The sequence below is a fragment of the Gopherus evgoodei genome, chromosome 13 (assembly GCF_007399415.2).
Source record: "Gopherus evgoodei ecotype Sinaloan lineage chromosome 13, rGopEvg1_v1.p, whole genome shotgun sequence".
NCBI classification, from domain to species: domain Eukaryota; kingdom Metazoa; phylum Chordata; order Testudines; family Testudinidae; genus Gopherus; species Gopherus evgoodei.
In genome coordinates this window covers 26,839,416-26,961,311 of record NC_044334.1, presented here as the reverse complement: position 1 = coordinate 26,961,311, position 121,896 = coordinate 26,839,416, and the positions used below count along the sequence as shown (strand labels likewise).

General features: G+C 49.7%; 3 protein-coding genes across 4 annotated transcripts; 1 reads left to right on the top strand and 2 right to left on the bottom strand.

Moving 5' to 3' along the window:
* Positions 1 to 273: 273 nt before the first annotated feature.
* On the bottom strand, positions 274 to 14,143 carry LOC115661182 (L-serine dehydratase/L-threonine deaminase-like). Of its 2 annotated transcripts, none has more exons than XM_030583446.1 (8): positions 14,009 to 14,143; positions 10,072 to 10,232; positions 9,340 to 9,379; positions 8,678 to 8,817; positions 8,388 to 8,479; positions 7,085 to 7,312; positions 6,201 to 6,325; positions 274 to 2,021 (listed from the first exon to the last, which is right to left on the bottom strand). In XM_030583446.1, exons 2-8 carry the CDS (start codon positions 10,222 to 10,224, stop codon positions 1,999 to 2,001), a joined length of 801 nt encoding a protein of 266 aa, XP_030439306.1. In that variant the 5' UTR covers positions 10,225 to 10,232; positions 14,009 to 14,143; the 3' UTR covers positions 274 to 1,998. The 2 variants fall into 2 exon arrangements, with proteins under 2 accessions (XP_030439306.1, XP_030439305.1); XM_030583445.1 differs by lacking the exon at positions 274 to 2,021 and adding an exon at positions 2,660 to 3,642.
* A 9,504-nt stretch (positions 14,144 to 23,647) lies between these two features.
* LOC115661084 (serine dehydratase-like) lies at positions 23,648 to 41,163 on the top strand. Its single transcript, XM_030583211.1, has 8 exons — positions 23,648 to 23,656; positions 26,417 to 26,513; positions 30,135 to 30,320; positions 32,006 to 32,145; positions 34,786 to 34,874; positions 36,555 to 36,782; positions 40,007 to 40,131; positions 40,948 to 41,163. Exons 1-8 carry the CDS (start codon positions 23,648 to 23,650, stop codon positions 41,139 to 41,141), a joined length of 1,068 nt encoding a protein of 355 aa, XP_030439071.1. The 3' UTR covers positions 41,142 to 41,163.
* A 22,234-nt stretch (positions 41,164 to 63,397) lies between these two features.
* On the bottom strand, positions 63,398 to 77,142 carry LHX5 (LIM homeobox 5). Its single transcript, XM_030582864.1, has 5 exons — positions 76,817 to 77,142; positions 74,055 to 74,278; positions 71,943 to 72,220; positions 69,289 to 69,454; positions 63,398 to 64,587 (listed from the first exon to the last, which is right to left on the bottom strand). Exons 1-5 carry the CDS (start codon positions 76,987 to 76,989, stop codon positions 64,220 to 64,222), a joined length of 1,209 nt encoding a protein of 402 aa, XP_030438724.1. The 5' UTR covers positions 76,990 to 77,142; the 3' UTR covers positions 63,398 to 64,219.
* Between the last annotated feature and the right edge of the window lie 44,754 nt (positions 77,143 to 121,896).

Here is a 121,896-nt window from a genome sequence, read left to right as displayed (position 1 = left end):
TTTCTCTCATCAAGAATCTAAATAGATGTGTGTGTCTTGCTCACATTTGCACTCTTGAGATACCAGCTGTGCTGCTCAAAGCCCCAGCTTCTGGTCACATGTGGTTAGAGGAAAACCTTTTCATTTTAAAAATATGTAAATTTTTAGTGCTCCTGGTTGCAGGAGAAAGCTTGAAAGTCTGACCCTAGTAGTGCATCCTGAAGGCTAGGACATCAGAAGACAAAATTTTAAAAAATCCTTTTTTTATTATATTTTTTTACTGTCATGATTTTTAATTCATTCTGATGATATTGTGGATGCTTGGGATTGACACCTGGGCTCCCGGTGCTTTTCACTTGTAGGTGCTCATGCCCTTTCACACTGCTGCAATGGTTAGTTTGCATACACTGTCTGTGTGCCTAGCAACTGTACCGAACTGGCAGAAATCCTCCCAGCCCTTCAGGCCTGCGGCATTAGAAAATAGGCCACAAGATTAGTAACGAATCATTCTGAGGAGTTGGGCAATTCTGGAGGTTTATTACTGACGCAGTCTTGTTTTCTGAATTTCACAGTGCCAGGCAGCTGCTGTTTTATATTCAGTACACATGCTGCCTGCTACGGAGGAGGAGAACACCCTGTGCTCTCCCCAGTGGTGGTCTTGCTTGAGGCCTCTCTTGTTTGGCTCCCCTCCCACCTTAAATGCAGGTGGTTGTGGGTGAGAGAAAACAGGGCAGGGTGGTCTCTCCAGGATGGGTTTGGTCACTTACTAAACATCACCCACATCTGTTTGTCCCTGTTAAATGCTGGAGGGGCATGGCTGTTGTGTCACTTTCTGTGACACACTGGCTGAGTGTTTTTGTCTCCCTCTAGTGGCTGGGTCCACATACAGCCACCGCGTCCAACCTGTGGCCCTTGTGAGTTGAAGTGTGCTCCCTGAGCCATGGTCTGTGGGGGTTTTTTGTTTTTGTTTTTTAAGCTGTAAGATTTAAATAAGCCCTGTTGCTACAGGGAGACAGAAGCGGGTGCTACCCATTCCCAGCCATCTCCCACTGCTGCCCCTGTAGCAGCGACAGTGTGAGCCAGGAATGCAGTTTTTCAGCACTGCCCCAGCTGGTGGCCTGCTGCATTGCGGGGGAAGGAGGTGAGAGTGATTCTTTCTGCTCTGTTGCTGGGCTGTGGGAGCCCAAGGGAGAGTAGGAGAGGAGGGTTACTGGTTCTGCCTGAGCCAAGGGATGCTCCTTGTACACACTACCTCCTCTCCCATGCAGGCCATCACAGGAGAGATGAGGAAAGAGGCTTTGCCCCAATTCTGGTTTGAGCAGCCTTGGGGTTGCTCTGCCTTTCACCAAATGGCAACCGCCTCCTAGCTGGAGACAGCCAGAAACCAGCCGCTTTCCCTAACACTGCAGGACTTGCAAAGAGGGAGGTAGAGGAGCCAGCTACACTGGCTCTGTGCCAATGGGGACTATCTTACATTGGGGTGTGGGTGGAAATCAGACTTTTCTTCCCTTTGCCCCACCTGAGCAGCACAAAGGGTGCATATCAGGACACAAGAATTACCCCCCAAATTATAAACTCTGACCTTGACCTTGTGTGTCACAATATGTTCAACCTTCAGACTGCAAAAGTGAGAAACCACTGACTTAAAGGATAAAAACCTACTACTGCCCATAGCTAATGGAGCTACTCCCTTAACTCAGGTGACAGGGGCCTGTGCTTTGGTACAAAAGTTTCTGGATTCAAACCCCTACAGAAAAGAGTTGTTACATTTCCACAGCAGAGAGGGAGGATGGTCCAGGGGTTAGAGTATCAGCTAGCAAACTAAGTTCCATTTTTTGCTCTGCCACAGACTTTCCGGATGACCTTGGGCAAGTCATTTCTCTCTCTCTCTCAGATCTCCATGTGTACAATGGGGTAACAGCCCTGCCCTGCTTCGCAGGGCTGTTATGAGGCACTCACGTTCTCCAAGCAGTAGAGGTGAGATAAAATCCCAAGATAGTGACACCGGGGCAGCCTCACTTAAAATGGCCGTGCAGCTCTGTCTGGAAACAAACGAGGGACGCAGCCTTATAGAAATACGGAATTTTTTTTACATGCAAAAAGGTAAATAGTGGACACTATTAGAAAAGCCAGCATGTTAGGGCGTTCTGAATTCTGGCTACAACATCCAATACTCATGCCTCAGACTAACCTCATGTTACACAAAACCTTTCCTGACAACTGCAGCTGGCAGCGTAGGCAGTGAAGTGAAAGAGGTAGTAGCTCCAGAGAGACTGGCCCGGCCTGCTCTCCGCCCCCATGCTAAGAGGTCCAGGCTGGTAAGACAGTGATGCTAAACCAGCAGGCATGAGGGCCCTTCCCAGAAGGCATAGGCTGTGCAACCACTAGGCAAGGTATTCCAATGGTCTTTTACACCAGCTCAAGCTTTCATCCAGGTAAGGATCAGCCCACTGTGGCAGGCCAGATCAGACCAACCCCGTGGCTGATCTAGTATGGTAGACGGTCTCCCGGCTATGCCAAAACAGAGCTACCGTCCGTCCAGACCTAGGAGTTCACCTCTGAGAATCTCAGAAATTGATGGTGGAATGGGACCTCGAGCCCAGCCCCTTGCTCTAAGGCAGGACCAAGTAAACCTAGCCCACCCTGAGTGGTGTTTGTCCAACCTGTCTTTAAAAGCCTCCATTGGAAGCCTATTCCAGAGCTTAACTGTCCTTAGCGTTAGAAAGTCTTTCCTAATATCTAACCTGAATCTCCCTCCCTGCAGATTAAGCCCCATTCAAATTGTCCTACCGCCAGTGGACACGGAGAACAGTGATCACAGGCTCTTTATAAAATATCTGAAGACTGCGATCAGGTCCCTGACTCCGCCCAAGTCTTCTTCAAACTAAACCTGCACCGTTGTTGCAGACGGTGAGTTGGTTACCCAGCATAGCCTGGTGGTCAGGGCAGTGGATAAGGAGCTAGGAGACCTGGGTTTATTCCTGACTCTGCCGCGTGACTTTGGGCAAAGTCACTTCCTCTCTCTGGGCCTCTTTCCCATCCTTTGTCAGGCTAGATTGCCAGCTCTCTGGGAGCAGGGTCTGTCTCTCGCTACGCGTCTGGGCAGCGCCTGCCACGTCGGGGCCCTGATCTCAGAGCAGGCTTGGAGGGGCTACTGGGACAGATGGTGATTATGCACAGTAGTGTGAGGAGGTGTGGGCCGTGGGGGAAATTCCTTCCTGCCCGGGGGCTGGGGACAAACCTATGCCTGGAAGTTGTAGGCAGGTTGGAAGCCCTAGGTTTATCCTCAGCCCGTGTGATCCAGCGCTCGAGGTGACGTGACGTGACCACTAGTTAGGAACGCACATCTTTGCCAATGTGCAGACTATTAAAACCAGCATCCTACACTTAAAATAAGGCCCTGGATAAAACTCCAGAGCTCCCGTCCCTCCCCCACACGTGATGCCCTGCCAGCTTAGGCTGCCATGACGTTCTGGATGCCCAGCTGCTCCTTGAGGCGCTGCAGCTGGGCCAACGTGATGTTGTTGCCCCCGCACACGATGATCACCAGGGAGCCCAGGGTATGGCACAGTTTCCCCTCCGCCTGCAGCCTCTGCACCACGCCGCTGTAGACGGCAGCCAGCGCCGCCCCGCAGGCCGGCTCCACCAGGATCTTCTCGTCGTCTGCACGGGGGGGAGGGAGGAGAGATGGGGGAGGGGCTAGCTGGTACTCCGAGCGGCCGTGGGGTCTCTCGCCCATCCCAGAGCAGAAGGCCTCAGCTAGCAGGGGTGGGAGGTGACATGGGGGGTGAGCTCGCTGCTGGCCCATGAATGGGGAGGTATGTCACCAGCTTCAAGCGTCGATGAGGGTGGAAAGTTGGCCTTGATCCATGACAGCTCGCGGGAAAAGGGCCAATGGAGAGAACAAGCCAGAAACAGGGCTGGAAAAACTTGTGGTGGGCTCTTCCTCTCCCCCTACAATGAGGGCAAAGCTAGGAGAGAATGATCTGTCTGGCCATGGTCAAAGCAGCCACTGCTCCCCCCTGCAGTCAGAGACACATTGGATCTAACTGACCACCCCCTGGGGTAATGAGAACGGTGGGGGGCGCTCTCGCTTGCTCTGTTGGATTCCCCTCCTCCACACCACAGATCGTTTCTGAGAGAGAAGGCAGGGAGAGCAGGGCTGGTGCAACAATTTAGGTGACCTAGGCAGTTGCCTAGGGCGCTGGGATTTGGGGGACGCCATTTTCTTCGGCAGCGACCGCGGCGGCCGGATCTTCGGCCGCCCCAGTCGCCGCCAGCATTTAGGTGGAGGGAGCTGGGGCAGGGGAGCATGGGGAGGGCCTCCTGCAGCAAGTAAGAGTAGGGGGCGGCACGCAGGGGAACTCCCTGCCCCAGCTCACCCCTGCCCCACCTGTTCCCTGAGCACGCCGTCGCTGCTTCACTTCTCCATCCCCCAGGCTTGCGGTGCCTAAGCTGATTGGTGCCGCAAGCCTGGGAGGTGGGAGAAGTGAAGCAGTCACGGTGTGCTCGGGGTGGAGACGGAGCAGGGGTGAGCTGGGGCGGGGGGGTGCCTCAGGGCGGAGAGTGGGAGGTGGGGAGCTGCCCCAATGGGGGCACCTCAGGCTGGAGGGGGGGAGCTGCCGTGTGGGGGGGCCCCTCAGGGCGGAGGGGGGAGTGCTTCACAGCAGGGGCACGGGGGGGAGGGCGCTAGGTGGAATTTTCGCCTAGACCGCGAAACATCCTTGCACCGGCCCTGAGGGAGGGGATAGGGTCAGCATGTGGAGGGAGGCTTGTTAGCCTGTCAGGGACTCGAGGACAGCTGTGGGTCTAGGGAACACAGCGGGTGGCAGGAGAGGCATTCTCATTGGCAGTCAGAGGAGGCATTGCCCCTTTAAGAGGCAAGGGGACCAGTTCCTGTGCTGCTTCTCAGTGAGGTCAATTTAGTGCACCTGGTTCTACTCCAATTGGTGGCATCTGTCCCAGCTGTGTGGGGCCAGGTGTGCTTTCTATAAAGAGGACCCAGGCTGAGATGGTCTCTGCTGGCCCTCTCTGGTGTATTTATGCCTGGAGCAAAGGTCTGGGTTGCAGTAGGCAGAAAGAATCTCAGAAGCAAGCCCTGGGGTGGGGTAATTGTTTGGGGTTCAGGTTTAAAAGCCAAGGCATGGGGAGGACTGTTTAAAAGCTTCATTTGTCAGGGTGACTGGGAAGGGGAGAATCCAGTGCTCCTGCACATCAGGAAGGGGAGTGGCCCGAGGTTTAGGAAGGATCTGGAGAAGCAGTCCTGTGTGAAATTTTTGTTAAGAATATGGTTTGGGCTGGGAGAGGGCCCCTGTAACTCAATAAAGGAGCCCTGGCCAGGTTCTTCCAGGGGGTTTTAAAACATCCTGTCACCCGTGGGGGAACACTTTTCACAAAGTGATCACTCTGTAGCTGATCTCTCAGTCCTCCTCCTCAAAGGAAACCTGCCCAACCCTTTCAAAAAGTGAGCCGGGGAGCTTAAATTCGTAACTTTGCTAGATACTAAAAATCATGGACTGAACAGACACACTAGATTTATGGCTTATTACAGCAATCTGTAACCCATTAACAACCCCCCCCCCTTTCTGCTGCCTTCTCCCCCTTCCTCCTGTGCTTGCAGGGGTGTTAATGGGCCACTTTACCTTGAATGGTCCCCTGAAATAGATGTTAACTACTTATGCTAAACAATCTGTTCCACCTTGTATTTAGCTCTGACACTTGTTCCTAGGACCTGAAGAAGAGTTCTGTCTGTGTAGCTGGAAAGTTTGCCTCTCTCACCAACAGAAGCTGGTCCAATGAAAGCTATGACCTCACCCACGTTGTCTCTCTAGTCTAGTGGGCTCTACAATGATTTGTGAGACCCGCAGGGATGTGTACCTACCACTAGAAGGCAGCAGGAGACTTTGACCTATTACAGGCACAATCTGGTACTGGGACAGCACCTGCTTGGGGATGGGGAGAAGGGTGAGGAGCCTGCAATTTGCAGGGAGATGGTCAGCTATTGTGTGGGGATGACTTGGCAAATGAATGGGACACAGACTGTCCCTGCCATGCTATTCGACTAGAACACCTGGCCATGGTCAGCATGGCTATTTAAAATGTTACTATTCACCTTTGGGGAGCAGTAATGCCTTGAAACAAAGGACCCTCCTTTGGCATGTGGCGGTCTGTGAGTGGTGGCGGTGGGGAGCCTCACGCACAAGGAGGGGGCTGTTACATACCCACAAACTTTTCGATGGCCATGACTGCCTCTTGGTCCGTGATAACCTCTGAGAAGACGGGGTGCTCTCGGGCCAGCTTCAGCGTCTCCGCTCCCACCGTCTTTGCCCCAAGGGTCTTTGCAACACTGCATCCAGGAGAGGAAAAGAGGAAAGAGACAGGTCAGCTGGTGATAATGGAGTCCCCACAGCGTATCCTTGTAAGGTCGGTGCTCCCTATCCCTACGAGCATGCAGGCAGCCAGGTTTTTTTCAGGCAGGGCCTTGTGGGATCTCGAGGTGGAGTTCCCACTGATCCCCACATTACCCTTGCTAGAGCAGGGATCCCTGCATTCATGCTGCATCTCTCTGAACAGGACAGAGTGTCCCAGCTTTAGTGCTGCTACCACATTGGGTACCACTGAGCAATCCCTTGTATGAGCATCTTTCCTTGGCCCCTGTCTCTGACTGGGCAGACAGCCCTTTCAATTCTCCCTTGCTGCCACTGACTGTCCGTGGCATTAGTTACCAGCTGGTGAAGCCTGGTTCCCACCTCGCCCTAGAGCACAAAGGAGCTTAGTTTTGTAGATCTGGGCCCAAGTGCGTACCCCCATCTGCGGTGCCTAGAGAACTTTGCCCCCCGTTGCCCCTGTGGGGCAGCATTGTTGTGCTATGCACAGAAGGGGGCTGACTGGAGGAGCCCCATAGGAGGAATAAACCAAAACCAAAGAGCATCCAAGACATGTAGGCTGCAGAGTAGAGAAAAGGGAGGGGAATCGTGAGGCTGCCGCCTCAAGTCTCTCCTCCATCAGCCCCCAAGCTGTGGTTCTGCCTAGGCCATCCCAAGCCACGGCTCCTCTCCCTGGTCACAGGCCGAGTGCTCCGGTTCGCCCTCCTCCCCTCACTCACCTGGTGATTTCTGGCAGTGTCACCAGCTGCCCAGCAGCCATGGCAGCATTCAGGCTGTGTGCCCCTTTGGTCTCCATAGCAACAATGGGCACATCCTCCCAGCCTGCCTCACGGAGGCCCTGGACCACTCCGCACAGCATCCCACCGCCTCCCACAGACAGGGCCAGCGCCCCAGGCTTGGTGTCCAAGTCTTCCTTCAGCTCCTTCACTATGGACATGTGGCCTTTCCTACAGGGAGGTAGCAAGAGGGATTGGGACCATGGGATGTGAAGGCCATGGCTAGAGATGACCCAAGATCAACAGTCCTGACTATGTTTCTCTATAAGATCCTGGAAAATACAGGTCTTGATTCTTCTCAGTGACATCAGTGTCATTTCACTGAGTTCAGTGGAGTTACTCTTGGTTCACTCCAAAATCGGAGAAGCTGGGTCTCCCCCAGTCTGGAATACTTTGGTTTAGCAGCCTGAGACCATATCAGCTTTGAAAGGCTGCGCTCCAGAGTCATGCGGCTCAGGCTGCATCTCGCTGCCTTTGGGGACGAGTGACACCTCAGAACAAGCCCAGGCATGAGAACTAGAAGGCAAGGGGTTTTGTGGACAAGCAGACTGAGGTCCCGCCTCCGTTCAGCATGGGAAGATCCCTGTAAGTCTTCCCAGCTACAGGACTTTCTGAGGCATTTGTCCCAGTGCTACTGAGACACAGCTACTGTTTTTAGGGCAGGGGTGGGGCGTATCAGTGCAGTGGTGCCGGGGAAGCCCAGATCTTAATGAACATGGAAATGGGCATGGATTCCCTTTCTTACGTCCTTTAGCTCCCAGCCCAGGTACAATGCACAGCTATCCAGGCTAAGTTGGTGGCAGTGGCTTCTGTGGATGTGCTGACTTTAGAGATTCATCATGTGGTGCGTGGGCCACAACAGTGGGTGATCAATAGACGTGCACTCTCTCTCCAGCAAGCTTCATGCTGGATCCCACACCTGGTGCGCCAAGGAAATGGTGGCCACACTAACACAGTCTAAGCAGAGGGTGAAAGCTGATGCCCAGATAAATTTGTTAGTCTCTAAGGTGCCACAAGGACTTCTCATTCTTTTTGCTGATACAGTGTAGCAAGGCTTCCCCTCTGAAATCTGCTTAGATAGTCCACCCCCTTGTGTGCAACACAGAATGACCTTGTCAAGGGCTGTATGCAGTCAGATTTAATCTCGGCCCATGGTGACTCAGGCAAGCAGGGAGGTTAATAGGCAGCAATGGCTGAAATGAAGCCTTCCAGCCTCTGGTGTCCACCCTTCCCTCAGGCCACATACCAGATGAGGGGATCATCGAAAGGGGGCACATAGACCCACCCAGGGTTGTTCTTCACAAGCTCCTTGGCTTGTTCTATGGTCTCATCCAGCATCTGCAGAGAAGAGACGTTTTATTAGCCACTCACAGTGGCTTATGCACAGAACCATGAACCTCACAGCCAGTGGGGCAGCTCCCTCTGCAGATCTGTCCCAGGCCCTGGGTCATGGTGGGGGGAGATATTGAGGCTCTCACCCCAGGCAGGCAGTCTGCTCTCTCGTATACCCCTTCACCCAGCCATGCGCATACCTACCTCTCCCACAATGCAGACAGTGGCCCCTTCATCCTTCAGCCGCTCAATGGTGAAAGCTGGCGTGGACGTGGGCACAAGGATGGTGGCTGGGATGCCCAGTTTCCTGGCAGAGTAGGCAGCTGCCAGGCCAGCATTGCCACCTAAAAGCAACCACATTGGGCCTCATGGTTTCCTGCATCCCACGGTGCTGCCTCTGGTGCCTCCCAAAGCAGTGTGTCCCCCTGCCCTCTTCTCCTTCAGCCCTCCCCAAGCCTGGGGGTTGCCCAGGAGTTTCAGGAGGTGTGGGAATCTTGCAGCACCCCAACAGAAAGACAGTGTCAGGGTGTGGCAGGGAAGTGGGGAGGATTGTAACCTCCCAGGAACTCAACATTGCATTTCTCATGTGACCAAAGATGTCTAAAGCCCTGTGGCCACTCTCGCATGACCCACACCAATACCATCCCTGGGGCTTCTCTTCTTTTGGCAATTGTCCCACCAATGGCAGCACCAGCCAGCAGGAGGCAGCCTGGATTTGGATTCTTGGCCATCCTAGCGGACATTATTTACATCCAGGCCCAAGACAAGGAGCCAGTGCCCGTGAGTTTCTGGGGCAGTATGGACTTGGGTGTGACATAGCCTCCAGCCCTCTCAGGGAGCCAGGGCCCTGAGTTGGTGTATCTCACCTGAGGAGCATACGAAGCGCTTGCAGCCTTTCTCAGCCCACTGTGGAGACAAAGCAAGAGGAAGGAGTGAGTGGGAGCAAACGTGGCCTCAGCCGGTAACCACACGAGAGCTGCTCCTCTCTCTGCAGTCTAGCCCCTCCAACCCCTTTGATTCTCAGGTCATTCTCCCTGGGGGCTCCTTTTATACCTCTCGTCTGCCCCTTCCATAGAGTCTTTGCATCATCATCAAAGCCGCCATGACCACGCAAGGCCAAGCAGCAGCCTCCCTTCTGCTCCCGTGGCCCCAATAATGCAGAGTCTCAGCAATTTCCACCCTCCTCTTCCAGTCTGAGAGCAGACGGTTCAGTGAGCGCATGCCCATGCTATGGGACTGCTGCAGTCTGCTGCTCAACGGCAGCCAGTTGGAGATATATAGGGAGCATAGCTAGTGTCCACTCCAGGTGGGCACAGGAATCCAGGCCAGGTTCTTCCCCTCCTAGGGGTTGCACCAGAGTCCATTCCAGGTGGGCATAGGAATCCAGGCCAGGTTATCCTTAGTCACCACATGGGCTAATGCTCCCTACAGTACTATATGGGATTACTGCAGGGAATGCTACCTGCCATCTCTCCGCTCCTCTTTCCCCTCCCTGCCCCCCCCCCCGCCAGTAATGGCACATTCGAGCTTGGCTCTGCAATCTCCTTTTCCCACCAATGGAACGCTGTGCCCTTGGCAGTGCTGCTCAGAGTCTGTACCGTTTTACAGAGGTGGCCGATGCCTCGGATTTTAAAGGAGCCTGTAGGCTGAGCATTGTCCAGCTTCAGGTAGACATTGGTGCCAGCCACCTTGGAAAGCGGGACGCTGTCCCTCAGGGGCGTATTCACATGCAAGCTCCTGGCAGAAGTCATGCTGGGCTCTGAGGGAATAGGGGAAATAAGACCCATCATCAGGACCCAGGGTATTCTGTGGGTTTACCATGGAACCCACTTCTTGCTATGAATTCATGCTCTGGGGTCTCAGCCCCCATTTTATAGAGGTGTGAGCTGCCCATTCATTTCAATGAACTGTTGCCCCTGAAGCCTAATAATAGCTCAAGCATTGGGATGATTAACTGTTTCACTGCTGATCATTTCAGCTAATTTATTTATGCCTCACCTCCAAATTACCTCCTCCCCAGGCATAAAAAGCGTCAGCTCCCCCTACCCAGCTGTTCCAGCTTCTCCCTTCTCCCACGTGGACAATGCAAAAAAATCTGTGTCACAATGAAAGTGTGGAACCAACATCAAATAACCAGGAGATCATCTTGCAGAATCTACACCCAACTTGCCCTGGACTCAGGGCTGGCTCTAACTTTTTTGCCGCCTGAAGCAAGAAAAAAAAAAGTGCTGCCTTGCCGTAACACCCCCGCCCCGTGAGCGCCGCCCTGCCGACCCCCCCAAGCGCCGCGCTGCCCAAGCCCCCCGCCCCCCAGAGCGCCATGCTGCCCAAGTCCCCCACCGAGCTCCGCGCGGCACCACCCAAGGCCCCCCCTGAGCACCATGCCACCCAAGGCCCCCCCCGAGTGCCATGCCGCCGAAACAAAAACAAACAAACACACACCTTCCAGCACCCCCCAGCTGAACCAAAAAAACCCAAACAATCCGAGCGCTGCCCTGCCCCAAGGTGCCGCCCCAAGCACGTGCTTGGTCGGCTGGTGCCTGGAGCCGGCCCTGCCTGGGGTACATGGGTCCTTGCCCAAGTACCCCACCCTCCGAAGGCTCTCTCTGGCCACCTCTATCCCACCACCATGGCCTCAAGTCCAGCCACTCCCTCTTTTCAGCTCTTGGTGTAGACCTGGTCCCCTCTATGCTCCCCAGCTGCAGGCCATGCTGGACTGTGTCTGCCAGATGTCTGAGTCTCATTCTCTCTGTAGATTTTCACATTAAAACCTTCCTTTGCCCCTGAGCTTATGGCTCCCTTTGGCTAAGCACTTTGTGTCTCTGTGTGTGAAAGATGTCATTCAGGATGAACTGCATTGGGGGGAATGGGATATGGAGACTTTCAGCTTGAGAGGCCAAATCCAGACCTGGCCTGAGTGCCACTCCCATATGACCCCAGGTCAGTCAGGAGATTGTATCCCAAGCCCCATCATCCATTTGTGTCTTTCTTCCACTCCTGTCCTGTCTTCCACGTAGCCTGCTAGGCGTGGGCACAGTTTGCCATGTTCCTGCCCTCTCTCACCCTTCAATAATCTCAAAACACGGCGAGGCCTATAAACCCACCTTTTCCCCTCAATGACCCCCGCAAAACAGACCATGGAACTAGTAAGATGCCTGTGTAACATTTCCACCACAGGCCATCAGCAGGATTGCAAATTGGGGCCTCCAGGACCAAAAAGAATCCTTGCAGCTGCTACTTGAGTTACAGTAGCTTAACAGCAGTAGTGGGCTTTTATCCTGTATATGGACCAGCCACTAGAGGGGGACATAAGACACTTGGCTAGCGTTGTTAACCTGGCACACACAATCACTGCCCCCCTATCCCTTGTCTATCTGTATATCTGGAAGGTAGGTTCTTTGGGGGGCAAAGACCTCCCTTCACTTTTGTCTATAATCTCCTTAGAATGCACAGAATTGATGTATCAGTGGAGCTGGTCAAAAAATGCTAAGTTTTTTATCTTCCACGAGAAACTTGAAATTGTTTTCATTTTGTGCAATTTTTTTCCACAGAATTTTATGGAATGCTTTTTGGTTTTTTGCCCCCTTTTTGCCTCTCACTGCATCCAAAAGAGAAACACATGAATGTTTTTCAGTTTTCTTTGAAAAATGTCAGCCAAACACAAATTTTTGATTTGGTCAAAAAGCCATTGTCTGTTGTGGGACAGGGGGGAAGTGATTTTTGTTGTTGTTGTTACCAGTGCCATGAATCAGTAATTATTAGTAAACAGTGATCTGGCCAGCAATATGGTTTTCCTGGCCCACGAAAACTTTTGCGATATCAAATTTTCCCATCCCAGATCAGGACAAAATGACTAACTTGAAAAGTCCCACAAATTAAAAATCTGAAACAAATTTTGGTTCCGGTCAATTTATATGTTTTGTTCCAATTTTGATTTTTTTTTTTACTTATAATTAGCTTAAAAGTTGAAACAAAGTTCTTTTGAGCTGGCATACTGGAATTTTTTTATTTAGAACATGGCGAAATGAAACATTTTGGCAATTTTGAAACTTAGTGAAAAAAAATTTTCAGTCAAAACATTTCTCAAGACTGACCTTTTCCCAGGAAAAGTTTTGGTTTTGACAAATCAGCATTTTCGGATGGAAAGATGTTTTGGTGAGAAATTCCCAACGAGCTGTAGAGATCAGGGCCTCCTGTGTAGCATTCCCACCTAGCTCTGTGTGGAATGACTTAGGGGTTTCAGTCCCGTTCGGTTACCGCAGCCCACCCCCCTTGCTGGGCCTCATTAGCATCTAGGTAGAGGTCTGACCATACCACGGTTTTGAACTTCTATCTCATCCCAGAAGTGGAGACAGAGGCACTATGTTGGGGCATGTGTGTGTGAAACTTACCCTGCTACTGCCTGCACTGCATCTGTCTTCAGACATAAGTCCAGTCGGGGGACTTCATTCTGTAGACATGAACAAGGCAAAGATCCTGCAGCTAACTCAGGGACAGCCTATTTGCAGGGGGTACACCGTCTCTGAGCTGAAAGAGCTCCCCTCTGCTGCAACGCTGCTGTAAATCCTTCTCTTAGCTCTGGGCCATAACTCAGTGCCATCCCATTTGCAGCTGATCCCCCGGGAGGATCATTTGCCAGGGGAAATGCACAAACAGACCATCCCTATGAAGGCAAGTCGCTTGGCACGGGGCGGGGACTGGGGCAGAGGGTGGGGAGGGAGGAGAGAAGGCTACACCATTGCCCCACAGCATCAGCTCTGGCCATCTGGCTGACTGTGGCTCCAAAGTGAGTCCTTCTTGGTTAGACGGGCGCTGGCAGAAATGCAGGGACTTTGGAGTTAAAAGCTAGGAAAGGAAGGGAGGAATTGGGGAGGGGTCCCCAGAGATCCAGCAGGGAAACGGAGGCATGGAGCAGCGTGTGTGAGGGAGAGACAGACAAGCAACCTCCTTTGGAATCCTGCCTATTACTGTTAAAAGTGTGCAGAGCCCCGTGGAGATGCCTGACTCCGCATAGATTTGAGCAGCTGCCTAGCCCGTCACAGGAACCCGATTAGTAATTACCGGACTTGCACTGGACAAAGCAGTTGAGGGCCAGTTTTCTGAAGAAGTGGCCACTTATTCTGAGCTAAAAGAAATCTCAGGTCAGGCACCAAAGAAACCAAGACAATCAAAAAAATCAGGGGCCAGTTCTGAAAATGATCATCCTTTGTCTTCAAGATCTTCAGCTGCTAAGGTGATGAAAGCAGAATAGGTAAGTAGGAGCACTTCTGAAACCTTCCCTAATTCAGCTTACCAAACCTCTCGTCTGAAGCTTGAATCCAGCCACCCAACAGCCCTGCAAGCCAGGGAAATGCTGTTATCATCAATGCGTAGATGGGGAAACTGAGGCACGGAATGATGCAGTCACTTGCCTACGACCCTAGAAGGAGTGCTCCCAGCCCTGGGCTCTGATCCTACCTTCCTATTTATGTATTAGTAACAGACGATAATCTCACTGAGTGTTGGGAAAGGAAGGAAAGAAGTGAAGGCACTTACCGGTTAGCAGTTAGAGCAGAGCGGCAGGGCCTTTAGCTAATATATGCCCTGATGGCTTAGAGGCTGCAGCTGTTCAGGGCAGGAGTGAGCAAGGCTGCCGGTCTCCTGTGGTCCCCTCTCTGCAGCCAGGGTAATCTGTGGAGCCACGGTCTCATTGGAGGATGCTAGTCCCTTGGCAAGTTTTATAGGCCCATGGTTTCTGCTTGGTGGCCAATTGGGGAATGGGGCATCCCCCCACACCCCCTTGCCTCTGATGTCATTCCCCTCCCCTGCTCAGCACAGAGATTCCAGCTAAAGGGAAACCAGCAGCAACAATACCAAAAGGGAAGAAGTCAGGGAGGGGGAATTCTTCAGGCTCTTTGCAAAAGGAAAAGAGCCTATTTCAGGCGCTCCCATGCCCAAAGGAGGGTGACGCACACTGGGGAGGGACATTGCTCAGACAAAGGTTCCTTGAGTCAGATGTTTCTGAGCCGGCTCAAACCAGGCTGAGGAGCCAGGTCTGGAATTATGATTAGGGGGAAAGGCAGAGGGGGCCTTTTGTTTTCACAAGGCCAGCCAGTCCCCTTGCTTTCTCAGAGAAATGCATGTAAGCCGTGGAACAACCGAAGGGAGTTCATAAACCGGAGATCACTGCTTCTCCAAACCTGGCTTCTTTTTATTCACTCTTCTACCCCCAACTTTCTCTCACTCCCGCTCCGCCACCAGACTTTGGAACATTTGCATCTTTATAGTTAGTTAGTTTTTAAGAAGCGGTGTCATGAAATGATTAAATGGGGCCAGACTTCAGGGTTCTATTTGCTCTTGATTTTGTGTGATCAGGGACAAATCAGTTAGCTTTGCTGGGCCTCCTCCTTCCATCTACCAGCACCTCCCAACTATTTCAAAGGAGAAAAAGCAATAATAATCTCCATTCATTCCCAGCCTGTAGAAGCAAATGCTGGCTTGGTTTGGTATTCTGTTTGGGGAGGGAGGTGAGCTAGAGAGCGCAGGTGTGTTGAGTACGAAGAACACACTGAGGGAAAGCTCAGTCAGAGAGAGTTTTTTTAATTTAGTTCTCAAAAAGGTGAGCCTGGGACTTCTTGTGGCAGGAAGTTCCAAAGTCTATGTTCCAGTTGGTCTGAAAGTTCTGTCTCCTGCACTCTGAGCCTCCCCATATACATTCACAGTTATGTAGTTCTGGGTGTGCTTAGCTGTTCTGTGTGACTGTGATGGGGGTGTCACTCAGGTAGCCTGGGCCAGTCACAGGGAGGGTGCTGAGTGTGAAGGCAGAAGCCTTGCCCTGGACTTGCTATTCAGTGGGGACATGGTACAGAGAACAGATACTTGGGGGCGGGGGGAACATGATGACCTAGCAGGGAGCTGCTGCATTTTGTCCCAGTTGATGCTTTTTCAGGGAGTGTTGTAGACATAGAGGCCGGAGTCTCGTCTCACTTATGCCACTCTGAGCCCAGTGTAATACCACTGACATTCACGAAGATTCATTCCTGATTGACACTGGTGCAGGGACGAGACTCTGGTCCAGTGAGTTGCAATACCTATGCCTACGTGTCACCAGTGTATGGCTCACCATGGGCAGGTCTCTGACCAATGGGTTGGGATGCAGTCTACGGGTCAGTGGAAGCTGGAAGTGGGTGTTTTGGGCGCTCTTTGAGCAGCTAACAGTACTGGCAAGTCCAAACAGATCGTAAGGCTGCAGAAGGATTTGGCAGTGTGAGGGCAGGTGCCCTCGATCATGGAGAATGTTTCAGACTGTTATTATTTGCGTTACCATAGTGCCAGCCATGGACCAAGACCTCACTGTGCCAGGCGCTGTACAGGCACAGAACAGAAAGGTGATCCCTGCTCCGAGGAGGCAGCAGGTTCTTCAAAGCACTTCTCCCTTCCTGCTGATCTCCCCTCTGTCTCGTCTGCATTCGGCCTTAGCCAGCTGCTCTTTATCCAGGGGCTGAATTTGGCTGAGCGAGTGGGGAGATAGGGCCAGAAGTGTGGCATACTGCCTCCTGCTGGCACAGCTGCCCTGAGCATCTCCCCAGCTCCCCCCATGGCCTCATGCAGGTAGTGACTGGCAATGGCGATGGGATTGGAGCTCTACGGCTGAGGGCTGTGCAGGTGGAGGACCAGTTACCCTCTTGGGCTGCGAGTCTTGAGTCATTGATGGGCCCTTCCGTTCACCGTTATGGCTTTTTGGGGGTCAGGAGTATCCAGCAGTTGGCAGAATCAAATACAAATATTATTCAACTGAATCAACCTTCTCTACCCTGAATTCTGGACACCTTAGAGTGTCCCATTGTGTCATTGTTTGGGCTTGAGCAGGAGCAACCCCCCAGGGGAACTGCCCCCTCACACAGCCCGAAACCCCCTTGGACATAGTGAAAAGCCAGGAATAGAATGAGAGTGTCCCATTGCTCCTGGGCTCGGGGATTCCAGGCCGCAGCTCCACTTCAGAGTTGCGTTAGGCTTCTGCCCTGGAAGCCTCTGTTGATTGGGACGCTGAACTGCATTACAGGAGGCCTCCGCTGTATCTCGCTGGGAACAGGAGAATGGGGTCCGCCAACAAGGCTGCTCCCCGAGCTCGTGCCTGTTGGTTATCTCCATGCGGGTGCCCTGTCGGCTGGCGCTGCTTTGCTCCGGGTTTGCTGTGCTCGAGCTGTTGTGGAGTTTGTCGTTCTCAAAGATTGCTCAGGTGCTTTGCTTTTCCCCTGAAGCCGCTGCAAATCAACCTGCCTCAGAAGAGCTGTATTATCCCCAAGGGGAGGGGAATGCACAGTGTGAGGCAACAGACAGCAGGGGTGAGGTGACTTGCCCAGGGGCACCTAATATCTATGGCAGACAGAGGCAAAGAATCCGGACTTCCCGATGCCCAGCTCTGTGCTTTAACCACAAGACAATACTTCCTCCCCTAGTGTATTCCAGCACACACACACCCTAGAGTAGCTCTGCCCATCTACCTCAGCCCGCAGCCCCCCTGCTGCTCTCCCTGCCCTGGGTCCCCCACTGCTGACCCACCTCAAGCTAAGACTCTGTCACAGCTCCTAGAGCAGGATGACAGTGCAGGTCTCCAGGACTGAGATGCTCATGCCCTGGGACCCCCAAGTCTTTAATACCCCGTCCCCAATTCTCAGTACACGAATGGGTAGAGAGCAGGAAACCTGGAGAGACTGTTCCAGTGAACAGGCCTTAATTGTGCTGTAGCTTTAAGCTATCGGGGGAGGCAAGGGATCCCACGAGTGGCTGCAGTGCAAGAGTAGAGAGAAATGTGGCCCGTTTCGTCAGACACAGGGCACCTGCCACCGGCTGCTGCCCCACGTGAGTATCTGGCTCTGGCTTTCAAGCCATCTCCTTCCTGCTGAGCTGTTTAGCCAGGAGAAGGCAATTACTGCGGGCTGCAGGGGCTGGAATGTGAGGAGGGGACCGAGGAGTTAGGAGGCAAAGGAAAGAGAGGGTGGTGGGGACATTGGAGGGACAAATGGGGATGTTTTGTTTCTAACCCCAAGGAGGAGCACACACCCTCTAGGCCAGCTCAGACAGGCTGCCCTGGGGAAGTCAGGGGTTCTCACCCAGCTGATGGAGTGTCATAATTCTGCTCATGTGCCGTGGGGCAGAGTGCGAGCTGCATAGTGCTGACTGGGGGCCCCCCTATGGACTCAGGGTATCTCCCCCTTTACTGCAGTTCTCCCCAGCTTTCTGTTTAACAGTCAGCCTCCATCTCCTCTCTTCCCCTGCTTCCACTTTTCCTCCGCTGTCTCCTCTCCCTGCAGGACTGACCCCCACCCCAGCTAGCGTGGCAGAGCAGTCGAATACCAGGTGCTGCCCTCTGACCATTGTGCCTCACAGCTGGAGGGGGGTGGAGGGGAAGCAGGGGCTGCTGGAGTTGCTTGTGCCAGCCTTGCTTTCCCTTGGCAACTGGGCTAAGAGAAGAAAAGCTCATCAGGAAACCTGCCCTGAGCCAGGGGCTGAGTGGGCTGTGTCCCCTCCTTCTGCCGGGAGATTCAGGACCAGGCCTGCGAAACAGGAGACAAGCGATGTCATTTCCTAAGGGATCCTGCACTAAACAGCTTAGATAAATATTTGCCCCTGGCCCTGGGCTGGTCCAAAGGTTTTCCCTCGGACTTCAGCAGGAGCGGGTTGGGAGTCAGTTCTCTGAGCTGTCACACTCTTTTGACTTCTTAGTACCTAGGGATCTGTCCAAGCTCTGTGGGCAGGGAGGGGAAGTTAAGGTAGTCTGTGCCTTTAAGAAGCAGCTATGAACTTTAATGGTGATTATTAGTGTATTATCAGGGAAACTAAGAATTTTTTTAATGCAGGCAAAACAACATATTTGCCCCTAGCTTCATTGGCAGAAACGACTGATCTGTTTTAGCTGAAACTTAAAAAAATCATCTTGTGGCGAAAACCTGGTGTGGAAAATGTCATTAAAGTTTGGCAAGTTGTAAGCAACTGAAAACAGGGGCTTACAATGGAAAGTGTTGGGCAACCTTAACTATAGGTGATGTTGTGCTGCCTATAATTATAATGCGCAAGAGTTGGTGAAGGACATTAATGATTGTGGGGGTGATAGGCACTTACTTTTAGTTTTCCTTGGGGGTGCTCTGCCCTTGCTCCACCCCCTCCCCAAGGCCCTGCCCCCCCCCCCCGAGGCCCTGCCCTTGTTCCACCTCTTCCTGCCCTGCTCAGACCCCTCCCTGAGGCTCCCGCCTGCCCCCACCCGCTTGCTGCTCTCCATCCTTCCCAAGCTCCTCCCCCAGGTACCAAACAGGTGGGGCTGGTGGATGCTGAGCACCCGTTATTTTCTTCCATGGGTGCTTCAGCCCCAGAGCACCCATGGAGTCCGCACCTACGGTGGGTGATATTCCTGCCTGAGAGGTGTAGGAGCATGGCTGATTGTAGTACTATCAACAGTGACAAATTTAAAGGCAAAACAAAGCCCCAATAAGGGTATTGGCAACAGAAAGCCTGAGCAGAGAGACAGTAAACATCAAAGTGAATAAGATGGAATGGCCCATCTACATCAGAGTAGTTTGAGTTTCTTGGATTTCTATTTATTGCCATATTGTGGCTTGGTATCTGGGTATCGGATCATGGGTTCTCCCGGAGCGGGACTCGTGCCCAGTGGGGTAATGCTGAAGGGGAGCAGTAACTCTTTGTTGTCCGTGATGGTGGAAGTTAAAACTCAGATGGGTCTGTTCAGAAAGACAAGGGCATAACCCCTGTCATCTGGCCGGATCCAGTGAACGGGATTCTGGCCTCAAGCTGCACAGCATGGTGCTAGTGTTTGAGTGCACAGGCATGGTCCCACCTTTGTCTACCTTTATGGCTTTGAGACACCTTGGGTGCTCATATCCAAAAAGAGAATAGTCTTGTGGTTTAAGTGCAGGGCTAGATGCCAGAAAATGTGGTTCCAGCTCTGCCCTACAGTTCTAGAGCCGTCTCAGGCAAGTTGTGATACTGCATGGTGCCTCGGTTTCCCTTTTTGTTACATGGCGATAATGATACTCTGGAGTCTCACTGGAGTTGTTGTCAGACTTTTCTTATTAATGGCTGCAAAGTGCTTTGAGTTCCTCCCACAGGAATTGCTAAGTGTGAGCAATAAAACCACTGGCCTCAACTCCAGGAGGCCGTGGGGCTTGAACCCCTAGAAAAAACGGGGGAAGGCTTAGCTGTAAGACAAGATATAATATTTGCTGGCTGAGGCCTCCTCAGCAGCACTGTCCAACTGTCTCTTTACCTGGGGACCATCTCTGGTACTGGCCCTGGCTCAGGGTTGGTTGGCTCACAGAGACCTTTGGTAACAAAAATGATTAGGGGGCTGGAGCACAGGACTTATGAGGAGAGGCTGAGGGAACTGGGATTGTTTAGTCTGCAGAAGAGAAGAATAAGGGGGGATTTGATAGCTGCTTTCAACTACCTGAAAGGGGGTTCCAAAGAGGATGGATCTAGACTGTTCTCAGTGGTGGCAGATGACAGAACAAGGAGTAATGGTCTCAAGTTGCAGAGGGGGAGGTTTAGGCTGGATATTAGGAAAAACTTTTTCACTGGAAGGGTGATGAAGCACTGGAATGGGTTCCCTAGGGAGGTAGTGGAGTCTCCTTCCTTAGAGGTTTTTAAGGTCAGGCTTTACAAAGCCCTGGCTGGGATGATTTAGTTGGGGATGGTCTGACTTTGAGCAGAGGGTTGGACTAGATACCTCCTGAGGCCCCTTCCAACCCTGATACTCTATGATTCTATTTGTGGGCAGGGGGCGGATCTCCTCAGAGCCCACGGTCACCTGGATTTCCTCCAAACTGCCCACGATGTAGTGGGGTGTAGTGGCCTCCCTGGCAAAAAATCCAGTTCCCTGTAGTAAGCAAATGTCCTGGGAGGTCTCATTTTGTCTCTTATGTTTTTATAATTCTGCCTCAACTCCCCGGCTTTGGCCTGGTACAGGGTGCATCCCTGCATTTGTGCTTGTAGCTGCCCGTAGAGCTTGGCATTTTGGTGACTCCTGTTCAGATGTAACCGGGCAGGAGCACAGGGCATGGTCACTATAATGTACTCTGGGTATGTGAACCAGCCAGGAGCTGGAATCGAAAAGGTGTATGTCAGGATTTAAACAGGGAGGTGACATCTGGTCAAGATGAGCAGAGGAGGGCCCCCTCAGAGAGGCTGTTTCAGGTGTGAAGCAATGCAGTATGGGATAGCAGGGGGTTGTATAGTTTATCCAAAATAGGGGTGGGTTCACAGGAACCGTAGCCCCATACAACCCATTCTGAAATAGCATTATGCTGCCTTTCAAAGCAGATTGATTAAAGCGGGCTAGGACTCCAGATAAATTGAAAACAGCACTTTTGTGTGTGGCTGCGAGGCAGTTTATGCTGAGTAAACTAAAGTTACCGTGGAAAAACTTCCCCATGTAGACAAGTTCCTACATAACACTTGATTTGTTACACATACATGAATACAGGTGCTGACACACATGTATTTGCACATATTAAGATACATGTGCTGACACACACACACATACTCATCCATGCACAAATGATCACACATATATGTGTCCATACACAGGCATATAGGCCCTCATGTGCTTGCAAACATAAACACATACAGTCGTGTAAATATGCATGCACACAAATTTACGCACACGCATATGTACACACACAGATGATGGTATAAATCTATGTATACACACATAAACAAAAGGCTCATTCATGCATATGCACACATACAACCAGCAGCTTGCACTCTGTGAATGCCCACACATGCGCTACCTACATATACACATGCACACATGTGTGCACAAGTAATATATATGCACATGCATACAACTGCTGTCACACATGTATGCACGCATGCACAAGCATCTTTTACTTTATAAGAAGATGGACAGTTCGTGTGCATGTCTGATTAGTCTGAAAATCTCAACGTTCTGTTTGAGGTATGTGACAGCCACAGGCCAAAACCACGAGTACTCTGGCTGCAAAAATAATTACCACTCCCGTCCTTTGCAGCTCAGGAAACCTGGATGTACCCAGCCTGATGCACTGGGCCTGATTAAAAAATACAGCTCTTGTAGAATCCAAGTACACTTGTGAGTATGGTGCAGACTGAAGCATTATTGTGCAAATAAAAAACCTGCACCTAGACCCTGGCTATACTGTACATGATCCCTCCCTCCCTGCTTCAGACCTGCCCCTCCAACTGTCGGTCAGACCCTGCTGCAGCGTTGAGCTTGTGTGGTGCTCTTGTTTTTTTCATGCTTCACAAAGCAGAGCAGGGCCTGCATCTTTGGTTGTTGAGCTGATGCCCTCAACTTGCCCATTGTTGGGAATGCCAGCAGCTGGGAGTCTGCAAGTGGATTTAGGGACCCTGTAGTTGGGCAGCATTCAGAGCTAAATTTCCAAAACTCAGTCCTTAAGTGGCAGCAGCAAATTATGTATTTGCTCGTGCAGATTGCTGAGCAATCCTATGTTAGCTGGCATGGCTACGTGCGGCTTTTGCATGTAAGTTTGCATGTGTGCATGCATGCACAAGCACGTCCCTGCATTTTGCATGTGCACACACATGCAGGTTTTGTGCACCAAGTTCTCTGGCATACACATGCCTGTGGGATTTGCACACATGGCTCTCTCGTCCTCATGAATGCACATGCGCCACACCCGTTTATGGATTTTAGTTTATTTCTGTGCAGCCAAACATTCCAGAGAGATCTGATGGGAGGCATCTGCTGAGTTCCTGAACATATTGGGAAGTGCATCCCACTATCTAAATAGTCCCATGGTATGTTAATAGAACAACAGCTGGACAGCAGGAAGGATGGAGACCCAGCCGTGAAGGAGTTAAAGTTCCTAGAATTGTTGAGGAATTCTTTGGTGCTGCGTGGCTGTTTGGTGCATGCCTGGCAAAGCAGCAGTGGCATGAGGACTGGAAAATACTGTGATGCCCTGACAGGGAATGCCATCTATTGATCAATGGAGCAAAATAATACCATTGCAATTGTCTGTCACTGCAGCACGATGCCAGGATGTTTGCTTACTCATATGGCAATTTTGTATCATGATGCTGTGAAGATGAATCCTAGCTTAGTGTCACAAGCTCCAAACTAAACCCAGAGTTTTATTAAATTTTTGGCAAAGCCTGGCTTGCAGGAATTAGGCCAGACTGGAAATCAGGAGTGGCCCTTGGATTGCAGGGGAACAGTTACATGGACCACACATGGCTGCTGAGGAAGTGTCAAACTGAAATCTGGTTAATTTCATAAAATGAGTTCAAAGTAGTTTCTGGTGCTACATCTGCCCCCAAAGCATCCCCTTCCTCTGTGCTAATTGTGCATTTATAGCCATATTTTTCTGTGGTTTCCCTCTCCCTTGCTGCTGCAGGAAAGACCCACACAAACGGGGAGAAACTGAGAGTGATATTTTTCAAAAGCACCTAAGCAGGGTGACCAGATGTCCCGATTTTATAGGGACTGTCCTGATTTTTGGGTCTTTTTCTTAATAGGCGCCTATTACTCCCTACCCCCATCCTGATTTTTCACACTTGCTGTCTGGTCACCCTATACCTAAGTGACTTAGGAGATGATTTTTTTTCAAAAGTGACTTGGGCATTTGTTTTTATAATGTATTATTTGCCATTATAGGATCCTAAGTCTCCCTGAAAGTCCCGAGGGCCAGATTTTTAAAGGTATTTAGGCACCAAAAGCTCCAGATCAGTGTCTAGTGGATATTCCAAAGCAGCTAGGTGCCAAACTCCCATTGATTTCAATGCTTTAAAAAAACTCACGTAGGTGTCTGTCTGCATCTTTAGGCACCTGGTGACGCTGAATGGAATATGTGGAACCCATCACGATATTATTAGTACCAATATTATAAAACTGCAATGAATCGTGCTAGATATGCCACGGAAGGTATCTATAAAGATGTTATGATTTGCCAAGTATGATCACCTTTGTTACAGATATGTAGGGTATATCTGTATTTCTAAACTTGTGCTGTATTTCTAGGTGACACCTCTAGACACATTGGCATCAGCACTGTCTAGCCTGTTCGACGGCCCATCAAGGATCATCAACTATACAATTGATCCTGTGACATTACGCTCCATATTCTTCATAGAAACACTGTTATGATATGAATATGGCATGACTAAGATGTTTTATGCAAGATGGGTCAAGTGAGGTATCATCGGAAAGGTTGTAATTTACTGGATATGATTGTCCTATTTGTATACATGTATCATTTCTGTATCTGAAGTTAGGAATATGGACTATGTATCAATTACAAAAGTGCTTGCACCTGGGGAGCGCCCACCGGACAGTAAACAATCAGCCTGGATGGGCCATTAGGAAGGACAATAGGATTTTGAAGATACTAATTTCCCACCTTCCTGAGAAGCTTCCTGGGATGCTGCTTTGACATTGCAGGGTCATGTGATCATGCCACCTGGTACAGGAAGCCATCTTGATCTGCTGGTATTTTTCCACTGAAAGGGGGCGAGCGTCAAACTGGGAAACAAAGGATTCCCACCATATGTGACTCCTGTTTAAGGCCAGGGTGTGAGTTAATCTTGGATCTCCTCCACTGCCTCCCCACTCAAGAAGAAAGACTGATGAAAACACCTGAAGAAACAAAGGAACTAAGCTGGGGGTGGCAGGGGCTGAGCCCAGGCTAGAAAGGTCTTGCCTGTGAAAGGAATCCCTGGAGAGTTAAGCCGCAAGCAGTGCCATTTACCTTCAGGGAACTCTGCAACCTGCATAAAACAACACGTAGGGTGAGAATTTGCTTCTATTAACCAGTTAAATTAGTGTATTAAGATTAGTTTGCATGTTTGTTTTATTTGCTCAGTGATCTGCTTTGATCAGTTGCTATCTCTTATAATAACTTGAAATTTATCCTTTGTAGTTAATAAACTTGTTTTGTTTTCTAAAACCCAGTTTGTGTGATTCATAAGGGGGGGAGGGCAAAAAGCTGTGAGTGTCTTCCTCCACATTGAGGGAGGGAGCAGATTTTACGCGCTGACGCTGTGTAGATCTCTATACAGCGCAAGACAATATCATTTTGGCTTTGCACTCCAGAGAGGGTGTGTACTTGAGTGCAGGGCAATCCCTGAGCTGAGTCTTCCTACACAGAGCTGATTGCAGACTCTGTGTGATTCTGCAGCTGGGTGTGGGGCAGCAGGACATGGTGAGGGAGCCCTGGCTGGTGGAACCCCGGTACGGAGGTGGCAAAGACCCACTGAGAGAAGGCCAGGCATGTAGGGGCAGGCCTGTGGACAGAACTCTAAGGCTTTTCCATGCCATATGCTGTGAAGTTCATGTTTGGGAGGCCCGGGAAGTACAAGCCACATTGGCAAAGGATATGAAAAGGCGGCTGCATCATCTCCATTTTGTCTTCGTTCCTGCTTCTTACTTCTGGAGGAACTTTTCTACAACCTGAAGCTCTGAACAAAGGACTGCATGACCCATCCCAGCTGTGGATGTGTTCCAGAGAGACTTTCAAGCCAGCAAACTCATTAATACTGCTAAGAACCTGCTATATGGTCTTTGTAGTCTCTGTATGTATCTAAGTGCTTTATCGTTTAACAACTTTTTTCTTGTTCTTTCTCTTTTAGACCCTAAAGGATTGGCTGGCAGCGTGGTATTTTGGGTAAGATCCAACCTAATATTGATGCCCTTTGGGGTTCAGAAGAGCACTTTGTATTCAAATAACTTCTCACCATGCAGGACCTAGCTGCTGACTGGGAACCAGAGAACTGGAAAGCAATAAAGGGGACTGTGTGATTTCTTTTTCTTTTCTTCTTTTCTTTCTTTTTTTTTTTTTGGTGGCAGGTTGGTAAGTTTAGCTTCCGTGTTAACCGCCAGTTTTGGGAGAATCTGCTTCCCTTTTCGCAGCCTACCCTGACCTTGGCATTTTCAGTGAGGGCTGCCCCAGGCACACCAGGTTACACACCTAATAACTTGGAAAATGTGGTCCTTCCAGGGCCAGCTCTAGGCACCAGCACTCCAAGCATGTGCTTGGAGCGGCACTTTCCAAGGGGCGGCACTCCGGCTTCTTTTTTTTTTTTTGCTTGGGGTGCAAAAAGTTGGGAGCCGGCCCTGAGCGGAGGTGAGCTGCAGCGGTGGGAGGTGCCGGGGGGGCGCAGGAAGTAACCCTGGGGGATGACAGAGGAACTCTCCCCCCCCCACAGCTCACCTCCACTCCACTGCTGCCTGCTCCCCCGAGTACGCCACTGCTCCGCATCTCTGTCTTGCTGCAAGCCTGGGAGGAAGGGGGGAGAAGCGGAGCGGTGATGGCACCCTCAGGGGAGCAGGCAGAGCACAGGTGAGCTGCGGCGGTGGGGTGTGTGGGAAAGGCCATAGAAAGTAACCCTGGGGTGGGCAGAGGAACCGCTCCCCCCCACCAGCTCCCCTCCGCCTCCTCCCCCGAGCGCGCTGATGCTCTGCTTCTCCCCCCGGAAGGGAGGCATAGGAGGAGAAATGCGGTGCGCCCGGGGGAGGAGGCGGGGCTGGGGATTTGGGGAAGAGGTTGCAATGGGGCGGGGAAGGGTTAAAGTTGGGGTGGGGCCAAGGGGGCGCTGGAAAATTTTTTTGCTTGAGGCTGCAAAACATTTGGTGCTGGTCCTGTCCCTAATCACTTGTGGCAATGAGGCTTTGGCAGCTTAGTCACTCAGGTGCCTTGGGAAATGTTCCCCTGACTAAACAGTGAAACTGACAGCATGCAAAACACCAAGTAAATAGACTGGAGAATAGAGCGTAATCCGTTCTTCTCTAATCGTGTCCGGTTCTGTTTTATTCGGTGATGTTTGCAACAAGAGCCCATGAAACATTGTCTGGACAGAAGCGGGCTCATCAAGATGACAGGGTCTCTTTAATGTAACTCTCATTAACTCTGTTTCCCCACCTCCATTTCCTAACCTTTGCTCTGCTACTTGCAGTTTGGAATCACCGGCTCCTCCCCATCTGTATGCGTTGGGAAGGGCATCGCCTTTCGGGCCTGGGGCAAGGAGGCAAGAGATCTCAGCCAGAATCAAGGTAAATATTCCAAATATGAAGCAGATGGCAGGCCTGTGGCTGTGCAACCCAACTGACAGGCAAAACGGCTAAGGACATAGCTAAGAGGGCTGGGGAGAGTTGAGGTCAGGGAGCCAATCCTGTCCTTGCATGCAGGGGAGGGAGTGTCTAACTTAAAAGGAATTTGCTAAGGACACAGCCTTGTTCTTTTAGGGAGATAATATTTTCAGTTTAGGCTGGGATTATCTGTTTATACCCGTTAACCCTTGGATGAGTCTGACGCACTTCCCTAGGTGCATGTAGGTCATGCATATGTGCCGGGATCACACTCCGCGTCAGTAAATAATAAATGAGTGAGTGAACTCCGTCCTCTTTCTTCAGCCCTCGGGCGGGTCAAGCCTTTGACGACTGGTCAAAGGTTCTGCTCTCAAGAATTCCCCGGTTCTGAAGGCCGCGCTGACCGCAGCCGCCCTCGATCCCTGGGTGACATTGGCTGAAGCTGTGTGGCTAGCAGTTAGGGGCGGCTCTAGGTATTTTGCCGCCCCAAGCACGGCAGGCAGGCTGCCTTTGGCGGCTTGCCTGCTGGAGGTCCCTGGTCCCGCGGATTTGGCGGCACGCCTGCGGGAGGTCTGCCGAAACCGTGGGACCAGCGGACCCTCCGCAGGCATGCCACCGAAGGCAACCTGCCTGCCACCCTCGTGGTGACCGGCAGAGCACCCCCCGTGGCTTGCCACCCCAAGTACGTGCTTGGTGTGCTGGTGCCTGGAGCTGCCCCTGCTAGCAATGGCCATCTTCTAGCTTTCACATGAGTGTGCTCTCTGAAGCAAACTGCCTGGGGACTATGAAGAGCAGCTCCTGAATGGATCAGGAGAAAGGATCCAACGTGGATTCAGACAGGCGCAGGTCCTCATAGAGATTTAGGCATCTACATACCTTCGAGGATTGGGGCCCAAGGTCTTCAGGAAATGGCAGGGACAGAGAAGTGGGGAGTTGGTGCTCTGTTCTGAAGCAGTGCTGTCACCCTCAGCAATGTGTTTGATAACTCCGGTGACAGGCTAGATAGACAGACAGATTTCTGATTCTCAAGATGCATCGGAGGGGCTTGCTTGGGGTCCGACTCTCCGTTATAATAATGTCCCCAGTGCCCTCTTGGCAGCATAAGGGGGCAAGGAATGAAACACCCCCTTGTGCAGAGGTTCTCCTGGGTTGATGTGGAACTAGCATGAGAGCTCTGCAATGACCCTACTTCCAGCTCCTGCCATAGAGGGCATGTTAGGGACAAAAAGGGAGCATGGCTGATGTGCACTGTACTACTCTCTGCTCCTGCAGGGGGCAAATCCTAAATCAGAGCAGCAATGAGGCTGCTCTAACTTACACCAGGGACTGGACAGGGTCCTGCAGAGCCCCCAGAAACATGGATGGTTAAAGGAGTCACAAAGATGGTTAAAATCTCTTCCGACCCCCCCATTCCTGCCCGCAGAGTAGGCACAGACTAAGTGAGCCTCAAGCCCCCAGTGTCTAACAGAGAGGCAGCTGGCTAGCTATGAACCAGATGAAAGGGGGATGATAGGGAATGTGCCAGAAGAAATCACAGAGATTGTAGCAGCACCCATGGTTGACAGGGTGCGTCTATCACTTGTCTCCAAGGTTTAACACTTTGTTCCATCCCCAGCTGCTGCTGGATTCCCAGCTTGCGGCTGCTGCTATGTGTTTTTCCTATTGCCTGCACTTAGCACAGAGGTTCAGTCCTTTCCTTCGGCCGTGGGAGCTCACCACGCTTAGTCATCCCTTGGTTTGTTCCTTCCTGTCTCCATCATTGCCAAGGGTTCTTTGCGAGGCTGCACATCAAGACCACTGGGAAATATCTCCTAGCACAGAACCAGGGGGGCTCTAGGCATTTTGCCGCCCCAAGCACTGCAGGCAGGCTGCCTTCAGCAGCTTGCCTGCAGGAGGTCCCTGGTCCTCCGGCTTTGGTGGCATGCCTGTGGGAGGTCCGCCGAAGCCGCGGGACCAGCGGACCCTCTGCAGGCAAGCCGCTAAAGGAAGCCGGCCTGCCGCCCTCGCGGCGACCAGCAGAGCGCCCCTCCTGGTTTGCTGCCCAAGCACGCGCTTGGCTTGCTGGTGCCTGGAGCCGCCCCTGCACAGAACACAGGAGCTGCGGTTAGCAGGGCCTAGTGCAGGGAGCCCACGACACCCACCCTCTGAGATCTGCTGAGTGATTTCTGGGGCAAGCCTAAAGTACTGGGTCTGATCCTTAAGGCCCTAACTGCCCCAGCTGTTGGAGAGATCTCCCTGGCCAGTAGTGAGGCAGTTTGTACCAGTGGAAGTGAGACTGGCAGCTGGGCGTGCTCTGTGCAGGATGCTCGGATCTGGAAAGAACGCAGGCCTGATCCTCAGCTGGTGTAAATCAGCGAAGCACCATGGAAGTAAATGGATCTGTGCTGATTTATAATAGCCAAATGTCTGGTCCCACGTGAGTAAAGAAAGCCAAGAAACAACTTATTGACTATTGATGTCAGTGCAGTTACCCAGAGTAACTGCAATAAATAATTGTTCAATGTTCTTTTTTTCCCCCAAAGAGAAGAATTTTATTTTACATTTTATATTGTAATAAGCAGACTAGTGTCCAGGTGTCACCATTGTCCTCCACTGCATGATATCAAAATTATGTAACTGTGTGTCTTATGTCCTATACTGCTTTCGTTAAAGGAGAGTCTCCTTGAATTTTAGAGTAAGTGGGAAGAGCTGCTGCTGCTGGAACAAGAATATCTGGGTTCTGTTAATTACTAGGCAAATGGCAGACAATTTCTCAAGCAGATTGTTCATGACATTTTCCACAATGTATTGATTTCATCAGTTTTTGTGGTGCTGTCTCTTTTTTTTTTTTTTTTTTTTTTTTTTTTTTTTTTTAAAGCAACAATTTAGCAGCAAAAGCCATGCAAAATCACCAAAGGCCCTGTCATTACAGTGATAGCAATTTGGCTCAAATACAGAGGCCCCTTTTCACTCAAAATAGCTCATTCTTGGCGTTTTTGAAAAAAAAAAGGGGGGGAGGGAGATTTCAACTTGGCAATAAACTGCAAAAATGTTCCAATTTCAGCCATTCAGATGTCCTTGCAAGTAGCTTGCAAGGCATATCCTTCCCTTGGAGCCAGATCCTGCAATTCTAACCCTCTCATAGGCCTTGACTTTTATTTTTCCCTCGGGGTGCTCCGAGACCCTGCCCTCACTGCACCCCTTCCTCCAAGGCCCTGCCCTTGCTCCGCCTCTTCCCTCCCCCTTCCCTCAGGCCCCCGCCACTGCTCACTGTCTCCACCCTCCCGCAAGCACCTCCGGGCAGCCGCCAAACAGCTGATTGGCAGCCCTGCCGAACAGCTGTGGCTGGTGGGTGCTGAGCAGTTCCCACCTGCCCTCAAGCCTGCCACTGCCCCCCACAGACCTTGGGCACAGCCCTCCTCTTCTGTGGAGCCCTGGGGACACCCCCCCTGCCGTGGAGGCCTGTGTAGGGCAGCACAATATCTGTCGGCCCATCCATTAACTTCCAATCAGTGGAAATGCTCCAGATTTAACTGAGTAGGATTTGGCCTCTGGTATCTCTTGTCTTGTCTCATTGCCTTGGGACATGCCTTGTGTGTACTTCAGGTGTTTCCTTTGACACCAATGGCAGCCCTGTTGGACAGAGATGGGAGAGGGTTCCACGTCCTCACTCCTGTGCTGGAAAGCGCCGCCCTGTCCAAGGCTGCAGGCACCAAGGTCTATATGAAACTGGAGAATGTCCAACCTACTGGCTCGTTCAAGATTCGGGGGATTGGCTACTTCTGTCAGGAGGTGAGCCCAGCACTGGGACCTTAGCCCTTGCTCTTGAGGTGTTTGGAGGAGATTGGTGACTGACACCATGTGCCATGAGTATGCCCAGAAGAAGGATGTGTGGGTAGGGTGGTGCAAAATGCATTGGTGTGTGCAGAATGCACTAGCATGGGTGCGCGTTGCAAAACACACTTGTATGTGCTTGCAAAATGGTGCGGAAACATTAGTGTGTATGTGTGTGCAGTATGGGTGCAATATACATTGGGGGGTGTATGTGGTGGTGCAGACGTCTGTGTGTATATGGCACAGAATGCATTCAGGTGTGGGTGTGTAGTCCAAACGCTGCAGTATTATAGCTGTAATTGTATTACTAATTTTACCGCCAAACTGTGTTGGCTGATGTACAGGACCAGCCCTGAGAAGTGAGTTAAGTGAATTCCGAGCTCTACTTTCTCTTTGGTTTCAGGCTGCCAAGAAGGGCTGCAAACATTTTGTTTGTTCAACAGGTAAATTTACTTCCAACTATTCTTCTCCCTTGGGATATTTAGCAAGACGGGCTGTTCTGTTCCATCACCTGATCCCTGGGGAGGTGAGCCAGGCATTCCATGGGGTACCGATGCAGATGTCTTTAAAGCATAGGGGAAGTGGGACGTCAGCTCTCACCTTGCCAAGGCCCAGGTGAGGGCATCCAGCCTTTCAGATCCAGGCCAGAAGACACATTTGGGACTCAGCCAGGAACCCAAGGAGAGGGAAGCAGTGTGAAATGATGCAGTGGATCGTTTCTGGGCATAATGTTTGTGTCTTGACGTAGTCTCATGACTCAGCTTTCAAGCCTCAGCAGTAAACAGAGAGCAGCCAGTCTGGGAGGACAGAGGGAAGGAGAAATGGCTGGTCATCTGAAGGGTGGAAAGCCGGACATTCACCCTCTCAGCGGCGCTAGCCACCACATTCCCTGCACTCAAGTTCAGTCTGACTGCAGGATATATTGGGGGGGGGGCATGGGGGCTTGGCCTGTATTGGTGGGTCTGTATAACACTGTGCCTGGCAGGATCTTGCTCATTCCACAGTCCAGTGAGTGGGGAGTCTGTAAATCCACATGGGGAAATAGCCCCAAAGAGGATTATTCTATGCTGTGTGTCAGTGAACAGATCTGATAATCCTATTCTCCCTTTGCCTGCCTGCCTGCCTGATCTCTGCCAGGGAGAGTGGATATCTGTCACTGAAGAGGGCTGAGGATTAGAGCCCACTACAGGCTGACACATCAGAGCCCTTTTATTTGAATTGCTTTGTCCAGATTCTGTCGCAGGCTGGACCAATGCACTGGTGTCATTCACTGCGCATTTCTGTATTCACCTGGGGTGCCCGTCTCCACACGCCCACTTCCAGCTCTGCCCCTGAAGCCAGCAGGGGGCAGCGATTGATGCTGCGATCTTTATGTTAAGGGAGCAGCATGGGTTCTCATGCTGTGATTTAGGGTTCCCTACATGGTAGGAAGGAGCTTGACTCAAGCCTTGGATCCAAGTCGCCCTCATCTGCGCTGTGTTCGGAATCCATGCATGGACCCAGATGTGGAGACCTGGGTCTGTTTCTGATTCATCAAGTGGGGCCCGAATCTAGAGCCCACTGGATCATTGTTCCGTGGACACGCTGGGGGGTCCCCAAGCTCCCCACTGTTCGTAACTGACCCCGTCTCCTTGTCTCTACAGGGGGGAATGCTGGCTTCGCCACGGTCTACGCTGCCAAGAAGCTGGGGATCCCTGCCACCATCATAGTGCCAACGAGCACCCCCCAGGCCACAGTGCAGAAGATGGAAGAGCAGGGGACGGAGGTGCAGGTCTTTGGGAAGGTACTTGTTATCACGGATGCACAGGGTCTGGTCTTTGCCCCAGCTTGTAACCAGTCCCTTGGGAGTGACCCCTGTAGCAGGCCAGACCCCAAGGACCACAGGGCAGGTCCATGGAGTCCATGACACTGAAGCTGGGCCTTCGGACACCAGCAATCTCTGTCTCTCTGTGGGTCCTGCAGCCAGTGCAGCTGAGCCAGACTCTGACGGGAGGCTTGTATCGGCCCCTTTGGGGTGCCCTGCTCCCAGGGAGTATTTGCAGGGACTGCCTTTCCCAGACGTGGTAACAATATCTTAGTCTCATGGCCTCCAGAATCCAAACGTCCTTCTGTTAGCACGGAGAGGCAAAGCTTCAGCCATGCTGGAGGAACCATCTTGGTTCTTTCTCTCTCTCTGTCCCTTGTCTGTCAGTGCCAGGGGAGAGCTCCTGTGTGTCTGTGGGCTCAGATCTTACCCCAGATAGCTGACACCTTTCAGCCCATTGCCCTCAGCCTGCAGGTCCAGGCTGAGTTCAGATGTTCTGCCTGCCAGACCTTGCCATCGCTACCCGTCAGTGGTTCAGTCGTTGGGATTCCCGTTGGCTTCCCAGATCCTCCATTGATCTGGGTTGGTTCCAGCCAGTCCTCAGCGACCTAGTCGCATCATCCCAGAGAGCCATGTGACGCTAACCCAGAGGTGGGCAAACTATGGCCCAGGGTCACATCCGTCCTGAGGGACCGTCCTGCCTGGCCCTTGAGCTCCCGGTCAGGGCAGCTAGCCCCCAGCCCATCCCTTGCTGTCCCCCTTCCCCTGCAGCCTCAGCTCGCTGTGCCGTCAGCTCTCTGGCCTGCCGCTTCTGCCGGGGAGCGCGGCAGCGTGGCTGTAAGTTCCTGCTGCTCTGAGCTGCACGGTAAGAGAGCGGGGAGTTGGATAAGGGGCAGAGGGTTCCAGGGGGCAGTCAGGGGACAGGGAGCAGGGGGCGGTTGGATGGGGCGGGGCAGTCAGGGGACAGGGAGCGGGGAGGGGTTTGAATAGGGTGTTGGGTCCCAGGGGGGCCTGACAGGAGGTAGGGGTGTGGATAGGGGTTGGGGCAATCAGGGGGAATTGGATGGGGGTGGGCTCCCAGGGGCAGTTAGGGGTGGGGGAACCCAGGAAGGGGCAGTCAGGGACAAGGAGCGGGGGGGGGGCGTTGGATAGGGGGTAGGGTCCCAGGGGTTGTTAGGGGCAGGGGATCTCAGGAGGGGGTAATCAGGGGACAAAGAGCAGGGGGGATTGGATGGGTGGGTGTTCTGAGGGGGGCAGTCAGGGGTTGGGGGTATGGATGGGTGTCGGGACAGTCAGGGGACAGGGAGCAGGGGGGTTGGATAGGAGGCGGGGGCCCAGGGGCTGTTAGGAGTGGAGGATCCCGGGAGGGGACAAGGAGTAGCAGGAATTGGATGAGTCAGCGGTTCTGAGGGGATAGGAAGTGGAGGGCTGGATGGGGGCGGGGGCCAGGCTGTTTGGGGAGGCACAGCCTTCCCTACCTGGCCCTCCACACAGTTTCGCAATCCTGATGTGGCCCTCGGGCCAAAAAGTTTGCCCACCCCTGAGCTAACCCCTCATGTCTCCCGTTCTGCCCACCAGCAGCGTTTGAACCCCTCTGCACTCACTGCCTAGCAATCCCAAAGTGATGGAGAGAGTCATATGGATAATTCATAAAAACAGTACAGAAAATTCCCACCTTGGTCACGCCTGTGCCCTGGGAAGGAGGGAAAACATGACCCGGGAAACCCCTGCAGAATGGCAGTGGGTAGTAAAACTGCTAGAGGCCAGCGATGGGCACCAGTGGGGTTCTGGGATAGCTCCATCTGGCTCAGAGCCTCCTTGTTTTCACTCTGCCTGGCCTTTCACTTCCCCCACATTGCTAATGGGGAGCTAGTAACAAGGTATCTGGGTGAATTCCATTTCTCTCAATGGCCTGGGGGGGATCTGACACCCTTGGATAACAGGGCGTTGGGACCAACAGAAGCCCGGCAACACTCTCCTGCAGCTGCTTCCCCTTCCAACCTGCAGCTCTGCAGCCTTCCTGCTAGTTACTCAGCCGGTGAGCAACACACTAGGGCTGGGTTGTGGGGAGGACACAGGCTATTAGCAGAATTGAAATTCAGAAAAACAGCCGTTACCCCTGGACTGAGGTGACAAAAGAGGCTGAATTCCAGCCTCATTCACCCATGGGCACGCAACCCAGTGCAAGTCACAGGGAACAGGGCTGAACGCCAGGCCTGGCACATGCACACAAACGTGCTCACAGAGCTGGAGGCCTCATTCTCCTCACACACACAGGCACAACCACGCACCAGACCAAACACACAGAGGCACCCGCTAAAAGTCACTGGGCCAGATTCTCTTCTTCCACCAGTTTTGCATCAGTGTAACTCCATTGCACTGGACAGAACCTGCCAGGAGAGGGTAAACAGGACCTGGTGCATAGCCTCCCCTGACCAGCCAACCCCCATTGTGCTCAGCACTGCACATACATATCAAGGAAAGACAGTCTCTGCCCCACAGAGCACACAGTCTAAGCGGTGGGCAGGCCGTTCCTAGCCAGCCAGGGGATCAAGGGCTGGCTGAAGCTGGCAGCGGCAGGCAGGTCATGGATCCTTCCCTGCATCATTGTGTTGGCAGGTCTGGGACGATGCCTATGCAAAAGCCTTGGCGTTAGCGGAGACCGAAGGCTGGGTCAGCATCCATCCCTTCGACCATCCTTTGATCTGGTGAGAGGTTGGCGCTTTGTCTCTTCAGACCTGGGGCCTCACCACACCCATCCCTCCCCTGCTCCCTGGGGCCCGTGCCTGGGGCCTCTCCGGGATCCTCCCTCTCATCCCCCCGGCCCGCGCCTGGGGCCTCACCGGGATCCTCCCTCTCATCCCCCCAGCCCGCACCTGGGGCCTCGCCAGGATCCTCCCTCCCATCCCCCCGGCCCACACCTGGGGTCTTGCCACCTTCAGTCTCTGTGTCTTCCCCTTTCTTCCTTTTACAAAGCAAATGCCCTGCTCGTGGCTGGGGTGCTGTTAGTATAATCAGGCTACAGAGGGTTTGCCCTGTGCCCCTTTGGGGCTTGTGTGTCCCCTCTCCCACTGCACGGTTTCTCTGTCAGCCCCCAGGGAGTTACTGCCGAGCAGCCCCAGTCTGACTAACCTCGGGCTGCGGCGGGATCCGCGTGGTGAGATGAACAAGGAGCCAGGCAGGGTGAACAAGAGGTGGCGCGGGGGGAGATAACTGACTGAGGTTGCTGGGTTCTCCACTTTCCAGCTGCTCCCGGTGGACTCTGTGTGTGGTGGGAGTGTGGGTGGGTCAAGCCCCTTTGTCCTCCCTTTCAACTGAGCTGGTAAAGGCATGGTCCCAGCCCAGCTCCAGAGCAAGGAGCTGCTCATTAGACCAGATCTCCACTCTCTGGGGCAGCTGTCGGGTCAGGAGGGTTGTCTTGGAATGCCACCAGCTGGGTGTCTCCAAGGGGAATTAGCTGGGCCTGTCCTGTCGGTCGTCCCAGAGTCTCTCTGCCCCAGAGCAGTGGGAGAACCTGACCTGGTAGGTCCTGACTGAGGAAGATGCTGAAGCAGGTGCACAACTTCAGCAAAAGTTGAGGGGCTAGTGTGGGGGAATGGGGCTCAAGGGAATGAAGGGAGGGGGCAGCTTCCCTGTTCCGAACACCCTCTGACAGCCTTCGGGGAGGTGAGAGTCCCCCCCAAAATCACTCCAGCACCCTTGTCCGCAAACAACCAGTCTGAGTGGCCCTCCAGCCTCAGTCACTGGCCCAGGTGCCCCGTGCCCTTGGGCTCTGGCCCATTCCTGCAGGGCTGGGCATGCTCCTAATGGTCACACGCAGCCAGGCTGGTCTCCCTGTCCTTGATTCAGACCCTGGGGCAGCAGCCCCACGTGGTCTCGTCTCCTACATTCTCCAATCCAATGGGCGGAGGGCAGGAGCAGGAAGCCAAGGCGGGAGGTTCCCAACAGCTCTGGGGGAGCAGGTGTTCCACATGAGGCTGGCACGACGGGATGGAGGCAGGCAGCGCTGTACCGATGTCATACTTGCTAGGCAGGGTGTGGCTAAGCCCTGAAATCCTGCCATTGCTCTGAGGGGGAGCCTCAGGAGAGGAGACATTTGGGGAGCCCCTCACCCCCCCTGGGTTGTGCTTGTGCATCTATCCATCCCTCCTCTCATGGTCCCAAGCCCCCTCTTCACCTCTGCTGACTTCTGCCACCTCCAAGATTCTTGCTGCTGCATGTGCCCTGGCCAGCTCCCTGGGGAACTACAGCTAGGTCTGCCTGGGACTAGGGGGTGCCCAGACGTGTGCCCATTGTCAGAGCCCAGCCCGGCAGGGACACGTCACACCGAAGTGCTCGTTGATTGGTTTCTCACAGCCGGTTTGCTGTCCCCACCCCTGTTCCCACAGGCAAGGCCATGCCAGCATGGTCAGGGAGCTGAAGGATTCGCTAGGCCACAAGCCGGGCGCCATCGTCCTGGCGGTGGGTGGTGGAGGGCTGCTGGCTGGAGTGGTGGCCGGCCTGCAGGATGTGGGCTGGCAGGATGTACCCATCATTGCTGTGGAGACCAAAGGAGCTGACAGCTTCAATGCAGCAATCAAGGCTGGGAGATTGGTCACCCTGCCGGAGATAACCAGGTGAGTGCGGAGACAGGAGGGAATTGATGGCAAAGGGGGCTCTGCAGGGGGTGCGGGCAGGGAAGGGGGATCTGCAGGGGGTGCGGGGAGGGAAGGGGCTGAGAAGGGGTGCAGGTTGGGGAGGGGACTATCTGCAGGGGGTGCAGGGAGGGGAGGGTCTCAGAGGGGGTGCTGAGGATCTGCAGAGGGTGAGGGGAGGGGCTCAGAGCGGGTGCTGGCAGGGGAGGTGGGATCTGAGGATATTATTATTATTATTTAATTGCCTTGCAACAGCATGTTGAGGCTTTGGCTGTTGCGCTAGGGGCTGTACAAACTCGTTACAATGACAGGGTAGGGAAATGCAGGCGCATGTGACACACAAGCAGGTGGGTGGGGAAGGGAGCAAATGAGACCAGTAATAGTCAAGCTAGTGCTTCAGAAGAGGCGTGGCCCTTACTCAATGTGGTGGTGGGGGCTGTCACTCCGATTTTCCCCTCCCCTGCACATCTTGGCCGATGCCCCTCACTCACTCTCCTGTGGGGAGTTTGCAGCTGGTATCAGCTGCCGGACTGACAGCTCTGGAGGCTGAAATCCTCTGCTTGGCTTTCAAATAGGAAATTCAAGGCCAGGCTTCCTTTCCCCACCTCCTGCTGCTGCAGCACACCCCTGCTTGGCTGAATCACAGGCCTGGTTTTGTTGGGAACCTGCCTGGTTCCCTGACAGCTTGCCTGGCTGGATGCTGCGGTGCCCCCGCCATGCAGGCTGCCCTGGGGCTGGAGACAGTCATCTTGGGATTCCAGGGTCTGCAGTTCTGGGGCAGCCCTGCCATGCGAGGATACCTTAGTCCCACCCTCCCTCTGTGAATGATAGTCGCATCCTGAACTCCCTTGATTTATGAATGCCAGCAGCCAGCCAGGAAGCTGCGTTCAAGACAGAAAAAGCCAGAAATCAGGACGGATCTGATCTCTGTCCAGGGCCCAACTTAAGAATCATAGAATCATAGAATCTCAGGGCTGGAAGGGACCTCAAAGCAGGACCAATCCCTAACTAAATCATCCCAGCCAGGGCTTTGTCAAGCCGGGCCTTAAAAGCCTCTAAGGAAGGAGATCTCACCACCTCCCTAGGGAACCCATTCCAGTGCTTCACTACCCTCCTAGTGAAAAAGTTTTTCCTAATATCCAACCTAAACCTCCTCCACTGCAACTTGAGACCATTACTCCTTGTTCTGTCATCTGCTACCACTGAGAACAGTCTAGATCCATCCTCTTTGGAACCCCCTTTCAGGTAGTTGAAAGCAGCTATCAAATCCCCCCTCATTCTTCTCTTCTGCAGACTAAATAATCTGAATTCCCTCAGCCTTTCCTCATAAGTCATGTGCTCCAGCCCCCAATCATTTTTGTTGCCCTCTGCTGGACTCTTTCCAAGTTTTCCACATCCTTCTTGTAGTGTGGGGGTGCAAAACTGGACACAGTACTCCAGATGAGGCCTCGCCAATGTTGAATAGAGGGGAATGATCACATCTCTCGATCTGCTGGCAATGCCCCTTCTTATACAGCCCAAAATGCCATTAGCCTTCTTGGCAACAAAGGCACACTGTTGACTCATATCCAGCTTCTCATCTACTGTAACCCCTAGGTCCTTTTCTGCAGAACTGCTGCTTAGCCAGTCGGTCCCCAGCCTGTAGCAGTGCATGGGATTCTTCCGTCCTAAGTGCAGGACTCTGCACTTGTCTTCGTTGAACCTCATCAGATTTCTTTTGGCCCAATCCTCTAATTATTGCTAATTCCATTTCATTTCAAGAGAGAATCTCAGAGGTGTCCCTGGACTATATGCCCTGGCTTGTACACAGATCAGTGTGTTGTACACGTCAAAACTTTAGGGAGGTGCTAGGATAGGCACTTAAAACCACAACCCACAATGTTCCCTTGGTTTTTAAAAGTGACCAGTAGTAGTAGTAGATAAGAAGTGAGAGTGGTCCTGCTTTCCGACTGCAGTGACCTCCTCACTCTCTGGACCTGGTGTGGCCTTTGAGCTGGCCAGAAACCTGCTAAGATTTGGAGCAGGGTGTTTTCTCAGGGATCTGGGGAGCTAATACCGTGTCCTCAGCCAAGATGAGCAAAGGAGATACGGGAGTTCAGGAAACAGCCCCAGTAAGAGTTTCTCTGCCATGAATTTTGTCCATGAGGAGCTGATCGAACTGGCCAGCCAGCTAGTCACCTTAGCCTTCCTTCTAAGGGCTGGGGTTTCCAGAACAGCGTGAGCCTGTTAGGAGAGGAAGGCTGGGTCAGTGGTTGGGTGTAGCCGCAGGCTGAGGAGACAGAGGGTCTGTTCCCTCCTTTGCTGCAGACTTTGTGTGACCACAAGCAAGTCTCTTAGTTTCTGTGTCCCTCAGTTCCCCACCTGGACAATGGGGCTAAGAGTATTGCCCAGGGCTGGGGTGAAGACAGATCCATTGAAGCTCATGAGGTGCTCGGACACTACAATAGAGAGACTGTGGAAATAACTTTGATAGCTAAGAGCCCAACTCTGCCGGCTCCTTCGGGAATCCCAGCCTTAGACTTCAAAGGCCACCTGTGACCATCCCTTTGCTCTGGATGAAATGAGTGGACAGTGCTCTGGTTTGCTGCAGTCAGGGTGATCCAGTCAGGTCCTGTCTAGGGTGCAACTTGTAACAAGCACCGGAGAACACCACATTGAAAGGTTTTTATAGGTGGGACATGGATTGGGTTGCTGCCCATGCTCTGGGTCTGCAGCAGCATGCAAACGTTGCAGAGCTCCAGCTCCTTCCGCCTCTAGGGGCACTGGGTTCAGATCCAGCCTGCATCAGTAATGACTGCAAGTTCTTACTCCATCTGTTGACCCTTTGGTGGCCCTTGTGTGCAATGAGTTGGCAGGCCTCAATCCAGGGCTCCACATCACCAAAACCCAGCAACACTTTTGACCACCTTGGGGGCAATCCTGGCAGAGAGGCAAAAGACTGGATGGGCCCTAGAGACCAAACTTCTGCCTTGTAACCTTGTGATGGTTTCCTCTTACTCAAGGCTGAGGCTCATTGGTGGGATTCACAGCTGTCCCATGCTGTGTCTGGTCAAATGTCGTTCCTCAAGGGCTGCCAGCCTAGAACCCTGCACCACCACGAAGTCCTAGCTGCAGAGACGAAGGGGTGAATTTCTCCCCTGGCCTGGGCTGGATTTCCCAGCTTGGAGTGCTAATGGGGGCTCTCTCTTTTGCTATTCATTTCCCAGCGTGGCCAAATGTTTAGGAGCCAAGACGGTGTCTGCCCGGGCACTGGAATGTGCCAGCGAATGCCAGGTCATCTCCCAGCTGGTGGAGGATGTGGAAGCAGTCCAAGCCGTAGAGCTGTTCCTGGGTAAGTCCTGCAGACGCCGGGTGCTGATGCTGCTCTCTGGCTGACTACGGCGAGCCAACAGCACCACCTAACGCCTGTCAGAGGTGCTTCGTGCTCCGAGTTCTCTCTTTTGGATAGGGAAATTGTTGACCCTTGATTCTGCCAATTCTCTGCAGAATAGGAACATGGGTTTAGTTACTGTTTTTCTGTCAAACCGGGACTGGGGAAATCAGCTCCAGGGGTCAGAGGCACTGGCAGACCCATCTATGTTACAGTTACCGCTGTGCCACGCAATTGCGGCCCAGCTGGGACCCTAATGTATCCTAATAATGGATATTTGGTTTCACCCAAGTAGAGGGGTCCAAACTGTGCTACAGCCACTAAAGGACTTGTGCTATAGGCCTGAAGAAATTAAGTGCAGAGACAGGCTTCCTCAACTGGCTTGGAGCACAATGTAATGGTAGGAAATCTGAACATTAGTGGACAGATTAAGCGTGTCACATGTGCAGTCTACCAGCTTAGGTTGAAAGCACAAGGGCTAGTCTCCAATTAGTGCCTATGGTCATTCTCCCCTCTAGTGGCATCTCCCTGTGAGGATAACAGCCTACTGCCACTGCATAGCGGGGTTCCTCCTTTACGGGGGGGAGGAATAGCTCAGTGCTTTGAGCATTGGCCTGCTATACCCAGCACTGTGAGCCTTCAGTCCTTGAAGGGGCCATTTAGGGATCTGGGGATGGGTCCTGCTTTCAGCGGGGGGTTGGACTGGATGACCTCCTGAGGTCCCTTCCAATTGTGATATTCTGTGATTTTTTTCTCCTTCCTGCCGGCATTGCCCAGATGATGAGCGGATGCTGGTCCAGCCGGCCTGTGGAGCCCCTCTGGCCTTGCTCTACACGGGTCGTGTTCAACAGCTGCAGCGGGAAGGGCACTTGAACCCGGGCCTGGACTCCATTGTCGTCATCGTGTGCGGGGGAAGCAGCATCCAACTGGCTGGGCTCTGGGCCCTGAAAACCCAGCTGGGCATGAAATGACAGTGGATGCCAACCCCAGGCAGGGCCGGCTCTACTGTTTTTGCCGCCCCAAGCAGCGCGCCGAATTGCCGCCGCTGATGGCGGGGAAAGTCCGTGTGCTGTTAGGGCAGCGCGCGCATTTCCGGGGCGGCAGCAGTTCAGTGGCTTCTGTCTTCTGGCTGAAGACAGAAGCTGCTGCCGCATTGCCGCCACGAGCAGCTGAACATAGGAGCTGCTGCCGAATTGCCGCCACTGCGAAATGCACAAGCCACCCTAACAGCACACGGACTTTCCCCGCCGTCCGGCGGCAATTCGGCATGCTGCTTGGGGCGGCAAAAACACACACACACTGCTGCCCCTTGCAGATTGCTGCCCCAAGCACCAGGACAGCTCACGGGGCAGGGGTGCATGTGATCCCAGGCAGACACTAATAAATCATATTGTTGTGTTATTGTAAGTGGAATCTAATGGAATTCAAAGCAGTTTATAGAATAAATACCAAGCTACTCTTGGATCCTGAGCTCCCCACTGACTGCTTTAATACTGCTGGGTGTGGCTGCTTGCTCTGTGTGTCCTGGGTAGGAATGAAGGAGGAGTCAGCTGAGCAACGTTGGCTCTCTATGAGCTGTGCCATTTGGGAAGGTACTTTAGGGCACTCACTGGAGGTAGGCAAGTTATGGATTGTGACTATCCATCACTGTGGTTTTAACCTATCTTTCTCAGTGTGAATCGTTCACGACTGATGCTGATTTCTGTTATTCACAGAGGTTTATTTGCTGAATAATTCTCAGACAGTGGGGCAAAATGTTCTTGTCAGCTCTTCTTTATTCGTGATTGGTCACCAGTCATAACAGAGTTGTTTCTGCTTCCTGGTTGGATGACTGAAACTTGTCTAGCTAGCAAATAAAGGACAGTGACTGATGGAGTCTGCATAGCACTATTCACAGGCCAAATGCTCCGATGAATAAATATTTGTGCTAAAAATCTGTGAAACCCTTCTGGCTTCATGATCATTTTCATGAATACTCAACAGTTGCCTGCACACTAGGGAGAAAGGAAGTCTCTGTTAAAGATCTAACATCTTGGCCTGCTCAACTAAGGTGTCAGATCTGAAAATACCCATCTCTGAGCCCATCCAAGGAGTCCTCCAGCAAAACAGGCCTGGCTATTCCAGATACTGTGTTGCCCATTCTGATGATTTTATAGTCAGTCTCATGATATTTTGTGCTTTTCTTTAGGGCTGCCGATTAATCGCAGTTAACTCATGTGATTAACTCAAAAAAAATAATGGCGATTAAAAAAGTCACACAAACAATAGACTACAAATTGAAATTTATTAAATATTTTGGATGCTTTTCTACATTTTCAAATATGTTGATTTCAATTGCAACACAGAATACACAGTGTACAGTGCTCACTTTATATTATTATTTTTATTGCAAATATTTGCACTGTAAAAAACGATAAACAAAGAAATAGTGTTTTTCAATTTACCTCATGCAAGCAACCATAATGCAACATCTTTATCATGAAAGTGCAACTTACAAATTTCAGAGTTTGCAACACTGCTTATATTTCTAAGCTGGAAAAAAAATACTTAAAAACGCTTTCAGGGCTTAGAAAGGAGCAAGACTCAAGCAAATGTAAACAGAATCCTTTGTGGGTCTCCTGTATTATTAAATCCACTAAAACTTTGTAATGTCCCCTAGATACATCATCATCTTCCATCAAACTCCCCTAAATGGCCTTCTCTTATAAGCCACACCCACTCTGTATCCTCCAAGGTACTCCTTGATCTCTGTTCCCTGCTACTGTTTCCTCAACCCTCCTCAGAGATGCACAGGGCCTGATTTTTCAGAGGTGCTTGGCGTTCACAGCTCCCACTGTCTTTAATTAGAGGAGTGGGAGCTCAGCATCTCTGAAAATCAGACCTGTAGGGTTTTCCCACTGCCTCACTGCTACATTAGATTCCCTCAGACTGCTGGGCCCAGATCCCAAGGAACCTGCTTTATGCACTCCCCTGAAGTCACAGCAGGTACTGGAGAGAAAAAATAAGCTTTTGATGCAAGGAAATTATACGATTTCAGTCCACAAGGGGGAAGCAGAGTCTCTCCCACCTGGAAGTTCCATACCTGCAGAGCGCACAGCTGAGTTCCGCTCAGCAGATCAAAGAGCAGAAATTTGCCCCAAATATGAAGTAGTAAGTGAGGAAATTAAGGGTTTCTGTTTTTCAGCAATTAGGGCAGGCGACCAATTCAGCTCCAGTTTTTATATTTGTCTTGGGACTAATTCGAGAGACAAGGTGAGTGCAGCAATATCTCTTATTGAGCCAGCTTCTGTTTGCACTTGTCTCTCCTCCCAATGGAATTTGGTCCAGTAAATTACCTCCCCCACCTTGTCTCTACCTCCTGGGACCGACAGGGCTACAACCCCACTGCAAACAATTGGGAATAATCAGACCTTCTTTGAACATATTTCAGGCCAATTTTAATTTCCAGACTCAGTCATAATAATAATGCTTTGTGGCTTTTGCATCAACTTCCCAAACACTGATTGAGGCATGCAGCCACCTGCTAGGTGGGCAAGTCTCACTGTCCCTTTTTAAAGAGGAAATGGAGGCACAGCGAGGTTACAGGAAGTCTGTGGTAGAGTCAAGAATCGGACCCAAGAGTCCTGACTCCTGGGGTATGTGTCCACAGCAGTGTGAGACCAGGCTTGAGCCTAACCCCCCTTGAGGCTACGCACCAATTGTGTTAACGTAGCGCTCAAACATAGGGGCCCAGGACCTTGAGGGGATGGAGGAACCAGGCCTGTGTTAAAGTGGGACCTAGGGGCCAAGCCCTGTTGCTTTCCTGTATGAATGTGGGCTCAGCTTGACTTGGGTCCCACCAGTCCTCCGGATGTATCCCAGAGTTCTTTGGGGGCAATTTCCTTAGTCCTCTCTATGCCAACAATCTGGGGTGCAGTTTATTGCACTCTATTGCAGATGGCAGCAGCTCCGATCAGCGTTAACTACCTACCGTCTGCTGAACGCCAGGATTTGCAATGGAGACGGATCAGAGAGACTTTGCAAAGAGAGCTGCTTCCTGGTCACAAGAACACAGCCAGATTTTGGTGCACATGGCCTGGATGCCCATGCCCAGGGGGGAAGTGAAGTGGGAACCAAGCAGCTGCCCTGTTGGAAGCAGGAGTGGCTGAGATCCCAGCTCAGCATGGATGGCAGGGCTGATCCCCCAACACCCCAGCCACTCCCCATCCCTGGGACTGCGTGTGGAGGAGTGCTGGGGCAGCATGGACTGTCAGGGCAATGAGTGGGACTCAGCCCTAAAACTTCCCAGCAGCCTCCCACGGAACCAGCTGCTGCTGTGCAGAGCTTGCCCAGAGCAGGAAGCAAAGCTGACAGGCGGGAGATGGCTCCTGGCTGCCAGGATGTTGAGGGTCATCCATCCCCCAGCTGTGCTGAGCTGGGAGCTCTGCCTCTCTCTCTCTGCAGGGCAGCCAGTTGGTCCTGCTACACCCCCTGTCCCTTGTTCCTGGGCCCCCCATGCTCCCTGGGGCTGTGTGTGCTGAGGCAGTGTGCACTGTCAGGCTGGGGAGTGGGTGCCAGCCCCCAAACTCCCCCCACAGCCTCCTGGGGATCCCTTAGCCCTGCCTCTCAGGCTGGGGAGGGGACAGGGAGAAGGGATCCTGGAGGGGTGTGGCTGGAGCACACTGCACCCCAAGCCCTGGGGATGCACTTCCCTGCACTGCAGCCGGCAGCAGCCAGCCTGGGTTTTTCCTCTGAAACCTCCATTTTATGGCAAATTTCAACACAACCGGACAAAAATAAATAAAAAAACCCACCAACCAAACCCCCTTCCCTGACTAGCCGGTTTTAATATTCAGAATTGCACATTTCATTTGACTAGTTTCCCAGCCCTGGTGCCTGATGTTCTAATTACCCTCAGGCCAGGCACTCCCAGGCATTTTCCAGCCAGCCTGACTCCACCTAGGGGTGCAGAACCCAGTTCTCGGGTTAGCTGGTAGGTCAGTATAAAGCCTTCTCACAACTGCCACGGCCGTCAAAGGAGGTCATGATGTGCTGTATGGCACCCATGTCCCATCAATAGCACCACCGCAGTTAGCAAACTGGGGGAGCAGTAGAGTTTCCCCAAAGTGCAACACGTTCATAGGGCTAGAGTGTCAACGCTTGGGGTGGGGGGGCGCTAGGTGCTCGGGGTAGGATTACTTTGACTCGGATCTGAGCACTGCAGTGTGGATGCCAGAGCCTTAGATTTGAGCATGGATTAGAAAATCCTTAACCTGGGGTTAAAATGCAGTGTAGGTGCTCAAGCAGGGCCGGCTTTAGGCCTATTCCACCAATTCCCCTGAATCGGGCCCCTTGCCCAGTGAGAATCCCTTCCCTGGCTAAAGGTGCCTTTTTAATTTTTACTCATCTGGTAGTGCTCTGGGTCTTCAGTGGCACTTCAGCGGTGGGTCCTTTGCTTGCTCTGAGTCTTTGGCAGCACTTTGTCAGTGTGTCCTTTGGTGCTGCCGAAGACCTGGAGCAAGTGAAGGACCCGCCGCCGAAGTGTCACTGAAGACTCGGAGCACCGCCCGGTGAGTACAAGCCCCACGTGTTTTTTTGGTTGTTTTTTTTTTAGTCATCCCTGCTGGGGCCCCGTCAAAACTGTTTGAATTGGGCCCCGCACTGCCTAAAGCCGGCCCTGCGCTCAAGCCCAGGGTTCCCTGACACAGGTCAGCTGACTTGACTCCCACTAACTCTAGGCTAACACTGCTGTGTAGACATCCTCCCCCCCTGCCCATCTTCCCTAATGGCTAGCCCACGCTTTCAAAAATGGTGATATAGATATATCTACCTCTCTAGTTTAGAGACCATCTCAAATGATCTTCCCTTTGCTGGATCAAGGGAAGCCTGCTGTGATATTGACCTCCTGGTGAAGTGCCTTGAGACCAGCTGATGAAAAGCACTAGACAAGAGCTAGGCACTAGTATTGATTTTATTATATGACACTTATTTCATCTGGTTGTCTCTAGAAGCAGCATTGAAAACATGAGCCCTAGGTCGACATCGTGAACAAGACAAATTTGAGCCGGTGCCGTGCTGGAGCCTCCAAATAACTCGACGTGACACCTTGGGTAAAATGACAGCAGCTGCCCGATTACTTTCAACCCTAGCCCATCCTCCAGGTGGGGAAATGTGCCAGTGATGGGAAAGTTTAGAATGAACAGGCAAGTGGGAGGAAGGCTGGGATTGGGGTTAGTCAGGGGATTAAACTCAGACTGAGCAGAGCTGGGATCATTTATCTGCCGTTCTACAGCCTTCCTCTGTGACCTTGGGCAAGTAACTTCATGTATGGGTAGACAGCCAAAAAAATCCCCAAAACCCAGAGCCTGGGTCAGCTGACTCGGGCTTGTGGGGCTCACATAGTGGGGTGAAAATAGCAGCATCGGGATAGTCCCTAGGCAGACCATGGGCCAAATCAGGACCACCAGACGCTTTTGAATGGACAGTCCGTTATTTTTGTGTTGTTTTCTCTGGAGTGTAGCCCTTGGCTGTACCTTGACCAAGAAATTTGGATCTTGACAAACAATAATTGCCTCCCCCTGTGTGGATGTTCTGAGCCCCACCTTCCTACTCACCAAGTTGGCTGGTACTTGCCACCCACACCAGTGGCTTTGTGCCCTGGTCAGTCCACTAGGAGTCCACAAAGGTTTGGCCGGCATCCCGTGACTTGTGCTGAGCACGGGAGAGATGAAAGGGTGTAGCCTTCACGAACCATCCAACTCCCCGTCCGCAACTGACTTTAAGGCCAACTCTGGTTTCTGTGGACATAGGCCAGCATAGCAGAGCCAACCCCCTGGTTAAACTGTAGCTGGCACAGTGGGCAAACCTGGCACGTGTCTGTCTGAGTGACACGCAGTTAGCGGCTGATGCCAGGGTGGCTTGTTGTTCCAAGGTATAAAAATAACTCAGCCCTGCTCCCCTCTGCGCGTTCTCGTCTCCTGGGGCTTTGTCTTTCCTGGATGAGTCACACCACACCTCCTCTCACCTGTTTGCTAGGCTTCCGCTCCCCCATTGTTTGCTGTGTGAAACCCTGGGCCCTGCAACAGCTGTTCTCAGCTGTCTCCTGTTTATGGAGCTCACGTACAGGAGTACGAGGAGCCCCGGCTTTATTACCTCTCCTGTCCACCTGAGCCAGCAGATGCTGTTTTCACATGACAGAAAGAGCAGGGGAGTGAGGCATGGGGCTACTGGAGGAGGTAGGTTGGGAAGAGACCAACTCTCCCATTCTCGGGCTGGGATTGTGAACCAGCAAAGCTCTGCAGAAGGCGGACTCTTGAAAACAGGGCCGGTGCAAGAGGATTGTGTGGGAAGTTGGCTCATCCTTCCCTGCATCCTTTGCTTTCTCCCGAAGAACTTGGCCTGTTGGTTTGTTCTAGCCATCATCTCTTGCATGTTTTCACTGGCATTTCTACTGGTAATTTTCATTGGTGGCCGGTAATTACCAAGGATCCAGCGCTGCATAACTTGTGAGTGGTGTGTGAGCCAGTTGTCTAAAAATAGGGGAGATTTTCAGATGCCCGCTAAACCTCTCCCTTAAAACTCACCTAGAGATACATGAATAATTAGCAAGGCCAATTTTCCTTAGTACCTTTCCACAGCTCGGCTTGTCCCCCATCCCCCTTCACCCAGCAACCTTTAAGATCATGGAGGATGTTCATGTGTCCAGGCGTCTCTTGGTAAGTGATCTGACATAATGAAATATATGGGACCACACGCTCAGCTGGTATCAACTGGCATCATGCCACTGACTTCAGTGAGTCTGTTACCAGGGGCTCTGGCATGTTGGGAGACTTATTACAATGTTATGGTTACATATTTCATCCAGGTGTATCCTGCACGCCTTATGGCTTTGATGTTACATATAACTTGTCACTTAGCGCATGGGCTAGGGGTTAGAATTGGAGACCTGGGTTCCATTCCTGACTCAGCCACTGATCTGCTGTGTCATTTCCAAGCTCAGCCTTTCTCTATCTTGTCTATTTCGACTGTGAGTTCTTTGGGGCATGGATTATCTCGTGATGTGTATGTACAGCTCCTAGCACAGCGGGGCACCGATCTCAGCTGGGGGCCTCTAAGCACTACCCTCATATAAATACTGTGTTTTACAGTTTGTCTGTCTAGCTAGCTAACGAATATGCCTATTTCTCATAGAATCATAGGACTGGAAGGGACCTTGAGAGATCATCTGGCCCAGTCCCCTGCCCTCATGGCAGGGCTAAGTATTATCTAGACCATCCCTTTGTTTATGCCTTTGTTCTTTGCATAGCTCACTGAGCCACCCACTGAAAAGCAGCTACCTCTAGGGTGGATTGTATAAGCTGTTTAATAGCACAGCACAATGGATATGCAGCTGTTTAGGACAAGAACAACATTTCACACCTGTCAATGAGTGAAGCCTCCTGTTAGCTCGTTGAACAAAGTAAGTATCATTAGTCTCATTTTAGAGATGGGGAAACTGAGGCACGGGACAACATGACTTTTGCCTATGAGCACACCACCGGTCACTGGTGCAGTCAAGAGTGGGACTCACTCTCCTGGGAGTTAACCAAACACCTCCACCCCGGCTGCTGACTTCCCATGGGAGGAACAGTCAGTGCGCTGGCTTGATCAACCAGGGTTTTTCCCCTGAGTCTGACACCCCTTGACAGATGTATCTGGGCACCTTTCAGAGCTATCAGGTCTCCAGCTATAGCATAATCCCAACTGAATCCAACTCTCCGGCCTAACCTGGACCTTTCGGCGGTATTTCTATGCTACAGCTGGAAGTGTGATTTCCAGCTTGCGAAAAAAACAGGCACTAGCCTCAATCAAGCCAGGGCTCTAAAAATAGCACTGTGGCTGCAGCATGGGCGGTGGCTCAGGCTAGTTGCCCAAATACCATCCAAGCCCAGATCCTTGCCATGGTGCCCACATGCGAGCTTGACCAGCACTAGCATATGTACGTCCACTCAAGCTAGGAATTATGCCTCCCAGCTGCCGTGTAGATGTACCATGCGAGAAGCTGCAGCCCTTTATAAACAGAGTGCTCTGCATCATAGCAAAGACCCCAAGGCAGGCTCTTAGAGTCTTGTTTGTTCCTTCAAATTGTCCCTCCAGCCCCTCAAGTCCCCACCAAACCCACTGAACTCAATGGAGCTTCCAGTGTAGCACAGCAGTCAAAGCAACGGCAGCTCGTGTACAACCCTTAACTGGTGCTGGCTTCTGAGCCACGGCAAATATTGTTATTTCTTACACTTGATATTTCTCCTCAGTCAGATTGTTTAGACTGCAGCTCCCTGCATTCATTAGCCAGCGCTCCGGCTCAGTTTAATTACTTTGCCGCTGTCTTTCTGCATTTTTATTATAATTATTATTAATTATTACACTCTTCTCCCAGTCCCGCTGTGCAGTCTCTGGTCAGAAGAGAACAACACACAGAGACCTGCTTGTTACACTGATTTATTGGTTGAGTTCATGAGCTGTATTTAAAACACGGCCATATTTCAAGCACACCCGTATTCTCTCCTGCCCCCACCACAGACACCCACCTGTCACCGTGCAGCAGACACCCATACCCCCCTGACCATATGCTCACCAACACATACTCTCTAATCCTGCATGTGCACACACACTCTCTTTTGTCTCTCATCATGAAGACACACCCAAACATGCAGCCAACCCTCTATCCATATTTGCACATACAGATTCACAGACATTCAGTACAAACTATGCATACACACACAGAGACATGCCCATTTGCTATGCGGGCGTGCACACACACACACCCCTCTAACCATGCACACAAGCAGCAAAACATTCTGAACACATACACCCACCCTCTGATCACACACACATACTGACACATCTTCTAACCATGCACACAAGCATACACACAGTGAAACATTCTAAACACACATACCTGCTGATCACACACACACACACACACACTGACACATCATTTGTGTACACAAACACGCACTGTGCACACAAACATTTGTACTCCCACACGAAACATTCTTAACAACCCCCATCACAATCTCTCTCTCTCTCTCTCTCTCTCTCTCACACACACACACACACACACACACACACCCCCCCTCTGATCACACACTCATACTGACACACCTTCTATTTATACATAAGAACAGCCGTACTGCGTCAGACCAAAGGTCTATCCAGCCCAGTGTCCTGTCAACCGACAGTGACCAGTGCCAGGTGCCCCAGACAAAGCGAACCTAACAGGTAATGATCAAATGATCTCTCTCATAGACTCAAGGTCAGAAGGGACAATTATGGTCATCTAGTCTGACCTCCTGCACAATGCAGGCCACAGAATCTCACCCACCCACTCCTATAACAAACCTCTAACCTATGTCTGAGTTAGTGAAATCCTCAACCTGTGGTTTGAAGAACTCAAGCTGCAGAGAATCCTCCAGCAAGTGACCCGTGCCCCATGCTGCAGAGGAAGGCCAAAAACCTCCAGGGCCTCTACCAGTCTTCCCTGGAGGAAAATTCCTTCCTAACCCCAAATACTGCGATCAGTTAAACCCTGAGCATGTGGGCAAGACTCACCAGCCAGCACCCAGGAAAGAATTCTCTTTAGTAACTCAGATCCCACCCCATCTAACATCCCATCGCAGGCCAGTGGGCATATTTACCACTAATAATCAAAGATTAATTAATTGCCAAAATTAGGCTATCCCATCATACCATCCCCTCCATAAACTTATCTAGCTTAGTCTTAAAGCCAGATATGTCTCTTGCCCCCACTACTCCCCTTGGAAGGCTGTTCCAGAACTTCACGCCTCTGATGGTTAGAAACCTTTGTCTAATTTCAAGTCTAAACTTCCTAGTGTCCAGTTCATATCCATTTGTTCTTGTGTCCACATTGGTACTAAGCTTAAATAATTTCTCTCCCTCCCGGATATTTATCCCTCTGATGGATTTATAAAGAGCAAGCATATCCCCCCTCAACCTTCTTTTGGTTAGGCTAAACAAGCCAAGCTCTTTCAGTCTCCTTTCTTAAGACAGGCTTTCCATTCCTTGGATCATCCTAGCAGCCCTTCTCTGTACCTGTTCCAGTTTGAATTCATCCTTCTTAAACATGGGAGACCAGAACGACATACAGTATTCCAGATGAGGTCTCACCAGTGCCTTGTATAACGATACTAACACCTCCTTATCTTTGCTGGAAATACCTCGCCTGATGCCTCCTAAAACCGCCTTAGCTTTTTTAACAGCTATATCACATTGGCGGCTCATAGTCATCCTGTGATCAACCAGTACGCTTCTGCCATCCATCGCCACTCTCTGACAAACAGAGGCTAGGAACAGTATTCCTTACCCATCCTGGCTTATAGCCGTTAATGGACTTAACCTCCATGAATTTATCCAGTTCTCTTTTAAACCCTGTTATAGTCCTATCCTTCACAATCTCCTCAGGCAAGGAGTTCCACAGGTTGACTGTGCACTGTGTGAAGAACTTCTTTTTATTTGTTTTAAACCTGCTGCCCATTAATTTCATTTGATGGCCCCTAGTTCTTATATTATAGGAACAAGTAAATGACTTTTCCTTATTCACTTTCTCTACACCACTCATGATTTTATATACCTCTACCATATCCCCCCTTAGTCGCCTCTTTTCCAAGCTGAAAAGTCCTAGCCTCTTTAATCTCTTCTCACATGAGACCTGTTCCAAACCCCTAATCATTTTAGCTGCCCTTCTCTGAACCTTTTCTAGTGCCAGTATATCTTTTCTGAGATGAGGAGACCACATCTGTACGCAGTATTCAAGATGTGGGTGTACCATGGATTTATATAAAGGCAATAATATATTCTCCATCTTATTCTCTATCCCTTTTTGAATGATTCCTAACATCCTGTTTGCTTTTTTGACCACTTCTGCACACTGCATGGACATCTTCAGAGAACTATCCATGATGACTCCAAGATCTCTTTCCTGACTTGTAGCTAAATTAGCCCCCATCATATTGTATGTATAGTTGGGGTTATTTTTTCCAGTGTGCATTACTTTACATTTATCCACATTAAATTTCATTTGCCATTTTGTTGCCCAATCACTTAGTTATGTGAGATCTTTTTGAAGTTCTTCACAGTCTGCTTTGGTCTTAACTATCTTGAGCAGTTTAGCATCGTCTGCAAAGTTTGCCATCTCATTGTTTACCCCTTTCTCCAGACCATTGATGAATAGGATTGGTCCTAAGACTGATCCTTGGGGAACACCACTAGTTACCCCTCTCCATTCTGAAAATTTACCATTTATTCCTACCCTTTGTTCCTGTCTTTTACCAGTTCTCAATCCATGAATGGATCTTCCCTCTTATCCCATGACACGCTACCCATGCACACAAACAGACACATCCTAAACACACAGACACAGACACATACAGAGCCAACCCCTCTACCCAGGCATGGACCCCCCCGCCTCACCCCCCCAGTTGAATAACTTGCACTCCAGGTTTGGCTCACTCCAGTTAAGCTGCAATGTGACCATCCCTAGCCTGTTTAAGCAAAGGCCACACCTCAAGGAGATGTCAAAGTGCTGCCGAGAATGACCTATTTTCTAGAAGTCCTGCCTGTATCAGGATTCCAGGGGGCCAGTCCGCTTGTCCTGTGGTGGGGAGCGCAGTCAATTCCTGGTGGCAGGGCTGGCTGGCACATGACATGCTCACTGGCTGGGGGGCAAACCCTGCCCCTCTTTCAACCCGTGGCGTTCCCCCTGGTTTTTTGGTTGGCTGCAGCTCCTGGGCAATATTGTGCCAGGCTGTGACAGTCGCTCGCACTGCTGATTGAGCAGCCTCTTTCTGCTTGGTTACTCCCGTGGTCCCACTCCTGAAAGGTGTGAGCTCCTTCAACTCCTACTGAAATCAGGGGGCCAGATCCTGAGTCCTTTAATGGGGCCTGATGCCCATTGGAGTTTGCTGAGCCCCTTTGGGTTTGGCTCCTTAGTATTTCAGGGCCCTTTGCACTAGGCATGTTTGGGCCCAGTGAAAGGCTTTGTTTGGGGGCACTGGCTATTTAATAAAGTACTTGTGGTAGCGCTGGTCACGTGACAAACTCCCACCCATTATAACCCCCTCTTTCCATATGGCTAGTTCTCTGCAGCAAACTCACCTGCCTATATTACCTGCGGTATGCTCCACCTCAAGGGCACAGCCAGGTTGGGCCCCATTGTGCTAGGCACTGTACGACCTTATAGTAACAACACCTTCTCCATCTCTCCTGCAAACTCACCCTGTGTGCCTTGGTGCATGGATCTTGCAGAATGTGGGTGATAAGGTGTATCCAAAAGGGCAGTGGGCGACAGAGTGAATCCACAGGTGTCACGCTCCAGATGCAGGCTAGTTAACAGCAGTGACCTAATATCCTCCACCCTCAAAGAAGTTTTTGGTGGGGCTGTATGCATGTAATTGAGAAGTGCATTTGGTGCTCAGTGACGGTGATATTAAAGCTGCTAAATGCTTAGATACTACAGTGCACACACTCTAGGCACGATAGGAAACCTAAGTTAGATACCAGCTAGGATAGATAATCTACCATTATTGTTTTATGCTGCTGTTGTTATGACTGTCCCTCTGCATTAGTGCAAGTAGAGAGAGGACGGATGGTCTGGTATCTAAGGCACTGGACTCAGAATACCTGGAATCTATATTTGTCTCTGCCACAGACTTTCTATGTGACCCTGGTCATGCTGCTTACCCTCTTTCTGTCACAGTTTCCATCTGTAAAATTGGGATCATAATATTTCCTTTATCTGTTTTGCCTATTTCAATTGTAAGGTTTCCAGGGCAGGAATGTCATGGTGGATTCTTTGTCACTCATGGTCTTTATGCAAAGGCTGAGTGTCTTTCTAAAAGAGATGCTGCAGAACAGAACTTATGGGCTTGATGGAAAAAAAAATCAGGTGGGGTTCTCTGGCCTGTATTAAAATGGACATCAGACTAGATTGTCTTCATTGTCCTTCTGGCCTTGAAAGCTATGAATCTCTTGTTATGTTTATGTATAGCGCCTCGCAAAATGGAGACCTCAGTCAGCATCTCCAGGCAGTAGTAATACAAATAATAAACAGCAACAACAGCTGTAGATTTCACGCTGTTGTCCATGAGAGATGAGAGAGCTGCTGTCAGATCTGGAGGTGAAAGATGATCACAAGTGGTGGCTGCCCAGGCCAGACCTTTCAGAGCTGAATGACAAGAGGAGCAATCTAGGTTTTCTTTTTTTGAATGATGCTGATTTTGTTGGGGGCCTAGTTTGCAACCCTCACTAAAGGATCTTTCCTACTTTATGTCCCTTCTTTTGCCCCCTGATAAATTTTACTGGTCAGGCAACCCCAGGAGATGTTTTCTGGAGGATGGAACCCCATAAATCAAAACCCTGCTGCTCCATGATGGGCAATATCTTATGTAAAAAGGTGTTTCCACGGAGCGCCAAAGGCTGGAGAATCCTATTACAAGAGGTGCCATTAATTATAAGAAGTCAACTCAACTTACTCCAGCAATTTTTTATCTTAAGTCCAAAAACTGATTATTTTCTACCTTCCACAATCCTTCCTCTTCCAAAAAAAAAGCAGAAAATAACATAAATGTTTCAGAACAAATGTAAAAAGTTTCTCTTAAAAACGATGTTGCAAACTCTCATCTGGATCAACGGACAGTATGGGTTTACCATAAGTCACTTTGTATTGGGTAGGATCCTACACAGCAGGTCGTTAGCACTTTTAATTGCTAGCAGTGGAATGATGTCATAACAGTGAGGCTCATTTGAAATTTTCAAAGGCCTTTGCTTTCAAGAGACATAATGGGGCCATGCCTAAAAAACTGGTTTATCACTCAGAAGACCTGGAGTCTAGCCTCAGTTCTGTCAGTACTGTGTTGTATGACTTGGGCAATTCATTTCACCACACTGTTTCTCCTCCTACTCTGGGGTATGGAAGTGTCTCTTATGATCTGGAACAATGGGCCCTACTCTCAACCCGTGTTGCTAGATTCTGTTATAATATAGCAATGTTCCCCATTGAAATCACACACCTATTCAAAGTTAAGCACATAGAATAATAGAAAATCAGGGTTGGAAGGGACCTCAGGAAGTCATCTAGTCCAACCCCCTGCTCAAAGCAGGACCAATCCCCAACTAAATCATCCCAGCCAGGGCTTTGTCAAGCCAGGCCTTAAAAACCTCTAAGGATGGAGCTTCCACCACCTCCCTAGGTAACCCATTCCAGTGCTTCATCACCCTCCTAGTGAAAGTTTTTCCTAATATCCAACCTAAACCTCCCCCACTGCAACTTGAGACCATTACTCCTTGTTCTATCATCTGGTACCACTGAGAACAGTCTAGATCCAACCTCTTAGGAACTCACTTTCTGGTAGTTGGAGGCTGCTATCAAATCCCCCCTCATTCTTCTCTTCTGCAAACTAAATAATCTGAGTTCCCTCAGCCTTTCCTCATAAGTCATGTGCTCCAGCCCCCTAATCATTTTTGTTGCCCTCTGCTGGACGCTTTCCAATTTTTCCACATCCTTTGTGGGGCCCACAACTGGAGACAGAACACCAGATGAGGCCTCGCCAATGCCTAATAAAAGGGAATGATCACATCCCTCGATCTGCTTGCAGTGCCCCTACGTATAGAGCCCCAAATGCTTTTAGCCTTCTGGGCAACAAGGACATACTGTTGACGCATATCCTGCTTCTCGTCCACTGTAACCCTGAGGTCCTTTTCTGCAGACGTGTTTGTAGGATGGGGCACAATGCTCTATTCTGCAGCTGGGGAAACTGACGCAGAGAGGTCAAGTGATTTGCCCAAAGTCATTTGCCAATCCAACAACAATTCTGTGCTTAGAACCAAGGAGACTTGACTCCCACTCAAGGACGTGCGCAAAAGGAGGCAAGCCCAGGCCAGCCCCCAATTAGCTAGGGCAAAGAACTCCTGACAGCTTCTCCAGCCCTGGGGCTGCAGGGGGAGATCCAGCTCCTCTGGCTGCTGGGGTGAGAGCTCCACCGGCCCCGGGACCACTGCTGGGAAGACAGCCACTCCAGCTGTCGGGGGACAGCCAGCTTCTCCGCCAAGGGAGGCACAGAAGATTCCCCTCCAAAAGCAGCCAGATTTTTATTCCTGTGCACGCCCCTGCTCCCACGCCTCTACTCTTAACCACTAGTCCGCACCCTCGCTTCAGAAACTGACATCAGCGTTACTGCTTGCAGTGTGTTTTCAAATGATCCTTTGACAAGGTACCCAGAGCCCTTCAGGATGGGCTGCAGACTATGCTGGAAGGCTTGGCACACATTCAAGTTGAAGCCAAAATGGAACTGAGGGTGTTTGGCCCCTCGCTAGATCAGGCCCTATATTAGTTATTACCTGTTATTATTGTTGTTGTTGTGCCACAGTGCCATATTGTGGACATACTCTGTCGGTTCTATCTGCGGCACACACACACAGAGACGTTAGATAAAATGAAAGCATTCTTGCTGGCAGGCTGCAGCAGAACGCTACTTTATTTCTTAGCATCTAGGACAAGAACCCCGAAACGGAGCCAGCCAAGCAGGCTATGCTGTAAAAAATAGAGACACTCTACACACCCCACTTTACCCTGGCTGCAAACTGACCACTGCTAACACTTGGCCCAATCACATGTTTTCCTGCAGAGCTTCTTGCCTACAAGCAGGATCAGGAACCCCCCTGAGAATTTAAAGTGATAGATCACAATTTTAATAGAGTTCTCAGCACATCACACTGTATTAATAGGAAAAACAGTGGTACGTGCAGCCCCCATGCTCTGGATGTCCCCAGGCCTCTGACTGCCAGAAGCTGGGATTGGATGACACAGGATGGATCACTCGCTAACTGCCCTGTTCTGGTCATTCCCTTTGCAGCATCTGGCACAGGCTACTGTCGGAAGACAGGATACTGGGCTAGATGCACCATTAGTCTGACCCAATATGGCTGTTCTTATGGTGTGAAACATGGCTGCCACTGCCTGTGGTTCTCCATGTAGGGCTAGTAGGACTAGGGGGGGTCTGAAATGATCCAGTCCTCCCCTTTCTCTGACATGATGGCAAAGCCCCTAGTCTCGATCTGAGGCCAACTGAGGATGCCAAGCCAAAAAGACCTGGTGCAGCCTATCTGAGTTACTACAGCGAATTCTTTCCCAGGTGTCTGGCTAAGCTAGACCTTATGTGCATTCCTGAACTGGAGGCCGACTAACTGGCTAGCCAGAGCATGGGCTGGGCAAGGGAAAGACGTGAGGCTGGAGATGGGGACTGTGACAGAGGAGGAAATAAGCAGCCCCAGTAATTGCAGTGAAGCTGGTGCCAATTTTCCATTTTGCTTAAAAAATCCCTTGACATTGGAGAGCTCAGTTTGGTTCCTTAGAATAAAAATAAATAAATAATTTTTTTTTAACATGACAAAATAAAACCCAAGGTTCTGTCCCCAGCTAATAACCCAGGAAGAGACCTTGCGCCTCTGCTTTATAATCACCATATGCGCACTCTGAAAAAGTTATTTAACAACTTCTGAAACTTGCCTCAGTCCCCTTATAAAAATGCTTGTTACTTGAGTAATACAAACAACACGAAAAATGGGAACGGGCCCTATTTAACCATCAGCCAAGATCGGTGGGGTCCAGTGAGTCAGAGCCTCAGCAGGCATAAATTGGTGCAGCTCCAGAGATGTCAATAGAGTGATGCAGACACACTAGCTGAGGATCTGGTTCTACTGTGTTTATCCTGCTAGCGAGAGTGGCTTGTCTTCCAGGCATGGACTGCTGAGAAAGGGGTGGGGGGGGGGGAGGGTGTGGGCTGGGTACCCGGTAGCTATGCCACGGTATAGGAGTCAGCTGCACCTGGAGACTTATTTTGGTGTAAGGCCGTAGTAACACGATCATAAAACTAGGGGTAACACAACAGGAAATTAGGCCACTGGGTTCTAGTCTCAGGTCTCCTACTGACCCACCCAATCGCATTGCCATCTTGTGCCTCAGTTTCCCCACCTGTAAAACGGGGCTAAGAACATAAGAACGGCCGTAACGGGTCAGACCAAAGGTCCATCTAGCCAAGTAGCCTGTCTACCAACAGTAGCCAATGCCAGGTGCCCCAGAAGGAGTGAACCTAACAGGCAATGATCAAGTGATCTCTCTCCTGCCATCCATCTCCACCCTCTGACAAACAGAGGCTGGGGACACCATTCCTTACCCATCCTAGCTAATAGCCTTTTATGGACTTCCCCACTATGAATTTATCTAGTTCTCTTTTAAACATTGTTATAGTCCTAGCCTTCACAACCTCCTCAGGCAAGAAGTTCCAAGAGTTGACTGTGCACTGCGTGAAGAAGAACTTCCTTTTATTTGTTTTAAATCTGCTGCCTATTAATTTCATTTGGTGACTCCTAGTTCTTAGAATCATAGAATATCAGGGCTGGAAGGGACCTCAAGAGGTCATCTAGTCCAACCCCCTGTTCAAAGCAGGACCAATCCCCAACTAAATCATCCCAGCCAGGGCAAGGAAGGAGATTCTACCACCTCTCTAGGGAACCCCTTCCAGTGTTTCACCACTCTCTGAGTGAAAAAGTTTTTCCTAATGTCCAACCTAAATCTTCCCCACTGCAACTTGAGACCATTACTCCTTGTTCTGTCATCTGCCACCACTGAGAACAGTCTAGATCCATCCTGTTTGGAATCCCCTTTCAGGTAGTTGAAAGCAGCTGTCAAATCCCCCCTCATTCTTCTCTTCTGCAGACTAAACGATCCCAGTTCCCTCAGCCTCTTCTCATAAGTCATGTGCTCCAGCCCCCTAATCATTTTTGTTGCCCTCCGCTGGACTCTTTCCAATTTTTCCACAGCCTTCTTGTAGTGTGGGGCCCAAAACTGGACACAGTACTCCAGATGAGGCCTCACCAATGTTGAATAGAGGGGAATGATCACGTCCCCGATCTGCTGGCAATGCCCCTACTTATACAGCCCAAAATGCCATTAGTCCTCTTGGCAACAAGGTCACACTGTTGACTCATATCCAGTTTCTCGTCCACTGTAACCCCTAGGTCCTTTTCTGCAGAACTGCTGCCTAGCCATTCGGTCCCTAGTCTGTAACAGTGAATGGGATTCTTCTGTCTTAAGTGCAGGACTTTGCACTTGTCCTTGTTGAACCTCATCAGGTTTCTTTTGGCCCAGTCCTCTAATTTATCTAGGCCCCTCTGTATCCTATCCCTCCCTTCTTGTATTATGGGAATAAGTATTAAGTATTATGGGATAAAGCCACTTGCCCACCTGAGGTTCTAGAATAGACAGGTGCTGCCTAAAAGCGACGCATTGGCCAAAGTAGGAGTGAGAACACAATCGCATTCCTCAGGAATCCCATAGGTTTCAGTTCATCATTAGAATGGCTCATTTACAATGATAGGTAACCCCATTGTTAAAAATCTTTAATAGTATAGGAAGGATAAATTCCATCACTTGGCTGAACAGAGAAAATATGCAGAGAAGTGTCTGGGTTTTCATAAATCACTAGTGCATGGTGGTACAATCAAGTTAGGACTTAAAATTCAGGTCAGGAGATAGGTATTCTCATAATCCACCAAGGGAAGGTAATTTATTCTGTTTATAGCTTTTTACTGCAAGCCAAGGGAAAAAAAACTCCACAATGATTTTGCATTTTAAATATTAGTTCAGAGCTGCAGCCTTCCTAGGACTTTATTTATTTATACCTCTGGGCGGGAAAAAAAAAAGAGGCGAGACTCTTTGGTTGTTTGGCAGCAGGGCTGAGTGAGTGATATGGGCTGGAATCGATATAGTTTAACTGCCACTTCTTACCAAGAATTACAGCTCTGTGCAAGGCAGGATAAAGAAAGCACCCAGATTCTGGGCTTTAAAGCCTTGCACCTAGGCCAGCTGTCTTAGAACGGTCCTTGTTTTGTTAAAGACGTGCCCCACCCCGACTTGCCAGCCTCTGAAGTCATCTCACAGATTAGAGGGGAGGAATGAGAAGATGAAAGTAGAGAGGTAGGTGGAGAGGTATATGGGTGGGGTGGGTGGAGCAATAGATAGATAATGATGAAAGAGCAGGAACAAAGAAAAGAGAAGAAGACAATAAGAAAGAAAGGTCATACTGGGTCAGACCAAAGATCCATTAGCCCAGTATCCTGTCTTCTGACACTAGCCAATGCCAGGTGCCCCAGAAGGAATGAACAGAACAGGGAATCATCAAGTGATCCATCCCCTATCACCCATTCCCAGCATCTGGAAAACAGAGGCTGGGACACCATCCCTGCCCATCCTGGCTAATAGCCATTGATAGTCCAAAATTAATTTGATGCTGACAGCCATAATCAGATGCCTGGTTCATGCCCCAATGCTCCAGCTCCAGAATAGTGTGTAAAGCTCAGTTCTCCCATCTTTGATCTGGGGGCCCCTTTTCAGGTCAGGATGGGGGGCCCCGGAGAGTCTCCTAGGCCCTGCTGAGCCGGGGAGACTTTCCACTGATTTCAGTGGGCACTGGGTCAGGCCCTAAGGGAAGTGACCAGTTTGGGGTTCCTGTGAGAAAGTCAGCCCATCCTACAGTGGGGAGAAGGCCCCAGCGAAGGGACTGAGCAGCCAGCAAGGCCTTGTGTGAAGGAGCAGCATTTGCGACAAGCACCGCATGGCCTTCCTGGGGTAGGTCACATCCATTCTCCCGCAGTGGACTGCAGTCGCCATGTTGGGCCCAGGCTAGGAGACAGATTAGCTGGGTGAGGCTGTATCTTTTACTCGACCAACTGCTGTTGGTGAGTGGCGCGGGCCCAAGAAAGGGTCACCTCACCCAGCGGGTGCTTCGATTATCTCACAGTGGTAGGGGCTATTTCCAGCATGAGGGGCAGCTGGGCTGCCCTCAGAGAAGGAACCTTAACAACGCCGGATACACAAGAACCACATGCCCTCAAACGTTGGGCAGGGGAGGATCAGGGATGGTTCCTGGCTACTGCAGGTTAGCCTCACATCAACACCTCAGCCCCAGCCGCCTCATCATCGCCTTCCCTGCCTGTACCCCAGACAATGAGCACAGCACAACACCAGCTCCACTCGCTTTCTCCAGCAGTGACGGGTCTGCTGAATATACCCCCTCCCCCACACCCACAGATCGTGAGCTGCACTTTCTTGTGGCAACTGCATGGCAGTATGGGCCAGCACCAGCCCTGGACTCCCTGCGGGGGGGAGATGTCCATCAGCAGAACCCCCTGCTCCAGCCTGGAGAAGGTATTTTTCACCCACGCTGAAAGGGAGCATGAGCCATGTAAAAAGGCCTCAGTCTCTAAACCTTTTCCCCTGCCCCTTCTCCTTGGCAGAATGAGTTTCGCTCAACGGGGTTAACAAACAACTGCAAGAAAGATCCAGGAACACCAACAAGCTAAGCGCTGGTTCTGGGGCTTTCACTTCTTGTTTCCCAGTACCCCCATCTTCTCCTGCCATCTTGGGCTGAGAAGCTACCACCATCAGCCTTTGGAAACAGCACCAGCCTTTCCAATACCTCTGCACTGATGACGCGCCTATGACATGCCGTGACCCTTAGTTTGAAATCCACTTCTTACAGCCCCCATGCTACCCCCCCCTCAAGCCTCACTCCTAACACCCCATGGGCAGCATTTGCGTCTTAGCAGAGAGAGGCCTTGTTTGCATGGGGGTGATTAACAAAAAAATCAGGGCAATTATTTCCAGAATTGTAAAGTAACATTGAAAATAAAAGCTGGGTGTGGGTGTCTCTGGCTGTGCGTCTAGCTGCGCATCTGCGTCAGGTGCGTTTGTACATGCATGTAAAGAAATTATGTGTATAAAACAATTGAATGCCATCCTTCAGCTATTCATGCTGAGAGACTGAGGGCTCTCTCTCTCTCTCTCTCTCTCTCTCTCTCTCACCACACACACCACACACACACACACACAACACACACACACACACACACACACACACACACACACACACTCTTACTTTTAAACCAATCATTGTAGACAATTTTATTTTAACAAAAATGATTACCTAGCTAGTTATAGAGCCTCAGCACTAAGAAGTTACAGATCCCATAGCTTTTATTCTACTGATTCCACCATTGCTGGGTGAGTTAGAATGTGCACAATTCAGTCCTCTCTGAATGGGCTTTCTGCTTCTCTAGGCTGCTGTGGCATGAGGAGGAGAGAAATGTGGCTGCCTAATTAAAATGGTCTCACTCCGGCTCTTTTCTCGGGCTATTGTGACAAGTGTGGCGCTCACTTGGTAAATCATTCCTATAGAGCTTCAATTTCTGGGTAGGGTTGGAGACTTGTTGGGGGGGGGGCGCATTTCGCAGAGAAGATGAAAAGATAATCAAAACATCTATTATCACGCTTTGCCTGTGTTGTGTATGCATTGACCTCAAGCTAATATGAATCTCAAGAGGCAAAAACAAATTGAAAGCAACTCCTCCTTGAATCTCACGGGGGCTCGAGCCAAAGCCCACTGATGAAGCCAACAAAAGTCTTGACTTGGATGGGCTTGGGCTCCGGCGTACAATCAGGCAGTTTGAAGAAAGCCTGGCAAATGTCTCTGAGGGATGATGAATTGGTATTCGAGTCTGCAGGGTCATTGGAGTTCTCCTGACTCATAAGGGTTTTAATGGGACTACAGAAATTGGGTACTTCCATGAGTAAGGGCTACCCAGCTGAGGTAGGCTTGCAGGATTAAACCCTGGATGTTATATACGTTTCTTGCAGAGTGCTGGAGCGGGGATAGAATAACGCTAATGAATAAATACCTTTGACACTAGGCAGTGTAATTAAAGTATATTGTAAAGCTGAATGATCTCTGCACTATATTTTAGTTGCACTGTCTCGTGCTCGAGTTTTTCCCACAATAGCAAGAAGGCCTTGGAAAAAGAAGCTAAAGCTATCATGGCAGCATTTTTAAAACCACGGTTGCTATTTTCCTTTTCTTAAAAAAAGGGAGCAGGTGAATGAGGATTAGTTAACTAACAGGCTTTTTTCATTCACACTGAACACCATAAGCTAGTCACCCTGGCACCAGCTGAAAGAGGCCATGGTGAAGGGAAATCCACAACACTTGGGAAAAGCAATTTCTTTTCTTTTAAAAAAATGATTCACCTTTTTAATTTTTTTCGGCAAACCTCTTTCCTGTCACTCCCCTCCCACCCCCCTCTTCAAACTATAAAAATGTTGGTGCATTAGTTGACTAAAGTACAATAAATAAGCAGTAAACACAAAAACATACTTTATTTGTTTCTTCTTTATACAAAATAAAGAAACTAGAAGCAAAAACTATAATACATCCTTCAATCCGTGTAGCCTCCAATAAACTTTCGGGTTTGAAGTGGTGTTTGCCAGAGACATTCAGACTTGGATCGCTTTTTTATTGGTAGTTTTAGTTATATTTCTGCCCAGTGGAAAACAAAACAAACCCCAATGGAAGTCTCTCCAAACAGCAGTCCTGCAGTCCTGGAAAGCTGAGCCAGAACTAACCACCAGGGGGCGCCTTGTCATCAGTGAAGGTTTCCTTTTGCAAGACACACCAGTTTCCATTCCCACCTCCATCACCACAAAACCAACCTTCTAATAAAACAAAATTAGTGGCTTACGAGGGGTTCCCCCCCTTTCCAGATTAAGATTAAAAAAGATGCAATTCTGGATAGAGCAAAAAGAAAGAAAGAAAGAAAAAACTCCCGCCTCTCCCCCGAAAAGTAGGAAGTTCAGTCAGTCAGGAAATCAGTGATCCAGTCCAGTCCAGCTTTGGTCCAAGAGATGCTGCTTCAGATACTTGCAGAGGTTAGTCAGCGCTGGCACGTCTCGGCACCGTGCCTGCTAACACGTGGCGAGGAAGAAAGACACTGAATGCGGGGAGCCCCAGCGGCCTGCGGTCCTGTCGGCTTGGGGCGTGGGGGGACCCCGGAGAATTTTGGCATCAGTGTCCGGCGGCCGGTTTTGGTTCCCGGTGTCTTAGCCGGGGCTGGGCCGAGGAGGCGGGATCTGCCTGGGGCAGAGGGATCCGGGGGTCCCCCGCGCCCCCCGCTGGCTGGCTCAGCCCTACCACACCGCTGCCTCGTTCAGCTCCTGGTTGGGGTGCGAGAGGGGCCCGCTGTAGCCGCTGTTGCTGGACATGGAGAAAGGGGGGCTGGGGCCGCCGCTGAAGACCTCGCCGGGGATGGGGTGCAGCGAGCCGGTCAGGCCCGGCTCTGGGCTCGGGGTGTCGGGGTGCGAGATCATGTCGGTGTACCTTTGGTTTTCGGAGGCGTGGTGTCCGGGGAGCGGGGGCTCCAGGGGCCCCAAGGGCGTGGAGCCGGGCCCTGAGGTCGGAAGGTAGCTGGAGTCTGCTGGGGACTGGGCTTGCGAGGGAGGCCCGTGGGGGAAAAAATCGTAGTTCCCGCCGGGCCCGTAGTAGTCTCCTTGGTAATCTGGAGCAGGGGAGAGAGAGGAGGGTGAGGCGGAGCCGGGGCGCTCCGGAGCCTCCCCAGCCCAGCGCAGAACCCGAGGGGTTCCCGGGACTGCCCGGAGCTAGCGGCCCCCAGCCTCCCAGCCCCAGCAGCGGCTGCGACCTGCCTGCGCGTAGGGACGCGCCCCGAGAGGCAGGCGGGCACCTCTCTGCAACGCGCACACAAAGGCGGCCGGGGGCCCGGGAATAGCAGCGCACTCGCCTGGTCACCCCGCTCCTTTGCCCGCAGAGGGGTGGATCACCCGTCTGGCCCGTCGCCTTCGCTCCACCGCAGAAGAGCAGCGCAAGAAAGCGACTCTCCGGTGGAGCTCGGTGATCGGCATTTATTTGCCGGCTGCTTCTTTCATTGGCTGCCCCCCCCCGCCCCAGTCTAGTGACCCCGATTGCCAGATTCGGTGATAAAAGCCAGGAAGGGATTGGATCAAACGCGTTGCTGGGGTCACACCATTATCTGGGGCCAGCAAGGTCTAGGATCAGAACCCGGCACATTTTGAGCAGTGGCAGAGATTTTTATCGGACACTTGCACGCTTTTTGGGAAGCCACCAAGCTGCAGAGTAGCCCCCGCCCATCCTGTGCAAAATAACAGATTAAATAGATTCCTAACCGGACACTCATGAGTGTACCCGCTAATAAAGCCAACGTCTTCCGCTAACCAGAGAGAGCGGAAATTCTCTCCGAGCGCGCAGAACGATAACAACGCGTCTAAGAACTGGGCGAGGGGGTCAGCGTATCATTTTGGAAAGGTTTTGCTTGAAATCAACAGGAGCGGATGGGGAAAGATGGCGTGTTTAATTCGATTAACCGCCTCGGTGACATCGCCACTGATTGAGCGGGCACCCTGACAAGCGAACACCCCCGAACACCCTCCAAAACCGCAGCATCGCAGTCGGAATCTTTGAAAATAGCGGAAGTCGCGAAATCTGGGACCTGATTAGAAACCGCTGGGGGCAGGAGTAGCTGAAAGCGCTGAATTTCTTTCCAGCCCTAAAACCAAAACAGTCTCCGGAATTGTAACTGATCGAAAATTAAAAAGAAGAACTAGAAAAGGTGTCACTGTCTATAAAAAAAAAAATCGACACTCAGAACTGCTGGGGGGGGTGTCTCTGTAGACACAGGATGGGGGGATTGTGTAAATGGCTGGATGGGGGGAAAATGTCTTATTTAGCTGGCACAGAAGAAAAGAAAAGGAATGTTTTTCCCCCGCTCAGCAATGACAGGGATGCAAGCGAGGGGTCGTTTTTCTAAGCCCCCGGCTCACGCAGCAGCCAGGCCGGCTGGCACCCCCCACCCCCAGCTAGGGCTAGCTCCAACTTTTCAGAGCCCCCCCATCCCAAATTGCCTTCAGTTCCCCCATCCCAGCACCCCATCAGGCGCCGCTAGGGAGAGATCGGCCGCCGCATGTGGGGAAGGGGCCGGATTTCCCGGGGCCACATGGCCCGAGCGGGGAGGGGGAGCAAAGAAGGAGGAAAGCCGCGGGGCCCGGCCCCTGTGATAGTGACCTTCCATATGCTCCGGGAGCGCGGAGGTAATTGGAACAAATGCCGTCTGAAAGAGGTACAAAAGGGTGCAGCTGGAGCTTTGTTCCCGGGCACACACGCGGGGGGGCGGGGGCCGGGCGGGAGCGGGGCTCTGTTCAGGCAGACAGCTTCATCACAATGGCCCTTTCTTGCTTGCTGCAGGGGTGCAAACTTGGCCAAGGACCGGACGGAATCTCTAACAGGGGGATTAGAGGGGATCTCGACAAGCTGAGCTCGCATTCAAGGCGAGGGAGGGCGGGGGTGTGTGCAGGGGGGGACCCTTCAAACAGATGCCACAGGAAGGGTGGCAAAGTCATGGCAACCGGCCCTCACCTTCCCTCCTACCCGCTGCCTTGGCCAGTTGGAGCCTTAGCGCGTTGGTTTCTGGGCGAGAATGATCCGTGATCGGTATCTCCAGGCCAATGAGCAGCAGGGGAGGAGGGGAGAGAGAGGAGGGCTGGAAGAAAGTGAAGGAAAGATGGAGAAGGGTTGGAAAGATGGAAAGAAAGAGGAAAGGATGGAGAGATAGAAAGAAGGAAAGAGGAAAATATGGAGGGATGGAAAGAAAGAGAAAGAAACGTATGGGGGATGAAAAGAAAGAAGAAGGAATGGAGGGATGGAAAGAAAAAGGAAAGGACGGATGAAAATGAAAGAGGAAGGGATGGAGAGATGGAAAGAAAGAAAAGGATGGGGGTTGGAAAGAAAGGAGAGATGAGAAGAAGGAGAGACGAGGATGGAGGGATGGAAAGAAAGAGATGGAGGGATGAAAAGAAGGAAAGAGACAAGGATGGAGGGATGGAGAGAAGAAGGGATGGAGGGCTGGAAAGAAAGGAAGGAAGAAAGAAAATGGTATGGGGGATGAAAAGAAAGAAAGAAGAAGGAATGGAGGGATAGAAAGAAGAAAAGAAGAAGGGATGGAAAGAAAGAGACAAGGGTGGAGGGATGGAAGAACGAGGAAGGGATGAGAAGAAGGAAAGATGGAGGGATGAGAAGAAGGAAAGAGACAAGGATGGAGGGATGGACGAACGAGGAAGGGATGGAGGGATGAAAGGAAAGAGACAAGGGTGGAGGGATGGAAGAACGAGGAAGGGATGAGAAGAAGGAAAGAAGGAGGGATGGAAGAACGAGGAAGGGATGAGGAGAAGGGATGGAGGGATGGAAGGAAAGAGACAAGTGTGGAGGGATGGACGAACGAGGAAGGGATGAGAAGAAGGAAAGAAGGAGGGATGGAAGAACGAGGAACGGATGAGGAGAAGGGATGGAGGGATGGAAGGAAAGAGACAAGTGTGGAGGGATGGACGAACGAGGAAGGGATGAGAAGAAGGGATGGAGAGATGGAAGGAAAGAGATAAGGGTGCAGGGATGGGAAGAGGGGAAGTCTGGGAAGATGCTGTATTTAAACTCCTCGGATCCAGCACGATTCCGCTACAACCCAGGGCTGTGGCTGCCCGGGCCCCCGAGCGCCTGCGGCGGGTTTGCAGAAGCGCGAGTCTAGCGGGGCGCTGAGTGAACTCCCAATATCCCCGGGTTTCGCTGCTGGGGAGCAGCGGCAGAGCAGGGCTGCCCGCGCCTGTCACGGGTTACTTTCTCTAAAGCCGCTGCTTCCTTTAAAAAACCCACCCAAGATATGTCAGGGCAGGAGCGCGCTCCATCTGCCATGCGATGTATTTCTACGGGAGGGAGGGGAAGACAAGGGAGCCCCCTTCTGCCTCCAAAACCGAACCGACACAACCACCCCCCTGCGCCTCTCCTCTGGCCGGGAAACAGCCCCCAAGCCGCAGGGAAGGAATGTTTCTCCTCCTGTCTGTGCGGCGGTTTTCATGATCATTTGCCAGTTATGGGTCTAAATCCGGAGCGTTTACTCCTGAGAGTAAACTTTACTCGGGCGACGTGTCCTGCAGAGCCAGAATCCGGGGTTGGCTACACCGGAGTGACTCCGGATTCACACCAGGGGTAACTGAGGTCAGAATCCGGCCCCTGGCTGTGGACAGGAGTAAGGTAACCAGGGCAGGACCGCGCGCCAGAGGAGTAAATTTACTCCCCTTAGTAAAGTTTGGAGGAGCGAACCCTACAGCATCCCAGCGGAGCTTCTCTGTGACGTCCCGCACAGTTCCTTGTGAAATCCGGAGCCTTCCCTTCCAGCACGGGACGGAGAGGGGCTTTAGCCGGAGATTAACTCGTCCCTTTCTCTTGGGAACCCCAGACTGCATGGGCAGCATATGGGTGCGATCTAACCCTAGGGGCACGGGAGGGAGGCAAAGCCGCCCCCCCCCCTCACATCTCCTCAGGTCTATGTACAACCTCCGAGTAGAAGGAGACACACCTGGAGAAACCCCGCTCCACGACTTCTCCGGGCTGCGGGGCTCCAGGCAATCCGACAAGGGCCTACGCGCCGGAGTTTGCTGGACTCGGGCGAGGTTCAGTTCAAGGCACAGAAGGTAACAACTTTACCAGACCCACAAATTCCTTCCCCCGCGCCCAGCCTGGAAAGGTGGTAACAATGAATAGAATCCGGAGCTAGCACTTTGGAAGGAAGAAGTGGCGTGAACCGGATTGGGAGAAAGCATCAAAACCTTCCCTTAAAAACAGACTCCAGAGTCTCCCGGCCAGCTACCACAGAGTGCGAGCAGCGGGCTCTCCCCTTTAAAAGACACAGTGAAATGCTCTAAAATGCAGTAGAGTTCAAACTTCAGAGGCTTCATTTCTAAAGGTGGCAAAAGAAAGAATAAACAGAAAGGAGAGAGAAAGAACAAATGACCCAAAGGAAAACAAAAGGAAAGAAAGAAAGAAAGAAAGAACCGTGATCAAATAGAAAAGAACATCGATTAACAAGAGAGAAAAATGAAAGAATGAACAATGATCAAATAAAAATTAACACATGAATGGATGAACAAGAAAGAAAGATGAAAACGGACAATAATCAAATACAAACGAACAATGAAGGGATGAACACGAAGGAAAGAACTATGATCAAATGCAAATGAAAGAAAGAAAAGTGAAAGAATGGAAAATGATCAAGACAGAAAGGCTCCTCCAGCCTTCATTTGTTTGCGCTGGGATCAGTGTGTGTTTGGTTTTTTACAATGTTTGACTACAAGGAGTGTTAGGAGGTCATCCAGGAAGTGATCCATAAAATGCTCATTACCTCCGTAATAAGTGTAAGGGGTAGAACCCAACATTTCAGACTCATCCAGCCTGCCTCCCAGCGGGCGCATGCGCCGCGGACTCCTGAAGAAGGCGTGCCTCCTGGCCCCCAGCGCGCTCAGCTGTTTCATTCGCCTCTCTTTGGACCTTCGATTCTGGAACCAAACCTGCGGGCAAATTAAACAACCTCAGCAACGTGGTGACAACACCCACCCCAAGCCCAGCTGTCTCCCAAGGCCCTGCCAAGCCACGCGGGCGCTTTGGAGGGGCAGGCACAAGTTGGATCATTTGTTCGGATCTGCCCGCTTTTAACCGGCCTGGCCCGCCTCTTGCACTACGTGTCTCTAGATTAATCGACTAACGCGCTGATTGAGCAGGGGCGCACGGATCTGCTGCGGTACACACATATACAGACAGAGCAGGAAGCTGGTGCTAAGAGCATGCCAGCTCAGAGGCGGGTTCCCTCCACATGATCGCCTCAAGACGTTCCATGTTTTTCCCTGCAGGATTTGCCGGATGAAAGCAGCAGCAAGTCACATCCTCCCCCCGCCAACTGACAGGCTCCCCGAAGATCCGCTTTTCCAATCTTTGGACAAACTGGGTACTTTCTGGACCCTTTACAAGAGGCAGGCGAAGAGGCTCTGAAGAAAAATGAGGAGAAACTTTCAACCGGGGGATTAAACTCGGCAGTTTAGCCAATGGAGCAGCTTGGCTTTGAATTAACAAGAAGAGGAGAGTTGCGAGTGAACTCAGAACCATTCAAGAGGGAAGGATTTTTGCACACCCTTGGAGAGGTTTATAATGAAGTGTGCTTCCTACCTCCCTCCCCTAAAGCCTGGAAGACATAGTCATAAAGGCACTTAAAGGGCGTTTTCAAACTACAGACAGCTGTGGGGGTGCCTGCTTTCCTAATCTAGCTATCCAGCCATCGACAAACACGTAGAGCAACAGAGAGCCAGAAATGCATAGCGATAAATGAGAACACAGACACCTAGATACATGAATGAATATGTACAGCGCCCGATGCTAAAGGGGGAGGGAAGGGGGAATTCTTGGACATGTTCCCATCTTGCAGATTTCAGAGATGAAATACAGAGCCCTTCATCCCCTCCTTTTGTTTGGCCGGAGGCAATTTTTTTTTCACACGCTTAACACTGTATATTTGCCAGCAGTACAGCAAAACCGCCATTGCGAAAATTACTTTAGCAGTAGTAAAAGACCCGAACATACTTCTCTGGTTCAGCTCAATCTGTCTTTGTTTTGGGGATTGTGTCTATCCCCCCTCCGCCCATTTCCTCGTTAATATAAACCTGCAGATTCTCTTAACCAGTTCTGTGACTATATCTTGTTGCAAAGTGTCAAGATAGAGACAGCTCTCGGGTTGACCCAGTTGAAAGGACTGGAGTTAGCAGGAAACGGAAGGGAGGCTGAGGCTGCAGGTTGACACCGTGCTTGGAAGAAATTCCCACCAGCTGTTGGCTGGAGGTGTAACCCAGCGCCAGATACAGCCCGCAGACCCAGAGTCAGGTGGGGACCGCTTGATCATTGTTTGGTTTTTGCTTCCATTTTCGTTGGCTTCAGCTCCCACTGATGTCACCCGGAGCCTTGTCATTGACCTCGATGGGAGCTGAGTCAGGTCTTTAGGGAACTTGGGTCTGATCCAAAGCTCACTGAAGTCAATGGGAGTCGCTCCACTTTGAAGCACTCACTCAACGCGCTGCCCAGAGTGCGTGGGGGCTCCAGCTCCCACGGAGGAGGCTGAGCCCCAAAGCTCCAGGCCTGCGTGGGTCAGCACGTCTGGCGTAAGGGCCAGCGCCAGAGGCTGGAGTCTTTCCATTGAGTTCGCAGGGCTTTGGAGGAGAACGCCTGAGAGAGGGACTGAGCGCTGGGTTTTGCCTGAGGACTCGCCAGATGAAGAAAACAATTATATAACTAGAGACAAAAATCTCTGATCACCATCGCCGTTACTAACAGTGGCCAATTACTAGACCTGTTATCATAATATTGACAACAGGAAATTGGCCTCTTGGCTAGGCAAGAGGAAACGTTCAGTATCCTAATAACCCCGCGAGAGATACAGTAAGAATTGAGCAGTGGGGTGGGGGAGAGGCGCCCTGGGCTCAAGTCCCAGTTTTGCCACAAGCCACATGGGTGCCCCTGAGCAAATCACTTCACTGCCTCATGCCTCAGTTTCCCCAGCTGTAAAATGGGGGGTTACCTCATTCGTAAAGCCTATTAAAGGGGCGTGCATAATGATTACAAAGGGGAGATATTCAGAGCAAAGATCTACTTGGCCTGACCTTTGTTTATATGCCAATTTCCTCCGACACTGGCGGCTTGCCAGATCCCTTTTCTTTAAATGGCACCATTTTCTCCCCCCTCCATCCCGCACTTCTCACAACCCATGGATCCACCTGAAGTCACACTGCTGCGCTTGGGACGTCACAGTCATCTCCATGGCGACAGGCTGTGATGTAACAAAAGGTGGCTGAGCGCTGTGACCCAATGGAGTGGGACACAGAAATAGCTAGTACAAGGGCTCGCTCCAGCTGGTTAAGCAGATGGCGATGCTATGGGCGGTCACGCTAGTCCCTGGTTTTGATTCTTTCTCCTATGCTGGGCCAGGGCCCCCCTTGTAGCCGGGCTTGTCTGTACCTGGATCACTCTCATGTTGAGCCCAGTCTCCTGGGCCAGCTGTTCCCGGATGTGCCTGGTGGGTTTGGGGGTAGCAGCAAAGGCAGCCTTGAGAGTCTCCAGTTGCTTGGCTTTAATTGTAGTCCGTGGTCCCCTCCTCTTGGTCCCCGAGTTCTGTTCCTCGTTCTCGTTGTTGGTGGTCTCTTTGTCCGAGGAGGTGGAGTTGTCTGTTTCCTTTGTATCATCCTGCATGGGGTCCTGGAGATCCGGGGACAAACTTCTGTCTGTACAGGAGGACACTGCAAGGGAGAGGCAGAGGGAGATGGATGACTCTGGACAGAGATGGGACCCTCACCCCCACTGTCCCTCCCAGGCAGGGGAGCCGAGGGGGTTAAACTTTTCTGGAGGCCAGATCCTCCTGCCTCTCTGCGCTAATGTAACATGAATCAATCACTCCCCAGTGAACACCACGAAGAGTTAATGAGGGGTCTGAATTAGCAGCAAAACGGGCTCCTCGGTCTATGTGGCAACAGGGACGCACTACACCCCTGGCCTTTTCTGCCACTGGAGCAGGCAGAGGGTGTGACTCCGGTGTGATTTACACCAGGGTGACTGGATCCGCATGGCAGATTTGCAGCCCATTGGCACAGAGGGAGCTGTCCCAGGCCCGAGGCTCCCACAATGGGGAAGGAAGCGCTTTCGTTTGGACCAGCTGAGCGTTTTCCTTTCAGGCACAAACCGAGCCACGCTGGGGGCCAAGAACCCACTGCCACAAAGCCTTGGCTGTAGCCACCTGGCCTCGGGGAGTTCATTCACCGCCTTGGCCCTGACTCATCCCCCCACGCTTCGGAGCCAGCGAACCCCTGACCCCAGGCTCGGAAATGGGCCCACCCCCAAACAGGGCCCTCATGTGAAGCCCGCCGGGCAACCTCTGCTCGCCTGGCAAGATGCAGCCGCAGGTGCTGAAAGGAGACAAAGCCCAGGAAAAGGGGTTGAGCACAGGCCACAGGCACAGACCGCTGGGCCAGTGAGGGCCCGATCCCGCCGCCCTGATGCAGAGACAACTTCCAAGGATCGGGTCCACAACGGGTGCTCATGTGTACGTGTTATGTCCACGCCCGCCACAATGAGACACGGACATAGCAGACTAACAAAGCTGGGGTATTAACATCCCTGGGGCTCTGGCGCCACAGGGGAAAGGCAGAGCGAGAGGAAGAAAGGGAGGAAAATCTGAGGAGTCGTGTGTGATTCTAGGGGAAAGGAAGGAAGTTTCTCAGTAGAGGGAGGAGGTGGAAGGCCTCGGAAGCTGTTAGCCCCATGGCAGTGAAGGGATCGCTCCCCTGATGGAGGGCTGGAAGCTTGGGGCCTTGTCTGGGTTCTCTTCGCATGTAAGGAAGCCGGGAAAATATCCCAGGCCATGGGCCTTTTTGTAAGATCGCAGAGCGTGGGTGGAGTTTAGGGGAAGGTAATGTTCCTGGCCAAATCAAACAGGAACCCGGAAAAAACCACCTGTCTCCCTAAACTCCCACACCCCTCTTCCCCGGACTGGTCACACGTTCCCAGCTGGGTCTGTAGGCGTAATTGACAAAGGCTGCTTTCCCCCAGCACCCGCTGAAGGTGCGGCCCGGATTTTGTTTAAAATGGAAATATCTCTTCGTTTTCCTCTTCCAATCCTGGAAGCCCTCCATCGTCCTCCCTTCCAGCCCCTTCTCCCCCTCCTCTCCAGTTTTCAGTCCACTTTTCTACTCTCCCTCCACCCTCTCCGAACCGCAAATATTTTGAGAAATAGGAAAAAAGAGAAAAAAAAGGGGGGGGGTAAACAGATGTGTGTATAAAGATCGAAAATGATAAATCGGGAAAGGATTCCCCCTCCCCCCAGCACACCCACGGTTGTGGGTATCCGACAGCTATAGCTCAGGTTGTATCTGGTGCCAGAGAGAGAGAGGGTGTGTGTGTGTGTGTGTGAGAGAGAGAGAGAGAGAGAGGCCAATACAAAAAAGACTTCCAAGTCCCCAAGTTGCTAGAATTTGCTGTTGGAATATGAAACTAAAACCCCCTCCAGGACGCTTTTTTGAATTCACACCTATGCTCTAAGGTCCCATACCGGATTAGAGGCTGGTGGAGGCTCCATACCTGAGTTGAGGCTCCCTTCCTTTAAGCTGGGCGAGTTCAAATAGTCCTCTTTGCAAACAAATTTGTTTTCGTCTATGATATAAAGTTCCTCTCCCGTAGAGAGCTGTTTGTTGCAAACCATGCACGTGAAACAGTTCAGGTGAAAGACTTTGCTTCGGGCTTTCCTGACGAGGTCGCTTGGAGAGATGCCTTGGGAGCAGCCTGCGCATTTGGTACCGAACCTCCTAAAAAAAGGAGAGAGAGAGAGAGAGAGAGAGAGAGACTGGAGGAAGATAAACACCCGGGTGCTTAGCGGCCCGGCCTCAGAGTCCCCTCCAGTCTATAAGTGTCTCGTCCCCAACTGCAGGCGCGTGGGTGCAGGGGGGCGAGAGATGAGGCCATTAAAGCAATTGCCTGGATTGCGACAATGCAAGGAAAGCGGATTTGGTTGCCTGCAAAATGCGTGCGCAAAATTATTCCTCTCGTGGCCAGCAAAGCGCGTCTCAAGCAGCCCAAGAGAGGACTCGCATTTCCGTGTGAATTTCCTTTTTTAACTCCATACAAATGGACACTCCCTCACCCCCACTTTAATAGTTCCGTCTCCACGGGAAATATTCTGGGGTGTCTGTTTTGTTTGGTCCCTCCCATATCCGCCGCAGGTAAAAAGCGGGCCCGACCTTACCTAGAGCTTTGGCTCAGACACGGCGCGGAGGAAGGAAAAATCCTTCTCTCCGGGGCGCCCAAGTTGGGAGGCGAAGGGGCCATTTTCGGAGCTGTATTTTGGGGCAGACAAAAATGGGGCGCTAGATCGCCGCTCAGCAGAAGGCGAGGGAAGGGGATCAGGTTCCTATATACGCGCGAGAACGCGTGTGCTCCGGGTGGGCCGCTTCAAACAGCAGCCACGAGTCGGTGTAAAAATAACGACCCGCTTTGATTTCGCGGGATTTATGGAGCGATTTTTACACCCCGTTGTATGCACCGAAAAGCTGCAGAGTGTTTGCATGCTTTTGTCCGGCTGCACTTCGCGAGGGCACAGGAGGTAACCAATGGATCTTCCCGCACAGTCATAATTCGTATGAATATTCGTGTCCTCTTCAATGATGTCACATTTCGGCCAGTAAATATCTAACCAGGACACTTTGGTTAGCGGGGTGGTTAGACCCAGAAGAGAAAAGGGGCTGCTTATGGAATTCAAAACACTGATGGGGAGAGGGGATGTGAGGATCCTAAAAATGGTCGCCCCCTTCCCCACATCAGTGCTGAAAATGGTTCGAGTTTTTACCTCCTTTTCTTCCGCATTCCAGACCCCTCCGATTTATTTATTAGTTGTTATTAATTATTATTATTATTTTGCATTGCAGAAAGGGTATATTATCCCTAGTGAATGATGACTATCAAGCAGCAGGATCCTACCTGTATTTTCAAAGCAGATATTTTAGTTTCCACTTTGGGGCGTTGATTCGGGCTCCCTAGAGGTTTGGGGGCACTCGTGGAAGTGGGATGGACGATGGGGAATAAGGGGAGAAATAAAACTGTTTTTTTCCTCCCTTGTTTAAACACAACTTCGAACCGCTTCACTTTCCATGACGTTGATTTAGTGAAAACATTAGAAGTCATAAGTCATTTTTTTTGGTCTTATCCTGGAGCCTAATTGGCTCATCTGCACCTTATCAAAAATCATTAAAGGCATTTAAGGAGTTGCAGCGGGAGGGGTGCTGAATGCACAGGGGCCATTAAAAGTAGTTTACATGTGTAAAGGCGAGTGTGACACTTAACCTATTGAAATTCACCTTCATCAGGGCCTACAGGACTAGGAAAACTGCCGTCTCCCCCCCTCTGTATTAATCACCCCCTGAGCTTTTCACCCTTTAGCTAAACAAATGCCCACATTTACCTCAATTACAGCCAGAAACAAAAGGCCAAGCGATATTTAGGCCGATTTTACATTTTCAATGAGTTCATTTGTTGATTTAAAAGAAAAGGGGTGGGGGGGGGTGCGGGACAAGTTTGCTCTGTGCATGCACAGCCAATTAGACCACAAAGTCTTGCTAGGAACTTTAGTGTGCGTTTGAGAATTCCCAGTTAAGGCTGGAATGTTGGGGCAAAGGAGTTTAGGGATGTCCCCCCATATTTCGCTCTCTCTTCTCTGTGCACTTTAGTTCGGATTGATTCCGATTTCTGCTCTGCCTCTCCGCAATACAGGTAGCTTTGTTTTTAAAGCCCGGGGCATTCGAAAATCAGTTTTCTGCTGAGAAAAGTTTTATTCTTCTTCACTCCAGAATGATTTGTTTTAAAGTAACCTACAAACCCGTGCCCTCTGGCCTGGCGTCCGATCAGCTCGGATCTGGCTCAACCTCGTGCATATACCTAAATTAAATACATTCGAATCGGGTTACCGAGCGACCAAGGAGCCTGCCTCCCCCCCCCAGTTCTAGGATCTTCCCTTCTGTACAGAAAACTCTGAGGAATATCGCAAAAGGAGGAAATTGACAATAGATACAACTGATTTTAAAAATCACTGAAACCGATCTGGCGGGCTGATAATAAATGGATACCCACTATGGGAACATATAGGGTTCCTTTGGGGCATTGGAGTGGCATATAGATCTGACACCTTTTGCAGCATGAGGAGGCCACAGCAACTGTACCAATTACCGACAGCTCTCAGCGTGTGGCTAGGAAGCTAGGCACAGCACCGAAGTAGGGTATCGCTAGATAACCTTGCCCCGCTATGCTAGCCAAGCAGTTGAGGAAAAGGTTCGTCTCCTTCTTGCGAGACTTACCTGAAAAAGTCGTTTTTGCAGTAAAGCTTGCCTTCCCTGGAGAAGCATTTCTCAGTCAGGTTGCACTTGCATTCACAGCACTGGACGCATTTAATGTGCCATGCCCTGTCCAACACGTTCAGCAGAAACCTGTCCAAGATGGGCCGCTCGCAGCCTGCACAATGCACCATCATGACCTCCGCAGAGAAAGGCGAGACCGGCAAACTAAAGCAGAAGGCAACCCCCACCCTGCCGCCGCAAGCGATCGCAAGGGAGGGAAACGGAGAACGCCCCTGGCAGCTTCGTGCCTTCTTCTCCCGGGCGCCCTGAGGGCAGGCGAAAAGTGCCGCGGGGGCTTTCCAGACTCCCTCCACTAAGGCCGAGGCCTCTCTTCCCCCACGCCCCTCGCACCTCTCCCAGCAGGTTCAGTGGGGGGAAGCCGAGCAAAGATATCCGGGGGGGTGACTCTCCCGGTGCCTTTCAATTTAGCAGCATCTCGGCCTGGAGCAGCATCAGCGCCTCTGTGGAAGCAGCCGGTCCACGAACGGGATTAATAACAACACACAATGATCAGAAAGCCAGGAGCCCCTCGTTCCTTCGCGTAGAGGGCTGGTTGGGACTTTTCTCCACTTTCACGCTGTTCCCATCTTCAGCTTTGTCTCCCGGTTTAGTAATTCGCGCATCCTTATTCAGATTTGGTGACGTCTCGCAGAACGTAGAGAGGCCGAGGGCCAATGAAAAGGCAGTGGCCATGGCAACCTCTTAATTTATAGCATATCTAAATTGGCTCCAGCCTTGTGCTTGGCACAGAGGGAAAAAAACAAGGCACCACTATTGTTCAGTAGTAGGTTTTACCTGGTGCGGGGGCTAAGTAAGTATTTACCCTTTATTTTGTTTGCATGGGTGGGTGGGTGCAGATTTGAATTCTTTTTTTTGCGGTGGAGGGGGGGGGCTAATATTTTATCTTTCTCTTCTGGGGGAGCTGGGGGGAATGAGACCTCGGGGAGGTCACTGCACCTGCAAAACAAATTCTGTTTCGCCTCAGTGTCAACAGAAAGCCGGTGAAAGCAGCTAATTGCCTCTTTGCATAAGCAGAAAAGGTAGAAATTCTTGCTCTTTTGTCAAGTAATCTCCATGAATCCAAATAAAAAAAGAGAAAAGCCAAAGGACCCCGATCTAGGGGGTGTTTAGGCCACTGGCATGCTGAGGGGAGGGCCCCCCCAGGAGAAGGCAGGTTCAGACAATGTATTGGGATGAGAAGTTATCTGTTTTGTACTTCTCAGATATGAAGGTAATTGACCCCCTGCCGAGCGAGTTGGCCTTTGTTATACAGATTGGTGGGCTGGGGGGGCATTTAAAAAAGTTTTACTTTGAGTAATTTACAACATCTTTAAAACCAGAGTCAACATGAGAACGAAGGGAGGAGAACAGGAAAGCAAACCCCCTTTGGAAAGAGAGAGCCTTGCTGTGCTTGTGCTGTTGTATATGATTTTTCTCTTTAATTTCAGGTCCTGCGGACTTTTAAATTGCCCAGTCACCTTGTGCGCAAGGTGATGGCTCGAACGAATTAACCTTTTTAAAGAAATGTTCTAGAGCTGAAAATATGTCTGAGTTAAAATAAAAGTTGTTGTCTTGAACTGCTAGACAGATAGATAGATGAGAAGGTATAGCAATAGATAGATGATAAAATGTTGATAGATCATTTATCTAATTGCTAGGTAGATGAGAAGCTATAGCAATAGATAAAATAGATTAGATGATAAAATGTTATTGATACATGATCTAGCTAGCAACAGAGAGATTAGAAGGTGTAGACAGATAGACAGAAAATTAGATAGATCAGAATGTATAACCAGAGTGAAGAATGTCTATAGATGGTTAGGTAGATGGGAATGTTTGGGGAGGACATCTGAGAAGGTACAGCAATCGATATAGGATAGATAAGAATAAATAACAATAGACAGATTAGTGGGTGTAGCCATAGATGGATAGATGGAAATACAGTTAAACAGATACAAATGCATAACAATAGTGAAGAACCTCAAGATGAGATTTTTTTTCCCTAAAAGCTCTACTCTAGGAATTTTGTGGGAAGTTCTCGGGCCTGTTACACAGCAGGTCAGACTAGATGTTCACAATGGTCCCTTCTGGCCTTGGAATCTATGAATCTATCAGTGTACAGGGATAGACAGATAGAGGGGTGGATGGGGATAGATAGATTGATAGATCTCCCTAGAGTTAGGTGAATCTGTATAGCTATAGAGACATCAGTACATTTCACTTAGCATCGTTGGATTAATATACTTGTTGAACCTAATAAATCGAATATTTGCAAATGTTTCAGTAAGAGCGCATTGAAAGTATGTAAATCCGAGTTTTGGAGACAGGTATTTCAGTTAATCCATCCACAATGGCTTAGCGAGCGAGGCCGGCTGCAGCTGGCTTGCTAAACAAGGAGGGACGGTTTGTTTGCAGGATTTGGTTGTTTTTACTTAGGTGTCTGGGGGGAGGAGGGTGTTGGGAAGGCCGATCCCCTGCTTCCTCCTCCTTTTGTCATGTGAGGGACAAATGACAATGCTGGTACAATAGATTAAGTTATAAGGTTCTCTTGCTCCGTCCGTGTCCCCCCTCCCCATTCCCAACCCCCTCTAGAAGGGGAGGGCCGGACAAGTGTTGCACAAAGCCATTGTTAATAGGAAAGTGCCCAAATGTTTAGTTAGTCATTTCATTAAGTCTGGTAATGAAGAGACACCAATGTGGAGAGCAGCATTTTTTCGGGAGCCGTGTGGGGCCAGGAGCGGGTGAGGGGCAGAGTTTAAACGCAGCCCAGAGCTATCTTGCTAGAAATAAAATAATCTCTCTTGCAAGAGCCTGAACACCACCAGCAAACGAGGTTCGTTAGAAACCCAGGTGAATGTGCAGGGAGAAGCCCTTCAGTCAGCTGCATCGCTGGCTCGAGACTCCAAGAGAAATAGATTCCCTTGCACACTTACTAAAAACCTTTCTTCTAGGGCAAAGCAATTGGCTTGAGGTTTGGTGATACCTTTCTCTTTCTGCCAAAAGCAAAGGAAAATAAAACCCCTTGAGAGTCTTCCCAGCCTTCTTTCAGGACCGCGTTCTGCGAACTATTTGTAGGCACAGAGGTGTCTTATTGTTCGTTGGTTTTCTTGTATTTTTAAAAGTCGGGAGACCAAAAACGTGTCTGACACCTTCTCGGGACGTCAGAAAACTGTATTTCATGAATGTTTTGCACTAGTTAATATGTCAATAGGGAAATTCCCCATTGTAGCGGAGAGGTGCCCCTGGTAGGATAAATAGAAGTCAATAGCCATTAATGTTCTGCGTTCAATACATAAACAAACGGATCATTCGCCAGAGCAAACAGCAGAGTCTGAAATTCACGAACAGGGGAATAGTCTCGTGAGGGGGGAGGGGAGAAAAATCGGAGGGAATATTTTTACAGTGGTTAAGTCAAAATATTGTATCTCGGGGCAACACGAAAATTCCCGTGGTTTTTTTCGGTTTTGTTTTTTGCTTTGGAATGGAATAGTTCTTCCTGGAGATACAAAGCAAATGTGTGAATATTTCAAAAACACACAGACACACAATTTTTATACACAAACACACACACTAAATCAAACGCATGTATATATATATATACACACACACACACACACCCCTTGGTCTCTTTGCTTCATTGTCTATGTACATATAAAATATTTACTAATATATAATTTATAAACATATGTAGTCTAAATCCGCTGCTGTTACATATTCATACATACTTTACTATACACATATTCACACACATTTGCTAGCTAACCTAATATAACAATTATCCTGATTTTTCACGTTTATTTGGCCACATGTCTAATATCCGAACACTTATACCTGCGCACCTTATATAGTCATCACATTTCACCCACCAGCCAGCTCCCGGAAAGCTGCTCCGCGCTCTAGCCAGATACCCACGCCAAGAATTTATTTTACCATCGTGTGCACATAACACCAGCAGGAAAGGCCGCTAAAGCGAAGCCTGCGGGTACTTTGCAAGGTCCGAGCTATTCTCGGGGGCTGTGAGTGCGTTCATTTACCACGAAATAATTCACACTGATTGTCTTATGATCGGAGCCCTTCCTCCACCCACCCTCTCAAGGAAACGCACTCCGGAAGGACTCGTAGTTGTGATCTTTGATATGCTGCAGGTGACCCCCCTCACATGGAGCATTTTAACTCCAGGGACGTTAAAAGTATAAATGAAAGGAGGCGGATTGATTTCGGTTTCTCATTAATCCCGGCCACAAACGAACTAGGCTGAAAACTTCCCCCCGAGCAGCGCGTACGAACTACGCAGTGTGTGGCTGGCATCTCCCTGCCCGATGTTACGGCGAAAGGGGAGCCGCTGGGGCAGACAATTTCGCAGGGTTTGAACCATAATAAGGGGGACCGCTCTGCACTCGGCCCTGCAGAGACTGTGGACGAATAACTGACCCGGATTTAAATTGCCAGGGTATAAAAGGAGAAGCCAGCTAGCTCCATTATTCAACTCGTCTTAGCTCGATCTGTAAGATACAGACGTATAATACACATAGATATGTACCCGTCTATACACACATCCGAGGTTCATTTCAGCCTATATTCATCAGACTGCATATATTGTAATTCTCCCGTTATCATTTTAATATATTATAAATATTTTCTGATGACTACAGGCAGAAATGAACCGCAGAGATGTGTGTATAGACGGTTATATACGTACAGCTGCATTTCAGATTATATCTGTTCTGTGTTCTTGCGCCTATTCTATACAAACACACGCATACATCCTTATATGCACACTAATCTAGACTCATGGTGAGTTCCTTTGTATATTTGCGTGTATGTACCAATGCAGAGAAAGACTCAAAGAACAGAACTGTGGGCCAAGAACAGTGCAAATAGGGTGTTGTGTCTGTTAGAACCACATGCTATATACAGATAGATACAAACAACATGACACCCACACATAGTATTTTCTCTCTCTCTCACATACACACACGTTCTTTCCTGTTTCCTCTCAGGCGAAGTTATCCTTTCTGCGCAGTAAACGTGTCCTCTACAGGTCCCGGGTCCAGTCCCTCTATGTCACCTGGTATTTATTTTGACTGGTAATGTGGAGAATAAATATGCAGTCACTGTAGCCTGGGCAATCAGCACCTGCAACTAGCAGATAACAGCCGTCATTTGGTTCTGTGGCTTTCCATCAGCCCGGCCCCCCCTTCCCCTAACTGCTTTCCTCAGCAAACCCTTCTTCCCCATTCGCTTTGGGAAAAGGGGGTTGCTTTCTCTTTCGGAAATCTCCCAAGTTATGCCAAGTATCAGAGGGGTAGCCGTGTTAGTCTGGATCTGTAAAAGCAGCAAAGAATCCTGTGGCACCTTATAGACTAAACGTCTGTTAGTCTATAAGGTGCCACAGGATTCTTTGCTGCTTTTACAAGTTATGCCAGAAACCAAAGCCCCAGCAAGGACTATTGGGCACATTACCCCTATGCTAACAGTGGTGACAGATGGTTATTCAGGCAACATAATGTCCTCCTATATGTAACTAATAAACCTATTGTGTCTTAACAGGGTAATGCATGGAGAAGCAGTGTCACTTATACAAGATGTTGATGGAATTTACTATATAAAAAAAATCCCCTTTCAAGAGTCAAGTGTATCAACATTACAACACAACAGACGGCAGAGGGATAAGTAAAACAGACAAAAGACAAACAAGATAATAATCTGTTTCCAATCAGTTAAGCCCTGTAGAATTTGTAATTTGCAGTTTGCATATTCCCCCTTGCGTTTTGTAATTAATTATCTATCTGTTAGGATGCTCCACAGACGAGTTTGTTGATATTTCATAGCTGGTTTTTTTCTGGTCGTGGTTCATCGTCAGCAATGGGCTATCTTAGCCGTGTTACTTTAAACAGCAGCGGGTTGACTTTGTGCAGGGGAGTGTTATTCTGAAGACAAGCTCCCCTCGAACAACTGGGAGGTTTGAAACACTATTAAAAAAAAAACCCGAGAGACAGAGTCCCCCATTTTGCATTGAAATTGCATTTGCTCCTTCTTGCAAAAGTGGCTTTGGTAGAAGCATTGGAATAATAGCTTGGAAGAGGGCGATGTGAAAGCCATTTGAGTTCGTTGGTAACTTTGTGCAAACCCCCCCCCCACACTTGCGTCATTCGAGAGGCTGCACATTTTTTTGCATGATTTTCATCATTAAAATCTCCTCCTTTCCCCTGGTAAAGGGACGGTGCAGTTTTTAACATTAAACAAACCCAGCAAGAATCTCGTGGCTGGGCTATAGGCGCTTTCTGAGTGGCTGCGTTGCAAATTGTAAATTTAAATTGCTCACAGGATTCATTACCTCCTGCGTTTGATTTCAGCCAGCCGTGAAAAATTGTACTGGTGTACCACTGAGAAAGGGTTTTGCTGCAAAGAGCCGGAGTCTAATCACCAGCTCTCTCTTTCCAACAAAAGTGTAATTATTTTGTTTTGGGTGTAAATATAACCCATGGTACAAAAAAGATAAACCTCCAACAGCGTCTGAATGCATTACAGGAGCGTTTAAAGAGATCTGTCCTAAATTAATACCAAGGTTAAAGGAAAGGCAGCTGGGGAATTTGGAACTTCAGTGCGCACACACACACACACCACTGCACAATGCCAAAACAACAGAACGCACTCACCTCCACCCTGCAAAGTAATAGCACTGCATGCCTTCCTCCCCCAGTATCCATGCATACAAAATAATAACACACAAAAGACAATAATTCCACTGCACACAGAAACAAACCTACGACCAATGAACTATAACATTCCTACATTACGCAAAACAAAGTAATAATAATATGCAACCCCATGGATGCACCCAGAAAAACCAATGACACCACACTCGCAAGCAGAACAAGATAACACGTCTTCACATAATAACTGCACACACCACCCATGCACAAACAAAACACAATGATACCACACCCCCACAAGAAAATAACCCACCCTTATATGCACACATATACAAAACAAAATAATTGCAGTACCTCCCCAATGATTGCAGCACACACATGTGCAAACACAAAACAAGATAATTATACTGCATACAAGACACACGTGTTTTTGCACAGGGTGGGGCATATGTATTTATAAATGTGTAGTTCTGAAGGTAGCATTCAGATTAGTAATTTACAGCAAAATATTATAACAGATTTTTGCAGTTAAACATCTGTCCAGAGGGACCGCTTTCCCCCTGGGTGTGTACATACACACTTTTGCAAGATCTCTCTGTCCAGCCCAGAGCATGTGTTTCTCTGTGTCTTTCCTATGGTCTCTCTCTATAGGCTAAATGCAAATACAAACGGGGCTAATATTTGATAAGAATCTGGAAGCCCATCAGCCATTTGGAGCTGGGCAGGTCTGCACTGTTAGGGAGACTTTCTCCTGCAGCCTCTGAATTCCAATCCGATTTTCTTTCTTGGCATCTTCCGTCCTGGGTTTTTTTAATTTCTAGTGTCAGGAAAAAGGGGATGGAGGCGGGTGGGAGGGAAACCAAATCAAGTACATTAAATCCTGGTAATTAATTGTCTCCTTAAATGGGCATTTCTTTCACCTATGAAATGAATGTGCCACCGAGACAAAAAGGATTGGGGGGGAGGTGTCGTTTTTCCTTTCCTTTATCTTTCTCTCTCTGCGAGCGGCCGCGGGCTCTCCCGCAGAGTCTGTTTCGGAGGAAGATGTGGAAAATGAAGGTAACAAACTAAGCCCCAAACAGGACTTTGAAAGGCGCAGGGCTGAATTACTAGCGCCGGGGAGAGAAAGACTCAAACAGACCAAATTAAATCAATACCGTTTGAAGAAGAAAATCGGAAGGGCGAGGCACAACATGGCTTTCCCTGTGTTTTATAACCGGTGTAAAAATCGGATGCACATTAATGCTGGGATCTTTTTAAAATAAACAGCTCGCCTGGATCTTTGAGAGACATTGCTCCTCTGCACGCTTCGTTTGCTCCTCCGGGGTGGCTGGATTCGGATTTAAGCAGCTGGTGTATCCGGCGGGCTCGGGAGAGGCGGGGGGGGGGGGAGGGAGACGCAAACGGTATTTTAGGGTAATTTCAGTTACTTACTTTGAAGCTGTCACACACACAGAGGAGCAATGCATGTACTCGGTGCATCTTTCAGCCTTTTCTCTTTCCCCAAACACACCCCACATTGGTTGAATGAATGTAAACATACGGCTGTTGCCCAGATATATTCTGTAGGGCAGGTCACCGAGACCTATAAATCCCTTAATACGGATCCTATTATAATGCTATTCCACATTGTGTATCAGCCTCTATCCAGGCGCGTGTATAACACGCATGTGTGTTATGCAGAGTAGTGTATAGGTGTGTACACACACAGAGCTATACACAATTGTCATTCCATTCAGTGACAGCTCCTTACAGCAATCAGGCCTGTTTCTCCTTTGGGGGCTGTTTAAAAAGGCGGAGGCTCCCTTGGTTGGCATTCCTGGGGAACCAGGCCGGGCTCCTGGACCACTGGCCTCGTTTGACCCCGACCTGCCTTGCCCTGCCAGCGCCAAGAAGCGAGGTTTGGGGGTAGGGGGGTCGCCGTGAGCAGCACAAGGCGCTCGAGCCCCAGTTACCTTAGCGGCCACGAGCCCCGCTGCTTTGCGTCCAGGCTGCGGGCCGGGCGAGTGGCGCCAGCGCCTCTCCCAAGCCTGCGGCCGGGAGACCTGACAGCGCAAGTGGCCCGCTCCAAAGCCTCGTCAAGGGGAAATCTTTCCACTGACTTCAACGGGTCAGGCCCCGAGGTCGGAGCACGGAGCCACGGGAGGCCCTGGCCTGCGAAGCTGTCCGGGGTCCCCATTCTCCAACCAGTGCGCGCTCTCTTATTGGAAGGGTCGTTTGGAGAGTTGATTTTGAAGTGGATTTTTGTATGGCGCTTTCCTGCACCATCCCCACCCCCAGCGCTCCCGGAGCCCAGTGCCCGGGGTAACGCCCAGCACAGCTCCATTAAATAGTCGCCTCCAAAACAATCTCATGCGGTGTCCGATGTCCAAATCCTTCCCACTTCCCCGCCTCCTGCCAACAGCTCCCCGCGGTACTGCTCCCCGCTACAGCCTGGCCAGGCGCGGGCTACTGGTTATCTGAAAGAGAACCGACGGCAGGCTGGATCTTGTTTCGATCATTGGATCGGATCTTGAACAAAGATTTGATCTTGAGTTTGCTGGCGTGTGTGTGTGTGTGTGTGTGTGAGAGAGAGAGAGAGAGAGACAAACTTAATAAAGGCAAACGAACACTTGCCATCCTGGATTTCTTGGTATAAAGAGTGTGCCTGGGAAGAAAGACAGAAGTGCCAGCCCTTGGAAACTCCAGCAGCAGGAAGAAAACAGCCCAGGACATAATTATTCTGCCTTTGTTAACACGGGGGAGGGTTTGCAGAGTGTTGTTGATCCAAATTTTGGTTGCAACGTTCTTCTGTTATATCCCCTGCGTTAATTTAATTGCCCCTTTGAGTGACTCGTACTCTGGTGGAGAAATTCGCGCTGTGTGTGTCTCTGTATTTGCCGCTAATGATCGCGTGTTGATATAGCGAGGCAATGCCCTCATTTGCCTTTGTTTGGAAAGTGTTAAAAGGAAAATCTGCATTAGAAAGCTCGCGGCATCCACAGCTCAACGCAGCGCCGGGAAGCCCTGTCCTGAGAGCTGGGCCCGCAGGGGGAGAGAAGGCAAAGCAGGGGGCCGGGGGAGTGGGTTTTTTAAAGTCATTTCCAATATCTTTGGAAGTGAACTGAGCCGATGGGGGCGGATGGTGGTGGGGGAGGGCGGTGTCTCGTGAAACTTTAATTCCCTGCCTCCCAGATCTACCCCAGGGGCTTGAGAAGGCAACACTCTGATCCCGTTACAGGGGCCAAGCAAAGTCTGTGGGTTTTTTTTTTTCTTTCTTTCTTTCCTCGAGGAGAACAAAACCTTGTGGTTAGGTCCAAGATTCCTTCCGCGGAATCGAAAACGGGTCCGTTCCCAGCGCGGCCCAGAACAGACGGGAAAGAAACGAAATGTCGGCTTAACAGACTCCGCTCTTCCCTACGTCCCGCTGCCCGGCTTGGAGACTGTTGTGGGGTGTGTGAGTTGTCACAGTTACACACACTCCGGCGGCGGCGGCGAGCTCTGGGGTTAACTTCTAGGGGGATGAAATGATATGGCTGGAAGGGTTAACGCGAGCGTGGCCAAGAAACTGGTGTCCGCCAAGAAAATGCCAACACCTCTCTTGTCCTAAACTTTATGCTAGATAGTTGGGATTTTTTAAATAGTCTTTATATTAATTTACGGAAAGCCCCACTTTTCTCCTTTGGCTCTGATTCAGGAGCAGACAAGTGTTGGGTTTTATCTGACATAGTTAAAAGATGAAATCTTTCCTTTCTTATTTATCTCCACACCTCACGCTTCAAACCGATTTGCACGGGGGAAAAAAATGAACGCTACTTTTTGGAAGGCCCGTCCAGCTTTTTGGGGCTAAAAATGAAATGCATTTTAAACCAAAAAATTGTGAACCGCCTTCTTTGTTGGCTCACGCAGCTGTTAAATACATGGGCGTCTCTCGCCAGCGCACGGTTTTAGGTTGGAAATGATGTTAAAATATTTAATTTAAGAGCTTAGAAAAAGAGTTGATATTTTTCCCCTGTCGGGTGACTTAAATAAAATGTAAAACGACTTGTTTTTATTGTTTAGACTTGGTTTTGTTTTTTTAAACCTCACGTTAAGCTAACAAGGTTTATTTAGCTGTTCTGAGGGACGAAGGAACTGGCTAGAAGGAAAAAGCGGAAACATAAAATAACATATACAGAGCCCCCCCCCAGGTCTATAATTTAAATCTCTGGTTTGTCTTGAAATCTGATTATGAAACAGATCTAATAATTATTTCTTTCATCCCGGCTAACGTGGTGAAGTTGCTCATTGTGGAATACCTGTGCTTCCTATGCCTGTTCTTTCCTTAAAGGAAAGAAATAATCTGATTTCTCTCAGCCTTCCCTCCCTCTTCTCCTAAAAAGAGGTTGGCGAGGGGGGTGGAGAGTCCCACATCTTCCCCAGAGAGCAGCGTGCACAGTATGGTGTCTCTCCACACCCCTTTGTACTCCGCAATCCTGGCGCAAGAAGACAATGGAGCGTTCGCCGAAGCGCCCGGGAGCTGGCCAGGGTGCTGAAAGCTGGAAGCGTCTATAATGAGGCTACTCGTCCTTGCAGACTTTCTTCCTCCCTCCCCAGACCCAAACACTGACCCCGCACAGATCTTCTCTGCCTTTCTCACGCCTCTCGCAAAGAGCTAGATTTGCAGTAACACACTGAAAAGCAATGACAAATATCATCATATACAGTAATTAGACGCCGCAGTACTTAGATAGGACTCTATATCTTCCTCGCGCTGTATAAACATTAACTAATTAATTACAATGAGCGAACTCGCTGCTTTTCTACAATAAATTGTCAATTGCAGGCACCGGTTCTATTTCTCGGTGCAGAAACGGTTTTATCGTTATGTTATCATTCTCACCAGCTGTGATTAAACCTCATAAACAAGCTCTAGGTAATATAGCTAAACCCGCTAAACACAGCATAGCAATTTCTAAGGGTTATTTTTCAGAGATTTCTGAGGGACACGAAAAACCTCCTCTCCTCTCCAAAACAGGATTTCTTTCGGAGACCTAAGAAAGAGAAGCACCACTGGCTTTATTGAGTGAAACAGTTAAAAATAATCCACGTGTTTCGAGTCGGATTGTCACATACAAAGTTGCAAGCCTGGTTTATTTAACTCTTACTGGAGACGGTTCCGGTTTTCTTTCTTTCTTTCTTTCTTTCTTTCTTTCTTTCTTTCTTTCTTTCTTTCTTTCTCAACTAACTCACACACAAAAACATAGTTAAACGATTTTTCTCTTTCCTTTTCTGTCTCTCCCTCTGTCTTTCAGACCCCAGCGACCTAACAACCCAATAAACTCTTTCACACACAAGCACACGTTCATCAGTGTCCTCTGATTTTAAAGCAACATAATTAACAAGTAGCTCACGTGGGCCGGCTGGATTCGTTTGCATCGTGGGGGAAGAACTGTGGGGGGGGGGACAAGCTTAAATTAATTTTAAATTTCACATTCATTTTTGATCGCGAATGGAAGCCCTAGCCTCGGGGAGAGATGGGGAGATCAGACGCCCCAGGCAACGTTAACGATTTGCAACAGAGCTTGTCTAGAAAGCAAGTCACGGGTCATCCTGATCCACTCAGCCCCAGCCTTCGAGGGTTTAGCCAGTGATCTGGCTATTGCAAGCCGGACAGTCAGAAAACAGCACAATCGGGGTCATACAGAACCAGGGCTTCCAGGAGATGAATTTGTATAGCCCGCTGCCCTTTGCTGGAGCTGTGCCATGTACACCTCTCCGTACAGCTTTAGCGCGACAGTCAGAGATGAGCGAGAACCCAGGCGGTCATGTCCCACTGGGATAAATAGCACATTCCCGTTACAAAAGCGCGAGTTCCCACCCGCGGAAGCGCCCATCAAACAGTGCTTTGAACAGAAGGGAAGTTCAGCAACAGTCAGGGCAAAGCGGGAGACTTCAAAGTTCGCAGACTTTCCACTAGATTAAAGTACCCTGGTGATTTCTCTGCAGAAGAGTCCCAGTTTTGCCTGTATTTGGCGTCTCTCATTCAGCCCCGCCCCCCCCTTCTCACACTCACTTTTCTCTTCACCCCCCAGTCCAGGCGACCTGCCTTCTGAAATGAGTCACCGCAGAGCCCAACCTCTCCCGCCGGCGCTTCGTCTGCCCCTGCTTGCAGGACAGGAGTTTTCCTCTGAAGAATCCCCCCAAACCTCTCCATCTTTCCGCGCTCTCAGAGCTGGAGGGAACGGAGCGACCCCTCCCCGAGTTCAGACTGAAAGTTGCTTTGGGTCATTTCGTTAAGGAGAGCGCGGCGCGGGGTGTGTCCTGGAAGCGAATTGCGCCGGGAAAGTTACCCTCGGGTGCCCCCGTTGCTACCAATGCCCGGTGCGATTGAATCGGCTCCGAACAAAATACCAGCAGCCACTTTTTCTATGCAGGCGAAGGCTCCCTCCTCCCCCTACTTTTCTGCCACTTATTCATTAGCTGGGCTGAGCGGGGAAGTCCTGCCCCAGGGCGGATTCCCCAGGACACAAGTTGGGCTTGGTTTCCTGCATATGACCCAGCCCAACATAAATGAATGTCTACAGAGTTCCCTCTCTCGGTGAAACGGTACGAGTGGTGCCTGAGCTCATGGTAGGCCTCCTCCCTACAAGCCTGCCATTGCATGGAGGGGATGTGCAGGGAGGAGGCAGAGTTTAGTGTCCATCCTCATATATGTGCCCTCTCTCTCCTGTGCCATATAGACCTCGCCAGGCTCATTCCTAGGATCTCTCCTGCGGCGAACGGCAGGGCAGAAGCCCCCCTTAGAAACACGCAACATTGCGGAAGGTAATCAAATCCGAACACGTAGGCAAACCTGCTCCTCTCGGCTTACAGCAGCCGGTCCCTGCGCATCTCTATTTAAGGGCAGATCTCTCCAGCGGGTCCTTTGGAGCACTGGAGTGTGGCCCGAACGATTCCTGATGGGCGTCTGTGCGCCTCTCCTGCACTAACTCACTCAGCAGCTGGCGAATAAATGTTTGCTAAGGTAGCTTTGCCTTTCTCAGTTCCAAGGGAGGTTTTAGCAACATTTGCTCCGTCAGAGAATCAAGACTGAAAACCAAGGAGTCATATGCTGTAAAAAACAATCCCCTGCCTCCCACATGCTCTCTGCTCCCTGGCTGTGATCTTTCTAATCCGGCTTCAACCTGAACTAAGCATCCTCTCTTCCTTGACACCTTAATTGGGGCTCCGAGATGTAGTGGGGTTCTGGGGCCACCGACTCTGCTATTTAAAAGTAAGAGGTAACGTTTAAAACCAGGTTCTGATCTCGGTCACAATGAGGAAAAATAAAGCTACTCCGGATTTACACCAGAGTCAATGAGTTCAGAACTGGCCCCCATATGTTGAAAGCAGAATTTACAGAGATTCTTATTATGCTGATACAGGAATTTCCATATTTTGAAAGGGAGGGGACTAGCTCCCCCTAGGGAAAGTGGGTGCAGCATCAATAGATTCATAGATTTCAATAGAGATGAACTTATTAAGATCAGATGTGAATTTGGCCCAATCAAAGACACTACGCGCTTGACCCAAAGGCCACTGACCTCAATGAAAAGACTCTCATTGACCTCAAAGAGGTTTGGATCCTGCCTTATATGATGTATGGGCCCATTCCTGCAAACCCATACTTAACACAAGTTGTCCTTCCCTGTGTAAGGAGTTCCAGTGAAATGGATAGGACTACTCACCTAAGTTTGATAGTCTGGTGGCACCTTAAAGACTAACAGATTTATTTGGGCATAAGCTTTCGTGGGTAAAAAACCCACTTCTTCAGATGTTGGGTTTTTTACCCACGAAAGCTTATGCCCAAATAAATCTGTTAGTCTTTAAGGTGCCACCGGACTCCTTGTTGTTTTTGTGGATACAGACTAACACAGCTACCCCCTGATACCTAAGTAAGATAATTTAGGTGAGTCAGAATTAGCAGGATTGGGCCCTTATGGTGTTAAAATATGGTATTTTCAGTGCAATGATCAGTAGACACATACACACACATATATCGGGCCATCATGGCATGTTAACAGTACAAGGCAGATAACCAGATGGGCCCTTACAGGTAGCATGGCCTCCTTCAGTCCTGAAATATTATGATGAACCAGATCCTTCAAACCCATTGTGACAGATCCAAACCAGTAGGGTACAGGAATCTGGTAGAGGGCAAATATACTGGTCACTAGGAGAGTAGTTTTCTGTTCCCTGAGTGACCAGAGCAGGGGCTGCACTAGAATAATCAGTAACCTGCTAGAATGAATTAAGGCAGGCAGGCTGATTATAACACCTGCAGCCAATCAAGGCAGGCTAATCAGGGCACCTGGGTTTAAAAAGGAGCTCACTCCAGTCAGGCGAAGAGGAGCCAGAGGAGAGGAAGTGCGTGTGAGGAGCTGAGAGTGAGAGGGTGTGCTGCTGGAGGACTAAGGAGTACAAGCATCATCAGACACCAGGAGGAAGGTCCTGTGGTGAGGATAAAGAAGGTGTTTGGAGGAGGCCATGGGGAAGTAGCCCAGGGAGCTGTAGCTGTCATGCAGCTGTTAAAAGAGGCACTATAGACAGCTGCGATCCACAGGGCCCTGGGCTGGAACCCGGAGTAGAGGGCGGGCCCAGGTTCCCCCCAAACCTCCCAACTCCTGATCAAACACAGGAGGAGTTGATCCAGACTGTGGGGAAGATCACTGAGGTGAACAAATCTGGTAGAGGAGGAACTTTGTCACACCATGTTCATATGAATGGTTCTGATTCCCACAATAAAAGAGATTTAATGACAAAATTTAGTTATCACCATGTCTTTAACATATAACAGTAGGACAGTATTCAAGGAGATGAGCAAAGAAACAAAGACTATTCACATGAGTAAGGACTTGTAGGACCAGGTCCTGTGATGTTATATTACTGTTAGCAAAGGACACTGTGATTAGTTTCCTACTGGGGCTCATATAAGCCTGATGAGTAGATTTACATAGAAAACCAGAACCCTCTCTTAGTATCAAAAGGCTTTACAGACACACAGGAGTTTCAATCCAAAATAAAATATAAGACAAACTTTTCCACAGGTAAACCTGCTTGAGAAAACAAAAAAGAGCCCTCTAAATCCTAGGCCTGAACTTGCCCCTTTAAAGTCAATTGGATCTCTGCCATTACATTTGATGGGAGCAAAATCAAGCCCTTTGTTGGCATGCTACTTCTGTTGACTTCAACGGAGGCTGCTTGGGCATAGCTGAGAGCAGAAGCTGGCCCTTGCTGTCCATTTCTTTGACACTGAATAATAGCATGTTAAATAATTAACAATTTGGAAGTGAGGATCTGCAGTCCCAATCTTTTCAATCTCTCTCAGGGAGGAGCTTTTTCCATGCCTCTAATTATTCTCGTCGACTGTCTCTGAACCCAGGACCTGTCTAATTGTTTCTGTCTGTCTGCAGACTCAGGAAAACAGCACCCGATTAGGGTGGATTCAGAATTTATTTTTTTTCAGAGCCGTAAGGGATAAAAACCAATTGTTTTAGGGAAATGAAAGCTCTTCTGCTATAGAAACCAGCGGGGCTAGCGGAGAAATCCTGGTCTGGTGTGCAGAACAGGTGTATCTTTGAGTCTGATTCTATCTGACATCTGGCAGTCTCCGAAGCATTGCTCTATGTGCTGCAAATGTATATGAACATTAGTATGCATTGGCACAATATGGATCTATTATACCAAATGCTTATGAGAACTAGGGGATGCACAGGATCAGCTGCTGCTTTTTAAACCCCAGAATGTCAATAGATTAATAGGTTCCAGGGCCAGAAGGGACCATTATGATCACCTAGTTTGGCATCATGCATAACGCAGTCCACAGAACCTCATCCAATAATTTCTGTATCCAGCCCATAACTTCTATGTGAGCTACAGTTAAATTTTAGAAAGATATCCAGTGTTGACTTAAAGATTGCATATGGTGGAGAATCCACCATCCCTAGGGAAATTGGTCCAATGGTTACCCTCACTGTTTTAAAAACATTGTGCCTTATTTCCAGCCTAAATTTGTCTAGCATCTGCTTCCAACCATTCTGCTTTTTTTCTTGCTGGATTAAATAATTGTCTACTCTCAGACAAATGTTTAAAGCAACCTTTTAAAGAAAAGATTATGAAAAAGAGAGGGAGGAATCTATATTATGGAATCATGGAGTCCACATGTTATTGTATGAAAAAAATTAGATTAAAAAAATCTATTTGTAAATTAAATTAAAAAAAACCTATTTATAAATTACATCGGTGAGCGCAAATATCTAGAACTTAGTGTTTTGAGCATCCTTTGAGAATAGCTTTACAGTATAGCTAAGGTGTTTGTTTCAGAAAATTCGTAACTATTTTTGTAGCAAGGGCTGAGAATTCATAAAGAAGTAATCTGGTTTATATAGAGTTTCTTTCAAAACAGGACAATATATTTAATTTGTTAAAACACAGAAATAAGAGTACAAAAAATCAAATACATTTCATAAAAATTCCTTAAGCATAACCAAATAAACACGTTCAGCAGATAGGAGAAACATAAAACCGATCACACCCACTGTTGCTCCTAATGATGTAAATGATAAAAGTTCTGCTGACTAATGGTCTGGGATCAAGCCCAGAATTTCCCCAGATAATGTTTTTTTTTTAATTCCAATCCACAAGTGGAAATAAAGTTTCTCTCTCATTTTCTTCCAGAACTGGTAAATACCTAGAACCAGACATATCCCTCACCTCACTGCATTCTTTTATCAAGGAGAAGTAGTACGGAGAGGTTGTCTTAGTCAGAAAGATGGTTATGTCTGATCCACAATTCATGGTGAAATCAATGAGACTTTTAAGTGTAGATTTATGACAGGATTAAGCTCTGGGTAAAAAATTGCACCTACTAACTCAACATACCTGCTCCCTGTGTAACTTTGAGCCTATCTAGACATGGCTTCCATCAGCATAGTATTTGACACCATCACAATTTTCTTATCAAGCAGAATAGCTCAATCTCCATTGCACAGCTTAGGAAATGGAGGCATAGAGAAAGAGAGAGAGAGATTTGTAGATGCGGCACACAGGTAGCCTATTGCAGAGGGGAACCAAACCCCACTCTGTGTCCCCCTCTAATACCACAACTTCTTTCCTTAGCTGACATTGCTGGTGAAAACAAATTTTTACTTGATCTTTTTGAATAATACAGCCAGTTATTCATGAATAAGAGCAGTGAGTTCATTTTGCTGCTGTTGGTGGGGTCGTATTATCTGTGAGCATGCAGAGGGCCACTGAGTATTCATGAAATTACTCCTGGAACCCCAAAGTTTCCAAATTTTTTAGCACACATGACCAGAATATTCATCTGAACATTCCTCCCACAAAGTGTGATATTTGTCATTTGCCACTTGTTATTCATTAGTCCCTTGCTGAGAAAATTTCTGTCATCCAGCAATGAAATGATACCCTGTGACTTAGGTGACCTTGCATGCAACGTGAATAGTGAACAGAGAAGAGTGGAAGTGAACAGTGTGCAGGCAATCTAGACACTGACATCTGTCTGTGTGAAGAACACTGAGGACAAATAAATTATTAGCAACATTTAGGGTTGGTTTGTGAGTGATTTGCAAACAGAAGAAAGGTCAATAATAAAAAAATGTTATTTGTAGGGAATAATATGCTGAGCCTACAATACAGTGATGGGAGAGCGAGTGAGGGCCTTTCCCACCTCATGACAAACACACAGAAGAAGCTGCTCTGCCCTTCGTCAACAAAGATCACAGATAATCGCAATATCTTTATTATTAGTAATGGTGAAAAGAGCAGGAAAAATAAGGTAAGCAGAAAGCAGCCCAACAAGAATGCAGATTCACCCGAAAACTTAGGGCCTGGTCTTGCTCCCTTTGAAAGCAGTAGCAAATTGTCAGAGAACTGGAAAGAAGGAATGAACCAGGGAGTGGCCAATGCAGATGATGTCAGTGCAAGAATTCTTCTGTTGGCCTAGCTACCCTTGCTCAGGGAGGTGGTGTTCCTACATGGATGGGAAAATCCGATGGGGTTCGTGCGGCAGAGCTACAGCAGTGTGGCTTTGCTGGGCTAGTCCCTTTAATGTACACATATCCTTTTTAGCTCTCTTGCACAAAGCCCAGGTGCTTGGACTTTGTGCAGGGTGAGGGAGTAGTGTTTAGCCCTACAGCATTGTCCACAACCCTTGATCTGAACCTTGGAATGTCTCAGATGATTGAGAACAACTGGAAAACCTTGTAGGGAATTTGGGAAGATGAGCAGAGAGAAGTAGGCAGGCTGGGTTTACTATGAATGAGGGACATGCATAGGTAAATGCATCATCACAACAACTGACTGGGGGCTTGGTATTCCTCAGGCCCACCAATGAAAGGAGGCCAAAACTTCTGAGAAGCAATCTCTGGAGCTGGAAGAGTGACTTCTGAAACCAAGCCAGCCGCTGTTTGTAAGCTGGAGGCATGAAGATGAAGCTCAGAGACTATTGTAGATAGCGATTTAAAACCAAAGCTTAAAAATAGAACAGTTCCCCCGCCCCCTCCGATCATCCCAGCCTACTTATTCTCCTGTTATAACATATAAGCCAAGCCAGATACATTTCATTAGCTATCAACTCTTATTACAATAGCACCTAGGAGCTCCAGCCAAGATCAGGGCCCCATTGCAACCGGTGCTGAACGTTCTCATAGCAAGACAGCTCCTCTGCCAATGAGTTTATGATCTAAATTGACAGGGGAAGTATTATTGTCCCCATTTTACAGATGGGAACTGAGGTCTAGAGAGATGGAGGCCCAGGTTACACAGGACCGTGGTTGAGCCAGGCGCTGAACCTCATTTTCCTGATCACTCAGCTAGTGTTTTGGTCACAAGACTGTTCTTCCTGAGTGCAGGACATAGAATGAGTAACATGCCCACAACTGCCTCCTGGTGAACCTCCGGCACATCTGCCAGGGCCATCTATTTGTGTCTCTCCATGCCTGGTCTGTTCCCTTGGTATCAAAATATCTTCTCCTGGGTAGAGATAAGACTGTAATAGGGGGCTCTCTGAGAGTGTCACCAGTGTTCACCATGTTAGCCCCATCTGGAGTGAATAGCCTCTTCTTTTTCTGATGTTATGCCGAATCCCTGGCTGCCTTTCTATTCCATTGCTTCACTAATGTCATGGCAGAACTACCCCTCACCTCTCATCATCTCTGACAATGAGGAGAGGAAATGAAAAAAAGATTATTTAGTATCATTCTTTCCCTGTGCTAGGCACGCCATGTATGAAATGCTTTCAAATAAGGGGGATGAATCATAGAGCCACAGAAATTAGAGATGGAAACGACCTGTTAGGTCAGCTCGTCCATTTCTCTGCCAATGCAGGATAGCTTCCAAGTACAGTATATTCTCTAGGACTCTGTCCAGTCAAACAACTTCAGGAAAATGGCTTCAACGAAGTCCTTTGTGGAACAATTCTATTCTGCAAGGGCAGGTTATGTCATCATTACTCACCCTGGTGAGGTGTTACTTATTGGAGTGGTCCTTCTGACATCATTGCAACTAGTCATGTGAGCAAGTGCTCACCAATGTGCATAAAGAGTGCACAGTCTGACCCTCAGGGACACCACTGTTAGCAAGTGTTTCTTGAAATGCAGTATTAGGTTAAATGGTGCCTGTAGACCTGCGGACTCACCCCTTCCACGCCTCCTGCCGGTTGTCCTCGGGAATTAGCTGGTTCCAGCTCTGGAGTGCCCTCTGCAGGCCAGTGATCTGCCTGTCCTCTAGCCCCTGTGTCCCTCCCTGGACCGGTGCCCTTTTACATGGGGTGCTGCCCCCTGGCAGTAATCCCTTTCTCTCAGGATCTCCCCTCCCTGGGGAACCCCCACCCTCTATCTCCACCTCGCCTCGGTATAACGCTACTTCCAGTCATTGTCTAGCCCCCACGCCCTGAGGCAGACTGCAGTATCAGCCACTCATCACAGGCAAGTGGGGTTTGGACCTGCTGCCTTGGTCTACCTCTGGGCTGCCCTCTGCAACCCCCAGTACCTTTTAGCCCAATGCTAGGCCGCAGCCTGGGGCTTTCCAGGCTGGAGCTCCCCAGCTCCTCTGCCTTTCCCCAGCCCTGCTCCACTCTAGGTACCTTGTCTCCAGCTCCCTGCAGCCAGGCCCATCTCCCTCTACAGCCAGAGAGAGTGTTTGGGCTTCTGGCTCACAGCCTCTTATAGGGGCCAACTGGGCCTGATTGGGGCATGGCCACAGCTGAGCCTACTTTCCCCAGTCAGCCCAGGCTTCTTGCCCAAGCCACAGCCCTCTCCTGGGCTGTTTTAAGCCCTTCAGGGCAGGAGCAGGGGACCACCCTGCTACAGTGCCCTTGATGTCAGTTGACTGAAGCCAGCGGAGTTGCATCTTGCTTGCACAAGAACTATTGTGCTTAATTTCATATCGTTTACCTTAATTATAATCGCCCCCTTTGGAGCACTCTGAACAGTTCTTCTCTTACGGCAGTGTTCATGGGCCTGATCCAAAGCCTCTGGAAGACAATAGCATCAAGCTTTGGCTCGGGGCATGTATCCTCGTACCATGGGCTCTTCCACTATAAAAGACCATTCTCCAAACTGCCTTTTAAAACGTATCCAAAAGTGGAGGGGGATAAGAAGAGACAGAACAAAACCCACATTTCCAAGCTAGGTTCCTAAAGTTAAACGTCCAACTCCAGATTTAGGCACTTGAACAATCAGCCTGTTTTTCAGAGGAGCCAAGCAATTGCAGTGCCCACTGAAAGCCAAGAGTGGCAGAGTATATCTGAATTCACACCCCACACACTACTGTAGTAATGTTTGTACAACATATGCCTTGGGAGGTATCATTTAAAACTCATAAGTTGCTGATCAATAATATCACAGTACAACGCAGGTAACAGCGTTATGGGGAAGTTATAAATAAGCTGAAATCAGTATGTTTTCCAGGGAAGTCTGGGGAGTGGCCAAAGCATTTCCTCAGAGACAAAGGGCAGGCTGACACCTCAGCCAGGTGTAAACAAGGCTGATAGACCATTACCTGCTAAGTGGTCATTCTCTGGCAGATAAAGAGGCAGGGGCAACCCCCCTCACCCCCCCCAAACAAACAAAAAACCAAAACAAACCTCCATTGTAGGCTTTGTCTACACTAGCATTTTTGTTGGTAAAACTTTTGTTGGGCAGGGGAGTGAAAACACATACACACCCCGACCGACATAAGTTTCACTGACAAAAGTGTCCATGTGGACAGTGCCATGTTGGTGGGAGATGCTCTCCTGCTGACATAGCTACTGCCGCTCACTGGGGGTGGTTTAATTATGCTGGCAGGAGAGTTCCCTCCCGCCGGCATAGAGTGGCTACACAGGAGAGCTTACAGTGGTACAGCTGTGCCTCTGTAAAGTTCAGAGTGTAGGCACAGCCAAAGGAAGCAGCCATTGAACTCTGGGGAGTCTTGACCAAAAGCATACGGTCAGTCGGACTGCTGAAAGCATGTAGTGAGAAAACTTTGCTTTGAGTCTAATGTAGTTTGTTAAGTTAGGCACCAGCTGCATTTAATCTTTATTTTTCGTGTAACCATTTCTGACTTTTCTGCCTCATGACTTGTACTCACTTGAAATTGCTTTGTAGTTAATAAACTTTGTTTTATTGCTTTATCTAATCCAGTGTGTTCAATTGAACTGTCTGGGTAACTCCATTTTGGGTAACAAGTTGTGTGCATATTATTCCCTTAAAGGAATAACAGACTCAATGTATTTGTCTTATCCAGAAGGGGGCTGGGCAGCACAGGACATACATTTTGGGGGGTAGGGGCAGGAGAAATCTGGGACTGGGAGTATGTTGGGGTCACCGTATGGTAATTTTTAAGACTAGTAAGACCCAAGGTGTGGCTGGCTGGCTGCAGTGCACACACACACACATAGCTGGGAATGACCTTCATGCTGGAGACTGTGATCAGACCAGGTTGGAGGCTGCAGCAGCAAAACATTGTAAAGGGTATCCCGGGTTAGAAGGCAGGGGTGCCACAGCTACTTATTGGCCTGGATTGTTTGTCACACCAGGACATGGGTTAAGATGCTTAGTGCTCAATCCTGCAAGGTGCTGAGTACTCTGATCTCAATGCAGCAATACATGTGCTTCAGGCATATGATTTATCCCATTGAATTCAATGGGTCTCCTCATACACTTACAGGAAAGTACATGCTTCAGTGCTGAGCTGGCTTAGAGCCAGAAAGCTCAGCATCTGGCAGGATTGGGCTCTTCATGGAAAAAAACCAAAACAACCAACTTTGAAAATGGTGGTTTCAGTGCATCATTGTTATATGGTCTGTCAGTGGGTCAAACACTGGAGTGGAGCTCAGGAGCCCTGGGATCTGTCCTCTGCTTGGCCACTGACCTCCTAGGTAACCTTCCACCAGTCACTTCTCCTCACTATGTCTCTCTCCCCTTCCATCCATTCTCGGCCTTATCTAGTCAGACTGTAAGTTTTTCGGGGCAAGGACCATCTGTCACTATGTGTTTGCACAGCCCCTAGCATGGTCTCATTTGGGGCTTCTAGGCAAATACCAAATAATTAATTATAACTAAATTATTAATTAAACATTTAGAGCCAGACCCTCAGCTGACATAAGCCATTCACTGAACTCGGTGGAGGCATGTCCCTTTTCCTCAGCTGAACACCCAGCCCCAGGCAATCTGAAAAAAATAAAATAAAAATGCACTCAACTATTTCACCCACAAAATAGTGAGTTCCTTTGAAAACTGCCTCTAGGGCCTTTTGTTCTGTATGGAAAATTTAATTGCATTTTGCAAGTAAAGCAAGTTTGAAGGATCTGAGGAGGGGGCACGTGAACAAGGACAAACTAACAATGCTTGTCCCATGGAAAATTCCTCCTCTCACCTCCACTCAACCATCAGAGAGTTAGTGAAGAGGACGGAGTGTGGTGGGGGGGTGGGGAGGAGGGAGAGAGAAGGTAACATCTGTTCAAGAGAAGACACATACAAGTTAGCCAATGTTCAAAGGAACGTTCAGTTTGAAAGTTCACAGCTGAATATAGAGTCAAGGCCATATTAACTTTCTCCCTGTGAGTTTCTGTGAAACCTCTGTTTTGGTCAGACATCAAGAACTAGAGAAAGTTGCTTAGTGTGGGAGGCATCCAAGACTGACATTTCTAATTCACAGGCAGGCAGAGAGAATGCCTTTCTCTCCCAGATCCAGCATCGCTGGCGATTAAATATCACTGCTGAAGCTCTGCTAGAAATGGCAGGTCAAAAACATCCAGGCCCCCCCCACACACACACAAAAAACAACCTCACTGAAGGCAGCTATTTTAAAAAGACAGGGTCACAAAGTTCCAACCCCTACCTGCAACCTCTCACCTGCCCTCTTAAGTCAGAGGGTGTAGTTATAACATCCAAGGCCCAATCCAACCCATTGCTCTTGAAGTCGATGGAAAGACTCCCATTGACTTTGATGGAAGCAGGATTGGCCCCCTTCTGACTTTAGTCCTTCTGTAGGATTGAGATTCTACCTTGCTTTGGGTACGTCCAGACTACCCGCCGTATCGGCGGGTTAAAATCGATTGCTCGGGGATCAATATATCGCGTCTAGATTAGACGCGATATATCGATCCCCGAGCGCGCTTATATCGATTCCGGAACTCCATCAACCCCAACGGAGTTCCGGAATCGACACGGAGAGCCGCGGACATCGATCCCGCTCCATCTGGACGGGTGAGTAATCCGATCTTAGATATTCGACTTCAGCTACGTTATTCACGTAGCTGAAGTTGCGTATCTAAGATCGATTTCCCCCCCTAGTGTGGACGAGCCCTTTCATTCTACTGAGCGATGTCAGAGAAGGGAGGAGGCATATTTGGCAGAAGGGCTTAGCTAGAGAAGGGGAGGATTGGAGGAAAGAGAGAGAGAGAAGAGCAAACACAGGTCCATTAATCTGCAGTTAGTCTGCCTTTTCTGTTAGGAAGATGAACTTGATGAGTTAATTAAGCCACAGCCTGTAAAACCAGTTTATTTGCATAGCAAACTCCTGGGCCAGTGTGCTGCGAGCAAGCGCGTACGTGCAGACAATTCTAGGGAAATTACAGCCTCATTAATATGCTAATCTGGTTGCAGGCCTGGAACGAGTTTTGGGTTTGTGGTGCTTGGGGGTGGTGGGTGTTTGGTTGCCTAGCAACTCTTTTCTCCAGGTAACCCTTCTCTGGCTTGCCCTTGATATCCCCAAAGGATTGCGACGTGGAAAAGAGGTACGCAGGAAAAGAAGCATTCTGTTGTCACAGTGCAGTGAGCAAAGTAAAAGGCAAACACACAGAGGCCAAGGCGCACGAATGCATGAGCACACACACAGAGCGTTCTATATGCACAAGTATGCATCAGACATGCATTTGGTACATGTCAGTATTGTCAGGGAAAAGACCACCACCTTAATGAGTTGATCAGACAGCCTGAGGCTCCTTTATTTCATACAAGCATATATGCAGGGAGAGACAGCATAGATCCTACGCAAGAGGCTGGCTGCTCTACATGTTACAAATTTTACCAAGCTTATAAAGGTTAAAACTGCAAAACGTAGCACGCTGGTTACACATGTTATTTGCCTTATTTGGAATATAATGTTGATAACAAGCAAGCTAACCAATTAATTCTCCATCTATGGCAAAACCCCAATTTTCCATCTATGGCTTTTCCTGTTATTGTCTTTGCCAATCAAGTCTGCGGTTTGACTGTTCTAGCACCTTTTCTGTAGTCCCGACAGCAGGCTCAGCTGTTATAACTTAACAGATCTTCTGGTTCCCCTTTATCCAATTCTAGTTCCTCTTTTTGGGGCCCTGACTACCTCTTTCTGCCTCGGCATGCCCTTTATACAAAAAAACAAGTTTAGCAGAAGTTAAAACTCTTGCTCCTAACTAAAGGCTTTTAGGCCTACTTTTACTCTATTCTCAGCAAAAAGCCTGGGGCCTTGGGTAAGGTAGGGTTGGGGGGGGTTCCCTATCAGTACATACTGTGTCCACCTCTCTCTCATGCACATACCATTAATATACACCCCCCAGATAGACAAGTACTCCTCAAGCCTTCACACAAAACATGCCCCAGGCACACGCAAGTTTGCATATGCTGGTTACATCCACAGGCCACAATGAGGCAATTTGCGTTCACATCGGAGACAAATTGCCAGAGTTGTACACCCCACTGCACCTCCGCTGGTAAATCTGTGGGAAGGGCCCCTATGCTATGCTTGATTGTAGCTGCAAACACACATCTCTGTCTCTGCCAGCCATTCACCCTGAATGAGCAAGGCTCCAAGGGTCTCCATCCTACCTGCCTATTAACCCAGTTGCATCGTATTTTATAGTTGCTTCCTCTGCATTCATTTGCAGGTGTCCTGTTTTGCCATCCTCTCTCCTCCCCTGGGAGATGTTATTGTCCTTTTCCCCAACTCCTGCTCTCTCCCCATCATTCCTGCACACACGCTTTTTGGCCAGCTCTGCCATCCTACTCGGATCACACTGCCCAACGCTGAAGGCCATACTCTCTTCTGTCTCTCCCACAGTCCTCCTGCAACCCACTGGTCCTGATCCACAGAGGATATGAATGTGTTACGGTTTCATCTATGGAGCCTTAGCTGTTTCTCACTTATGTGATGGCTATCCTACTGGGACGTGAACCAGAGGGCTTCCTGAGATAACAGCACAAGCAGCTACAGCTTTAGATAAACAGCTAGGCTTCCTATGAATGGACTGTAACAGATTCATACCTTGTGTTGATGAGGCTCAAGAAGGACCTGTAACACTCACTCAGCAATGGGTTATACTAGCACTTTACCAGAGCAGTCCCGCTCCTATGTGTTTTTGCCCTACCTCTTGTTAATAGTTCCCATGTGGACGGTCTCCATGACCTAGGGGGAACCGTGACAAATCTCTCATGTACAAAGGCTTCCTTCCTGAAAAGGTCATCTTGCTTTCCTGAATATTAAGAACGCAAGGTCTTCCACTCTCCTGCTCCTAACAGGGAACACTCTCCCCCCAAGGCCAACCTTTCTTGGGACACCTGATTTAATAGCAATGCTGTGTGTGGGCAGATGGAGACTTTTACTCTGGAGCCACTGTCAGAGCCACTGTAACGAGGCGAGGTGCGTGTTGTTATGTTCAGATCACACACACAGAACAATCAGGTAAAAACAAACATTCTGGTGCAAAGCTTGCAATGTAACACTACTGTGTTTCCTAGGATTCAGAATGAGAACACACAAGAATCCTAAAGCAGAGAAAACAGGCTGTTCCCTAAGGCAGAGAGGCACAACGCACCACCCTTTGCTTTAAACTGAGTCTTTCAAGACTGACTTTGCTCAGCGCCCCCTAGCCTGCAAGTAGGACCAGGAACCCCCTCTGTTCTTACAGTGATAGCTTTAAATTCCAGCACTGTCCTCAGTACATCACATATGCAGACCTCGATTGACTCCAGTGAAGATTTTTTAAAAGCTGGGCCTTTTTGCCCTCAGTTTTAATTGCATCTGCCATTTTCCTCCTGCAGCTATTTGTGAGTGCAACCCAGGTCATGGGGAGGTCTAAACGGGTGCATTCTGGTAGTTATTATAGGTCTAAATTACCCCAGATAAACAGAATAAAACCAGAGGAAGCACAAAGTCATGATATGTTGAGGGACAGGCTGAAAATGAGGCTCTGAGTAGAGATTGAGTAAAGACTTCAAGATTGGGTTTCTCGCTCTGTCTCCATAGCTAATCTCTAAATTCTTGCTAATTCTTATAGTTGCCTCTCAAAGAAGGATGACGATCTTGTGATTAAGATGTTCAACTTGGACTCAGCACAGCTAAGATCAATTCCTAGCTTTGCCATAGCCTTGATAGATGACCTTGGGCAAGTCCCTTAATCTCTCTGTGCCTCAGCTCCCCGCCTGCAAAATGGGGATAATAACCCTGCTTTGTTTATTTCAATTTAAGCTCCTTGGGGTGGGGACTCACACACTAGGTGACTGTCCAGCACCTAGCACACTGTGGCTTATAAATGCTATTGTAGTACAAATAAATAAGAATAATCTCTCTCTGTTACAATGTAATATAAATGCCATGATATCCTCATGTTTTAAACAAGCAGCAAGTTCTCATGACTAACATAGAATCCCAGAATGTCGGGCTGGAAGGCACCTTGAGATGTCCTCATGTCCAGCCCCCTGTGCTGAGGCAGGACGAAGTACACCTAGATCATCCCTGACAGGTGTCTGCCCAACTGTTCTTAAATACCTCCGATGACAGGAATTCCACACCCTCCCTTGGAAGCCTGCTCCAGAGCTTATCTCCTTGCTGACAAGAATCTCGACTTATCTGAAATCAGCCCAGTGAGGCCTACTTTAAAGAAGGCATGCTGTCCGGATCAGAGCCGAGCCCCCTGACATTTCAATACTAGATGGACACAGCTTGTGCAACAGCTACTTACACAGGCTTGCTCATAAATAGGGGATGTCCATCTCCAGCACTATCAATCTGTTAACCTTCATGAGCTCAAATATTTATTATTCATATTACCCCAAAACGTGTTAAAAGGATGAAAAAGAGGCGTTAATGTGCCAGCTCTTGTATCTACCTTTTAGCTTATTACAGTGCTAAAGCAGTATTAACATTTACCGTATATGAGCTCTGCTTCTCTCGTGCCTGAGGCGATGGGGTTTAAGCCAGTGCTGAAGTTAATAGTGAACGCTGGTTAGGAAAAGCCTATTATCTCATAAAGTTGGAATTTCACTTGAGTGGTAGCCATTGGCTCTCTCTCCGATCCAGATGCAGTTCCATTCTCTCAACCCATTTACCTTTTCATCTCTCTCTCCCTCTTCCTTTCAAACTCACTCTCTCTCATGCACACATATATTCAAATGGGAATCAGCAACAGAGGGAAAAAGTAGTGTTTTCCTTCTAATTATCAATGAATTAAAGAGCATCATTTTCACCATAAGATAATTGGCTCAGTCCGTGGCCAAGAAACCTCACCCCAGTGACATCTCAGTATGATTCTAGGAGCGCTGCTGTAAATATTTCATAAGCTGGGACCTGTTCCATCTGCCGTCAGCCCACCATAGTGTTAGAGGTACTCAGCTTCTGGAGGTATCGTCCTTTACAACCTGGACATACTGAGTGACCCAGCATCCTGATGTTGATTAAGATTGGATCCTCCATGACCTGAGCATCTTCTGTCTATGAGAGGGAATGAACTGAGTGTAAAGTACTGCTAAGGGGATTATTGTTCTGGGGCACCATTCAGCTCCCCTACACTACAATGGGCACTCAGAGACTACATGGAATTGACTGAGATATTCTCCACAATCTATACATACAGCATGACTCTCCATGGTGTTTCCTATTGTTTAAATCTTATATATTAGCCCCCTAGCAAATCTTATGAGGCGGTTTGTTTCATTTTCAGGAAGATGGCTGTTATTCCTGAGGTCATGTGGCAAAGACCTCTTCACCTCAGAAGAAATGCTGCCTTTCAGTCCTCTTTATATTGACAATTGACTTGGTTCTGCACTGTATGAAATTCTGTAACCAAGCTGGTCGGAAACAAGCTACGTAATTAGTTAAGTCTATACAGTGTCCTTTATGTGCACTCATCAAGACTGGTGGATAGATGTTGGACATTTGAACTGATCTGCTTTCTGAAGTCAATTGATTTCCCATTTTGGAGGGAAAATACCCACTAATTCTGGGACTATATGGGAAGAAATTAAAAGAAGAGCCACAAAGAGGATTGAGGGGTTGGAAGGACTGATGCAAGGCGGCAAACTACAGGCTCTAAAAAACACTGGGCCAGGTCTTTAGCAGGCATAAATTAGTGTGGCTTGGTTGAAGTCCATGGCTCTATACCAGCTGAGGACCTGGCCCCAACAATTAGTTAACTAGTTGACTAACGACACCATGATAACCGCCTAACAAACAGTTGTAGGGTGTAAACACAAAGGAGGGAGAGAAATTTGTTTTGGGCAGTTCAAGGAATAATGAGCTAAACAGAGCAAAGGGAAATTTTAGATTTTTGGGGGAGGGAAGGGGAAGGCTTTCTCAGCAGGTGGTCCGTGACTGTGGAATCTGCACCCACCAAAGAACTGAAGCGCAATCTTCCCATGCTTGGAGAGACTTCAAAACTCACCTGTGTATAGGTATTCCCTTAAGAGAATTATGGAGTCACCAGGACAATTTTCCCTTGGTTACCACCTGGATCTGATACCTCCTTACTATGCCACTACTCACACTAAGTAATTCCTCACTTCTAGACTACTGCCAGCAGCTTCACTGAGGCTACTCCTGTGAGCAAATGCCAGCCTAGCCTGCTATTAACAGCAGGAAAACCTCTGAGGCAGTGAGACGTACCGGGGCCTGGCATATTGTCCCAAAGGAGGGGGTGGAAGCATCATTGCTTCAGACAGTCTGGAGAAAACACTGCATGAAACCCATTGTAGTGAACAGACCTTTTCCAGCAGGGAAATAGACTAGATGGGAATGAACAGATCTTTCCCATCTTCAATTCCAGGCACTCTGTAACTTGTTTTGAGACAGCTAAAGAAAAAATTAAAACCTCTGTTGCTTTTACAATTCACCCCTCACCACAGACGCCACAGCATCTTTAGCAGTTCCTGGGTGGAGCTGGGGAAATGACTAGGCAGAAAAAGAAACATTATCCTTTAAGAAAGCATAAATATTTCATCTGTTTTTTTGTCCTCTGACTTGTCAGCAGCGAGATGGAGATATTGATGGTGCAGCAGGGTGATTGACAGACTTAGGTATTGATGAATGGATTGCTGTAGCTTTTTTTTTTTTTTAAATCTGACAGCTGTTTCACAGCATGACTAGAGGCAGGGGCTCTGGAGAGAGACAAATGGTTATCCAGCTGCTCAGATAGTTTGGTACTGGGACCAGTATCTCTAGAGGGAGGGGCAGTCTTGTATAGTGGGTAGCATGCTAGCCTCAGCCATAGCACACCTGGGTTCTGTTCCTGCCTCTATTCTGCTGTGTGACCTGAGGAAGTCATCTACCCGCCGCCTTTTGTCTATGTAGATTGTAAGATCTTTGGGGCAGGGACCATCTTTTGCTATATGCTTGTACAGTGCCTACCACTATGGGGCCCTGACCTCGGTTAGCACCTGGAGGTGCTACCATCATATAAATAACTGTCTAGAAGGGTTCTGGATCCTATAACTATCCTTGTTTTAAGAGATAGATGTTCATGTTGCAATGGCATCACATAGTGAGTCATTTCTATTCTGGCTGTGACAGGCTGTGGGGATCTCAAGAGTGCTGGATTTGTAGTTTTTGGGTCATAAGCCTTTGGCCTACCCCCTTCCATGGGGATCACTACAAGGGAGGCTTCTGCTTTAAGGGTGTCACTCCCTTCCTGTGCAGGGGACAGGATGAGGCCCATGCAACACGTAAGTCTGACTTATACCCTGTTTTTAGGGTCTTGTGCTGGCCCTCCATATAGAGGTGAATTTCACCTTTGATGAGGACACTCACAAGAGAATGCCAGGAGGAATGAAAACAGGGCTGCAGCCCCTGCTCTGCATCATCTCAGAGCTCTTGCTGTTTATTGTCTCATGTATTTTTATTTATTAACGTTAGTTCTCCATATGCACAGAAGGAGCAATTGCAGATCCTACTCAGTTACCATCTCTTTCCTAACCAGTTAACCCATCAGTAACAACCAATATCAACAGCTAATATATGCACCCACCACTCATCCCTGTGAAGCAGTCTCCTTCTGCAAGGGTTGGGAGAATCGGTATGTCTTGCAGGTGCCCTGAAAGTTAACAGATTCTGGCTGTTGATCTAGGGAAGGGGAAGCAAATTCTAGATTCAAGGCCCCCACACTAAAAGGATTCTTCCACCAGGCTCTTCTTGGTTTAAATCAGGGGACTGATAGCATGAGTGCCTCAGCTGGCCTCCACTGCAGCGGAAACACATGGCACCACTACATGTACCATAACATGACCGATCATTGCATGTGCATAGAGGGGCGTCACCAGGACCGGCACTAGGGGTTTGAGCGCCCTAGGCGGACGGCAATTTCGCTGCCCCGCTCGCTGGTCCCGCAGCTCCGGTGGAGCTGCCGCAGTGGTGCCTGCGGAGGGTCCGGTGCTCTGTGGCTCCGGTGGAGCTGCCGCAGTCGTGCCTGCAGGCGGTACACTGGAGCTGCGCGAGCAGCAGACCATCCGCAGACACGACTGCGGCAGCTCCACCGGAGCCGTGGAGCACCAGACCCTCCGCAGGCACCACTGCAGCAGCTCCACCGGAGCCGCCTGCTGCCCCCTCCGGCAAAACAGCGCCCATCAATTATTCTGGCACCCTAGGCGATTGCCTAGGCTGCCTAAATGGTAGCGCCGGCCCTGGGCACCACTGAGGAAGATCAGGTTACATACTCAACTCTCTCCCTTGAGTCTGTCGCCAGGAACCCAAACTGAGATATTTTAGGATGGAAACAGGCTAAAGAGACTTCTGTGGATCTGCTCCATCTACGGAGCCCACAGAGTCATGCCCTGTAGTGTTTTCAGTGACGGTGTGGAAGGTGTCAGATTGGGCACTGATTCTGAGTGAGGATCCAGCCCAGACACAGCAGGGCAAGCTTCTCCCACAAGCTGTCCCTGACAACAGGCCTAAACCTGACCAGGAAAGGCCAGGTCTAGTGGGAGAGGGGACGTCAATGGTCACGGACTAATCAATTCTTCCAACAGTGAGGCCACTCTGGCGTTGGCTTTGTGACGTGGATGGCTCTCTGTGAGGAACAGCTCTGAGAGCGCTGGCTTCATTTCACCTAGGCCATCTGATGGCAACGACTTCCAGTCACTACCAAGCAGGCCTAGATTTAGCCTGGTGACCCAGAGATAAAAGTCTCTAAATCCCATTCACCAATCCCCTGAAGCCCCATTGTAAGTATATTTTAAAGATTTTCATACTATTTGGTCTTATAGCTGTATTTAGTAGTTTGTATCCAATGGCTGGAGTTCAGCCTTGTGAACTAGGCCGACATTAAGGCCTATGTATCACTTAAGCCCTCCAAAGATGGCTTAAAGCAACATGTAGGCCGTGCGCTGTCGTCTCTGCACAAGATGAATTTCACCCTCCGTGAAAACAATTTGTCTCTCAACTCCATCTGTCCCCAGTCCTTTCTCTGGGTCATTTGGTGCCTCTTTGGATGTTGTATTTTGACTGCCAGGTCAGTACCTGATTAAGGGAATACGGCAAAAATCTTATTAAAAAAGATATAAGCCACTCTCACTACATTTGCTGAAGCTTGGATTGGGGGTGGTGGTAAATTCCTTCAGAGATCTTCCCCCAGTGCAATAGTGGTGTGTCCAGGGCCGGCTCCAGGGTTTTTGCCACCTCAAGCAGCAAAAAAAGAAAAAAGGGGAAGAAGCCACGATTGCGATCTGTAGCTCTACTGCTGCTGCTTCAGTCTTTGGCTGCAATTTGGCGGCTGGTCCTTCGCTCCGAAAGGGAGTGAGAGACCCACTGCCAAATTGCTGCCAAAGACCCGGACGTGCCGCCCCTCACTGTTGGCCACCCGAAGCAGCTGCTTGTTGGGTTGGTGCCTGGAGCCGGCCCTGAGTGTGTCTCCAGCTTGCCCACGAGAACGCAATGCTTATGAGAGAGGAAGGAACTGAACACCCATCACCTAAGACTCTTTCCCAGAGATCTGACTCCCCAGTGGTCATAGGCACCCCCCAGTTACCCCTGATACGGGTATATCGATTGCCGACTGTGGTCTAGTGTTGGATCCAGGGGCATGTGGCATAACAGGAGTTAGAGCTGAAGGGCCATCAGATTGTCTAGTCTGATTTCCTGCCTATCATAGGCCACTAACCCCCACCCAGTTACTTCTGCTTTGAGCCCAATGTCCTGATTCAGGCTAAAGTTCACCATTACACCCCTCTTGACCACGAGATTTCCCTTCATGAAAATGCATGCTGGAGCTAGAGGAAGATTCCAGTGGCCTCATTATAAAGCCGATTTAGATTTTTCCTGAGGATTAAAGGCCTTTGTATAGGAGGCAGGATTCCCCTGGAGAAAGAGCAATATTATCTGGCAGACAAACTGACTGAGAACTCCAGGCATTTTGTGGATGAAGTTATTATTTCCCAAACAGTTGGCTGTAACAGCACCGGCTAGCCCCTTAAATCCATTCACATCGTGGAGGGAACTTTGTGAATCACCGTCTATGGCTGCTGCCATGGCTCTCCCAGTCTGTGCAGACATTTCAGCACCAAGCCAATCCCCCTTCCCCCTCCTCTCTGCTTAATCAACAGGAAGACGACCAAGTCGGAAAAGCCAACTTCGCTTTGGCAAGCACCTCGCCCACCATCGCCAAGCCGCGAACCCCGAGTCCAAGGCTGCTTGGCTCGGAGGCTCAGCAGTGCGCCTCACCCTTTGACGAATCCTGGCGTTTGCAAAGTTATTATACCTCATTATGAATTGGATTTTAATCTACTGTAAATAGTCCTACCATTATAGTGTCATAAGAAGCAATTAGCCCCCCTCCCTTGCTTCAATGCACGAGGAGCAGGCTTTAATATCACTGAACTGCAAGGGCTTGCTGTGGCTTCAGCACACATATGTGACAGAAGAGGTGTCGCTATTGGATTAACCCTTTCAGTGCTGGTAAAATTCACCCCCATCCTAAAAAGTCTCCCCATCAATGTCACTAGGATGTCACGGAAGCCATGTGAATCTTTTAGGGTCGACTCAGGGAATCTGTTGGGCCGTGCACTGCAGTGTTCCAGGCAGTCTTCTTCCCTAGAGTGGCTGCAGTTCAAGCAGTTGATAAATTGTGGCTTCTCAGCATTGCCTTTAACCTGGTCACAAAGGGGATTATCGGCTGCAGGGCTGAGAGGCATCTGGAGGCCAGTCCCTTGCTTGCTGCTTAAGGCCTCGGGGCAATTATTTCCAATCTCAGGGAAGCTTTCCTCCTTTGTGACCTGGAGGAAATTCCTGGCTGGAGCTGGTGTGCTTCACCTGGTTATAAATGAATCTGACCCTGTCTCGGGGACTGCGTCAGCTGAAGCTCTGGAGGGGGAGCTGGTGGGGGTGCATCAGGAATGTTCCCATTGTGTAATGCTGCATTATGAATAGCAAACCGCACTGGTGGGGTTTGAATGCCCCTCAAGCAGTTGAGAAATAGAATTATTTTCCCCTCTCCAAACCATTGCTGCAGAGAGCCAAGGTTTCTCTTTCCCCCTTTAATTTGTATCAGGGTAGAGACTAGACGCCCGTTGTGCTAGGAGCTGCACACACACACACACACACACACACACACACACACACACACACACACACACTGACAAACGTCCCTGCCTCAAGAGCTTGTAATCCGCATAGACTGTGGGCACATCGACGCTTTGAACTGGGGGCGTGATTCCTGGCTCGAGCAGACGGGTCCGTGCTCGCTCTGATGGAGCCAGTGATCTAGAACCAGAACGTAGCTGCCAGGGGGTAGCTGCCCCAGGACCGTCCTGTCTGAGACACTAGGTATGTGCTAAGGGCAGCTAGCCCCTCCCACTGCTTGTGCCACCCTGGCTACGCTGCTATTATTTGCTCACTAGCTTCAGCAGAGCTCGCGTGTATACGTCTCCTCCAACTGGAACTGACACCTCTACCTCAACCTGCAGATGTGCCCTAAGAGCGGGAAGGAAATGACTCACCCAAGGTCGCACAGTAGAGCCAGCCATGGACTCAGATCTGCCAGTTCCTAAGCCAGTCCCTACACCACTTACCCCCTCTTCCCAGGCGCCTATAAAGTGAATTTTAATGCCAGTGGCTAGACACTGAACATCTCTACTCGTGCCCACTATGGCAGGAACGTAACAGATACGTAGTCACATTGCTTAATGATTTAGTTGGGGTTGGTCCTGCTTTGAGCAGGGGGTTGGACTAGATGACCTCCTGAGGTCCCTTCCAACCCTGATATTCTATGATTCTACAGGAAGATGCTCAGATATGGCAAGATGCGCATCCTAGAAGAACCTATCGAGAGCAGAATGCAAGCTTCTCACTGCACCAGCGCTGCCAATGTTTCTCCAGCCTGTCCTGGAGATGAAAGGCAAATTTGGTGTCCACGGTCATTTCATTCCACACTCACTCGCTCACTCATGCCTGTCACCCCAGTCGGGGTATGGGCCGCCAACAACAGATCTCCAGGGATTCACTAAATGCAAATTACTGCCAATGAGGGCGGGTAGCTTTTCTTTCTTCCTTGGGCCGTGCAATCGTTACCCATGTGAATAGCAGCCTCATTGAAATCCACTTGCAAAGGATCAGGCCCCAATACCTCCCCAATCCTTTCTCTCACACATCAGAGACAAATGGGCTATCTTTTAATGACCTGAAATTTCTCCTGGGCGATTGGGCCAGCTGTTTTCACGCTGCCTGCAGGTTTTTTGGTGACTTATGCTTGGTGTTAACTGAAAAGTAGCCAAATCCCACAACAAAGCCTCAGGGCACCTCTACACTCACAGTGCTGCTGCTGTAACATGTAGTGAAGACATTACGTATGCCGATGGCATAAGAACATCATTTCTCCGAGAGGCGGTAGCCATGTTGATGGAAGAAGCCCTTCCATTGACACAGGGCTGTCTACAGCAGGGGTTAGGGTGATACAATTACGTCGCTCAAGGGGGTGGAAAATCCACCCCCCTGAGCAATGCAGTTATTCCGCCATAAATAGATAGCATAGACCAAGCCTTAGCCCCTGGCTGTGTGCACCTGTAACCTGGGCTTTGTTAATTCAAGAGGTCACAAGAGGCTGTAACATTTGTACACCAGCTCCATATGCTTAACCCTTTGTTCCCAATGCACACGACTCACCTCTGCGCCCAGAACAGTCCAGTGACCAACAGGTTCACAGCGATCCCTCCCTTTCTTTACACACAGGCTCCTCTCCTGGGTCCCTATCCTGCCTGTCCTACATCCCACATCCCACTGGTGCTTCTTCAAACTCCACCCACACAGTGCAGTCGGTTGCTCTTCCAACATGCATGGCCCTTAGCTTGCAGCACCTCCCCTAGGCCAGCTGGGGCAACTACAGCTGCCAAGGGTGTGTGATCTAGCAAGGTGCACCTCCAGGTATTTCTGCCCACTCAGGCACCCTTGTTGTATTTTTTTGCTTGATTCCAGAGCTAGAGCATCCAAAATCACCTGGCTCAAGGCTTGAGGGTCCTGGTTTGTTAGGCTCTGACTGACAAAGAAACAAACCCTGAAAGGCTATATGGGTTAACACACACGTTTCTGACTGCAACATACATTTCAGTGACATCTCCTGAAATGAACTCAGAGGCCTCCTTTTATTCTTCCAGGGACATTTGTCCACATAATTTGGATGACTTGACCGTGGATGGCAAGGCGGAGGATGGGGACAGAATGCTGGGAGCGACAGGACTGACAGGCACCAGCAGAGCGGTGTGTGGGGAGCCCAAGGCTGGGAAAGTGGGGAAAATGCGGATGGTTAGTAAACATGGACGTTTATTAAACAGCAGTGTGGGGACTCAGCATTGGAAGAGGGGGGTGTGGAAACCTTCATCATGCCTGCTTGTGGTATGCCATGTGCTTGGCAGGCTAGGATTTAATTATATGCCAGTGGCTCTGATTACAGCTGGTTGAAGAGTTTGGTGCAGTGATTCCCAGACTGTCCTTATAATAGTAACAATAAAACTTATACTACACTTTTCATCAGTAGCTGTCGAAGTGCGTTACAAAGGGAGGCCAGTATCATTACCTGCATCATACAGAGGGGGAAACTGAGGCACGGATGGGGGGATGTGACTTGCTCAGAGTCACTCTGTAGGTCGGTGCCAGAACTGGGAACAGAACCAGGTTTCCTGAGTGCCACTCCACTAGGCCACACTGCCTCCCTAATTGATTTGGATATCCCAGTGTAGATGACCCCATGATGCCAAATGACCCAGAACAGGGATCTGACCCAAATGATGCAGGGCTCACTTTGTTAAACCAGAGGAGAGCATCCGGTGATCTCAATGGAAGCAGTGAAACTGGAGAGGAGGTGTGGGGGGGGGTCAGAACCGAAGTCCCAAGCTCCTTGGATGCCATGGTTGGGTGTGCTGCGAAGACTGTCCCTGGGGGAAGGGGAAGGGGACAGAAAAGGGCTCATCAGCAGCACGCCCATAGCAGGTGGAGTGGAAGCTGTGTCCAGCCCGCTACAGGTAGGGTTGCTGGGGCACATGAGAAGCAGCAAGGAGTAAAAGGCCCTGGTGAACAGCACACTCCTACTGTGGGGTCAGCAGCACCAGGCTGTGTAAAACCAACGCCCTCTCAAAGGGAGGTCATTTCCAAACCAGCTGAGGGGAATCACTGCAGCATCATCTCTCCTCGCAAGAGGCACAGCGATGCTGGTTGCTTGATACTACGGTGTCCCTAGCAAGGCTATTCCAGTCCCAACTCTGGGCCTGCCTCGCTACTGCCTAGCTAGCCTCTACTGCAGCCACTTGTGTAGTTTGAGTGTAAACACCTCGCTCCGATTTGGTGGCGTTTTACCTCCACTCTGCACAATTGTGCATGGCAGCAGGAGATTGTGGAGGGTCTCACAGGGAGCCAGAAGACTTCTTCCTTCCCATCCCACACAGCAAAGGGAGCATCATCTAGTCCTGCACAGCACAGGGAGTCAGGACTCCTGGGTTCTACTCCTGAGTGGCTGGTTACCTTGGGCAAAACCACTTCCATGCCTCAGTTTCCCCCTTTCCAAAATGTGGGTGACATGCTTCAGAGGAGGGGTGGGAGGCTTGATCCATCCATGTGTAAAGAGCTATGTGGTTCTTGCATTAAAGGGACTACAGAAAGACAGGACTCACAAAGCTGCCTAGAGTTGGCTTCCCAAATCTCATTAATTTTACATGGGACCTAGGTATCCAAATCCTTCAGGCAGCTTTGAAAAAAATCTCAGCCAGACGGCAATATCGTCACTGGGAGCGCCTCCATCCACCAGGAGCCAGATCCCTGGCGGTAGTATAGAGTGCACACAACAGACAGAAATGCACGTGCCTGGGCTTGATGCACCTCTCATTTTTACTAGCTTTACTCCATTGGCTTCAGTGGAGTCGCATCTGATTTACACCGGATTCAGGCCCTGGGCTGGGATTGGGGGCTCCTGGGATTGACTGTGAGGTGGAGATCTCAACACAAAAGCTGCTGTGGGTCCTGGGATATGTGGGTAAAACAGAATACAAAATCCCGGGTCAGCAGCTTTTAAAGCCAGACCCAAATTTTTCCAGGCCTTTGTGGATGAGAGAAATTGTAGAAGGGAGAGCACAAATTTCCTGCATCAGGCTAGGAGGAAGAGTGGGGGCTAGGAAGAAGAAAAGGTTTTTTAAAAAAAGAAGAGGAAGCAGCTTTGTAATTATAGAGTAAGAGGCAGTGATAAAATGATAATGGGAGAGTTTTGACCCGGGTTAACCAGTTCTGCAGAGCTGTGAAATAAATTTAGCAAGAGAGAGAGGGCAGGGGGCTCCCAGCCTGGGTTACAGCTGAAATGCTGGTTTCACAAACAAGACGTAAATTGGATGCAAACATCTAATTAACCTCCTTGCTTATTTTCATTCAGGAAAGAGACGGATCCCAGTCAGAGCCAATACCATTACAGTGTCTCGCTTCCCTCAAAGGATGGAAGGTGCTGGGCTTTAAATACAATTTGGTATTTTCTCTCTCTCGTCGCTACCTGGCTAACTATGCATTTATACTGCACGTAACACTGTGACATCTGTGCTCCTCTCTTCAGCCCGTCCACCTTCCTACCTAACCACCCAACTTTCAACTCCGTAGGTTCTGAGAGCACCTTTCTTTCTTACAAGACCTTGGGAAACCAGGATGCTAAAGGCCGGGGGAGCTTTCTTTTTAAAACCCCTTCTCTCGCCCCAGCGTGTCGGTGGGAGCTGCTGTGTAGCATTTAGCTGGGCTGTGCCGCTGTCCTGGAACAGGGATGAATATTGGGGTTTCTCTCCAAGTTCCTCTCATGGTTAGTTTTAGCTGAGAGTTATTGGCGTGAATTCAGCGCGGGGTGGGAGAAGCAATACAAATGTTCACAATAAGCTTCCCTGCCAGGTCAGATCCTCAGCTGGTGTAAACGGATGGCACCCCAAGGCTACACTGGCTGAGAACCCTGGCCCAATATCTCTGAGAAAACAGCAAGCCTGGAAAATGACTCTCTTCTCCCCCCCTCCCCCCCCCCCCAGGCTAAAGGCTGCTGTTGTTATACCACAAGGCTATTTATCAGCTTGAAGTCTAGTGTTCCACATGGATTTTGGAGGTGACCCCCCTCTGGCTGTGTACCCCCCCCCACCTTGCCTTCCCCTCACCCAACCTCTTGTCTTTTTCACCCCACCTCCCCTAGGGGCATTCAGCCAGTGAAAATGGTCCCCCGGCAGCAATGATGAAGATGGATGTGTGATTGATTCTCTCGACTCTACCTCCCCCAGCTCTCCCCGCTTTCCATGCCCTTCTGGCAGAAAATTAAAAGGCTATTTGTTAAAGGGTGAAAGCCCTCAGGTGCGGCCCCCGGCTGGACAATTTGTCTCCATGAAAAGGATGCTATTATGAGAAAGGCTGGCTGCAGGAGGAGGGCTGGGGGAGTTTGCCAGGATCGAGAGGAGAGGGAGAGAAGGCTGCCACAGGAGACAATGGCCTTGGCGTGGGGAGGGGGCCAGCAAGCCTGTGATTGCAGAGACTTGCCATCTCTCTTGGATGGTCTGTCATCTGGCAGGGGGGAGGTGCACTGTGGGGAGGGAGGAAAGGGAGAGCCATGTGCTCAGACAAGTGGGGCCCGGTCTCTTTTTAGGAGGCCTGCCACAGAGCAGAAGTGTGTCCTGCCAATCTCAGCCTGTCCCCGGCGGCAACGCTGCCAACGAGCTCTCTGTGCGGATAGGCTACAGCAGGAGGGTGGGTGAGCAAGGGGCAAAGCAGTCTCGCCTCTTGGCATCCCCCCCATTGGGGTTCAGTTGATGAGAACACAAAGGGCCGGGGAGCACCAGGGATGCGCCATTCAAACGAATGAAGCTGTTCTCTAGCATCCATTCCCCAAATGAGCTGTCTCAGGGCTTCAGGCTGTTCTTTCCATTCCCAGGTGGCTGAGCATTCCTGTGCCGAATAGGCAGTTCCTGGGCTATTGTCCTGCCACCCCCATCCCCTCTGCACCATGGGCTCTGCCCCACCCATCTCAGATGCCCTCTCTTCACTCACTGCCGCCCCTTCTGCCATGCTGCGCTTACTGCTCTGTGCACAGAGACATCCTCTCACTGGGGCTTTCAAGCCTCCTGCATGTTACCCTTGTCCCACAGACTTAGTTCATCTCCAGGCCTTTGGGGCTTCTCCTGTCTCCAGAGGGGAAAGATGCCTTTCCTTCCACCACACATCTATCCATCCCTCCCTCCCCATATCTCTCCCTCCATCTACCTTAGCATTTCATTCCTCCACCCACTACCAGCCTATCTGGGCACTTTTCCTGTAAAACAGCAAAGGCCCCAGTGGACACTATGGAGTGTCTGGCACATTACCGTTTTCAGGGTGAAAGTGCTTGAGGTAGGGTTTAATTTTTCAGCTGACTGCTTGGTTTCAGAGTTAGTTTCGTTCGAGGAGGCGGCTTGCATGCAGGAGGTGGTCCCTGTCGTGTTGATCATATGGTGGAAAGGCCTTTTCAAAGATGGTAGCTGTGCAGTATTTCCTAAAGACAGCGTGATGCTGGATTGGCTCAGTCTCCTCTGGAAGATCGTTCCATTGCTGGATCCCCTCAGAGAATGTTTTGTCTCTAGCTCTCACCTGCTTCAACCTCGACTTAGTCCCAGGGGTGAGGTCTTTCAGGGCTCAACCTTTTTTGCAAGGATCAAAATCAAATCACCTTCCACCTATGTGACATTGGCTATTTTCTGTGTTTTAATTCTTCTGTATTTGAAGAAACACGACATTCTGTCTCAGGTGATTTTCTGGACGACAAGGCATGGAGCTCTGAGCTGGGAGGCTGTTGATTTGGAAACAGGAACTCCAGTCTGAGACAAATCCAATGGAGAATCACTGCTAAATTAGACAGTTCTGGCCTTTAAATACAGGGTCTTAGCTGGTGTAAGTTAGCAAAATTTCACTGACTTCAGCAGAGCTCTGCTGAGTTACATTAGCAGAGGATCTGGCCCTTCACAGAATGAAACAACTTAACCAGTGAGTTTCCTGCCTCTGAGCTCCATTTACTGTCCTAATGCAGCTGAGTGCTGCTGCTTTCCCAGAAGAGAATTTATATGCCTATGTGTGCCCCATGATCCTGCTTCCTGAAGGAGATACCCTTCCTGTTTTGGGAAGGATGTTCCAAGTGAGACGGAAAAATCCATGATGAGAACAGTGGTTCCTGCCAGCCTTGTTTTCACTACACTTGCTCCCTAAAAGCGTCCCACTATTGCTACCACTGGCCTTTACCCGTTCTTTATCCCAATGCCTTTTCAGCTCAAGCAGACAGGGGTTGGGTTCCATCTGACCTGAGCTGGCTTTGAAGTGGTGACCTACTCCTGAACCTATGGGCCAGCTCTTTAGTGACTCATTCATGATTCGAGGGCTGCTGACAGCAGCAGCACCAGCAAACGTGCAGGCTGCTCCAAAAACTGTCCAAGTTACAACTCCCTACATCTCCTCCAGAACGACAGTGAGCAACTTAATCAGCAACTCTGAAAGGTCTCAGTGCATGGCAGGATGGAGCCCTTTCATTCTAGCCTGAGCCCAATGGCCTCCAACAACTCCAGATAGAAAATCAAGGGGCAAAGGTCATAGTGTACCCAGAAAAGGGAGGTCCAAGCTGAACTTCGTAGATTCCAGTGCACAAGAGAGAGCTACTTATATGCCAAGCTTACACTACAGAGGAGTATCCAGCTACCAGAAGTGTGGTTTTAACTAGACACATGTTCTCATCATTATAGGTGGTGGATGTATAAATATACACTCCACACTCCTGTTTGCCTTTTTTGTATCACTAGCAAGGGAAAGGAAAACAGGAGCGCTAAAAGCAGCACCTCCTTATTCTGCTATAAGAATAGCTGTTGTGTAAGAGCTCCCTGGATGTCCCCCTAGGGATACTCTACCCTGCTTGGAGTAATTAGTTCGAAATAAAGTCATTTTGTCCTGGGGTGGAGTGTCCACCTGGGGTACTATTCCGGAATAGCTTATTCTGCAATAAATATGCTGGTCAATTTCCCCATGTAGACAAGGTCTCTATGGACCCTCCCACAGATCGCAAGGAGGTAGGTGTGAACTTCTGTAAACGGAGGCGTAGCCTTAGCAAGGGGATGACAGGTGTCATGGGGTTAGGTGAGCATTTGTGGACCTGAGCCAAACCCACTTGCTATCTTCCTTTCCATCTCTTCCCCCCTGGAGGTGGACTGGTGTTTACATGCTAAAGCCAGGAAGCAGGTGGCAAGCCTATGCAGGGAGAATCCCCCTGAATTCAGCTATGTATTCAGGGAGATTGGTTTAAAAAAAAAAACAAATTAAAAATGTCAGGAGAACATGTTGCATTTTATTTTATTTTTGTAGTTTCATGGCAACCGAAAGAATAATCTTTATTCTTTTCTTGATTTCCCCTCCTTCTCCCACTGCCCTGTCTATGCTGTAGAGTCTCTTGCTGCTGCACTCCAGTTAGTTAGCCCTAGAAGAACTGTTGCCTTTCTAAAAAGGTGTAGCAGAGGATGACTAGCCATTACAGAACATGCTGGCAGGACAGCAAGTTGGGTGATGTCTGAACCACCATAAATCATAGGGTCTTGAAACTTGCTATGCAGAATATTAGTATCTCCCCATTACCATGTGGTGGCAGAACAGAGCCCGCAGAGCTTGGATGCTGAGATATTCATAATAAACTCTGTTAGCCCGGGCTCCCCATGTCTGATGTATTCCCATGCTGTCTCATTGTATACCTAGACTGTATGTTCTTAGAAGCAGCATTATGTGTGTGTACAGTGCCTAACAGAATAAAAATAAACAGTGTTTTTTCTATCAACATACCTCGAAGCACTTTACCAAGGAGGCCAGTAGAATTATCTCCATCTTACAGATGTGGAAACTGAGGCACAGAGCAGGGACATGACTTGTCTATGGTTACTCAGGGGGCTAATGGTAGGGTTGGGAATAGAACCTGAGTGCTAGCCCAGTGCACTACCCACTAGGAAACACTGTCTCCATAGTGGGTTTGGGTATTCCCAATAGTATTGAGCTGAGTTTTCCATATGCGCCAGACGTGCTCAGAACCCAGAGCTCACTTTGTTAAGAGCATTGGGAGCTTTAGCTGAAAACAGGCCACATTTCAATTGAGTTCAGATTCCTCCCTTCTTCTTCAAGTCCCAAGCTCCCTGGGACAGAATGGCTGGGAGTGCTGCAAAGACTGCCCCACAGGAAAGGGAAGAACAGGGGCACAGCAAATGCTTCAGAACCAGCCACTGTCAAAGCTAAGGTTCCCTTCTGAATGCCGTCCCTTTTACTGACGCCCAGAGCTTGCATGTGCACAGTGAAGTGCTGTCTGAACTTCCTCCAGTGGCCTTGCACATTTCTAGAGAGTTTCAGCTCTGGGGGAGTGTTTAACTGCTCCATTGTGGTACCCAGGGTATTTTCTTAATTGCTTGGTACCACATAGCATTCAGTGATTACTCAAGCCTAGCATCTCAAAGGTCTTTAAGCTCCAAACTCCCCTGAAACAAAGGAAGTTAGGTGCCTAAATTCCTTGGAGGATCTGGGCCTCCCTGCTTAAGATAACTCTTTATTTTGTGTCTAGTTCCAACTGGCTGCTCAAGACAGCAAAAGCTTCTGCAGGCCAGTGGATTCTCACCAGCCTCAGGGAGATTGGTAGGTCACTTAGGTGACATGGTCTTCTGGCTATACCCCATATCCCATAGCTTCAAATATCCCCACAGAAGGGGCGGGGGGAGAGGGAGAAAGAACGCAGGAACACTTACAAAAGGGATATATCTGTATTTAGGTTACCATAATCTACACCCAGAATCTTTAGGCCCATTCTGCAACAAATTCTCTTAGCTCTCAGGCAAGTTCAAAGTTTGGTAAGGAGATGGGATCCAGCTGCAGCCCAACTGTTCCCAAACTCAGTACCTTCCCCCCCCCCCATCATCAAAATGATCCCCTCTTCTCCTACTCCTTCTGGAGCTGTTTTCTGCCCCTCAGCACTCCTTTGGCTTCCCAGCCATTACGGCTCATCTTTCTGCAGTGAGCTGGTTCTGACTTCTACAGACCCCAGACTCCTCCCACTCCCAGCAGCCTCAGAGCTGACTAGCTAATTGGAATCAGATGCTTGTTGTTTCCCCCATCCTCATTGTTGCAACTTCCTAGTGCTCCTCCCAGTCTCTGTGTCTGGGAAGTTCAGCC

What these genes read in the sequence shown, in the direction of transcription:
- LOC115661084 (XM_030583211.1), top strand. An exon ending in AGATCTCAGCCAGAATCAAG is followed by an intron (nt 26,514 to 30,134) that starts GTAAATATTCCA and finishes TGTGTACTTCAG; the next exon opens with GTGTTTCCTTTGACACCAAT. An exon ending in AGGTGCAGGTCTTTGGGAAG is followed by an intron (nt 32,146 to 34,785) that starts GTACTTGTTATC and finishes TTGTGTTGGCAG; the next exon opens with GTCTGGGACGATGCCTATGC.
- LHX5 (XM_030582864.1), bottom strand. Translation starts at nt 76,989, where the DNA reads ATGATGGTGCATTGTGCAGGCTGCGAGCGGCCCATCTTGGACAGGTTT. An exon ending in TGCAAAAACGACTTTTTCAG is followed by an intron (nt 74,279 to 76,816) that starts GTAAGTCTCGCA and finishes TCCTTTTTTTAG; the next exon opens with GAGGTTCGGTACCAAATGCG. An exon ending in GGAAGGGAGCCTCAACTCAG is followed by an intron (nt 72,221 to 74,054) that starts GTATGGAGCCTC and finishes TCTCCCTTGCAG; the next exon opens with TGTCCTCCTGTACAGACAGA.
- LOC115661182 (XM_030583445.1), bottom strand. Translation starts at nt 10,224, where the DNA reads ATGACTTCTGCCAGGAGCTTGCATGTGAATACGCCCCTGAGGGACAGC. An exon ending in TCGGCCACCTCTGTAAAACG is followed by an intron (nt 9,380 to 10,071) that starts GTACAGACTCTG and finishes TTGTCTCCACAG; the next exon opens with TGGGCTGAGAAAGGCTGCAA. An exon ending in TTCGATGATCCCCTCATCTG is followed by an intron (nt 7,313 to 8,387) that starts GTATGTGGCCTG and finishes ACCTCCCTGTAG; the next exon opens with GAAAGGCCACATGTCCATAG.